Source organism: Strongylocentrotus purpuratus, unplaced genomic scaffold, assembly GCF_000002235.5.
Source record: "Strongylocentrotus purpuratus isolate Spur 01 unplaced genomic scaffold, Spur_5.0 spur5_scaffold_20, whole genome shotgun sequence".
NCBI classification, from domain to species: Eukaryota; Metazoa; Echinodermata; class Echinoidea; order Camarodonta; family Strongylocentrotidae; genus Strongylocentrotus; species Strongylocentrotus purpuratus.
Window position 1 is genome coordinate 15692738 of NW_022145606.1, and position 144179 is coordinate 15836916.

The 144179-nt window shown below is 37.7% G+C and overlaps 5 protein-coding genes across 7 annotated transcripts in view; 2 read left to right on the forward strand and 3 right to left on the reverse strand.

Annotated features, from left to right (window-relative positions):
- The first annotated feature begins 1783 nt into the window (after positions 1–1783).
- LOC100891854 (diablo homolog, mitochondrial-like) lies at positions 1784–8250 on the forward strand. Of its 2 annotated transcripts, XM_030992850.1 has the most exons (6): positions 1784–1866; positions 3834–3908; positions 5032–5215; positions 5829–5960; positions 6863–6994; positions 7733–8250. In XM_030992850.1, the coding sequence occupies exons 2-6, from the start codon at positions 3862–3864 to the stop codon at positions 7997–7999; spliced, it is 762 nt and encodes a 253-aa protein (XP_030848710.1). In that variant the 5' UTR covers positions 1784–1866; positions 3834–3861; the 3' UTR covers positions 8000–8250. The 2 variants fall into 2 exon arrangements, with proteins under 2 accessions (XP_030848710.1, XP_030848711.1); XM_030992851.1 differs by lacking the exon at positions 5829–5960.
- Positions 8251–12589: 4339 nt separating this feature from the next.
- On the reverse strand, positions 12590–16134 carry LOC575118. Its single transcript, XM_030992852.1, has 2 exons — positions 15860–16134; positions 12590–14490 (listed from the first exon to the last, which is right to left on the reverse strand). The coding sequence occupies exons 1-2, from the start codon at positions 15881–15883 to the stop codon at positions 12877–12879; spliced, it is 1638 nt and encodes a 545-aa protein (XP_030848712.1). The 5' UTR covers positions 15884–16134; the 3' UTR covers positions 12590–12876.
- A 7923-nt stretch (positions 16135–24057) lies between these two features.
- Positions 24058–62578, reverse strand: LOC105445738 (plastin-3). The gene is made up of 15 exons (XM_030992855.1): positions 62399–62578; positions 57518–57688; positions 48772–48927; positions 47260–47413; positions 45807–45918; positions 44176–44383; positions 38571–38715; positions 37769–37892; positions 36276–36351; positions 35423–35549; positions 33980–34068; positions 33382–33577; positions 31917–32026; positions 30996–31151; positions 24058–29000 (listed from the first exon to the last, which is right to left on the reverse strand). Exons 2-15 carry the CDS (start codon positions 57560–57562, stop codon positions 28833–28835), a joined length of 1866 nt encoding a protein of 621 aa, XP_030848715.1. The 5' UTR covers positions 57563–57688; positions 62399–62578; the 3' UTR covers positions 24058–28832.
- Positions 62579–80386: 17808 nt separating this feature from the next.
- On the reverse strand, positions 80387–93687 carry LOC763844 (methylthioribose-1-phosphate isomerase). 2 transcript variants are annotated; one of them, XM_030992853.1, is made up of 7 exons: positions 93569–93687; positions 88788–88994; positions 86503–86738; positions 84591–84757; positions 83890–84066; positions 82866–83090; positions 80387–81033 (listed from the first exon to the last, which is right to left on the reverse strand). In XM_030992853.1, the coding sequence occupies exons 2-7, from the start codon at positions 88980–88982 to the stop codon at positions 80903–80905; spliced, it is 1131 nt and encodes a 376-aa protein (XP_030848713.1). In that variant the 5' UTR covers positions 88983–88994; positions 93569–93687; the 3' UTR covers positions 80387–80902. The 2 variants fall into 2 exon arrangements, with proteins under 2 accessions (XP_030848713.1, XP_030848714.1); XM_030992854.1 differs by lacking the exon at positions 93569–93687 and adding an exon at positions 91738–91889.
- A 41077-nt stretch (positions 93688–134764) lies between these two features.
- LOC105443455 overlaps positions 134765–144179 on the forward strand; it is a 45558-nt gene continuing 36143 nt past the window's right edge. The window contains exons 1-3 of the mRNA XM_030993703.1: positions 134765–134881; positions 135410–135476; positions 143214–143379. Of these exons, the coding sequence (XP_030849563.1) occupies positions 134765–134881; positions 135410–135476; positions 143214–143379 (350 nt within the window). The remainder of the gene's footprint in view (positions 134882–135409; positions 135477–143213; positions 143380–144179) is intronic.

The following is a 144179-nucleotide window of genomic DNA, read 5'->3' on the forward strand; positions in this document are numbered from 1 at the left end:
GGGTGGGAACATTCACTTGTTAGCGACGTTACTTTCATTTTTTTTGCAAACGAGTGTAGCGAGCAAGAAAAAAAAATCACTTCTTTTTTAATAATTGCCTACTTAAACTTGGTTCAATTGTCCCATGCAGGGCGGGGGAACAATATTGTGTTTAGGGTGATTTTATACCCATTTTAGCTAGCGAGCGAAAACACATCTTTCTCTCAATGAATTGCTATATAAAATTTGTTTCATTGTTGCAGGTAGGGGGCGGGCACAATCGTGTTTAAGGCAATGTCAATCCCATTTTGGCGGGCAGGCAACCCCCTACATTTCTCTTTTTAATGATATTGTAGCAGGTTAGTGGTGGGCACATAATTCCACGAGCTAGCGAGCGTAGCGAGCAAAAAAAAAATCACTTCTCTTTTATAGGGAAAATATGGTACATAAAACTTTGGTTCATTGTTCCATGTCAGGGACGTGATTATTAAAAGCGGTGTTATTTCTATTTTGGCGAGCGAGCGTAGCGAGCGAGCAAAATGTTTGTAATGATAATTGGTTCATAAATTTCAGATTTTTTTTGTTGCAGGGCAGGGCTTACACAATCATGTCTAAGGTGATGTTAATTCCGTTTTGGCGAGCACGAGCACACCAAAACTTCTTTGAATAATGTTAGGTACATAATTATTAACTGGTTGTTGCAGGTTGGGCGGGCACGTTAGCGGTGTCAATTCCATTTTGGCGAGCGAGCATAGCGAGCAAGCAAAAAAAAAAATTCTCTTTTAATAGAAATTAATAAATAAACTTGTTTTTATTGGTGCAGGTCAGGATGGACGCAATTGCGTTTAACGCGATTCAATTCCTTTTTGGCGAGAGGGCGAAAAAACTCTTCCATTTTTAATGATATTGTTGCAGGTCAAGGGTGGGCACAATTGTTTCCAAAGCAAAGTCTATTCATTTTATTCGCGAGCGAGTGTAGCGAGCGAGAAAAATGAATTGGTCTCTTTTAGTAACATTTGGTACATATATTGTGTGTTATTGTTGCCATGGTTGCAGGTCAGGGCCCATCGGGGCAGGCACAATTGTATTCTAGGCAATACTGATTCTTTTCTTATTTCAGGGGGACGAGCAAGTGAAAACATTTAAAAAAAAATAGGCTAGCAAGCAGTTCGCGCTAGCGAAGAGTTTCGAATTTGTTATATCACTTATATTTTCCTATTTTCATTTGTTTTAATTTTTCAGGGCCGTATGCGGAATATTTTTCTGGTGGGGGAGGGGGAAAGATGCGTTAAAAGTTTTCGAAGAATCTCAAAAGCAAAAGGAGTGAAGGGAGTTCGAGCGACCGAACTGGTCATGAGGGTACTTTTGCATTTTTAAAAGTAGAATTTAAGGATTTGGTATAGGCCTACACTACATTTTCAGGAAAAAACTGTACGTTTTCAAAATATCTGGGGTCAACTGCCCCCCCCCCCCCTGGTGCGTACGGCTATGGTGTTTTTTTCTTCTTCAAATTTCCCCATTTTTATTCCTTTCCTTTTCTTTTCCCTTTTTCTTCCTTTTCTCTTCTTCTTCCTTTTTTCTTTCCTTTTTTTCCTTTTGTCTCTTTCTTTCCTTTTTTTCTTCCCTTTTCCTTTTTTCTTTTTCTTTCCTTTCCTTTCTTTTCTTTTCTTTCCCCTTTTTCTTTTTTCCCCTGGAGCCCGTCAGGGGGCCCTCTACCCCCTTCCCCCCCCCCCCCCCTAGGTACGCCAGTGCCCCTTATCATTTGTTTATACACTTTTGGTTTCCTTTTTTTGTTCATTTCTCTTATTCATTCTGTCAGTATTTTTTGTTCAAGTAGCTTACCATATACGTTGTCAGAAGGCACTCCATAACACAGAACTGTTCACGGTATGTCCTTTCTTCATTTTTACATTACTCTCAAATCTTGTTTTACTTCTGTTGTAAATCGCTAGTATCATAACACTGTCAATGTAATGTTACGCCTTGATTAAAAGTTAAATTCTGTCTTCCTGTAGGTGTTATTAAGATAAAATAAAACAAATTCCGTCGAGTAAAATGTTTGCAGTGTCCCATTTGTTGAAAAATATGCTGGCTGAAAACTGATCTAGTCTTACGAGTCGCGTGCGTGTACGCATACATAGTGGGGGGGTTAAGCACTAAGTTTTTGTTTTTTGTTTGCTCAAGGAGGGGGAGGGGAGGGATGGATGTTGAGGAAAAGGGAGTGTCCCGACTCCCCCCCCCCCCCCCCCCCTGCTTATTCACCGGTTGGTTGATTTGCCGCTAAATATTTTTTTCACAAATTGGGTAAAAAAACACCTCCCCTTAAATTGAGGCTTAAAAAAAAAATCATTGATACACCCTTTCTTGGTATTATAGCATAGATCTAGAAACATCTTTCATTTATTTTGCTGACAGTCCAGTCGGTTGGTCACATTATTTTTTTTTAATTGTTGAAGGTAAAGACCAGTTATGGTCATGCGATTGCATTGTGAAAGAAACGTGGAATCGATCAGAAAAGGTTGATCATCTAGCATCTAGCATCTGCAAGGTTCTGGAATCATCAAAATGATAAGAAATTTGGCCCATTCTTCGTAAAGTTACAAGCACTATACACAGAAAGATGTTTATGGGACTACCCTATATCTCTCACAGACCATGAGAGAAACAAATTTACCAAATATATGAATTAGTAGGCGGTTTCCCGGCAAATTTTGTATCATCATGTATTAGTCAAAACATATTCTTTAACATGATTGGTAATGACTAAATGAGAGCTTCCTTTACTTTTAATTTTTTGAAATTGGGATGTTTCCAATACTGGTCTTTACCTTTAAATTATCAACTCGTAATCATGGACGTACTACTAGTACTATAGATCTATATCTCGTCGTCCAAATCAAATATTTGCTGTCTTTGGAAAGATCAAAGTAAAATACCTTCATTCTTCAAACTTTAGGCCCCAATTAGTCTACATCTATGTTACATATAAGATTGCCAAATTCCCTTTGTAATTTATTTTATTTATTTATTTGTTTATTTATTTATTTATTTATTTATTTATTTATATAGATTCTAGCCTTTAAACAAGGCCACATGCCTGATAGACGCCGAGCGACTAAAAAGAGACTAATCGCGAAAACCTGAATGAACGCCAGTGCGAATTGTCCAGACCTGTGGCCTTTATCAATCTGGTTTGGATTTCTTATGTTAACCATTGTTTCCGACTGGAACTCGCTTCAGAAAACGTAGAAAACGTATCCTAGCACGACGTCAGCATATAGTATCCATCACACACACACACACACACACACACACAGTAAACTCTACGTAGTGCGAACATGGACCTACATGCCTACAAGTCTCACCTCCCTGATGCCTACTATACGTACGTGCTAAGACCACTGACCACTGACCTCTACATGGAACGAATCACGAACGAAGCCAACTAGGAGATCGCCGTTCTGATTGGTCAATGAATCCAAAGTAGGCGTATTGGCCTACATTCTATGAATAATTCATGCGGAGCAGTGAAACCCACTTTCCAAAAGGCCTCATGACATTCGTCATTCGGTCGCGCGTTCACTCCGGGTATCTAGACTCATCTCAGCCGCTTAGCCAGAGTCAACGAGGCCTTGTCAAAAGGCTATATAGATTCTAGATCTAGATTTTCTAGACCTAGATCTATTATCATTATTTATTTATTTTTTATTTTATTTTATTTTTTTTTTTGGGGGGGGGGGGAAGGGGGATTGTTTTGTTTGTATGTTTTTTCGCATCATATAGTCTAGACATAAATTATGATGCTGAAAACTTTCCTAACATTAATGATTTTATTTTCCACCTCATTATTTTAGGTTTAAAGAGTACACAGACTATACCACCATGTTTGTCAGAGCAGGTCACAGATTCCTATGTACAGTATCACAAATGTGAGTTGACGTCATATTATTATTTTCTATCTTTTATTATATAATAATTGTTTCTTTTCTGTTATTGAAGTATTCCTATGTTTAGTATGTTTTTTCTTCTTTTTTTCACAGAAAATGTGAGAATATAAGAATACTGCATTAATCAAATCTCTATTCTCCTCTCTCTGCCTTTAAACCCACACATCCCCTAAACCCCGAACCGTCCCTCTCTCTCTCTCTCTCTCTCTCTCTCTCTCTCTGTCTCTTTTGATCACTGTCTATATATATATATATACATCATCCTTGTATCAACTTTCACCTTTTTCTTCCATCTCCATTTTTATTCCTCCTCTCTCTCTGTTTCTTACCCTCCTCTCTTTGTGTCTGTCTCTATCTACATTAACATCCTATTTTTTACTCTCACTGCCCCCCCCCCCCCCATTCCCCTTCCCCCTTCACTTCAATTATCCTTCTCTCCCTCTTTCCCTGCCTTTCTCAAAATCTCTTATTTCTTGTTACTCAAGGTTTCGTTTTTAATTGTATATGTCTATGTTATACCCTGTTTTGCATTTCAATAGTTTATTATCTTATTGTCTGATTTAGTTGTCAACTTACTTTTTGTTTGTACACAATTGACCTTTTGCTTACATGCTCCTAATTTGTTTTTCTTTTTTTAAAGGGGGGGGGGGGGGCAACAAATTAACAATGATACAAATAATCTTGTCGATTGTAATGTGATCATCAAAGCAAACAGCATTATTTTTTAACAGATTGTCTCTGTTTCCTTAAGGTTTTTGTTCCTATTCAACAAATATCAATTTGGAATTACTTTGTTTTGTGTCAGTTTTGTTTTTATTTGTTATATTGTTAATCCATCAATACGAGCATTTTGATTTTCAATAAATTAATTTGAATTTTACCGGTAATTTTAATTGAGTATTTCCCTTTACTTGTACTTACTATACACATGAGGTACCTTTATTCCACAAGCCTTGCTTTCAACCAAGGTCACCTCATCTTTCTATTGTAACGCCATATTCTGTCAACTTGTTATATTCATATTATATTTGTAATGTGTGTTATAAAAGAAAGATGAATACAAACTTGAATTTACTTGAATTTTCTTGAATTTACCACAAAACAGGAGAAGCACTTACTGTGTCTATCGGCATGCATGTAGACTCTGGAGGACTAGACCCATATCAACACACCAGACTTCCTCCCAGTATATCACCAGATTGCTTGCAAGAACAGGGCTTATAGGGCTAGGAGGACTGTGTGCTATTCCTGTTCATAACGCACAGGAGGCTGGTGTGAAAGGATTACCTGTGAGTATTGTCAATTGTACATCCTTGAAGGTCTCATTCAGACATGAATGAGTAAACCACTTAAACAACTTTAGAGGTAAAATTGTAATAGATCAGCACAGTGCGCTTTTATCTTTCTTTATCTTATGAATGTTGAATAAGTTTGGGAATTTTCACTGGATCATGTGTCATACAACCTCAAAGACAATTTAATTCTTAACTTATTGATTATCAAATTCTCATATTACCCATATGGCTAATACAGGAACCACTCAGTTTCAGTATGCAATGGGTTAAACTTCATTTAGGAAACAGTTGTTCTTTGAAGCAGTTAAAAACATGTGCATTTATGTACAACAATGTTAAGCTATACTACCATTTATATGAACATGTCATCTTTCCTGTACCCAGTAGTTCCGGCCTATAACCAGATGTGTTTATTCTCTGATTCTTTTGTAGAAAGTTAATCCTGATACTCTGACAAGTAATACTCTCATCATGAATGCTGCAGCCATGATGGTAGATTCAGCTTTAGCGCTTCTAACCAATTTTTTATATGAACATGTCATCTGTACCCAGTAATTCATGTATATACCAAGATGTGTTCATACCATCATTTATGATTTGCTTCTAGAAAGTTAATCCAGATACTCTGACCAGTAGCACTCTTATCATGAACGCTGCAGCTATGACGGTAGATTCAGCTTCAGCGCTTCTAACCCAAACCTTTGTAGCTATCATTGACAAATACAAGGACCTTGCACGGGTAAGAAAACAAGAGTACCGGTAGGCATTCAAGTATATACAACATCACATCATTATTCTATTTTGCAGGTAGCTTGCTTAAGATTTTTTTTTTCAGGTCACTTTTAAATCCCCACCGCACTAGGCCAGGAGGGATTAGACCTCCCTGTGTGGTCACTGACAGGTGGTTATCTCATCAAATAAGCTCTCAATTAACATTATGAAAAAAAAAGATCATGGGGGACCAATGGTCAACGATTAGGCATTGTTTGCTATATAGAGGGCGCAAGTAGCTGTAAGTAGTGCAGTGGGGCTGTAAGTACTGTATTTCAGTGAGCCAACTTTTAGCCAGTATTTATATTTATTAATAACTAAATCATGTTAAAAAGCCACATAAAAATTGTGAAAGTAGGCACATGGAATTGTGGTGGTAGATGTTAGAAGGACCATAATAAGTGGTGAAATAGGCAACAACAACAAAATGACCGACAAAGTGGTCTTTGCTGTTGCAATGATTACGATGTTGTGAAATTTTAATGAAATGGGCTTCTCCAAGGTTTCTCTTCATATTTGGAGGGATCTATCCTCCAGTAGGAATATTGACCTAATACAGTGAAACCTGTCTATAGCAGCCGCCCAAGAGAAACACAACAAGTGGTCTTTATAGACAGGTGGTCTTTGTAGACAGGTTCCTTTAGTACATTTTTCAGTGGGAAACCATTTTAAAGGGAAACAAAAAATGTGGTCTTTCTAGACAGGTGATCACTATTAAAAGCAGGTTTGACTGTACAATTATCACATATACTAAAATCTTACAGGTGGTCATGAATGTGTGAGATGAAGTAGCATGGACAAATATAACTTGCCTGGGCTAGTTTTTAGTAGAATCGTCATTTATCCCTCTGTTTCTACATTTTGTTGCAGGATATTGAACTACTGATGGGTAAAGTTGAGAAGCATAGACAATTTGAGAAGATGGGCTATCATTCAGACGACCTTTGGGAGGAGGTCATAGAGGCGAGGGTCAACATCGATGATAGGAGGCATGAGATACAGGTCAGTGTTAGCCCTTGATTTATTCCAAGCTTTAACCCATCTTTTGCCGTCACTGCCGATTGGCACGATCACTTGTTTGCCACACGTGCTGATAGACACAATACAATGGGCATCAATTATCAGTAGGTTTGCTTTGTGCAACACAATGACATTATATGAAAAGATGGACATGAGCATGTAACATGAAGCTACGATACTAGTAATAGGATTATTTGCACTGTTTTGAAATCTACTGTAGATCTATTTAAAGTTTGGCCGGGATGATTAGACCTCCATGCAAGGTCACTGACAGGTGGTTATCTCATCAAATCAGCTCCCAATCAACATAAGAAAAAGGGGATCATAATGGACCAATAGTCACCGTTTAGGCATTGTTTGCTATAAAGAGGGCGCAAGTAGCTATAATTAGTACAGCGGGGCTTTAAAGCATCTGCTCTTTGTACCTTGAAGATATGGCAAATACATTCAGTACTGAATGAATGCCATAAAATAACTACCAACAACAGCACCTTTAAAGCCCCACTGCACTACTTATAGCTACTTGCGCCCTCTATATAGCAAACAATTAATCGGTGCCTGTTAGTCCCCCATGATCCTTTTTTTCTTATGTTGATTGGGAGCTGATTTAATGAGATAACCTTCTGCCAGTGACCTTGTAGGGAAGTCTAATCCTCCTGGCTAAACTAGTACAGATGGGCTTAAAGTTATTACATTTCATTCTTTCTTTTCCTGCACAAGGCCCTTGAAGCCATTTTGAACAGCGCCCTCTTAACCCTTGAAGCAGCATCAGAGGCAGCGTTCCAGTCGGGCAACGAGGAGCTGGCCATGATGGGACGGGACAGATGCCAATATGTAAACACCCAGATCGCCTTGACGACGGCAGTCATCCTGAAGGCCGAGAAGGTACTGGCAAAGTTCCAAGCCGATGCCATCAAGGAGACCAAGACCGAGAAGAAGGAGGAAGGTGGGGATGAGGACAAAGGTACCGGAAAAGAGTCCACATAGGAATTTACCTAGTGGGTACTGGCAAGGCATTCTATAAAAGGGACGGATGTCTTGTAATAGTGAGTCTGAGATTCCTTGAGGCTACAAGCCGAGGACATAAAGGAGACCCAGACGGAGAAGCAGGAAGATTGGGATGAGGACAAAGGCTCCAGAGAAGAGTTCACGTAGGAACTTACCTAGTGGGTTCTTGCAAGGCATTCTATGAAAGTGACTGTCCTGTCATCAGAGCGATGAAGGAAGATGGGGATGAGTAATTCTGGAGGAGACGCCTTGTAGGCACCTCCTAACGATTACAAAGACTGGAAAAAATTCGCTTTCATTGGGATGATGAGATTGGTCCATTAGTGACAGTATCAAAAGAACATCAAAGATACCGAGACAGAGACAGAACTTGGAAAATGGGATGCTAGTTCTGCGATGGATTCTACTGAGCCACTTTCCAATGATTAACCCCTTGCCTACGGGAATCGAATAGTATATGTATGAAGTTTATTTGAATGGGAGAGTTAAGTAGTCGATTCAATGCTATGTGATACAACACTAAAGATGACAAAGCACATTCAATGCATTTCGGAGACAAGCCAGTGTGTGAATCATACATTTATTAAAGATAAAGACCAGTTATGGTCATGCGATTGCATTGTGAAAGAAACATTTGGGAATCGATCAGAAAAGGTTGATCATCTAGCATATAAGTATTGGTGTGTACTGCAAGTTTCTGGAACCATCAAGATGATAAGAAATTTGACCCAGTCTTCGTAAAGTTACAAGCACTGTACACAGAAAGATGTATATGGGACTACGCACACGTGTGCGACACATGCGTTTATCTCTCAAATACCAATAGATAAACTAACTTACCAAATATATCAATTAGTAGGCGGTGTCCCGGCAAATTTTTATCATCATGTATTAGTCAAAACATATTCTTTCACATGATTGGTAATGAGAGCTTCCATTTCATTTTTTGAAATTGGGGCGTTTCCAATACTGGTCTTTGCCTTTAAGTGTATCTTAAGAGGCCAATCATTCCAGGACAATTCTCTAGTAAGAATCTGGTTCATTCAGGCTACGATATGCGTAATCATGTGATTATAAAAGGATGTGTATGTGTGTGATAGTAGATGCTATATTCTTTCTACTTGAATCAGTATTTTTGTCTGAATTTATCTCTTAAAAAATATTTTGTGGCATTGTTTAAGTTAGTGTAATTCATACATTATACATGCACCCTAGACCTGCTTGTAACACTATCCCTCTACCAAAACATCACTTCAAACTCAATACAACCCTATGCCTTGACGAAATTTAGATATAGTTATTATTCCTGGGGGGTGTTTCACAAAGATCCTAAGTTGAACTTATCTCCAAGTTGGACTTAAAAAGTATGGACAGCCATTGGAGCCTTAAAATGAAATATATTCAAAAGCAAAATTGGAGGATTTCAGACTTTTCATCAATTCCACATCAAGAACATGAAATCTCCCATGATAATAGAAAATATGAATGATTTGAATCAACATTTTATGCCTTCTAAAAAAAAATTACAAACTATTTTCAAGGATGCTAATGGCTTCCCATAAATTTTAAGTCCAACTTAGAGATAAGTTCAACTTAGGATCTTTGTGAAACACCCCCCAGATGAGATAATGAAAACGTTGTATATGTATACCAAAGAATGAATAAAATGTGATAATTTTCTAGCTCGAGAGAATGCGATTTATTAACCCTTTGTTTACTGGAACCTGGTGGTCCCTGTATTAAGCCTATGGGACATTTAAAATTCATAGGAAATAAAGAGGAAGATCATAAAAGGAATAGAAGTAAAATCAAAGAGAGGGTGAGAGAGTGTTAATTAAAGAGAGAGAGAGAGAGAGAGAGAGGTGAACGTTTTGGTAAAATAAGAGATAAAGAGGATAGTCATATTGAATAGTTGGCATTCAACAGAGAAAGGGAGAGAGAGAGGAGGGGGAGAGAGAGAGAGACAGAGAGAGAGAGAGAGGGCTAGTGGGTGAGATATATTATATATGTATAAATAGAGAGAGAGAGAGGAGGGGAGAGAGAGAGAGAAAGTGCTAGTGGGTGAGATATATATGTATAAATAGAAAGAGAGAGAGAGAGAGAGAGAGAGAGAAAGGGCTAGTGGGTGAGATATATTATATATGTATAAATAGAGAGAGAGAGAGAGAGAGAGGATGGGGAGTATTTGTTCAATATGAAATAAAGAGGAAGATCATAAATTGAATAGAAACAAAATTCAATAGAGAAAGTGTGAGAGAGAGGGGGGGGGGGGAGAGAGAGAAAGGGCTAGTGGGTGAGATATATTATATATGTATAGATAGAGAGAGAGAGAGAGAGAGAGAGAGAGAGAGAGAGAGAGAGAGAGAGAGAGAGAGAATGGGGAGTATTTGTTCAATATGAAATAAAGAGGAAGATCATAAATTGAATAGAAACAAAATTCAATAGAGAAAGTGTGAGAGAAAGAGAGAGTAAATGTGAGTGAGTGAGAAAAAAGAGAAGGAGAATATAACAGAGGAGAGATGAGAATGCACATACATGCGCAAGAATAGATCTAAAGAAGCAACTTGAAGGTGAAGCAGAGAAGAGAAGTAGAGAGAAAGAGGAGAAGGCCTAAATTGAGGACACAAAGAAAAAAATGGTTTGGCACAGAGCGAGACAGAGAAAGAGAAATTATTTATTTTAAACAGAAAAGACAACAACATAATAGGTAATATTGAGACATCTATTCAAATGTATGAAAGGAGAACTGTATTGACAGAAAGAACAGTAACATTTAATAGAGAGATTTAATAATTGAGTATTCTGCTTTTGTATCTTCTCAAATTCATTAATCTCTCATAATATTATTTTGCCATTTTGTAGAAGCCCCATTTACTCTCTCTCTCTCTCTCTCTCTCTCTCTCTCTCTCTCTCTCTCTTCCATCGTTTACATCTTCTTCTTTTTCGTCTTTTCCCCACTTTCTTCATACGTTTTGTCTGAGAAACCTCTCTTCCTAGACTTATTTCTGTGTCTGTGTTTCTCAAGCTCTTACTAAAATCACTTGAACTCCCTTTACAATCTACACCTACCCCCCCTTTCATTTGGCTTCCTCAATCTATCTCACTTTTTCAATTGTTATTTCCCCATGTTTCTCTTCATACCTTTCTATCCCTCCCCTCCGCACTCTCTGCCTGAATTTATTCACCTCTTTATTTTCAATGTGCCCTTTTTGGTCAAAATCCTCACTCTCTCTCTCTCTCTCTCTCTCTCTCTCTCTCTGATCCCCTCCCGCTCTGAGTCTTTCGCTCTCCCTCCCGTCCCTCTATCGTTCCAGGTTTCACTGTATATCCAACTATGAAATATTCCCTCTCTCTTATGTTTAATCTCTTTACCTATCCCTCGGCTGGTTAATTGTTACAGTTTGCCAAATCTTTATAAATGAAGACAACAACTTTGAATAATCTTTCGGCTTCATTTTATTATAAAACATCGTTAGCATGCATTTATTCATGTTTAATATTATTATTATCATTCTCGTTGCTTCCTGAAAAGTAATATTGATTTTAGAAGAAAATAAATCTGCAAAATATGCACACATTTGAATACGAATAACTATAAATTTCAAGGGCTGAACTAGGATTTTTCAAAATAGAGAACAAAAAGAATAAGAATTATAATAAACAAATATTCAAACATACCCAGTTAGATGGTCAAAATAAAATTGATAAAACTCATATCACGCGTATCCACTCTTCTTGCTCTATGCTTTTGTTTTCTTATTTTCCATGTCCCGCTCCCCCAAGAACGATTATTACACATCATTAATTTAATCTAATGATTTATCCATACTTCTTATTAACATCATCATTATTCTCGTTGCTTGCTAATCATGTTAAAAAGAAGGAAAAAAATGCAAATTCTGAACAATTTCATCCATGTTAATTAATAAGAAGAATTAAACAATTCAAGGGCTGAACAAGGATTGTCAAAAGGCAAAGAATAAAAACATATAACATAAATTATCAATTCAAACAAAACAATCAAAAATAAAGGAGTAGGACAAAAAGAATGTGATGAAACCACATCCCATCACTTGAGACGTTCTATGGCTTCATTCTCTGGCATTCACCCCCCCCCCCCCCCAAGATGGTGGTGTCCCTGAATGTGTTGACCCATGCTACGCCACTGCACACCAGGGACCCGTTTCACAAAGCCTTTTGTCAATGACAAACGACAAAAATCAGATTTAAATCTGCTGATAACCAGTTCAGTTGCTTATAACAAAACTGTCATTTTCCACTGATGCCAGGTTTTTTTTTGGTGTGAAATGGGGCCCTCAACGCTCGATGTGGTTCAATGTTTTAGATTGGCAATAACCCGTTGAGAGTCGGAAAGATGTTTAAGTGTACTTTTTAAATTGTACGAGCTGACGCCCTTTTGGCTCTAAAGAGATATAAATCAGAATGTTTGATAATGCGCAGATTGTTACATTGGGAAATTTAAACAACAAACCTCTTGTTATTGAGTAGTGAATGTAATTAGAAAAACAATATCAACAAGAAAATCGATTTCATGCGCAGCCCCAATGTAAATTTGGCTTTTGTTTAAATAATGTTTTTTTAAAGGGAAATGTAATAAATTTGCAAAGTATAAGTACATGATTATACTGAGGGGTTAAATAACAAAATCTCTATAAACCCACGTTTAGAGAGGAAAAGTTTCATAAAAACTCAAGTAAAATAATAAAAATAATACAACTATATAAACTCAATTAAAAGAAAGCATGAAGAAAGCATGAAAACATGCAAAATTAGCTCAAGTTAATTTAAGTCTAGAAAACGGAAAATATCTTAAAACTAATTATTATCATTACTGATCATTTCCATGGCGCCCAACTTTCGAGCTCGATGTGTCCTTGATTTAAAGTGATGTTGTTCAAGGGGTTCCTGCAACCCTTGTACCAAACAGAATCACCAAGAAACTTGAAATCGCCTTCTTTCCTCCGATAAATATGGGGTAAAGTCCTGCACATTGCTCCTGGACGCAAGGGATACGTACTGACTACCTCGCCATGGTGTCGCCATTCATGGAGCTTCCTGTATAAGGCTTCGTCCTGATCAACGCGGTGAAGGTAATCTGCAAGTTCCTTGAGGCTCTCAAAATCAGCGAAATGGACAAAGGATCCAGGAGGCGCCACTCGCTCGTAATCTTCCTTTGGCGCTCCGAGAACCAGCGGCACGGCGCCGTATTTCAGCGATATCATCCAGAACTTCTCGGTGATGTAGTCTCTGCATTCGGAGTTCGGTAGAGCCAGAAAGAACTTGTAACTCGCAAAGAGCTTATTGCATTGCTCCGATCTCTTCGGCAGACATTTCTTGCGTCCACAGGCACCGTAATCATCCAGGGGCATTTCTTCGATGATCCTCTTGATGAAGGGCATCCTTGGCCAGAACACTTCGTCGCAGTTCGTCGCTACCCAGGACAGAAGGCCAGTTCTGTTCTGGAAGAACTCGTCGGACATGAACGCTGTGTCTTTCGGGGTAGCACTGGGTTTGTCAAACCGTCTGTAGTAACCGAATGGAATATGAATGTCAGCTTCCTTGTCGTAGGTCATTAAAACGTGGTACTTCATGCGAGCGATGTCAAACGGTTCTGCCCATCGACTGGCTCTTAAAGGAGACTCGGTACTGTAATAGATCCATGTCTGTTCTGGGTCAGGGTCTATATTCGCAATCATATCACGTAGTTTATGTCCTTTCCATATCGTAGGGACCATCCCAAATATTACAGCATCTTTCCCTTTCATCGATCGTAACTCATCCCCAAGAGTTAGTACAATATCACAGGTGTGTCCTTGGGAGATGCAGTCAATGTCGGACTCATAATTTTCTTTGGAGCTAGTCTGTAAAAGCCCTCTAAAGTGGTTCATTTCTGGGAATGGGATCATGTGTGTCATGCTCGAAAAAATGTGGACTCTCTTTATACATCTCTGTCTCTTCTTCGTATCTACCTCTGTATCCTTCTGCACTTCGTTTTGTTCATCCGTTGAAACCAGGGGCTCTTGTTTTATTGAAGCGCCCTCATCGGTTACCCTGTAGCTTAACATAGTGTCAACGGCAGCCAAATGGCTTTGACCTTGACTGGTGTTATCCTGGACATATTCAGTAGGCATCCCTCGTAGTAATACAGTACCTTCTTGTTGGTGTTCATATACGCAGTAGTGTCCATCCGTGGAAACATTCGTTTCTGTCAGAGATTCATATTCCATGGTCCCGTTCTCAATGTCTCTGGTTCCTGCAGCAGTAGGCCTTCTGATACCAGGAACTGGTAAATCTGCATGGCACAATATATCATGGATCGAGATGGTCAGCCCATTGCAGATGAACCTGTCTTCAAATGGTATGTTGATATCGCAAGGTGATACCTGTGTTACAGGTAGACCTACATGAACCAGGATTCCCGTTACGACAGCCACCACCAGCTTAGTAACCTTCAAAGTAAGAAAAAGGATTGATGTTTTAAGTATATTGCTCAAACTACTGGAAATGCAGGGCAACAACTGATTATGTTTTCAAATTGTTGTTAATGTTATCAGCTGCAGGCATTTCGTCGAAATAAAGTATAAAAACAAATTATGATAAATAAAAATGACCAATACTTACTATAAATTAAAAGTCAATTAACTGTCAATTAATTAGCGGGCATAAAACAACAAAACAACAAGTGCTGTAGGGTGATTCAATACGAGGGGAACTGTTGGCTTTGGCTTATTCCCCCCCCCCCCCCCGAAGAAAGAGAAATCTGCAAAAGGTTTGTCTCATTTATTCCACGTTGTCTAATATCCCAGTCAAAGAAGGATGACATTCATGGATAATTAAGAACAAGTTTGATTTTCATCTGTATTAAACAATACCATCATAAAAATGCAAGAGTCAAATACAAAACTTAAAACGTACTTGCTAGGTAAATTTACTTTATGGTTTTCACAAAGTATCGGGTAAATTTGACCAGACCATTTTGTAGATGAGAGGGGTTTTATTCACAAACATTACCCCCCCCCCCCCGACATTTTGTGAATAAAGGGGCATGTTTTCTCAAATCGGGTAACGCGACCAGCCGACCTGATGCGACGACCCGATGATTAGAAGTAAGCCTATTTCCTTGGGACTTATTGGCGAGCTATTTCATTAATCCGTTATTAATGAATGAACTGCAATACTTGGAATCAATTCTGCATATATTACTTGTTGCCATGTTTGTAAAGCCTCGGTGAAGCTTTCCGGCTGTCAAGAACAACATGTTGTTCAAAAAGTATGCACGCAATTTGAATGTTTTAGTAAACTAGTCTTTTCTGCATCAATTATTATCACACATTTTACATGGTCGTGCTTTACGATATTATAAATGTGAACATTTTATTAGGGCATTTTCGTCTTGCAATAAAGAATTTGTGCTATTAAAGTACCTCCATGCGAGTTACATGTATTTCATTAGGTAAAGCGCAAAGCAAGTACGTTATGTGTTATGAGGTAAGACATTAGCCACGAATTTTGCTCGGCATAGCAATATACAACATATGAATATAAGAGTCCATTAATTGCTACGCAAACGTTTGAAAACATGTTTAAAATATGCTCTTTGAAGATAAAAAAAACTTTCAGGAATCACATAAAATATATCCAAAATCAAACCAGCCCTCTTTTACTTTATAATCATTGAAAACCTTAATTTGTTACGAGATATAGCTTTTAGGTACATCAATAAATACATCTGCAATGAGAACGTTTTCTAAAGGCACTAAATAGTCCAAAGAAACACATCTTTCTAAAACATTGTATGAATACGAAATGATAACTTACCAAACATTTGCCCTGAAGATCCATCGTTATAGAGCACACGTCGTGCAGGCGCTAGAAGATATGGAAGTGTCATCAAGTTTTTGCTCGTCTAGGGCCGTGAATTGAACTACAAATTGCAACCTTTTTTGGATAGTGCCCTCCGTAGTGTGTAGGCGCATAGCCCTAAGTTTCTATTGGGTTCATGTAAGCCAATCGCTCTTGCAATCATGGTCACGCTGTGTACAAGTTCACCAAAGGATTCACACAATGCAACATCACTGCTATTCTTTCTATAGGAGGTTGCGATGAATTGCACAATGATCAAGCTATTAGAATTGCCACTCATCATGCGTAGATGAGTGGCAATTCTTATAGCTTGATCTAAATCTGTTGATTGCCTTTATATCATTCAGTACAACAAAACACGTCACGGTTCGTGCTATGTCAGGCATGCAATTCATCGTAACCTCCTATAGAAAGAATAGCAGTGATGTTGTATTGTCTGAAACCTTTGGTGAACTTGTACGGCGTTACCGTGGTTGCAGGAACGAGGGCTTTCATGAACCCAATAGAAAGGTCTATGCGCCTGAACACTGCGAAAGTCACTTTCCACATGGAAATTAACATCAGTTAAAAATGAATATATATAATCACAAAGCTTTTCGAGAAATATACCCAAGGGCAGTTTCTATTAATTGAAAACCATTATGTGTACCGCATTCACGTTCGATTAAACCATTGTGATGAATTTGTAACTGATGTTAATTTCTATAATTCAAACATCCTTTCAAAATCGTAATGCCAGTCATCATTAATGACTTGTCATCCAAACACTGTTAAGCTCCGACACTTTGTTTAAGTCCATACAATTATTTTGTCTTTTTAAGTATTTAAAGGCAACTTATAAGTTATAGCGGCATACTTTCGTATCATTGAAAATAGAGCAATAACATACGCTTTATATTGATTTGTTTTGTGTTACTTTTCTAAATCTTGGCATTATAATAATTATATTGGGCACCATACTGAAACATACGGAAGTTGAACCATACTTTTCAATTAGTAGGGGAAGTTGGAAAACCGATGAAATAGAACTTTTGTATTAACGTGAAACACTTAATCCAAGTTCTTAAAAGAAAAGAAATCCAACAATCCTTATCTTATTCAGTATCGACAGCCAGTTTAAAAAGTATTAAAATTACTCCAATTTAATTACATAGCAAAGAAAATACTCTCTCCAAAGTTTCCTCCTTGGGAGTCACACTATGACTATGACAGACAAAGAAAGCGGACAAAATAAACAGTTCCTCAGGTAGACAAAGGAACTTCCCTTCACTGCTATTATGTAAAAAGGTGAATATGCATGTGACACCTGTTCTACACGTTTTTAAATGAAAGCAGTGAAGGGATGTTCCTTTGTCTACCTGAGGAACTGTATATTTTGTCCGCTTTCTTTGTCAGTCATATTCATAGTATCACCATGTAGCTTCCTGGTTGCACGAAACCGTCATAAGTACAAGTTCACCGACATCCCATTGAATCACGGGTTAAATTTAATACCCGCAATTCAATGGGAAGTATAGGTGAACTTGTAGTTATGGCGGTTTCGTGAAACGCCGCCCTGTTTGAGTAAAGGTCGGGTGACATCCAAATATATGTTTGGCAGATGATGTCACAAGATGTATGAGATCTGGAGCCTTTTTTAAAGGGTGGAGCTTATCAGGTCTGAGAAAATTATTTTAAAAAAATATATAGAAGTGTATGAAATATATCTAGATGTTAGAGTAACAAAATATATTTTGTAGGCCTATATGCAGCCCTGCACATCAAAACAAATCAATTTATATTTGGAGTAGTTCATATACATTGACCTGCACAATTGTGATGGACATGGTGTTGAATATTCACTGAAGATTGTCTAAGCCTAGCCATGGAAGCAAAACAGCACCCAACTATTGTTACTCCGCATCTCGAACAGGTGATTTCTTGTCCCTCTTTTGAATAATTAGCGGAGTTCTGTCTGCAATTACGTATGCATGCCAATTGGTGCTTAACAAATTAAAGAAAGTGCTCAACTGTCTGAAACAGCTGAACCAAACATCTGGTCACAGCAACAGGATTAAATATCCATTGATTTGAATGCATAACAAAATAGTCTAATATTAGGGAATCGTTGTTATGGCTGAGCTTCACAGTTGACTGCCCTAATTGCAAATAACATACAGGGCCCCGTTGCACAAAACTTACCATGATGGTGAGGTTTTCAGATTGGACAGCCTTATACCCAACAACAACAACACATTTGCCACCAATGGTAACTACCCAGGAGACCTCGATTTTTATTGGCCGTTGAGCCCTGTTACCATTTATTTATTTATTTATTTCTAATATTTTGACAGGGTAGCCCATTCACCAACAAGTAGTGGTCTTCCATGGGGCCCTGAATGAACATATTTACATCGTTTATAACATTTATACAGAACAGTTACAAAAATAATACTAGTTTGCAAAATAAATATAATCATTAACCTAGTAAACAGTAATGTCAATAGGAAAATATTAATTAAGTCGCAATTATGTGAATAAGTCATGTAAATATTACAGAACATGCACGTAGTGTATGTACGGCTGAGCCATTCACAAATTACAACTTTGTTTAAACAATCTCTTAAATGAATTGACAGAGGAAGCCGTTCTCAATGAATTATCTAGCTTATTCCATTCAAATATGGAAGAAACAATTGGGCTACACTTATAACAATCAGTGTGAAATCTAGGCACACGTAAACATCCACTGTATATTTGCCTTGTATGATGCTCATGTACATCATTAGGATTGATTAAGCCTACCTGAAGGTAAGAAGGTGCTAAGTTATGAACGCATTTATATATCATCATAACTCGACTTAACTCAAACCGCTTGTCTAGTGTCATCCATTTAAGACTTGTGAACAAATCAGCCGACGGTGTGTCATATGTCTTGTTCAATATTATTCTTGCGGCCCTCTTTTGAATTTTTTGCAGCTTAGTTGTATGAGAATGAAATCGGTTCGACCATACAACAGAGCAGTAATCTAATCGTGGCAACACTAGACTGTTATAAAGTAACTTTAAGGATTTTTGAGGCAAAAAACTTTTTGCTCTCTTTATCATGCTAATGTTTTTCTGGGTAAGTTTACTTACGTTTTCGATTTGTTTAGACCATTTCAATTCTTCATCTATCAAAAGTCCTAAGCATTTGGTGAATTGAACTCTTTTGATCAAATTGCCGTTTAATGAAATGGTAAAAGATTCAATTTTCTTGAGATTAGCAGGAGAGCCTATTAACATGACACAAGTTTTTTCAGTGTTAAGAACAAGACGATTTTCCTTAATCCATGCCATGACTCTGTTTAACGCAACAGTTAATTTTTCTTCCACAACAGTTGCATCATTTGCACTGACGGTAAGTGTCGTATCGTCAGCATACATATCTATGATACCTTCAGGAGTACATTCAGGTAGACTATTAACATATATTGAAAATAAAAGGGGACCAAGAATTGAACCTTGTGGCACACCTAATTTGATGGGTGATGGATGCGACTTGGCTGCTTTGAATTGGGTCACTTGTTGTCGATCCCCTAAATATGATTTGAACCAATAAATAGTCCTATTACTACAACCTATACAAGCTAGTTTATGTAGAAGTAGCTCATGGTCAACAGTATCAAAAGCCTTACGAAGATCTATGAAGGCAACTCCAGACATTTTTTTGTTATCAATATTCAACGACCATTGATTTACAAGTTTTGCAAGGGCAGTAGCTGTTGAATGTTTAGGTCTAAAGCCAGACTGATTAGGGTGTAATAATTGATTCACGTCCAAGAATTCACTGAGTTGTTGGTGGACGGCCCTTTCTATAATTTTACTCACGATAGGTAATATTGAAATGGGGCGGTAATTATTCAAAGAAGAATTATCTCCAGATTTGAATATTGGTACAACCCGAGCCTTTTTCCATTCACGTGGAACAACTCCTGTAGACAGGGATTTGTTAATGATATCACAAAGAGACTCTGCGATAACATTCTTCGTCATCTTTAAAAGTTTACAGCTGATGTGATCTTCACCAGTTGCTTTATCTATACTCAGATTATCAATCTGTTTCAATACAAAATCCTCAGTAATCAAATTCAAATTAAATTGCGAATGAGTTGGACCAATATTATTGTCCTCGTCTACTCTCAGTTGAGACTTATTCCTTCGCAGGTCCTTTGTAATCTTAGTAGCATTAGAAATGAAAAAGTCATTAAAAGCTTCAGCAATATTTGCATTGTCTGACACATTAGCACCATCAACATTTATGCTATTGGGAGATATAGGTAATGACTTAGGCACCAGGTTTCTCAAACATCTCCACATTTGCTTACTATTGTTATGATTTTGCGAGATCTGGTCTGCATTATATTCTCTTTTTCTTTTCCTCATGAGATGAATAACTGTATTCTTTAGATATTTGTAGGTGTCCCAAAGATCATCACTTTTGTTAGCTTTAGCAGCTTTGAGAACTTTATCACGTTCCGTCATAAGCTTAACAATCTCGTCAGATATCCATGGACATGCCTTTTTTCTTATCCGCTTTTTACATGCTGGTATGTGCTTGTTGATTATATTATTGAATAGAGTCAACCACATATCCCACGCAACATCGACATTATCTATATCTTTTATGACCTGCCAAGGAGTACTTCTCAATTCATTGTAAAATTTCTCCTCGTCAAGATTTTTAAACGAGCGAAATTCTGCGTATTCATATTTGTTATGGATCTTTGCACTAAAATCGCGAACCGTATACACCAAATAATGATCACTTATGCTAGTTTCAAATATTCCCCATTCATTGTAAAGTTCCTTGTCTGATACAAATATCAAATCAATTAAAGTAGAAGAGGTATTTGTAACTCTTGTGGCAGTATCAATTAGCTGACTCAGCCCGTACATATTTGTATAAAACATTAACTTTTCAGCATTCAGATCAAGTTGGTGTGGCATACAATCACAATTGAAATCACCTAAAATAATACAGCTCATATCTTCCGAGAGAGCAGAGTCCAAATTTTCGTCTAATTCTTCAAAGAAATCAACGTGAGAATTTGGAGGTCTGTAAAACTCTCCAACCAGGATGGGAGACTTATTTGGATAATGCAATTCAAACCAAAGGCATTCTAAAGTAGATGAAATCAAATCATCCCTTCTTTTATAATTGAACCTCTTGGATATATATACAGCCACACCACCACCATGTCTCGTACGGTCTCTACGTAATAAAATATAATCATCTATATACAATTCAGAATCATCAATCATGGAGTCGCAAAATGTTTCATTTAAACCAATAACATCAAATGATGCATTTCTCAGAAGTAATCTAAGTTCGTCAATCTTAGCAACTAAGCTATGAATATTCAAATGGGCACATTTTAAGCCCCTGTTTCTAAACGGAGGTACTGAACCACCTTCCAACTGTTTAATGTTACTCTTATTCAGTTCATGAGATTGATCCTGAAGATTATGATGTAGTATGCCAGTATCAGAGACAGAGTTTCCGGCCCCCCCCCCTTGAGAAAAAAATCATGTAAAATCACGTGATTTTTACCTTTTTTGGGGGTTGGGCCCCCCCCCCCCCTGGCGCTCAAGGGGGGGGGGGGGGGGTGCAAATTGAATTTTTTTTTGAGGATCAAAAAAAAAAAAATGTGCTCACTACCCCCCCCCCCCCCCCCCCCACTGAGCGACTTTTCGGCCGGCGCGATTTTCAAATTTTCGGGAGCAAAAAAAAAAAAAGTTGGGCCTCCTCCCCTAAGAAATCCTGGATCCGCGCCTGTTGCCATGACAAGACGTAGATGCTCGTCCCACCCCTGTTGAGCTTTTGTCAGTGGAAACATTGGAAGAGGTAAGAGGACACTTTTTTTTTTTTTTTTTGTCTCAAAATTTGAAAAATTGACATTTTGCTCCGTTGGGGGGGGGGGGGTAAGGTCACCTTTCTTAGGTCAGCCATGGGGGTGATTTTTTTTTATTTTTTTTTAAATAATTAAAAAAAACAAAAACAAAACAAACAAAGGGGGGCGGGGGGGGGGGGTTTAGGGATTTTTTAGGGGGGTTTACACACATAAAAATACCAAAGGGGGGGGGGGTTTAACCCCTCAAACACCCCCCCCCCCCCCTGCGTACGCGCCTGATGGTAGTTACCCCCGTAGTTACAAATGGTAAGTTGTAAGCAACGGGGCCCTGGTCAGTGGGTACCTCAAAGGTGTACTGCTCTGTCACCACAATTTTGAACGAACTTGCGACTAGCATGGAAGAAGGGTTAACAAGGAAACTTTTAAGAGACTGTTTTCCTTGCCAAGAAATCCAATAGGAGTAAATTCAAAATACTTTCAACCGGCTTACGAGATTCCTTCGACTCTCAGATGATTTTTTTTTTTTTTTTTTTTTTTTTGGGGGGGGGGGGTTCATTTTCCTTTAAAGGTGTTACAACGTTTTGGTTTGGGGTCATTATTTGGTTCAAATGAACATATTGAAAGCATATGCGATCCTACAATATTGAGTGATCGTTGTCGCGGTTGAAATCGAGTCTTAAGTGGTGAAATTGTAAATAATAAACTGTTTTCGTTGTATATAGCTCCCTCTCAAGGTCAAGATATTAATTTAGCTATAAAACAATATTTCTTGACTAAAATTGACCGATTGGCTATTCCCGTTGGAAAATGATATATCCCAATTACATATTCTGAGATGTTCATGGTCGTAGGCCAGGCGCTATTTGAAAATTATCGAAATTTACCGGGAGCACCGGTAAATTTTGACATTCAATTTTTCTCGGAAGCAGAAGTGTTTTAGGGGCTAATTTCTGTAGTGCTTATAATACATCCACAGGGGCATCCAAATATGTCAAAATTGTAAATATTCTTCATCCAGCCAATTTTCAAAATTTCCCAAAACTTTGTATTACCTTTAATGACAGCAAACGTGACGCAGAAAGTTTCAGAGGAAAACAAAAATTACCTTTCACAATATGTAAACAAGCTCTTCATGCACGGTTTAAAACAAAAAAAATCACTTGCAATGATTTTTTCTTCTTCTTAATTTTCATGGCAGAAGACTATTTAAATCTTCAATCTCTCGTTAGGTCTAACTTAATTCGATCTTGAAAACACGAGTATCAACGCTTTCTTTGGTTAAAGTTTTAATGAAAATAGAAAAGATACACTGATAGATTTTTGACATTTTAAAGCGCAAGCTGATAAGAATACTATGCCTATAATATCACCGATTCCAATATCGCATTTTTGTTTTTTGATTTCGTTTCATAGTTGTCTTTATTAACCCGCCAACATCCGTCTATGGCTAATCGCCCATCCATACATTAAACACACACACACACATGCACACACGCAGGGGGTGGGATGTTTTGGGGGTTAAACCCCCACCCCCCCCCCCCCCACACACACACACTGGTCTAAATATCTTTGAGTTCATTTTAAATTTCTGTATTAAATGATTTATGGAAATGTTAATTACCGGTACTGTCACAAAGACTTTTGTTTTCACTAAATCTAGATTGTTTTGAGGTGAGCTTTTTAATTAAACCTCAATTTGTTGTTGTTCGATCGTATGAAAACGAAATGTGCTTGAACATATTTTGCATGGGGTCAATATGCCCTCCTCCTTTTTCCCCTCCATCCTCTACTTTTCTAACCTTCTCTTCCCTTAAAGGTAAGACCAGTATTGGAAACGCCCCAATTTCAAAAAATGAAATGGAAGCTCACATTACCAATCATGTGAAAGAATATGTTTTGACTAATACATGATGATAACAAATTTGCCGGGAAACCGCCTACTTATTCATATATTTGGTAAATTTGTTTCTCTCATGGTCTGTGAGAGATATAGGGTAGTCCCATATACATCTTTCTGTGTATAGTGCTTGTAACTTTACGAAGAATGGGCCAAATTTCTTATCATTTTGATGATTCCAGAACCTTGCAGATGCTAGATGCTAGATGATCAACCTTTTCTGATCGATTCCACAACGTTTCTTTCACAATGCAATCGCATGACCATAACTGGTCTTTACCTTTAACATTCTCTTGTTGCTCCCGTTTTTTCTCTTCCTAGCTCTCGATCATCTTTCTTTTCCTTTGAGACTAAGACGGTACACAAGACGCAGACAAGAGTTGTTCCTTTGAAACCAATATTTATTTGTGAAACTAAGTATTACCAAAAATAAGCCATTTACCTCACATTGTATTAAATCATTCTGTCCCTTCCATTCCCATATATTTTGCAACATTTGGAATGCCTTTTAATACCAAGATAACACAATTTTTGGTGAATTGTCAACCTACAAAACACACATACTTAAAGCTATATAATATAATTTTACGTTAATCATGATTTTCAATTACATATTTCTTCGTGCAAAAGTTACCTTTTGATGAATATTAACACTACCAAACACAGAGATGCATATTCATGACTATATTGAATATTCATGACTACATATGAAATACATGATCTTAGGTGATAATCTATAGTGTCTTTCTACAAAACCAACAACGTGCTCTTCGTATAATGCATGCAAATATGCGTGAAACATAATGCTCTTTTTTAACCAATCCCACTTCAAACACAGCGACAAATATGAGATGTTCATTCATTTCCACAACTAATTTAATTCAATTTTTGTTTGGTACTAAAAAAAGAGGTATGCAAACTATCTTTTGTATTCCATCCTCAAAAAAAATACATGGAGAAAAAGAGATAAATAAATGAATATTCAAAACCAACTTCTTTCTATGATATGGAATTTTCCAAAAGTGAAGCTACATAATATGAAATCCATAATAGCACAGGACAAACACTGGTTATATACACCACATAATCGTTAAAATAGGCACAGGAATGGACTCTGTATAAACAGTATTATTTGAAAAGATAACAGTGAGTGTATATTACTAATACCTGTTTAAATGCAGTGCTTAAGTGCAGGAAAAATGGGAACACTATTCATGTAGGTAAAAAAAACAGATGCATTACTGATTCACAAATAAGGTGCAGCGTTTAGGTGAAGAAACAAGACAAACAATTATTGACCTATTGACTCCTGGATCCGGGTGGCTCCTATATAAAGCCTATAGGAATTCAACGATTCAGTTGTCAACAGGTTAATATAGGCCTATGAAAGTAGAAAGACAGTATTATGAACGTTTATTCTTGGTTTGAAAGCTCTGGTTCGAGAGGCAATATCTGGACGCAAATCTGTGTAATATTTAAAAAAAAATTGAATCAAGAAATCATCCGAACTCATGTACAAATCAGATCAACTACACATGATAAATGTTGTCTAAGCTGAAATGCCCACTGAACTCATACGTTACAGAACCACAAATATTTTTTAATATTGACACAATACATTTTTTGGAATGGCTTTATGTGAACTTGTACGTAAAATTTCTAGTTAGCAAAGACTACATTGTCTCATAATATCACTTTGAGCCTCTGGACGTGACAAATGATAACATTCTTTGGAATGGCTCTATGATTTATATAAGATTCCCTTGTTAGTAAAGACTTTTATCTTTTTTTCTCTCTTTCTTATCATATCCCTTTGGTCGTAATCAAAAGCACAATCATATCTTGATTCAAAAGAAAAAAAGGGAAAAAAAAGAAGAATTTTTTTGTTTAAAAGGTGAAGGAAATGATGATAATGATGCCAAACTATGGGAAACATGGCATAGGTAAGAATTAAGATTGGAAAATCAAGGTAACATTTTAAAAAAAATCTGGTATGAAAGTATTTTGGAATAGAAAACTGGAATGATGATGCATTATCAGAGGAAATTTAAACCTCACAAATAACATTAAATGCTAGAGTTAAATCATGATCATAAATGGAACATTTTTCGTTCAATGAAATAGGCTCGGCACAATGTTCATTCAGTGAAAACTGAGGTGTAGTACTACACCAATTTGTCACAAATTACCATGTGCAATTGTATCTTATAAAATTATCATGCACTAAATATTCATATTATTCTGTTAAGCAACACCTGGTAAGAGGTAATAAATGTATAACATGGCACTATACGTCACCCTTTCTTCATCTAAGAAAAAACAACTTGTACATGCAAATTGTTAAAGAGACACATCAAATGTATAATACATATTCATATATATAAATTGTGGTCATAATGTGAGCAAATGCAATCAAACACGGTATCTAAGATTCTAAAAACAGATTTGTACATGTTACCTTATCGCTACAACCCTGCAGGCACGAAAGAACAAAAAATAGAAAGAAATATACAACACAATCATTTGAAATGATAATACAGATTTACAACTAAAAGAAGAAAGAAGCGAAAAGTATACTATTTTTTTAATAAGTATTTAAACGATGGAGAATTGGATAGTTGTGTGTACAGTGTGAGAATTTATTTAAACACACTTTTTTAGCATTTAGATAAGACATCATAAGTCACTTTTGGGACGAAACACAGAAAACGGTTTTTGATATAAAGGAATGTTTGATTACAACTTACACAAGAACACCTTCATATGAAAGATTTGGGTTAAGCCGAGCATATACACATCATATGCACATGGAGAATGGGATAGTTGTGTGTACAACGTGAGATAATATTTAATAACACTTTTTGAGCATTAAGATAAGACATCATAAGTCATTTCGTGATGGATCACAGAAAAGGCTTCTAATACAAAGGAATGTTTGATTACAACACCTGGACCCGTTGCACAAAACTTACCATTGATGGTAACTTTGCCATCAATGGTAACTACAATGGAAACCTTGATTTTGATTGGCTGTTGAGCCGTTACCATGGTTACTTCAATTGATGGCAATATTACCATCAATGGTAAGTTTTATGCAACGTGGCCCGGAACACCTTCATATGAAAGATTTGGGTTTAGCTATACATGTTCATATATGCACATCTCTTTACTCAATACATCATGGAAATCCACTCATATATCTTCATACGGGTACTTGCGATTTATGGAAGAACGGACATGGCACGGGATGCCTTGCTTGTTTGATTTGTTTCTATAAAAAAATCCTGATGATATACATGTATACACTTATATTTCTTTGGATGATCGTTTCATTTGCATGTTATGTATTAATACTGGCCTTAAAAAAAAAGGTACCGGTACATAGTATTTTGGTGAATAAACGACACATTCAAAGATTTTTTAAAAATTGAATGGAAATAAATCTTGATTCACAAGTCTTTCGATTAAAACCGACTAGTTTATGGGATTTGATAAATATTGTTCTATTTTAAGCCCTGTTTGTTCATACCTTATGATTTGTTGAGGCTTTTGTTTCCACTTTGTTTTTGTTCCTATGCTATTTGTTGCTAGATTATAACATGTTTGAACTCTTACAGACAGGTGAAAATTGAAGCATATTACAAGAACCGTATTTTGTGAATCTATTTTTTTTTCCTACAAAGGTTCATGAACACTTCTTACTTTAGTATATAAACATGTACCAATTGATTTGTAAAATATACTGATGAATTATGTATTCCTATGTTTAGTTCAAATATAAATGAGAGCTGAGATTGTGTAGTGCAATAATAGCATTAACCGGCACCAATGATTGATCTAATCCAAATTAAAAAATGTAAATCAAGTATTAATCTAAAATTACAATGCTAACATACTTGCATTTTATATGAACCGCTCATTTTCTACCCTCAAAAGCAAGGAATATACAAATATCATTGAATTCTGCATAGGTTCTATGTTCTATTTTTCCTCTTAACTATTTTTTCGCTATTGGAAGAAGCCAAGTGACTGCCACAATGTTTAGAGGATATGATATCTATTACACTGCGTGTGTGTGGCAAACGTCTAATGTGGCAGACAACTGTTCTTTCCATGATTGGATCAAAGCTGGTTAAGTGTTAAAAAGGGCATTTATCATAACTCATACTTCACTACGAATCGATATATATTTAAAGTCGATAATTCATTGGTCTCGCTGTCAGTCTCTTTAAACATAGCCTCATATGAACGTCAGCACAAGGATCTTAAATATAGTGAATAATAATACCGTAGTCACATTCGTATAGCTCTCAATATAAAGCGATTTACATTGTAATTATTATATATTATAATTGCTCTGCTCCCTGGGGTGTATTCCCAATAGGTGCCATTTTACAAGCGCACACATGCCAATCAAACCACATTTATGTTCTTATCCTACTGGGTACCCATTTAACACCTGGGTGGAGAGTGGCAAATGCAGATCAATGCCTGGCCAAAGGACATTAGTGCCGTGGCAGGACTTGAACCCTGTACCTTGTGATCCACAGTCCAGTGATTTATCCAATGGACTATATCTACCTCTCTTGCGTTAAGGCACAAGTTAGAACCTTCAGTATACTGGACGGTGAGCCACAATGGACATTTCTTTCGTTAGGTACTCGTTCTTTTTTTCATGATCAATGAAATAAAACGAGAAAAAAATACAACCACGGTATGATATCGAAAGAGATTATCCATCTGTAAATCAACATAAATCTCCAAAGACTATACTTATACATGTATATGTAGTTGCAGTAGTCATTAAACAAAATATATCTTCAAAAAATTGGAAACAATATATGACATGGGTCGAAAAACAGGATATCTTTTTCTTTTCGCCTACAAATAATCAAAAATTAAGACAACACGGTATATTTTACATTGCTAACAACATCAAAAATCACCAAAAGCAATGTTTACACAAAGTACAGACCTAAATACTTCTTTATGAAAATCATCCAGAAATATACTCACAAAAAATGAAATTTACAAAAAATCATACTGTCATTCACATCATCAGCTTACTACTATACAATGAAAAATGACATTTTATATTGGCGCGAGATATGTGCAAGGTCGGGGTTTCGGTCGGGGTTAGGATCAGGGTCGTGACCTTTCAAGAGTTCTGAGCTAATAAGACCTGGTCAAGCGCCATGATGCAGGCGAAGATGGTCATGACCATCTTGGGGTTGACCTCGACGATGTCCTCTGGGAGGGCATAGACCATGGCGCCACTCTTGCGAGCGATGGTGATGGCGTACTGAGCATTCTTCAGCTTCGTTTCCTGTGTTGACAAAAACAAACATGAAAATGAGTAGATGGGAGTAGGTAAAACAACAGAAAATACATGAAACTGATTACATGGGGATATTAAAGCAAAACAACATAAAATATGTAAAAACAAGCGGATGGGACCGAGTAAAAGGACATGAACTATGTGTAACTCTTTATTCATTAGCAGTCCATTGTTAAAGATAATACAAAATTTTGGGAAATTTTGAAAATTGGGTGGTTAGTGATTCTTTACAATTTTGATACAATTGGATGCCCCTGTGGATGTATTATAAGCACTAGATAATTCAACCCCTAAAACACTTCTGCTTTTGAGAAAAATTGAATATAAAAATTTACCGGTGCTCCTGGTAAATTTGGATAAATTTCAAATAGCACATACGGCCGTACAATGGTAGCTGCGACCATGAAAATCTCAGAATATGTAGTTATGATATATGATTTTCAAACAGGAATAGATAAACGATCGATTTTAGTCAACAAATATTGTTTTATAGCTTAATTAATATCTTGTCCTTGAGAGGGAGCTACACAACATAAAGAGTTTATTATTTACAATTTCATAACTTTAGACTCGATTCCAACCGCGACAACGATCACTGAATATTGTAGGATCGCATATGCTTCCAATATGTTTATTTGAACCAAATTCATGACCCCATACCAAAACTTTGTATTTAAATACCTTTAACATTGATGACACGATTTAAAAACACATAAGACAGGATTAGCCTTGAGTTTTATCACCAACAGGCTTTATATAATCATCTGTTTTTCCCCATATGTTAAAGTAATCATCTAAAATTTGAATCACACAAGGTCTCTCCAAGGGGCGATGTGGTATTTCTTGATTGGCCAAAGGATTTGCAGTCCACAGACTTGTGCATCCATTAATGGTATTTTCACAAAGCCTGGTGTCAGAATATTATGACCTTCTGCACATGGAAACTGACAACCCACTTCCTTTAAAGATGAAGTTGAGTTCTGGTCATGCGATTGCATTGTGAAAGAAACGGTGTGGAACCGACCCGAAATGGTTGATCATCTAGCATATAAGAATTTGTGTGTATTGCAAGGTTCTGGAATCATCAAAATGATAAGAAATTTGGCCAAGTCTTGGTAAAGTTACAAACACTGTACACCGAAAGATGTATATGGGACTACACTAACACGTGGCGTAAAAAGCCGGCCCCCCGATTTTTACGATGTTACATGCATATTTAGAATATGAAGGCATTTTAAGAGCCATGCTTTTCAGGGAACATGTCTTATCTGATGTTCTTCCACACTTGCATAATAAGAATGAGTAATGCTCACAAATTATTTTTCACCTCTTCCCAGAACTCAACCTTCTCTTTAACCCTTCAGTGCTGCTGCATGGCCTTCCATACAGTCGGCACACACATTAATAACTATTTCTTATATGGCGCTTTTCAGGAAGGCCCTATCAAAGTGCTTTACAGATATATATATTACTACCCCGGTCATCGGATTCAGGCTTACCCGCACACAATATATGCACATTCTCCACTCCCTGGGGAGCATTCCAGCCAGGCGTCATTTTTACAAGCGCACACTAGCTAATCTAAGCACAGTAGCTTTCGCATCCTACCGGGTGTGAGCTTTGTCAATAAATGTATCAGGACAGGTGAGTGTTTCACCAAGACTATAATCGAATCTCAGTTAGACTTAACTATGACAGGCCGTTCATGCCATTGTTTACTCTCACCATTTACTGGCATTGATCTCTCAATGGAAGTACAAATGATGGTCACAAGTATACAGAACTCACATCTTTGGATAATTCATTATTTTTTGAAGGAAAAAATATTATCTGAAGATCATAATGGTGGGAGCAAACGGTGGCATGAACGGCCTGCCATAGCTACATGTAAGTCCAACTTAAAGTTAAGGTCTTAGTCTTTGTGAAACGCTCCCTAGCACATGCATTACTGCAGCCTGCTTGGCACCTCTCCTTAATTCTCACCTCTGAAGTGCTGGGGTCCTCTCTGGGGTCAATGTAGAGGTCAAAGTTCACACAGTTAGGCTTGATGGCATCCATGAGGTCAAGGATCACCTTGGAGTCAGAGATGGATGGATCTTTAAAATGTGAGATCTTGGACTTCTTGCCCGCCTCTTCAAGCTGAAGAAAAAGAAAAGAAAAAAAGCCCATAGCATGGATATTAAAGATATGTGTAAAGGCACATTGTAGTAGAAGAAGTATTAATAGTGTTAGTAGTATAGTAATGGTCGTTGTCGAATTATTAGTAGTAATAGCAGGATCAGTTGTAGTAGTAGTAGTAGAAGCAGTTACAGTAGTAGTAGTTGTAGTAGTAGTAGTAGTAGCAGCAGTACCAGTAGCAGAAGTAGTAGCAGTAGTAGTAATAGTAGTAGTAGTAGTAGTAGTAGTAGTAGTAGTAGAAGTAGTAGTAGTAGTAGTAGTATTATAGTAAATGGTTGTAGTAGTAGTAGTAGTATTAGTTGTATAGTAATGGTTGTATTAGAAGTAGTAGTAGTATTAGTAGTATAATAATAGTCGTAGTAGAAGTAGTAGTAGTGTAAGTAGTATAAATGTTCGTAGTAGTAGAAGTAGTAGTAGTATTAGTAGTATAAATGGTTGTAGTAGTAGTAGTAGTATTAGTTGTATAGTAATGGTCGTAGTAGAAGTAGTAGTAGTATTAGTAGTATAAATGTTCGTAGTAGTAGAAGTAGTAGTAGTATTAGTAGTATAAATGGTTGTAGTAGTAGTAGTAGTAGTAGTAGTAGCAGTAGAAGTAGCAGAAGTAGTAGTAGTAGTATAATGGTAGTAGTAGTAGTTTGTTTGTTCGTTCGTGTCTCCTTAGATCAAGATTAATGTAACTTAATTAAATTAAATTAAGTTCTTTAGGAGTAGTAGTAGTAGTAGTACCTTGTTATTGGCCCATTCCACAATTTGAGGGTCCGTCAGAGGTTTGTCTGAGTCATTGATCTTCTGTAGGATGCCCAAGGTGTAAGCTCTGAGCAGCTGCCAGACAATAGCTGCACATAAGAAAAAGAAAAAAACAAAATCAAACAATGCTACTATACAACACAACATGCATCCTATGCAAGTCATCACTCAGGCCTCAACAAAGAAGATGTTTTATTGCCCTTTGCGATCGCCCTAAAATCTTGAAATGTACGGTCAGCAAGTTTTTATTTTATTTTTTTAAGGTTTTTTTATAGGAAAAAAATATTAAAGCATTCAAAACTGAGAAATATCGCCCAAAGAGGGAGAAAAAAAAAAGAATAGAAAAAAATGGGTTTTTTTCTAGGGCCTAATGCCTAAGCAGTAATAATCACTGGTATTTTAATTTTTTGTTGCACAAATTTTATTTTCGCTTTTCACTCATTGATCACAAATTTCAAAAACAGCCAAGAAATGATGCATTTCGAAATCACTAAAGTAAGCCATGTTGCCTGTCCCACACATGGCGTCCATACACTACAGCACGAGCTGTCATCGGGTCATGCAGCGCAGTTTGAGGCAACACCGAAAGTTATAGAACACCTTCATAGATTATTTTCAATCGCTTCTCTTGATATTGTTCTTATAATACTATGATTGTGATACTCAGTAATGAGTTCATAATCCATGGAAGTAGAGTGATGATTATTGAAAATATATGTTATAATATACAGTATATAATTGATGGTGGTTGTGGATTTATACAAATTAAAAGACTTGCGAAAAATTGTCTTTGAGCCCTTTATTAGCGAAAATATCATTGGCTTCTCTAGTATATCAATCAAGATGGCGACTCCCATGGAGGAATGGCTATCAAGCAAGTCGCATCCTACAAAGACATGGTTATCATATAGGAGTAATGTCAAGATTTGGTTAAATGGCTGAAAATGAATACGAGCATTTGCTGTTTGGTAGATTTCAACTAGGATCATTAGTTATTTGGTGGATTTCAACTAGGATCATTAGCTATGGCAGGCCATTCATGCCACTGGTTGATTTCACTATTATTCTCTTAATTATGATCTTTTGACAATATTTTTTCCTTCAATAATGAACTATCAAAAAATGTCAATTCTGTAGACTTGTGACCATGATTTATACATCCCGTGAGAGATCATTGCCAGTAAATGGTGAAAGCAAACAATGGCATGAACGGCCTGCCATTGTTAAGTCCAACTTAAAGTTGATCTAAGTCTTCATGAAGCACTCCCCAGTGCCCTGTTTCACCAAACTGGTTATCAATAAAAAATGCTATATTTCTATGAAAAATTTGCTCTCAACCAATCAAATGCCACGATTTCAGTAGCTTATAACAGTTATTGTAACCTGATAATGATCTTAGTCTTTGTGAAAGACCCCCCTGATCTTAATTTCCATTTCAAGTTACCTAGCGTTAGGGTCTGGTTCCCGTCTCGGATGTCCTGACCTCCGATTCCAACAAGGGAGAATTTCATCTCTCGTCCGAGATCGACGGCGTAGTTGCAGTTCTCGATCTTCTTCATGTTGCCGCCCATCTTCTTCAGCGTGGCACCCTGGTTGACCTTATCCCAGTTGACAATTCCAGGATTCACGTTGTTAATAAGCTACAAGCAATCATAATCAAAATCATTATAATCATTATTACAACGTGTTCGAAAAGTTGAGCCACTCCTACTACCCATCCTCTCCAATCGGCGCTATAGTTCTCCTTAGAACTATAAGCTAAGAAAGATAACCAACAGTCTTTTTAAAGACTACCAACAGTCCTTTTCAGGACTACACTCACTCAAGAAAGAAAGATTACTGAGAGTCCTTTTCGGGTCTCCCCAATCCTTCCCCTCTCTCACATGGTGCAACCGTAAGCCTACTGTATATTATTACAATCATTGTTATAATAATGTTATCAATATCCTTTTCCTTATTATTATTTTGATTATTATTTACATTACTGTTATTCCTATCATTACCATATTTTATATAATACATATTTATGTTAAGTGACTCACCTGTAACAGTACGAGACCGTTGGACAGATCAGAGTAAAGATGGTGCACATAAGGTGATACGCTAAGGCTGTTCATCCAGTTACGGTAAGCTAAAGATAAGGAGAAAAAAATAAAATAATCCTTAACAAATAAATTACAATCGACCCTTCCGCAAATAAGATGTTTGAAAGTAGATGGCGACCTTCCTTCCCAAACTCTGCAGGCCGGTCAGCACATGCACTGATACGATACTGGATTCAGGTTTCATGAAGTCCCCCAAATTAGTAAACTCATGCAAGAAAAGTCAATTTTTATAAAAAGTTGATTCAATTCAATTCAATTCAATTCAATTTTGTTGGTCCAAGTTAATAAATGAAATGTTACATGGGATACTTTTACAAGCAATATATATATAACAAGAATAAAAACAGTACCTAATGTGAATATATAAGTCATAAATAAACATAGACGTTGACATGTTAGATATTCAAGTAAAATTACTCATAGCATGAGCACTAAGAAAGATTAAAAGGGGAAAGAGGGTAATACTGTATAAGCTGATATTTTTCGCGGATGACAGGCTAAGAGACATTTCGCGAATAGCACACAGCAGAATTAATGAATGGGCACGAAGTATTCACAAACTTTTTTACGCCAACAGATACACACACAGACTCGTTCACGTATTAGTACACAAACAAGTTTAGGCAGCTCATCGCACCACACACAGCCGAGTACAGTACCGATTACGGGCCTGTGTCATGCAATCTGTGCAATATACGCTCGAGGAGAAAAGGAACACGCCGGGGGGGGGGGGGGGGGGGGGGGGGGGGGAGTGACAGCATTACATTATGAGCATAAGGCATAATACTAGTACTAGTATAGTACAGTAGCTAGCGATCAAGAGAACGCAAGCACACAATTTTATGCTGATATTTTTTGCGCACCAGTAAGATGAGGTGCCAATATATTTTTGCGTGTTGATAAATTTGCGATAATATGTCATTCGCAAAAATAAAACCCTTACGAAAATAACAGCTTATACAGTAGATGGTAAGAAGCAGCATGTTTGGGTTGAGTGAACTCTTCCATTATCAGGGGTGATAGTGAGCACTAAAAAAAAAATAGGTTTTTTGTTTTCCCCTCAACTACACCCCCTTGAGAAAAAAAAAGAAGAGAGGATTCGCGGGGAAAAAATGGCATTTAACAACATCCCCCCTTTCGAGTATGAAAATGGGGAAAAAATAGGGCAAAATAGGGAAGAATAGAGAAAATAAGAGGGATCGGGAAAATCAGGATAAAATAGGGAAGAAAAAAAAATGATTTTTTTTTTTTTTTTTTTTTTTTTTTTTTTTTTTTTAAATTGGGAAGAAAAAAAAAATCGGGAAAAAATCGGGAAAAATAAAAAAAAATCGGGAAACCGATTTAAATCAGGTTTTTATCAGGCCTGATTATGTAACTTACTCTTCTCCTCCCTTGTTTCTTCGACGTCCTCAAACTCCATGTCTTCTGGGGGGTCTAGGGCTGGATGATGGTTGAACAGGTTTGCTACGAACGCCATGTTCAGCTTGGAATTACCTTTCACAATTTCCTGCGATGGAAGGGGGAACAAACCAATTTTGATTAAAAAACAATGATTTTGAATCTCTAACGTGATGCAAATTCAAATTTCCTTTTCAAATTCCTGGCATCATGTGCAGGAATTTTGCCCTTTTTAACTTTCAATCTGGAATATTGGTTTGGGGCTCTGAATCCGCAGAGCGATACCACAAAATGAGGAATGATAGCTCAGCTGGTAGAGCAGTGGTCTTGTAATCCCGCGACCCGGGTTTGAAACCAAGGCGATGCGCTAGTGCACTTTGGAAAGTCATTAATCCTCATTATCAGGGCTTCTGGATTGGACCAAAAGCTGTTGGTCATCTGGGGGGTGTTTCACAAAGATCCTAAGTTGAACTTATCTCTAAGTTGGACTTAAAAAATATGGAAAGCCATTAGCATCTTTGAAAATATTTTGTAAAAGTTATTTTGAAAGGCATTCATTGTTTATTGAAATCATTCATATTTTCTATCATCAAGGAGATTTCATGTTCTGGATGTGGAATTAATAAAAAGTCTAAAATACTTGAATTTTTGCTTTTGAATATATTTCATTAAAAGACACCAATGGCTGTCCATAATTTTTAAGTCCAACTTAGAGTTAAGTTCTACTTAGGATCTTTGTGAAACACCCCCCTGGTTGTTTACTAACATGCATTTATGCTTTCTTCGCAGTCAGGTAAAATAACCAACACTACACAAATTGTTAGATGATACTTGCCTTGGGAGTGACGAATGCCTTGCAGCCCAACGTATCCGCATTCTGCAGGACTGTACCGGCTCGCTTCTCAAGGTCCTTTGGTAAGTAGAAAGAGAACAAGATACACATTTATGTTGATGAATTGTATGGTAATTAGAAGAAAAAGCAGAAGGAGAAGGAGAAGGAAATGAAGGAGAAATAGGTGAACAAGAAGAAGGAGAGATAGGTGAACAAGAAGAAGAAGAACATGAAGAAGAAGTAAAAGTAGAAGAAGAAGAAGAAGAAGAAGAAGAAGAAGGAGGAGGAGGAGGAAAAGAAGAAGAAGAAGAAGAAGAAGAAGAAGAAGAAGAAGAAGAAGAAGAAGAAGAAAAAGGAGAAGAAGAAAGGAAGAAGAAAGGAAGAAGAAGAAGAAGAAGAAGAAGAAGAAGAAGAAGAAGAAGAAGAAGAAAGGAAAGAAGAAGAAGAAGAAGAAGAAGAAGAAGAAGAAGAAAAAGGAGGAGAAGAAGGAGAAGAAGAAGAAGAAGAAGAAGAAGAAGAAGGAGGAGGAGAAGAAGAAGAAGAAGAAGAAGAAGAAAAAGGAGAAGAAGAAAGGAAGAAGAAGAAAAAGGAGAAAAAAGAAAAAGAAGAAAAAGAAGAAAAAGGACAGGAACAAGAAGGAGAAGAACAAGAAGAAGAAGAAGAAAAAGAAAAAGGAGGAGAAGAAAGGAAGAAGAAGAAGAAGGAGAAGAACAAGAAGAAGAATGATTTACTCTACTGCACTTAATACAGAGTACCATTACTTCCCCGCTTTAGCTGAGCCACCATTAGGCGCCAAAACATTCAAAGAATTTCTTTCTACCGGGTATACCAATTGAGATAGAGAGTGGCAAGTTTAGAAGATTTTTGTTGTTGGTTGTTTGTACACCAAATAATGAGGTATACAAGGAAGCAAACAGAGAGAATGATCTCAAATGAGAATATATTGAGCAGATAAAAAAAAGTTAACAATAAAGACCAGTTCTGGTCATGCGATTGCATTGTGAAAGAAACATTGTGGAATCGATCAAAAAAAGGTTGATCATCTAGCATATAAGTATTGGTGTGTACTGCAAGGTTCTGGGATCATCAAAATGATAAGAAATTTGGCCCAGTCTTTGTAAAGTTACAAGCACTGTACACAGAAAGATGTATATGGGACTACGCACACATGCGCGACACATGTGTTTATCTCTCACGTAACAATAGATAAACTAATTTACCAAATATATCAATTAGTAGGCGGTTTCCCGTCAAATTTTTTATCATCATATATTCTTTCACATGATTGGTAATAGGAGCTTCCACTTCATTTTTTGAAATTGGGGCATTTCCAATACTGGCCTTTACCTTTAAAGTGTGCAGAATGCACGTCTGACAAAAAACCTGTGGTATTGCTAGTTCACTGTGAAAAGCAATATTGACATCTTCTAACATCTTTGAGACTCCAGCTAAATCTTCAAAAGTTAGCTTAGATAATAGTGTGAAGAGGGTCTTACTTTCCAAGGACGACTTCAACGAGTTCTCCCTTCTTATCTGCAGGTGCGATCTGCTTGATAAGAATGCTGTAGACTTCAGAGTCGTGGATGTCCTCTGAGAAGTTCTTGATGCGACGTGGTGATCCTGAAGGAAATGTAATCAAGGAGATGGTAGTGTTTGAATGAAGGGTTTTGTGCCGACGACAGCTAATTGTATATCAATTTCAATTCAAATTCATTGATCATCCACAAAAGAACATGGTATAAAAATCATTTTCAGACTATTTCTTCAATTGATATATAACATCAATTATTAAACATACATGTACATGTACTATCAAATTATACAAAATCAGGAATAAGTACAACACACAAGTACATGAGTACAAACATGAGTACAACATGGTATAGGCTTTGGCATAGAAACATAATAACACAAATTAAAACTGTAGACATATCAGAAATCACTACTGGTGTTGTCACTAAACAAGTAGGCAGATTAGCAAAGTATTGTGCAGTACATCCATATATCTTTAATTGTTGATTCCACAACAACAATTACCTTCTGAACCTGTCACTTTACAATGTCATGGCACATATGAGAAATGACCCCTTAGTATATATCTTAACATGTATCAATCACCTAGTGTGCAGCTAGTATGTTTCAAATATGAGTTTGTAAGTGTTTGACGATTATTAGGTATTCCTCACTACTGGAGAAGCCTGATCAGACTTTGATTCCAAGTTCAGCCCCCTCCACCCCCCTCCACCCCCCCCCCCAATCCACCTCTGCCTTCATTCTAAAGGAACTACAATTTCTTACCTCCTTGTTCTAGATGGTAGTTGACCCATCGGATCAGAAGCTCCTCTGGGGTGAGTTTCTGGAGATCCTCCAGGGTCTCTCCGTCATGGAGGAGGTTCATCAGCCCAGGGACGTTGTGCAGATCAATGTTGGCAAAGAGTCCAATCTGTCATTAATCAAGCATTAAAGGGATAGTTGAGTTTTGGTGCAGAGGGCGCTACACAAATAATTTTGTTGTGAGATGATGAAAAACTGGGTGTCAAATTTGAAAGAACATAAATATAAACGACAAAATCATCTTTGTTTGATCACAATCAGTTCAGAGACGGCTGAAATATCCATAAATATAACGATTTGTAATATTTGTGGTGCCCCACAAATATTTGGTATTTGGTAATTTGAACCAGCCATTGAAATAATATGCACAATATAATATGCACAATATAATACAATATAATATGCCCATGTATTGTTATTATTAATTTATAATTAATCAATTAACTGTCCCCATTTTTTTTCAAATATGGAGCTGAATTAGTATGATCGTATTGGCTAAATTTCTAAACATTTTGGGGATCTAAGATTACCTTCATAGCAATTTAAGGTCCTAAAAGAGCACTAGAAATGTCATAAATAAGATAAAGAGCAATAACCATGCACTTTGAAGGCATTCATAGTCTGGAACAAGAACTCATCTATCCCTTTTAAGGCATCGTTTAACAATGTTAATCTGATATACACGGCCCTACATGTTATCATTGTCTGTGATATGGTTTTACCATACTCTTTTTCCCCAATAGGTTGTTTGGCAAACGCAAAATTTGGTTTCAACTTCCAATCATAATTATCTTGATAATCAGACAGGCGATCTGCTTCTAAAAGTCATGGGGTTCCTGACTGACATAAAGGTTTATAATTATCATGGCAGCATGAGCTAAATCCAGAATTTTGTTTCAGAATCTGAGACAAAGTTACCCCAAATCCTTTAACAAAAACTACAGGTACAGTGTATGACACTGCAGATGTTCTTTTGCGCCATACTTTCAGCCTACCGGTATCTCTCGGCCTGTTTAAAATAATATACATGTAGCAAAGAACATCCATTATTAAATTGATGTTATTTTGTTTTTCTATCGATCAGAAAATTGAAAATTCCATTTGTGTTGCAGTTTCTTTAATTATAAACCACATATTTCATTTTCATTTTCCACTTTCAAAAGTTAACAGTAATTCTAAAAATATATGTAAGATGCACGCACTTGTTAACCGATTCTAAACATAAATTCATATTAATGGCCACTCCTTGAAACTGGATATTTCCTTGATATAATAGCTTTCATATTAAAGAGAGGGGGAGCGAGAAAATATAAACCTAAACATAAATTCATATTAATGGCCACTCCTTGAAACTGGATATATCCTTGATATAATAGCTTTCATATTAAAGAGAGAGGGAGCAACAAAATATAAACCTCAACACAAGGAAGGAAAGGACAAACTAGTATACTGAAATACATTGTCATATATACGTACATTCAACTATATACACATAGCTTGTAAAGTTCAGGGGAAACAAAATGGAAATGTAAAACTATTCTCAAATGGCAATGCAGGATAAAAATAAACATGTCCTTTTACTTTAAGTCAAAGTTTCTTTTTTTACCATAGGAATTACAGGGACAAAAGAAAACTCAAGGAGGATAGGTTATAAGTGTCAATAAACCAGGAAATAATGTTTATCAAATCACTTAAAGATCGCATAACAAAAGAATAGATTTGGCTTGAGGGATATATTGAATTAAGGTTTTATAAAGCTACAGAGTTTACAGTAACAAAATATACACGTACATGTACCTACATGTATACGATTACCATACATGCCAACATTTGAAAATCAGAAATCTGTACAAATTATGCTATTTTCAAAAAAAAGAGGAACAATCCTAACTCTCCTAGTCTCCTATTTAATACTACAGACAAATTTGTACAGGAAGAGGAACCTCTGCATTAAAATGATAATTATCTTCTCCCAAAAAGAGGAATGTTCCTCTTTAATCTGAACAGTTGGCATGTATGGATTACATGCATAATGTATGCATTTAGGGGTAGATTTTAATTACATGTATGACCAAATACATGTAGCTAAGTGGCACTTTGAGAGCCTGACAAATTTCCAAGATAAAGAATTAGAAATCAGTTGCCACTCTTTCTTAACACCATGGACCTAGGTTGATCTCCCATAGCTTAATGAAAACAATTTCCAGAGAAGAAGCAGAAAATATATTTAGCCACAAACAATATGTTTCTTTCTATTGATGATTGATGAATATGGGTGGGTCTTTAAGAAAGTTAACAGTAATCAGAATCATCTCTCGTATTCTAATAGAAAAAAGCAATTGAAAACCGTGTTACATCTTCCGTAAATAATTTATTCCCTCATTAAACCCCCCAGAGCAATTAATTAATGAGATTGTATGTGGTTTGAAAACAATTAGTTACTCCATATGATTATATAAAAAGGAAAATATCATTAGATTATGGTAGTAATCGCAAGGGCTTCCAGTACATGTGTATGTATTTATAAATCAATAGTCAGCTTCCTATTAGGGAAGCACATGTTCAAATGGTTGTTAAAGGGAAAGTCCACCCTGAAATTAAGTTAGTTTTAATAGGAGTAGAAAAATGAGAGAAACAAGTCAGTGAAAGTTTGAGCACATTCCGATTAAAAATAAGGAAGTTAGGATTTTTGAAGTTGTGATCAATCAAACACAAATTGGCAACTCTATGACGTATCATGCGAGCTCAACTTCCATTTGCTCAGTACTAAAAAAATCTAAAATTTTCATTTTCCCTCAAGAAAAATTTCAACCATACATGCACCCTAAATATAATAATTGCAAATATGTTTCTATACTCCCCCTGCAAGGAACAAATATATATTCCGTCATCAATAACGAAGAAAACATGATTTTATGGAATATTATGCACAAAGCAAATGAAGGAGAGCTCGTATGATAAGTCACAGAGTTGCCAATTTGTATTTGATTGATCACAACTTCAATAATTCATAACTTTCTTATTTTCACCTGATTTTCTTATTATTCTGCCTCTATCGAAACAAACTTATTTTTGGGGTGGACTTTCCCTTTAAAGATAAACTTGAGTACCGGTGATGCGATTGCATTGTGAAAGAAAAGGTGTGGAATGGATCAGAAAAGTTGATCATATAGCATGTAAGTAATGGTGTGTAATGCAAGGTTCTGGAGTCATCAAAATCATCATAAATTTGGCAGAGTCTTGGTAAAGTAACAATCACTTTAATACACAGAAAGATGTATATGGGACAACACATATGGTGTCGGGGCTAGTACTACCCTGATTTTCTTATCTTTCTATGCTCATTACTCAGCCAGTATAAATTTTCTTCCAAAATTGTTTGGCACATGACATTATTTGTAATCTTGAACTTTCAGTGTAAGTTTCGTTAGATTCTGTGAGAATTCGTTTTCTTTTTTTTACCAGAACTCAAGTTTATCTTTAATCTACCAAATTTCCAAATCATTACAAGCAGGGATTAATTTGTGAAGGTAATATTACATGTACCATGAAAGTTAAATTAAATTAAGGTGGAGCCTAATATTAAAAATGCTATTCAGAGAATGCTTCAATATCATCAACAAGACATTGAGAATCAAATTATTTCCTTTAAAGGTATTACAAAGTTTTGGGAAATTTTGAAAATGGGTGGATAGTGAATCTTTACAATTTTGATATATTTGGATGCCCCTGTGGATGTATTAAAAGCACTAGAAACTTTAGCCCCTAAAACACTTCTGCTTTCGTGAAAAATTGAATATAAAGATTTACCGGTGCTCCCAGTAAATTTTGATAAATTTTAAAAAGCTCCTACGGCCGTACAATGGTAGCTGCGACCATGAAAATCTCAGAATATGTAGTTGTGGTATATAATTTCCGAACGGGAATATCAAATCGGTCGATTTTAGTCAATAAACATTGTTTTATAGCTTAATTAATATCTTGACCTTGAGAGGGAGCTATTCAACATAAAGTGTTTATTATTTACAATTTTATAACTTTAGAGTCGATTTCGACCGCGACAACAATCACTGCATATTGTAGGATCGCATATGCTTCCCATATGTTCATTTGAACCAAATTCATGACCCCCATACCAAAACTTTGTATTACCTTTAAAACGTGTTCCTGATATTTTTCGAGTGAGTTTTTCACTTTAATATCTCACACATTCAAACTGTATTGAAAGCAATAAATAATTTGCTCAGTCTTTTTTATCTTGAGGTTCCGTGTTATTGTATTCTCGAAAATAGACAAGGTAAATATTTGATCTGGCTTTCGATACAGTATAACAAATACACTGACGTACAAACTGCCAACACACTTAGAAAAACAATAGTAATTTAAAACCTGTAGTGTTCAGTCATTATTTCTCTTGCCATTTGAGTTTTGCACACAAACTATGTGTGCACCATCTTCACTCGCCTGGGAGCATTACTACCAATTACAGTAACCATGAAGGCATATAAAACCACATTATCCTAATAGGAATGGTTAAAATACTTTCAGTTGGCCACATTAGAAGACATCTGGGGGCGTTTCACAAAGATCCCAAGTTGAACTTATCTCCAAGTTGGACTTAGAATTTATGGAAAGCCGTTAGCATCTTCAAATTTTGTTGTAAAAGTTATTTTAAAGGCATTAAATGTTGATTCAAATCATTCATATTTTCTACTATCATGGGAGATTTCATGTTCTTGATGTGGAATTTATGAAAAGTCTAAAATACTTGAATTTTTGCTTTTGAATATATATTTGATTATAAGGCTGCGAATAGCTCTCCATAATATTTAAGTCCAACTTAGAGTTAAGTTCGACTTGGGATCTTTGTGAAACACCCCCCTGGTCTCTTAAAGGAAATCTCACCCCAAGAAATAACTTTACTTATTCTGAGAGAATTATTATATTCTTGCCCAATAACCTACAAGATTCCCCGCCAAAGTGTATGAGAGAGGCATAAAGCAAGACTAATGTACAATTTCTCAGAAAGCAAATTGCATAAACAAGTTGGTGCTGTTCTGGGGTGAAGGTCTCTCATAGATGAAATAGATTTGTCAACTGCTATAGAATCATTTACGGTTGTTCCTAGGTTCTATAGTTTTTTATAAAGTTAAGGAAAAATGTTGCAATCAACCTCCAAGCTGGGAGAAGGTGTTGTGATATATGCGTGTAATTAATAATAATGAATAGGAAATAATAGGAATTTCTGTAGCACCGTCTATCTAGAAATTCTATTCAGTGGGGCATAAATTATTACCCCGGCTTTAGCCTAGCTGCCATTACAGCCCTCCAGCCTTTCAAGGAATTACCGGGTATTTCATGCCAGGTACCCATTTACCTCACCTGGGTGGAGTGTGGCAAATGAAGATTAATGCCTTGCCAGAAGACATTAGTGCCGTATCAGGGATCGAACCACGTCCTTTGAATTTCAAGTGAAGTGCTTAAACCACTCAACTACGACACTTCTACTTCTACGTACACTTCATGTACACTGTAGATATAAAGAGTGGAAGAGTTCCTTGAGACCTACCCGAATGATCTGCCACACCAGACCTAGTACCAGATGCTTGGTCCCCTGTTGCAGGTCCAAGGGGTCAATGTTGACAACGCTGCAGCCGATGGACCTGGCAGAGTTAAGGGCCAGGGTGAGGTTCTCTAGCTGGGTGAATTTGTTGAGCTTCCCGGTAGAGATGGCCCTCTCGTCAATTGTGTTTGGACTTGACTTGTTGACCATTTTGCTGTTTAAAAAAAAAGAGAGTTTTTAAATGATTTGAAAGCACTTTCTTTAAAGCCCCCTCCACACTAGTTTGGCCAGGAGGGATTAGACCTCCCTGCAAGGTCACCGACAGGTGGTTATATAATCAAATCAGCTCTCAATTAACATAAGAAAAAGGGGGCCATGGGGGAGCAATGACCACCAATTAGGCATTGTTTGCTATATAGAGGGCGCAAGTAGCTATAAGTGGTGCAGTGGGGCTTCAATTGTATTCAGATATGACTTGTTGATAATTTGCTGCAAAAACAAAGAAGAGAATTTTCATAAAAGGTGACAAGAGATATACCATTTAATAATCAACTGCCTGCAGACTTTATAACTTATTAGATATTGTGCCGGAAAAAGAAATGAAATCAAAAGATTTGTTGTGATTCAATACCCGTAACGTGAGACCCTCCTAACCAAACGGTAAAAGCTGCCACCAGAAAATTATTATCATTATTATCCCAGTCGTCGGATTCAGGCTTACCCGCACACAATGTATGCACATTCTCCACTCCCTGGGGAGCATTCCAGCCGGGCGTTATTTTTACAAGTGCACACTTGCTAATCCATTAAAGCGCATTAGCTTTCGCATCCTACCGGGTACCCATTTAACACCTGGGTGGAGAGTGGCAAATGTAGATCAATGTCTTGCCAAAATACATTAGTGCCGCGGTGGGACTTGAACCGCGGACCTTGCGATCCACAGTCGGGTGACATACATGTATCCACTCGTCCACGACACCTCTAAGTTTTCTGGTACATTGATCCCACCGCTGCCACCAGGGAGTGGCACGGGAAGGAAGAGACCATGGAGGTGGGGAGGGCAATGGGAAGGTTGAGGAAGGGGAAGGTGGAGGGGAAGGGCCATGGGAAGGTGGAGGGGAGGGGAAGGTGGAGAGAAGGGGAAGGGAAGGTGGAGGGGAAGGGGGAGAGAAGGGGAAGGTGGAGAGAAGGGGAAGGGAAGGTGGAGGGGAAGGTGGAGGGGAGGGGAAGGGGAAGGGAAGGTGGAGGGGAGGGGAAGGTGGAGAGAAGGGGAAGGGAAGGTGGAGAGAAGGGGAAGGGAAGGTGGAGGGGAAGGGGAAGGTGGAGAGAAGGGGAAGGGAGGGTGGAGGGAAGGGGAAGGTGGAGAGAAGAGGAAGGGAAGGTGGAGGGAAATGGGAGATGAAGGGGTGGGGATGGGCAAGGGGAAGGGCCAGGGGAAGGTGGAGGGGAGGGGAAGGAGGGGAGGGGAAGGTGTGGAGGGGAAGGTGTGGAGGGGAGGGGTACGGAAGGGAGGGCAATGGGAAGGTTGAGGAAGGGGAAGGTGGACGGCAAGGGGAACTTGAAGGGGGAGGGGATGGGGAACGGAAGGGGTATTGCAATGACAAGGGCCTGGGGGATGAGGAAAGGGTATAACTTACCACAGTAAGATGCCATCAGCAACAGCATTAAACAGTCCATCCTCGCCTTGGATGGGTAGTCTCGGCCCAAGGATTGGATCATTTTGAAATTTACTATCGTCATTGATGAAAGCTTTATGCAAAGGGCAATAAAGATAGAAACTTTCAAAAATACACATTCATTGGAGAAAAAGCCAATTAAACAATTGCATACATTGTACTTAAATGTAAGTCATAAATATTAGAATTACATTAGCTCATACTTTTTTATTTATAAATGTTTGGAGAAAACTTGAATGAAGACCTGATCTGAAAAATATTTTCAAACGGGGTGAGCAAAACCGATTTTGTACATTTGCTGATAAAAACTGGTTTATAAATGCTTTGACAAAATTGAATTAATTAACACTTCATTTGAAGAAAAAAAAAGAGAAAGTACATGTACTGTATGAACATACCGGTAACCTACTGTATATTGTACCTGCAAACTTTTGTAAATTTGCTTATAAATACTGTTTATACTCTAAGAAAATATAATTGAGACTTTATTTCAAGTGAAAGGGTATGAACACAACTGATATTGCAGGAGTGAAATTTTGTAAAAAATTTTAACGAATACCGTTTTGGGCCATTCCATGAGAAGAAGGACATGACATCAGAAAAAGAAATGTACCTCTTATGATAATTCTTTGATTTATCACTAACCTTATGCCATGGATGTTCATAAAACATTAGGGCCTTTCAAATTCAATACAATTTTTTTTTCATTTTTGTTGATTTCCTAGGATCTCAAACTATCATCAAAATCGTACATGTGGGACTGTAGCTGAAAAAAAAAATTTTTATTGCAGATTACACAGGATTCTTGTAATATTTTTTCCTGAAAATTTCGCTAAATGGAAAAAGATGAATATATTTCAATATTCTAAGGGGTCCTGTGGTATTTAATCTATTACATAGGGGTGAAAATGGCCTCCGGACAAAATGTAACGCGAGTTACCGTAATGTGAGTTACCGACATATTTGCTTCCTGCATTTTACTAGTCCATTGTTTCTTATCTTTAATATTGTGATCTTATACTAGTAAGTCACAACCTACTATCAAATTAAAGTAGGAAAGATTTTGTCAAGATTGTCTAGTATGAGGAGAAAAGAGGGTCTCGTAGAATTGACCATGTCCTTTTTTGTAACGAGAGTTACCGAAATTCAATAATCCAAGAATCTAAAAATGTTTGTTCTTCAATTTTCTTTTTTGTTTCATTCAGTTGTTCTATATCTACCCTGTCCATGTTTGAAAAAAGTATCTTGTAGATCCTAGCAGTTCTAAAGATATAGGCACATTATCGTGTCAATGTACCCATTAAGTGTAACGCGAGTTACCATGGAATGGCCCTTTTATACTTCAACAAAATAGAATAAAGACTTTATTTGAAGAAAACAAAAATGGTATGGACACAACATATATTAAATGTACCTGTGAAAGCAGCAGTCTCCTCTACTGAGTAGGAGTGAGTTGTTCCCGTTGCGCTTACATCAGACGTTCCTTTTTCTGATTGGATTCCAACTCGGCTCTTGACCGCGGTCAGGAAGCCGGCGGAAGCCTTGCCCTTCTTGATGTCATGGTATAACTGGTAATAATGATAATAATAATGATATAAAGACGAATAAGAATTAAAGAAAAGGTGAGTTCTGGTCATACGATTGCATTGTGAAAGAAAACGTGTGGAATGGATCAGAAAAGGTTGACCAAGTAACATGTACATGTAAGTATTGGTGTGTACTGCAAAGTTCTGGAGTCATCAAAATCATAATAAATTTGACCCAGCCTTGGTAAAGTAACAAGCACTGTACACAGAAAGATGTATATGGGACTACACAAATGGTGTCGGGGGCTACTAACCTTGATTTCTTAATCTTTCTATGCTCATTAGTCAGCCAGTAACCATTTTCTACCAAAATTGTTTGGCAAATGACATTTATTTGTAATCTTGAACATTCAGTGTACATGTAGGTTTTGTTTGATTCTGTGAGAATTCTTTTTTTTTTTTTTTTACCAGAACTCACCTTTATCTTTAAAGAATAAGAAGAATAAGAAGAATAAAAATATGAATATGAATAAGACAGGCTTTTAAAGATCTTTCAACACTTACAGTCTGGAATGGTACATGTACATGTATATAGAGCCAATTCATTGCTTTGTGATGATTTACTTGTACATGTACATTCACCTTTAAATGTAATCAATTTGTAATAGGGAGAATTAAGGAATCAATCTGATGAGTTTTTCCCAAATTGTTATCATTAATAATGGTCTGTTTTCACTCAAACTTTCAGATAATCTCTAATTGTACATCTAGCATTCAAGTCACTATCTTAGCGCCATTTTCTCTTATCTGAACAATGTTACTTAGTCCCTTTAAAGAAGGATTTAATCTCTTTTAGATCATGAAATGCTCTTGACTGTTTTTTTGCAATCTTCCATTACCAAAAATAACCTTTAAGGTCTGTAAAGTTTAAAGCCTGTCTGTACTAGTTTGGCCAAGGGGGATTAGACCACCCTGCAAAGTCACTGACAGGTGGTTATCTCATCAACTCAGCTCTCAACTAACATAAGAAAAAGAGGATCATGGGGGACCGATAACCAAGATTACATGTAGTCATTGTTTTTTATATAGAGGGAGCAAGTAGCTACAAGTAGTACAGTGGGCCTTTAAAGCTTATCAACACTAGTGTGGCTAGGAGGGATTAGACCACACAGCGAGGTCACTGACAGGTGGCTATCTCATTAACTCAGCTCTCAACTAACATGAGAAAAAGAGGATCATGGGGGACCATGGGGGACCAATGGCCACCGATTACATACATTGTGTATGTAGTCATTGTTTTCTATATAGAGGAAGCAAGTAGCTACAAGTAGGACAGTGGGGCTTTAAAATTGTAAAATCTTTAAAGTTTAAAGGAAATGAAAATCGCACAGTTTACCTACCTTTATAAACTCGTCGTACGTGAGGGCGCCATTCTTGTCGGTATCGTATTCAGCAATGTATTGTCGAATCTTAAACCCTGGGACCTTCTCGTTGCACTGCTCAAGAATCTCCTGGAGCTCGTTGGCCGTCAAAAAACCGTCTCGGTTCAAGTCCATCTGTGAACAAATAACACACAGATGTCAATCTACATGATCACAGTGTACATACTAAATGGAGAAAAAATACATGTGTTATACAAATACTAGCAAAATAATGTACTCTGAAAGAAAGCAGAACAAAAGAGAAGCAGATTTGGGGAAGCTTGAAAGAAATCGTACGCATTCATTTGACCATTCGTTCGTTCATTCCTTCATTTGTTCATTCATTCATTTATTCATTATTCATTCATTTATTTATAATTTATTCATTCATTCATTCATTCATTTATTCATTATTCATTCATTTATTTATAATTTATTCATTCATTCATTCATTCATTAGTTATTCAATCATTCCTTCATTCATTCAATCATTTCTTCATTCATTTATTCATTATTTATTCACTCACTCCTTCATTCCTTCTTTCATTTATTCAATTATTCATTTATTCATTATTTATTCAATCATTCATTCATGTATTCGTTATGTATTCAATCATTCCTTGATTCATTCAATCATTCAATCAATCCTTCATTCATTCAATCATTTAATAATCCATTCATTGATTTTCATTCAATCATTTGTTCATTATCATTCATACACTCGTTAACCTTTTAATATAATTTCATTCTTTTAATCATTGCTACTGCACATGTGTGTCCTACACTGTACATGTGCAGTAATAATTGTATCCAAGTTAAAATGTAGGCCGCCTTTCTGATGACGCACACACCTGCTACTTTTGCCACCTGAGTCATGAAGGGTTAACACTTGTTAGGCACGTTGTCGTTGGATACACGTGTGTGTCATCTCACTCGCTAGTGTGGTGGATAGTTCTCTGTCCTATTCAAGACAGTTGCAGGTTTGAATTAACTCTAAATGATATTATTTGTGACAATACACTGTATACATGTATGGATTGGATACTAGTCATAAATCTTTCTTCTTCTTCTTGAATTTTTAGTTTCTATTTATTAATATGACTCTGTACAAGTACATGTAGTTGGTATTTTTGTCTTCTCTCTCTCTCTCTCTCTCTCTCTCTCTCTTTCAGGGCCATTCTTCCCAAGCATTTGTTTTTACAGTGTATATTGTTCCTTTCAGTAATTTTGAATTATTGTCTGTATCTTGTTTTAAGGTAAAGACCAGTTCTGGTCATGCGATTGTATTGTGAAAGTAAACATCAGAAAAGGTTGATCATCTATTAAAGTATTGGAGTCTATCGCAAGGTTCTGAAATCGTCAAAATGATAAGAAATTTGGCCCAGTCTTGGTAAAGTTACAAGCACTGTACAAAGAAAGATGGACTACGCGACACGTGCGCGATATCTATCCGGTCCGGATAGATAGATAGATAATTTACCAAATATATCAATTAGTAGGCGGTTTCCCGGCAAAATTTGTATCATCATGTACATGTACATGTATTAGTCAAAACATATTCTTTCACATGATTGGTAATATTAATAACAACTTCCATTTCATTTTTTTGAGAGGGGGGCGTTTCCAAAATTGTTCTATACCTTTTAAGTGGGAAGTGCATGGTAACTGTTCCTAATGTTTAGCTGTGTCTGTGGTGTAGACTAGCTGAATACACATAGTTTTGTTTACCTCCAATGATAGGGCCCAATGGTTATTGACTTACTTCCTGGTGTGAGAGATAACAGAAGGAATACCTGGCCTCATCAAATTCACTGCATCATTATCTGACTAATCACCAGTCAACTACTCAACATGTATGTTAGTTGGTATTAAAGTAGGGATGCTTTCGGATTGAATGCATACATGTACTTCTCTCTTCTTCTTCAAGGACCTCCTCCTTTTTCTTTGGCTTCTTCTTTTCTTTTTACATCTTTTTCTTCTTTCTTGTTCTCCACATTTATCTTCTTCTCCTTTCCTGCTTTATATATCTTGTTTTCATCATCATCTTCTTCTTCTTCTTCTTCATTTTCTTTTTCTTTTTATTCCGTCTTCTTCTCCTCCAGCTCCTCTTTCTTTCTTTTCTTCTTCTTCTTCTTCTTCTTCTTCTTCTCTTCTTCTTCTTCTTCTTCTTCTTCTTCTTCTTCTTCTTCTTCTTCTTCTTCTTCTTCTTCTTCTTCTTCTTCTTCTTCTTCTTCTTCTTCTTCTTCTTCTTCTTCTTCTTCTTCTTTCTTCTTCTTCTTCTTCTTCTTCTTCTTCTTCTTCTTCTTCTTCTTCTTCTTAGGTTGCTCTCACAGGGAGTGAAATTTCCTGATTTCCCCCTGATTTTTCTCTAATTCCCTGCTTTTTCCATGACTGGAAAAAGCAGAGGTTCAGAATTTCAAGATCAATTGTAAACCTACATGTCATAAAACATCTTCAAACCTTTAACATGACACAAACTATTGAGACTGACAACTTTATTTTTAAGCCTTTGAAATTCCCTGATGTTTCCCTGGCTGGAGTGCTTTTTATCAAATTTGCTGACAACTTGTTTTTGACTGGAAAAAAGCAGCAACTAATAAATGTCCACATATTCCTGATTTCTATAGCTCCATGTACAATGTACAGTGCACAGTACATGTATGTGCACTGTATGAACCCTGTCTAATCAAAAGCGAAATGTCATGACAAAACATCATTGTTTGTTTATTTGCTTGTCTTGTATTATTCTGATTTTATGTATGTCTGTGTGATTTGTTTGCCCTTTTCCTTTGTACAGTACATGTACTCTCTTTAAAAAAAAGAGTGAATTTTCACTCTATTTTCACTTTCTTGGGAGTGACGTCCGGGATCACTTGTTTAGGAGTGAAAATCGATTGATTTTAGAGTGCTCTCTATTAAAGAAGAAAAGAGTGAATGTTCACTCTATTTTCACTACATTTTCACTCTCCAGAGGAGTGCAACCGTGATCACTCAATTTTTTTAGAGAATAATTCTCTCGTTCTGTCTTTCTATTTCTTTTCTTTTCTTTTATGATTTTCTTCATCCTTTATCGTCTCTTCTCTTATGAAATATGCTGTGTTATATCCCATAATATTCCAAATTTAAATTAGAACTTCCTTTCTCGCAATATTCCACCTCTTTGGATAATTTTTTTCTCTCACAGACTTGAAACCCTGCTGAAGGTTGTTTGTTACATTGACAAAGGATACGAAAGAGGAATTTGTATCTCATGCCAAAAAGGCCTCTCTTTTTGTCATTTACAATAACAAGCTACAATTTTTCACTTCCTTCATCTAAAATGTTGTATTTGAGTTCCTCTTTGATGCCTCCACAGCTACTTCTAATCAAATTTATTCCGAGATCTGGCAATAGTAGAAACTGTCTCCAAGTTTGTTGCAAAATTCACCTTGCACTAATGTAGTACAGGGCGAATATATAAGTGGGTCATATAGACAGGAAAAGGAAGTATCTGAAAATTGCTGAAGATCAAGGTACAGGTGTACAAACAACTTAAAGGGATAGTTGAGTTCTGTTGCAGAGGGCGCTACACAAAATCATTTTTTTGTGAGATAATGAAAAACTGAGTGTCAAATTTGAAAGAACATAATATTTAAATGACAAAATCATCTTTGTTTGATCAAGATCGGTTCAGAGACGGCTGAAATATAACGATTTCTAATACTTGTGTACCACCACAATTATTATTTTGAAAAATTTGAAAAAAACGTTGAAAAAAACACGAAATAACGCCTTTTACGTCGAATTTTAGTCAACGCCGTTGTTGGCTTTTTTGTTGGCATTTTCGTGTTGCTTATATTACCCGCAATTAGCCGGCTCATGTATTGTTATTTTTAATTAAATAATTGATTAACGGTCACTGTGTTTTTTTTTAAAGTGGAGCTGAATTGGTATGGTCGTATTGGCTTAATTTCACACATTTTGGGGTCCAAAATGACCTACAGTACATAGCAATTTTAGGTTCTCAAAGGGCACTATAAATGTCATAGATAAGAATAAGAGCAGTAACCATGCACTTTGAAGGAATTTGCGGTCTGAAAACAGAACTCAACTATCCCTTTAAAGGTATACCGGTAGACCAGTTTTGGAAATGCCCCCTTGAAAAAATGAAACAGAAGCTCTTAGATTACCGATCATGTGAAAGAATATATATGTTTTGATTAATATGTGTGTAAATGTACAAAAAGGTACAGTACATTGTACATGCCCATATCGTTTTCAGATTCATGACTAGAGCTCTTTCGGAGCTTTCATGTATTGTACATGGATAGATTATTTGTAAATCGCTATCTTCTCCTTGAAGGCCTATCTTGATAAATGTAGAGAGATACAGAGAGGAGGAGGGGAGAGTAAGGAGAGGGAGGGAGAGAGAGAGGGAGGGAGGGAGGGAGGGAGGGAGGGAGAGAGAGAGAGGGAGGGAGGGAGGGAGGGAGGGAGGGAGAGAGAGAGGAAGAGGGTGGGAGGGAGGGAGGGAGGGAGGGAGAGAGGGAGGGAGGGAGGGAGAGAGAGAGGGAGAGAGGGAGGGAGGGAGGGAGGGAGGGAGGAAGGGAGGGAGGGAGGGAGGGAGGGAGGGAGGGAGGAAGAGGGTGGGAGGGGAGGAGGGAGGGATGGAGGGAGGGAGGGAGGAAGAGGGTCGGAGGGAGGGAGGGAGGGAGGGAGGGGAGGAGGGAGGGAGGGAGAGAGGGAGGGAGGGAGGGATGAAGGAGAGGAAGAGGTTGGGAGGGAGGAAGAGGGTGGGAGGGAGGGAGGGAGGGAAGAGGTTGGGAGGGAGGAAGAGGGTGGGAGGGAGGAAAAGAGGGATGGAGAGAGGGAGGGGAGGAAGAGGGTGGGAGGGAGGGGAGGAAGAGGGTGGGAGGGAGGGGAGGAAGAGGGTGGGAGGGAGGGGAGGAAGAGGGTGGGAGGGAGGGGGGAGTGATGAGAGAGACAGTGAGAGGGTGGAAGGGATGGAGGACAAAGGGAGAGAAAGAGAGAGAGAGACAGTGAGGGAGGGGTGGGGAGGGACTGAGAGAGAGAGAGAGAGAGGAGAGGGGGAGAAAGATATGGGATGATAGAATCTTCTAGTTTAGTTTAATGTCATTGTCTGTTCAGTGTCATCCCTTGAGGCTTTACTCATAGCCATGACTCACCCTTCAAGACAATTGCCCTACATGTATACAGGTCAGTCTATGCATCACAAAGATACTGTGCCATCAACTGAGATATCATTATCATACTGTAGCTGTGTACAGTGTATACAGTGTACATGGAGTTGTTTCTGTCTGGTCGCCGATGAGTTCCTATGGAGAGAAGGGATCATGATCAACTCGTACCACCCCCCCCCCCCCCCTCCAATCCTACCAAATTTGCATAGCACTACAATGTAGAAATGTGATCTGCCATACTCTTCGTCAGTTTGATAGTTTCTCTTTTTGGTGTGTGTACATGTATGAGTGGGGGGGGGGGGCTGGGGGTATTGCCTTTCAGAGACTGTCCATACGTGTGCCACCCCTCCCCCCCCCCCCCTCCTCCCAAACCCTAAATATGTTAAAAAGTCTTAATAGCTACCTAAAATTTATAGTCATACTACAGAGACAGAGAACTGCTCCCGAAGAATAAAGAGAACTTGTCAATTTGTAATTCGATCACAAATATAAAATTTCAATCGCAGGTCCTCTTATCAATCGTAAGTTTGCAATCTCTGTACATTGTGCATACTGTACGTGTAGTTGCAATTGATATCAACTCCAAAGAATTTGCGATTAAAGATAAACTTGAGTTGTGGTATTAAATGCAATTGCATTGTGAAAGAAAAGGTGTGGAATGGATCAGAAAAGTTGATCATATAGCATATACATAAGTAATGGTGTGTAATGCAAGGTTCTGGAGTCATCAAAATCATCATAAATTTGGCAGAGTCTTGGTAAAGTAACAATCACTTACACAGAAAGATGTATAAGGGACAACACACATGGTGTCGGGGCTAGTACTACCCTGATTTCCTTATCTTTCTATGCTCATTACTCAGCCAGTATACATTTTCTTCCAAAATTGTTTGGCACATGACATTTATTTGTAATCTTGAACATTCAGTGTAAGTTTCGTTAGATTCTGTGAGAATTCATTTTTTTTTTTACCAGAACTCAAGTTTATCTTTAAGGAAAAATGTTGCAATCCACCTCCAAGCTGAGGTGATAGGGCCCTGATTATCTCTTTTTCTTTCCTACATGTACATAGTACATGTACATGTACCTATACATGTATAGCCAGTTGAATTTCATAGACTGCCCCTTCAATACAAGGATTTAAAGACTGTCAATACTACTGGGCCAGAAGGGATTAGACCACACAGCGAGGTCACTGACAGGTGGCTTTCTCATTAACTCAGCTCTCAACTACATAAGAAAAGGAGGATCATGGGGGACCAATGTTCAGGCACCGATTGTTTTCTATATAGAGGGAGCAAGTAGCTACAAGTAGCACAGTGGGGCTTTAAGAAAGACTTTAAAGCTCTGGGAAAGGTTTTATTCTAAAAATAAGACCAGATGACACACCTACACAAAGAAACCGAGAGCGAAAGGTAAATGAGAACTACAGAAACAGCTCTGGCAAAACACATTTCTTTCTTTTTGACAGAAAGATCCAGTTTCATTGCATCATCAGACAACCTGGCAAATCAATCGTCTAGGCGTCTAGCTATAAAATCGAGTGGAGTCCAGACTTGTTTCATGTTGTCTAAATCTAGAGCCTGAATGAAAAAGAATTAACAGTCTGGAATATGCTTCAACCTTGCCTCATTAACTACATGTACATGTATCAAGGCAAATCAGTTGATGAAGATTTAATGAATGGGATATTGATTTTCTTTTCTACATGCATGTACTGTACACTAGGTTCATTGTACATATACATGTACATGTACACGTACATTACATTGTAATCAGATCTGTATATTCTTTTGATTTGTTTTCTTCTTTCTGACTTCCTAGATGTACGTGTAAACTACATTCATTAAAAAATACTAGCATACTAGAGACCATTTATTTATTCATGCTATAAATTATATACATGTACTGTACAAGTGGTATGATCTGACAAGCTGGTTTATATTGAAATGTTATCCTTCTATCATTTTCTCCTTCTATCATTTTCTCCTTCTATCATTTTCTCCTTCTATCATTTTCTCCTTTATCTTTCCTTACAATGTACATGTACATGTATGTCTCTCTCTCTGTTTTATTCTTCTATCATTTTCTCTCCCCTTTCTTTTTTTATTCTTTTCTGCTTCTATTCCTCTATCAGCATCTCTCTTATCTTTCGTCTTAAGCATGTTATTCATATTTTATCTTATCATTTTCTCTTTCTATTTCACTTGTGTTATTTTTTGTTTTTCCCCTTTCTATCATTTTCATGTTCAGGATTTTGGGTGGGGATTTAATGGTCAGGAAGTAATCCAGATTTAATTTGCTTCCAAGCTCCAGCACTGGCAGAAGTGAAAATGAAAACAGTAGGCCTACAAAGTTTCTTCAAACATAATCTAGGCTCTGCTCAAGGCTTTGTGGATTGTTGTGGTTACATTGTAAGAGTCTGTTCTTGCAGACTAGTCACACTAACAGGTAGCCACTAGCCAGCCAGATATAGTGATATGAGTCATTCACAGCTGGTTATTTGATAAAGGTCATCCGCTTTTCTTAAAGGTCAAACACAATATACCCTTCTGTGCTTGAACAACTGTATGGTGTCTGATCTGCACCTACATGTAGAGCATTTCAGACTACAGGAAATGCATAAGAAACTTGTAAAAAACATACAAGAATTATCACAGGTGAAAGGAGCATACAGACTAGTAGTAGAAGATAACTTTAATATTTAAAGAAACGTTGTTCAAAAAGAATGTGAATATAAAGAACCATTATTTAAAGCTTTAAAGCTTATCTGCCATAGTTTACAGGAGGGATTAGAGCGCCCTGCAAGGTCACTGGACAGGTGGTTATCTCATCAACTCAGCTCTCAGTTAACATAAGAAAAAGAGGATCATGGGGGACCAATGGTCACCGATTAGGCATTGTTTGTTGTAAGAGGGCGCAAGTAGCTACAAGTAGTGCAGTGGGCCTTTAATAAGGAGCCTACACTACCTGTACATGTACAGACAAACAACATAGTTTAAAAGAAATGTTGTAAACACACTGGTTTTGACGGGATCAGTTGACATGACAGCCTGCCAATCATGACTGCCCAGTTATGTTAAGCCCCGCCCACTCATATGATTTTTCCTACGATATGATGTCGTACTCGAACATGATGCTGATTCTTTATCAAGTTTTTCGTTCAAAACGATGCCCAAACAGGCATTTTGTTATACTGGCATTTAGAATTGTAATTACTTGTAATCCTCATCAGCCCCTGTCTATCCTCAATCGGGTCTAATAAACATACATGCACAAGTACAACAAATAGACTAAATAGTGTACAGTTTACAAGTAGACCTCTGCATATGCAGTACAACTTTCACTGCAGATGGAAGTGTGGAAGAAACGAAAACAAAAGAGAGAGAAAAATAAAAAAGAGAGAGGGAAACAAACAAAAAGAGAGAAAAAAAAGGAAAGAAAGAGAGAGTAAAGAGTGAGAGAGAGAAGGAGAGGGATTGAGAGTGTGTGTGAGAGAGAGAGAGAGAGAGAGAGTAAAAGAGAGAATCAACAAAAGAACTAACCTCATTGAAGTATTCCCTGATTTCTGCCTCGTCTGTCAACGCCATATTGGTCTGTGTATTCCTCTGAATATTCTACAAAGAAGTGTGCTGCAGGAACGTATTTTCCTCTTCTCTCGATGTTGTAAGATTAGATCTTACAGCCGTTCCTGTTTTCTCTACGTCTTTCAGAGGCTGTAATGGATGATAAAAATGAGAGATTGTGAAGAAACTGATTTTAATTGATATAATAGCTACATGTACATGTACATGTACATGTATGCACAAGAAGACTGGGCACAGAGGCTAATGTGATGGTCACATTACCCCAAAATAGCCTGCTCGGTCGCCGAGAGGCGAGTTTTTAACCAATTCTGCCCGGCTTCTGCCCGGCGGCTGCCCGGCCACCGAGCGGCGGCCGCCCAGGCACCGCTCATTTTTAGGGCATCGCTTGGTCGCCGCTGAAGTTTAAGCGCGGACGCCGCGGAGTTAAAATTTGGGTGGCGCCTGCTCACTTTTCACTCGCCGTCCAAAATACGCTCGATACCTGGGCGGTCGCCGCCCGGGCACCGACCTAATCGCTGGGCGATGCCTAAATTCCAGCAGCGACTGAGCATACTACTGATCAGTCGGTCGCTGCTCTAATTTGTGACCATAGCTTAAAGGTACAGTAGTATTGGGCAGATATGGAAGATGGTTTGGAAAGAGAAGGAATGACAAATGAAAAGGAAAAGAAAAATTGGATTCCAAAAGACATAATGGCTTGACAATGATGTGAAAGAACAAAAAGGAGTTGGATAAAATATTGGGAGAGTATAGGGGAGGGTACATGTGAATAGATAGCAGCTGTGTATTAAAGAGAAAGATGTGAGAGAAGACAAGAGAGATAGTGGGAGAGAGGGAGAGAAAACACACAGGTAGCACAGGACCAAAGAAACATTGAAGGAGAGAGTGAAAAACAAGAAAGAGTAGATCTACAAGAGATCTTGAGAAGTGAATTTAGGCCGAATATTTCATGGAGTTGATAAGGAAGTAAATTAATTTATTCAATGCTTAAAAACTTTTGAGTTTCACATTGGACATACTGTACATGTATGTGTTAAAGTTCAGTGTATAAAGCCAACATCCTGAATAGAAGTATTTTCCAGGGCTGTATCCTGATTTCAAAGTACTTGATTGACCTTGCGTACAATTCCTGGTACTGTAACTGTACACTGTACATGTACTATGTGCATCATGGACATTCAAAAGTTCAGTGCATACAAATTATATGCTTCAACAAGTATCGCATTCAACTAATCAGGCCCTAAATCATAATGAAAGCAAAAGTGTGTCACTCATGCATGCAAGTCATGCACTACAGATTAAAGAAGAGACTCCACAGGAAATATCACTTTCACAAAACCATTTATGGATTGCATTCATTTGTTAATGAAACTGAAATTAAAGGTAAAGACCAGTATTGGAAACGCCCCAATTTCAAAAAATGAAATGGAAGCTCTCATTACCAATCATGTGAAAGAATATGTTTTGACTAATACATGATAATACAAAATTTGCTGGGAAACCGCCTACTAATTCATATATTAAGTAAATTTGTTTCTCTCATGGTCTGTGAGAGATATAGGGTAGTCCCATATACATCTTTCTGTGTATAGTGCTTGTAACTTTACGAAGAATGGGCCAAATTTCTTATCATTTTGATGATTCCAGAACCTTGCAGATGCTAGATGCTAGATGCTAGATGATCAACCTTTTCTGATAGATTCCACAACGTTTCTTTCACAATGCAATCGCATGACCATAACTGGTCTTTACCTTTAATCGGCTGATGTACACATAAATGTACTCCAGTGAACAAAGGAAAATTCAACATACCGGTAGAGAGCAAACTAATTTAGAAGAAAGCAGACAAATCAGAAAAGCATACAAGTGATAGTTTGAATGAAAGCACAAAGTCATGCACTTCTAATTAATTCATTTGTTCATTTTTAAGGGAAATCCAACCTTGAGACCAAAATAATCTAGAAGAAAGCAGAAAAATCAGTCAGCATACGGGTGAAAGTTTGAATGAAAATTATGAAATCGGACAAAAATCTAGAAAGTCATGCATCTTTGTAAGTTACAATCACTACATGTACATGTACTGTGCATGTACTGTAGGTATGGGCTCGTCAAATTGGATGAATCGCTAGTTTTTCTGGGCTGTAGTGGCAGAAAACTTTCCCATTTGTTCCAACAAACAAAATTACAAAAGTTTCACTTTTTCAAAAAATTGTATGAATTTAATAGGAGGGTTTATTTGCTCTCGAAGGCACACTGTACATGTAATGATGTACAGTACTGTATGTAAATGCATGTACATGTAGGATGCTATCCCTAATAAATTAATATGAGTAGTGGCCCAAGGGAGAAGGCACTTGAGTCTTGAGAGGAAAGCAGAAATTAGAGATATTTTTGTACATGACAAACAAGCAATTTTGCACAAAACAATTTAGGCACCAATAGACCCAGTAGGCGCGTCTTCATCATCTCGAGATTGCCAAATAGCCCGCTATTTCTGATTTGGGAAATAATCACGAAGTAACAAATCGCGTCTTCACTATCTCTAAATTCGACCTCATAACTTAAAACTCGACCTTGAGAAATTATCTCAAGATATTTTGCTCAGCGTTAGCGCGTATTGCGATTCTTCGGTCTTGTGAAGACGCACGGGACAAATAGCTGGATATTTTGCAAACTATCCCAAGATATCTTGGGATGACAATCCTGACCAAATATCCTTCTAATTGCTACTTCGGTCTGATGAAGACGTAAATTAGCTGGATAGTTTGCGATCGGGATAGTTCAAATAGCTGGATATTTGGCAATCTCGACATAGTGCGAACCGGAAATCGTTGTGCATGATGGGATCGGGATATTTGACTCCGGACTTCGGTCTAATGAAGACGGTCGTAAACTATCCCGCTAGTTCGGAAATAGTGGGATATTTTGCAAACTAGACCGAGATATCTTGGGATATTATCCCGACCAACTATCCAGCTAATTTGCTACTTCGGTCTAATGAAGACGCAAATAGCTGGATAGTTTGCGATCGGGATAGTTCAAATAGCTGGATATTTGGCAATCTCGAGATAGTGAAGACGGGCCTACTGTGCCACAATACATTTATCATGGGATGGACATATCAAAGGCTGCCTTTACGATCGTTTTACTGTTTCTTGTGCAAGATACCAGCGTTATGGGTTGTCATGGAGCTTACAAAATACCAAGAGTCTCAAGACTGGACATGAGCCACTGTGATGCATTACTGAATACGGTACTGTACATGTATGTAAACATGTAGCAACCCTTTCGTCATTTGGTGCCTTCTGTTGTGTGCACAGTTGCAAGTGTGGCAAAGGAATGACTGTGCATAGAGGCAAAGAAAGCAACTGAAGAGTTAAAGATGAAGTTGAGTTCTGGTCATGCGATTGCATTGTGAAAGAAACGGTGTGGAACTGACCAGAAAAGGTTGATCATCTAGCATGTAAGAGTTTGTGTGTATTGCAAGGTTCTGGAATCATCAAAATGATAAGAAATGTGACCAAGTTTTGGTAAAGTTACAAACACTTGCACAGAAAGATGTATATGGGACTACACGAACACGTGGCGTAAAAAGCCGGCCCCCCCCCCCCCCGATATTTACGATGTTACATGCATATTTAGAATATGAAGGCATTTGGAGAGCCATGCTTTTCAGGGAACATATGTCTTAACTGATGTTCTTCCACACTTGCATTATAATAAGAATGAGTAATGCTCACAATTTATTTTTCACCTCTTCCCAGAACTCAACCTTCTCTTTAATGGAAATACATGTACATGTACAGGTTGTACATGTATGTAAACTGTGGGGCAGGGTCTACATGCATTTCTGGATAGCCAAGGTAGGCCAACAGAATAAAAGGGAGCTGATGTGATGATGATGATGAAGAAGAAGAAGGAGAAGGAGAAGAGGGTAAAAAGAACAAGAAGAAGATGAAGAAAAGGAAGATGAAGAAAAGGAAGATGAAGAAAAGGAAGAGGAAACGGAAGAAGGAGAAGAGGAAGAAGTAGAACTAGAAGAAATAAAAAAGAAGAACAGGAAGAAAAAGAAAAGGAAGAAAAAGAAGAAGAAGAAGAAGAAGAAGAAGAAGAAGAAGAAGAAGAAGAAGAAAAAGAAGAAGAAGAAGAAGAAGAAGAAGAAGAAAAGGAAGAAAAATAAAAAGAAGAAGAAGAAGAAAAGGAAGAAAAAGAAGAAGAATTGTGAGCACCTAACATCAACATGCAACATGGCCAATTAAAATAAAATGCTCTGAAACACTTTCTGTCACACATTGATCTTGAATCTACATTTGTACAGTCTGTAGTCTGTATTCACTAAAAACAAAAAAAATGAGTGAAGAAAATGGTCTCAAACATGAATTTCCTTTTCTCCTGATTCCTGTAACTGTGCATGTGTCAAGTACGCAACTTCTCAAGACTGAAGTTTGACTTTGTTTCAACTTTTATCTCGATCTAGAATATAGATCTAGATACAAATAACAAGAGCTTGATAGAACTCACTTCTTAAATTAAACAGACAATAGAAACTTCGAAATTTATATGTTTCCTGGCCTGGTCATAACTAAACCAGCTCCAGATCTAGAATTCTAGAATAGATCCTTCAATTCCGTGGCCGAATTAAGTTCATGGCGGGGCATCTGCAGCTCGCAGTGCAACGTACGGTGCTACATAGAGCGGCCTGCGCTGGGCGTAGGCTGCTTGTAAAGCCTGGCCATGGTCCAAGGAACAATTCAAGGCATGGACATTTTCTTTGCCTGAAATTGAAAATGCAAAGACCGGAGGTACATTCGAAATCAAGCAAAGCAACGATATAATTACCTGCTATGGTGATGATAAGACTTCTCTCGTCCACGATTGTGAGCTGAATAAATCCTGATAAAAACCAAAGGAGGTGAAACATCAGTTTTCCTTTCACTTTGCGATCATTTCAGAAGTAGGAAATGATTCTAACTGACGATCTGATAACACACGTACACACGGCCGGAAGTAGGTGCAACAATGAGAAAAACAACCTGTAGATGTTGGTTCCGCATATATTAGATCGGAGTGTAGGAGTCACGTTTGCATTACATTGCCAATTTAATCCTTAACAAAATTATTAAAATATAGTCATTTTAATTATTCGTTTTTGATTTATTTTTTATTTTAAATAATCATAAAGTATTATTTAATGAAGGAATATATATTTTAATTCAATAAAAAGGTATTTTTATTAATCTATAATGTATTTAAATATCTATCTATCTTTGTTGCAAATTGTTAGCAATTGATTTTGTATACTCTAACTTCAGTCCGTAAGGCTACAATCACACACAACGCGTCGTGTAGATCTAGAGTTGAGTGGTGTAAAATAAGCGGAAGTTTGAGTAAAGATTGAAGTGAGTCTACTCTAGTGAGATGACTATATAGATAATTGCCAGCTTATAGGGCTTCGTTTAATAGTAGTTCACCAAATAAGGAAACGGCAGGAATTAGCTACACTGCGTATCCGGAAGCCGATGGGATGAAAATTCCAGAGATTAATCGGTTTTCAAAGAGGTAATTACCATTAAAAAAACATAAATGTTTTGTTCAAACTTCAAGTATATGCTATTCCTAGTTCAATTACAGAATGAGTTGAGGATTGTTTTGTGTTCGGCCGAGGGAACCCAGGGTGGGGGTGGGGGGGGGGAGCTATTTGCCCTGGTCCCTCCTCATAGATTTGTTTAATTGAGGTAAAGTTGTGACACGCAAAGAGTAAAAAATCTTAATGATCATAAGATAATGGTAACAATTAATGATAATACATGTAATCATGGTAATATAAATTTTAATTGTCATTTTTATTATTTTCATGATGCTGCTGCTGCTGATAATGATGATACTAACATTGATGATAATGAGACTAGAGGCTTATTTCCCTATTGATATTGTCTTTTTCTTCCTCTTCCTCCTACTTCTTCTTCTTCTTCTTCTTCTTCTTCTTCTTCTTTTCTTCTTCTTCTTCTTTTTCTTCTTCTTCTTCTTCTTCTTTCTTCTTCTTCTTCTTCTTCTTCTTCTTCTTCCTTTCTTCTTCTCCTTCTTCTTCTTCTTCTTCTTCTTCTTCTTCTTCTTCTTCTTCTTCTTCTTCTTCTTCTTCTTCTTCTTCTTCTTCTTTCTTCTTCTCCTTCTTCTTCTTCTTCTTCTTCTTCTCCTCCTCTTCCTCCTCCTCCTCCTCCTCCTCCTCCTCCTCCTCCTCCCCCTCCTTCTCCGCCTTCAGACACACACTTCTTCTTCTTCTTCTTCTTCTTCTTCTTCTTCTTCTTTCTTCTTCTTCTTCTTCTTTTTCTTCTTCTTCTTCTTCTTCTTCTTCTTCTTCTTCTTCTTCCTTTCTTCTTCTTCTTCTTCTTCTTCTTTCTTCTTCTTCTTCTTCTTCTTCTTCTTCTTCTTCTTCTTCTTCTTCCTTTCTTCTTCTCCTTCTTCTTCTTCTTCTTCTTCTTCTTCTTCTTCCTTTCTTCTTCTCCTTCTTCTTCTTCTTCTTCTTCTTCTTCTTCTTCTTCTTCTCCTCCTCTTCCTCCTCCTCCTCCTCCTCCTCCTCCTCCTCCTCCTCCTCCTCCTCCTCCTCCTCCTCCCCCTCCTTCTCCCCCTTCAGACACACACACTTTGCCCGGCAACCTAAGAAACAAAAGGCCCGCGTCAAAAACAAACAACGTACGATTGTTCCGCACCACAATGTTGACACAAGGGCGAGTTAGTTGTCAAGATATCTCTGTCATGAGCCTGTGCTACTTGACTTAAACAAATATGTTTTAGACGTGAAGATAAAAGGCAGTGTTAAGATTATCAGATATCCGAGCTTCCAATAAAGACAAACGTTTTGATAAGTTTTTGCCAATCTATACGATGTGTGCCCTTGCAACAGGAAAAAAGTCTCAACTAGGTAATTGTCAAGATATCGTCGTTAGCCTCCGTTACTGATAAAACAAATATATTTCAGATGTTTAAATCAGATTGCAGCGTTTCATTTTCCTTGTACACAGTTTAACCAAATATCCTCCTTGCATTTCCTTGCAATTCTACAGTATATATGCCCTTTCTGGAGCCTGTGGAAACACTTCAAGATATTCAAGAAGAAAAGAAGGCCCGATCCTGGGGGCCGGGGGGGGGGGGCAGGTGAGTGCCTAATGCGATAATACAACACAATGTGTTGTATTAAAATCCAATGAAAATCACAAACAATTCAAGCATATCATATACATTTATCAGTTACATTGCCTTTGACTATAATTGATAAATATTTCCAATTTGAATTCTTCTTGTCTCACTTTACTTTCTTCTTTTTTCCCTCTTTCTCTTCTTGTTTATTAACAGATTTAGTTTTGCGTATTCTCTATCTTTTATATTTTCATATTGTATTGTGTGATTTTATTTCGCAAAATTTTATTTTATTTTCCTCAATACTTACAGTATGACTTTTGTAATGACCAGCATTGTTTTATTAACTGTACAATTTATGTTCTATTGACCGCCGAGTCTGAAATAAAGGTTTGTAATTGAAATTATGTCAGTAAACCTTTTATATTCTCTTTTTGTTTTGTATGATTTTATTTAGCTCAATTTGTTTATATTTTCCTCAATACTTATCACATAGAGTATGTTAACCAATATTGTTTGTTTTTTTGTACGTTATGGACCGTTGAATAAAGGCTTGAAATTGAAATAATATCGGTGTATCATAAATATGGTCAGCAATGCAAAGTGAATCATTGAATGAATGGTGGATGAATGAATAAGTGAGTGAATCAATCAATACTAATGTATCATTGTGACATAGTGATTTAACAATACATCCAGTATGCTCATATTTACTTCCTTCAACGCTATAGGCCTACATAACAAATTTTATTAGTGTACTGCTTGGATTTTCATAGAGAAATAATAAAGACTGTGATTATATACGTTGTTAAAATGACATTATTCTTTGCGCCTCGTTGTCATGGTTATGTAATCATGAGATGCTCGTTGACATCACTGTTGCTATGGCAACCGACATCTTTCCGAATTTGAATGATACATGGCCTTGTGGAGAGGAGTATTTGGGAATACAAAGGTAAAAACTCATGTTTCCCATAGTGGCACTATCCGACTATTGTATAATATTAATATTATAGAGGGCAACGTCATAATACTTAATGAAACTCAGAATGGTTTTAATGTCTTCATTCTATTATAATTCGCTATCAGTACATTGCTGCCTTTGATCACCTATTTTATTGGTGAAATCTAGATTAGACCAAGATAAAGAAACAGAGGGTTTACAAACAGGGAAAGACGTAGAACGATTGCCAAACGTAATAGGGAACGCTGAAGTGGACACGCTAAATAGCTGAAAGGAAGAGAGAGAGAGATATATATATATATATATATATATATATATATATATATATATATATATATATATATATATATATATATAAACGAGAGAGAGAGAGAGAGGGGGAGAGAGGGAGAGGGAGGTGGACAAAGAAAGGGAGAGCTAAAAAATAATTCACACTTCGCACTGACAACCCCCCCCCCCCCTCTCCCTCGGCCCCCTTACACACTTATTTAGTCTTTCATAATCGAGCTCACATTAGAGTCAAAATGCCGATATATGACATTATAACAATAAAGTTGGACTGCAATAACACATAAGGTCATGACATGCAATACAACAAACTATAACTTATGAGCACAATAAATTATAGTTTACTGAACTAGACACTAATTATAGTACCCTTCAACTCCAAAAGTAGTGTTTATTACTGTATTGAGGATGATTATTGATAAATATTATTAATAGTTGTAAAGCTTAGTAGTAGTTTATTATCATTATTATTATTATTATTATTCTTGTTATTAATACTATTATTAATATTAGTATTATGTGTTATCATAATCATCATTATTATTATTACTACTAGTATTGTCCTTATTAGTGTTATTATTATTATTATTACCATGACGACGACTATTATTATCATCCTCATCATCACCACCATCATTGAAGTTATTATCATCGGAGAAAAACTCAAATCAAAGACATGAACATCATCGTTATCTTCTTATAAATTTTTTTTGTCTCTCTCTCTCTCTCTCTTGTTTAACGTCAGCCCTGATCGTTATGAATATAATAATATTCAGTAACAAATCCCTCGTATCATGATCATGATGATAAGCACGTCGAGTATATGCAAATATTGTTATCGGTATATTGCGTTGAGAATCAACAACACTGCAACATACTGCTTTATGGCTCATTACGCGAATAAAATACTGTGCCAACAATAGATCTCATTAAACCTTGAATATACGACATTGGATTATTAATGGTGTTTTTGATGATCGTATAGCTGAAATGGGCTAGTATCATGCGACTACTCTATAGACATATTTACATGCAGGCTCTCATGACTGAGGACCCAGAGTCCTCTGTCTTAGGGCAGTGGGGGGGGGGGGGGGGGCAATGATGTTCAAGACGTACTAACACAATGGAAATGAATATAACCCAGGGAATGCGAATGCGATTAATAACACTATGACCATAATCATCTCTATCACCACCATTCACGACTACTATCTCCACCAGCACCACCGACTTCAACAGCATCAACATTATCACCACCACCACCACCACCACCATCACCACCACCACCACCACCAGTATCATCATCACATTTACAATCACCACCACCAGTATCATCATCACCATTATCATCATCATCGGTATCATAATCATCATCATCAACAACAACATCGTCATCATCATCACCATCATCTTCATCATCATCACGACCAGTATCATCATCATCTTCATCATCATCACCATCATCTTCATCATCATCACGACCAGTATCATCATCATCTTCATCATCATCACCAGCATCGTCACCCGACTACATGTTTTGCGGATCGAGTCCCGCCGCGGTACTAGTGACCTTTGGCAAGATATTAATCTGCACTTGCCACTCTCTACCCAGGTGGTGTAAATGGATACCTGGTAGGAAGTAATTCCTCGAGTCCCAGAGCTCCTTATCAGGGCCGCTCGGCTAACACCGGGTAAAACATACATGCGTACAAGCATAAATACAATTGATGTTTATATGGCGCAACACCAAATCAAAATGTTATATTGCTCAATGTGCTTTACAAAGTATTGCTAACGACAAACAAAAAACTAAGGAAAAGAAATGTATAGAAATAATTATTATGTTACGGGTGCGTCTCTAAGTTCTTCTTAATAGTGCTAAGAAACATTAATGTTACTTTCATTATTATTACTATAACATGCTGGGCTCATTTTGTTTTTCATATAAGGTGAAGATTACGCTCTTGTCTAAGTTGTTCCAGGATGCAACCCTGCGAAATGGAAATATATATATATATATATATATATATATAGCGCTTAATGTTCATATTTTTCTCTAAAGCGCTGTTCTATTACTAATAACCGAGTTTTTATTTCTGTAGATTTCTTTGTTATTGTAAATACTATTCTTTTAATTGTGTTGGTTTTAGTTGTAGTTTTTGAAGAGAAGGGGAAAGTTGGATGACCCTCGATCAGCATGAAACAGGAAGCAACGCTGCGTGCATAAGTAGGTCAATATCTTATCAGATCGTATAATATATTCTTTTTTCTTTCTCTCTCTCATATACCTCAGTCATGGTCATGGGGAGACTAAACAATCAATGTTGGTGCACGGGAAATATCAGATTGAGGAAATAAAATGATAAAAGGACCATAATGTATATATATATATTATGTATCGGTCAGAATGTTATCGGATCGTGATAATTTGTGTAAACCTCAGTCACACCGCTAAACCGACTCCACACCGATCACAAACCGACCCCATCTCTTATTGTGTTAAACGAATGAGGAAATATATGAATAATGAAATATATGAAAGAGTTGTTTTGTTTAGCAATTGATGTTGATTGAGAATTATACATTTGTATCGAATTTTGATAATTCTGAACGTGACGTAAAGTATGATGTAAATTTCATGATTTTGATTATAATGTACTACATCTAGTATTGAGGAAAAAGAACACCTTATACAAAAAAATTACAAAAATCTCGTTCGATGTCGCGCCCTCCATGGTTATGTATATTTTCTGTCCGGTCTGGTATCGGTCTCGTTGGTGTCACTGACCCCATGTTCATGCATGGTGAGACTAGATAACGGATGTGGGCGCACAGGAAATATCAGAGGGAGGAAACGCAAATTATACGAAATAAGGCCATATCAAATGGGGTTAGGGCTGGGGGGGGGGGTGGATGCATTCCTAATCGCATTTCTATATTGGATTTATTTGGGCTAGTATGTATGAAGTCTCAGGGTTCGAGTCCCGCCGCAGCACTAATGTCCTTTGGCAAGACGTTAATCTACATTTGCCACTCTCCACCCAGGTGTTAAATGGGTACCCGGTAGGATGCGAAAGTTAATGTGGTTGGATGAGCAACTGTGCGCTTGTAAATTGGCGAGTGGCTGGAATGCTCCCTAGGGAGTGGAGAATTCGCATACATTGTGTGCGGGTAAGCCTGAATCCGATGACCGGACTTAGTAATATATCTGTCAAGCGATTAGACACATCGTTATATCGATTTATTGGGCGCTATACAAAATTATAAAAGCGGAGTATCATTATTATATACGTATCTGTTCTTTCATAATTTAAGTATCAATAAAGCGATGTTCGTACCAAACAAACAAAATATTCATTTATTATTCGATCCTTGTTGGATTGTCAAAAGCCAGGATAAATTTCCCTTCTGAGACAAAAGGGAAAAATTGTCAACTTGACTTATGCTAATAAATAATATATATCTGTAAAGCGCTTTAATATAAGAACGAACTATTATTATTATTATTATTTTAACCACTGTAGGTAATAAATAATATATATCTGTAAAGCGCTTTAATATAAGAACGAACTATTATTATTATTATTATTTCAACCACTGTAGGTCTACAACGTTTTTACCTACCTGTTTAAAACAAAAAGAATTAAGCTTTAGAATGCATACTTAATCGTCAGTCGTTAAAGCTAGTTGGGGAAAAGAGGAAGCAGTATATAGCCTTATCAAATTGATCCCTCAACAGTAGTGCAAATAATAGGTGTAGACCTATCATAATTCTATACGAGATAATGTGGCTTACTTAGTCGACCGCGAGAGGAAATTGGAGGGCAAAAAGATCACGAACTTTGGTGAAAGATAAGCGGGTATTTCAACCTGTTCGATCCATTCTATCCTAGCCGCTAATCCATAAAGCGGAATTGACTCCATAAAGGGAACATAGAGGGAGGAAGTTGTTGCGGAGAAGGAGAGTAATTATGGTGTCCTTAAAGAGAAAATGAGACAGTGATACATGAACTTCAAAGTATTCTTATCCTGAGGCAAATTCTGTTTAATAACAAAACAATTTGGAAAACAGGGGCGGGGCGAAATTGCAAAGTTTACCGAACTAGGCTCATTTTAATCGCCCTTGTCCTATTGTTTTAAGAGGAGGGGAGGGTGAAGGGGCGGCAGTCCACGCATGCTACATCATAATATAGGAATTATCCACGCTATATGCTCCGATTAGTTTCATTTTGAAAATGAATTATAGACCCTTTTATCCTGTCTTTTATTTGTAGGCCTACAATTTGAAAAAAAATCGAAGAAAAGCGAAGAAAATAAAGATAACAACCAACGCACAATGGATAATGAAATACAGCATCGACGTTAAAATTTGCATGTAGCATATAGTACTTCCAAAAGTAGCAATCTATCTATATAATAGCGGCCCTGGAGGGTGTGGGGCGGGGGGGGGGGCTTTCGGGATTCATGCCCTCCCACCCCCACGAAGTTCTCGATTGTAAAATGATACAACAACGACACATGTAGAAGGCAAAAACCTCCAGCCTCCCTCTCCGAAAAAAAATGTTCTATTACAACCACTCCTGGGCCTGTTCTTTTTCTAATGCCTACAACGATACAACCAGATAATGTCAATATGATAAGAACCGTATAACCTCAACGTCCTATCATTTTGCAAATAATTATTCTTTTGTGTTGGCCCTGAACTATCAATATTTCCGTTCTAATTCCAATTCTAATCTCCCAGTGCAAGACTCTATTTATCATGGGATATATATATATATATATATATCAAAAGCTTCAAGATTATTAAAGATAAACTTGAGTACTGGTAATGCGATTGCATTGTGAAAGAAAAGGTGTGGAATGGATCAGAAAAGTTGATCATATAGCATGCAAGTAATGGTGTGTAATGCAAGGTTCTGGAGTCATCAAAATCATCATAAATTTGGCAGTGTCTTGGTAAAGTAACAATCACTTACACAGATAGATGTATATGGGACAACACACATGGTGTCGGGGCTAGTACTACCCTGATTTCCTTATCTTTCTATGCTCATTACTCAGCCAGTATACATTTTCTTCCAAAATTGTTCGGCACATGACATTTATTTGTAATCTTGAACATTCAGTGTAAGTTTCGTTAGATTCTGTGAGAATTCATTTTCTTTTTTTACCAGAACTCAAGTTTAGCTTTAAACTACTGTTTCCAGTGCAAGATTATTCCATACCGGTATTAAACGGTTTGTCTTGCAGCCATTAAAGTTTGGAAATGGTTAAGATTACAAATCCATTATATTGCATTAAAGGTACTATGTCCCATTTGCAGGCCAAAAAATGAAAAAGTTAAATTCCAACTGCATTTGAAAGATAATACTAATTTAGAACTTCCCTAAAAAAAGGTGGGGCTTGAAAATGCCTTCAAGTGGGAAAATAACGACTGTTAGTTGTCAAATCGACTTTAGGGCTATAGAGCCCAAAGGTAATAGTCTTGATTTTCAGACAATTGTACCGAATGGTCATACGTTTTAGGCTGCGCAAAGATTCAATCAGTTTAATCTTGGCCATCACAAGAAGTGGGTTATTGATGTAGACAAATGCTCATGTACCCTTTACAACTCTTTTCATGTATGTTATTACCAAAGTAGAAAAAAAGCCAGTCAGTCACTCAATAGTGTCTGACAGTGAAGTCTAGCAAGTAAACGGGTTTTCTTGCATAATTTGAATATGAGGACACTATAACGTTTAAATTTCACAGATAGGACATACATGACATATTCATAATTCCTGCAAAGTTCTACAGCATTTGAGGTTGACTGCAAAAGGGACATAGCACCTTTAAAGCAATCCTTTCCTCAGTTGATGCATGTAATTTCGTGCAAAGTTGCACGCTTGGCAAACGAGCGATGGCCGTGCACAGAGGCACAGAAAGCAAACAAAGTGTTACAAGTGACCTCTATAGCTTGTCTTATAACGCCTCTGCACAAATTAGCCGAAGGTGTGGCGCCCATCACATTTTATTAGATCAAGAGTAGATCAAGGAATTATTCAAGGATGGGATGGGGGTGGGGGGGGGGGGGGGGGGGGGTGGTGGTAGGCCTATACTGGACATTTTCTTTCAACTTACAAAGCTAGGTACACCCACAATTTCAGCAGGGTCTGGTGTTAAAGATACTCATGCAGTTAACAAGCAAATTATTCATATACCCTTACCAAGTTTTGTACATTTTGTAAGTATGTGAAAAAAATGTTTTGTCCCGATTTATGTTTCTGGTGAATGTAATATATCAAAGCATATAAAATATACAAGTATTCAACCTGTCCGACTTTCTCTCTTGATTTACGGGGGAAAAAAGAAGAAAAAACACCTTAAATTTACAAGGGGTATGTATGATTACAGTTATACCAAAGAGATACCAGCTATTCCTAATTTTGTTTTGAATACTGCAAGGCCGGGAGAGGGGGTGTCGGCGAACACCCCCCCTCCCTCTCCCTCTCTCTCTCCCTCTCTATCTCTGTCTGTCTGTCTCTGTCTGTCTCTGTCTCTCTCTCTGTCTCTCTGTCTCCCTCTCTCCCTCCCTCTCTCTCTCTCTATCTCTGTCTGTCTGTCTCTCTGTCTGTCTGTCTCTCTGTCTCTCCCCCTCTCTCTCTCTCTCTCTCTCTCCTCTCTCTCTCTCTCTCTCTCTCTTTTACTCTGTCTGCCTCTCTCTCTCTCTCTCTCCCTCTGTCTCTCTGTCTCTCTGTCTCTCTCCCTCTCTCTCTCTTGCCCACTGACCTGTATCCCTCTCAACGAATAGACGCTCAAAAAAAACTATCACGATCGGTAAAAAGATGAACTGCCGTGCATGGTCACATATACTCCTAATGCTTGAAGTTAACCTACAAAATTGTATATACTCCGCTGCTGGCATTTATCATGCATTTGTCATGTTTGTATGGCTCTTGTGGGGGGACCGCCTTCTACAAAATATTTTGTTTGAACATTACTTGAAATCCCTTTATGCACACATGCGCAAACCATAATACAACCAATATTTATTTAGTGTGTTATGATATTCGATCTCGAGTTCTATTGTTCGCTTTATTTACTTTGTATTCATGCAGCTCAATTTATTAATGCATGTCCCATTCCCAGCCAACGTCAAAATCTGTAGAACTTTGTAGGAGTTAAGAATATGTCATGTATGTCCTATCTGTGAAATTAAAATGTTAGCAGTGTCCTAGTGTGCAAACTATGCGAGGAAAGATAAACTTCAGCTGTCAGACACTTTTGAGTGACTGACTGACAACTTTTTTTTCTAGGAACATACACAAAATGAGCTGTAACAGGTACATGAGCATTAATTTTGTCTACATCAATAACCCACTACTTGTAATGGCCAAAATCAAAATGATTGAATCTTTGTGCAGCACAAAACATACGATCATTCGGTTCAAGGGTCTGAACAATTTTGTGATCTGCAAATGGGATAGTGCCATATGTCTTCTTGTTTTGTTTTCGTCCGGAGGTTGGGGGGGGGGGGGGGGGTGATTGCAAAAATATCAAGGCAGGGAATATTGACAAAAATGATAACACAGATATTTTAGATGTAGATCCAAGTTTTATTGTCCAAATTACTGAGGTAAAGGCCTCCCCGACTTTTGCAGAAACATTAATTCATTAGACAAAGGTCTGCCATAAAAACTCACTTACTCCAAATGTTTAACAGATAAAATGAATTCAGGAACATTATCTCTTTTTGCTTGTCTAATTGTCTTTTTCTTCTCAAGCACAAAAGGACATTCCTATTTAATATGATATGTGCTATACAAAATTGGTTTATTATTATTATTATCAATATTGTTATTATTATCATTTATGGCAGCGTAATTTTGAAATAGAACTACACATAACTTACAAAACAAAATAATATTATAATAGGGCTATACAGGGCGTATCAATAAAGTTTACCCACATTTGGTACCTTCTAATAGAAAAGTCACAACCAATATGACTTTGGAATTGCTTTCATGATAAAGAGTAACTTTTTTTGTCCAATGCATAACCTATTCATGATAATTTCTGCCACGGGTGAATGAGCACCAGGGTCTTTAAAAAGTGAAGTCAAAATCGCCTTGTTCCGAGTTTGGGCTTTTTGTAGGGACCAATGTAGGTTGATCAGGCCATATACATGTGCTTCTTTAGTCTTAAATCCTTTTAAAAGTTAAATTGTGCTCCGTGCTTCAGTTCTTCATTGTTTAAAATAATGCAATATAACTAGGCTTTTACAGGACCTTGTTTCGAATCAAACGACAAGATAACCTTTAATTATTTGAAACAGCCTATAACTTCTTGTCTGATGATATCTAAGTTTTCTCTGCTCATTGGTTCACTGCGCCATTTCACACGGGTAAGGAGCATATTATAAGGTGTTTATCACGAATAGCGACGGAAAACTCAAAGGTTGCAAGAAAGAACTTTTAACAGACTTTCATAAAAAGGTTAAAGGACAAGTCCACTAGAAAAATAACTTACTTTCAATAAAAGCAGAAATATCAGACAAACCGATCAAAAAGGTTTGAGCTAAATCGGATAACTAATAAGAAAGTTATGAATTTTTGAAAAAGTATGTAAAACTATGGAACAATGAGAATCACAACACAAATTGCCAAGATGGTTATCAGTTTGTGACGTCATGTCCTCACACAGTTTAATCACATTGATTTCCCTTTTTATCCCTCAAAACTTGATTTCCCCATGCCTTTGCCCAGGTTATATGACTTGTATTATATTGTATGCATGACATTTCCCAGAAACTTTTATGAATTTTGAAGAATTGATACTATTTTCTGAATATTGTTTATTCATAATTATTGATTTTTATATAAATAGTTTATCAAAATTCAATTTTTCATGATTTAACTGGACAAAAGTAACTCTTTATTTGTGCATCCACACAAAAACACATGACTAACAATCTAACTTGGATGCTAGTGTGAAGAAATAAGATTCTTAGGGTGAAAATAGGAAATTTATATTATCAATATAAAGAAATAATTAGTGGATAGTGAGGACCATACGTCACAGACTCATGAGTAAGTTGCCAATTTGTGTAGTGATTTTCAAAGTATTTCATGTCATTAAACATTCATAACTTTCTTATTAGTTATCCGATTTTGCTCAGACTTTTTTTGATTGGTTTGTCTGATTTTTTTGGTTCTATTGAAAGTAAGTTATTTTTGGAGTGGACTTGGGCTTTTAACATCCCTGATAAACTGTATCCATTTTGTATCACTCAATGAGAAGTTTACCTTAAACAAGGGATGCGGATGTAGGCAAAATTGTAATCATAACGAAGAAAATATCATATATTTTGCTTGTATTAAGCATCTATTTGAGTTTGGGTTGATGTTAAGACTTTCTGTTTCCAACTTCCTCATAGTCAATGTAAATAAACGAGCAACTGTTTTGGAATGAGATAACACACACATAATGGCTTTTGACCCACATTCATTGCTTCAGCCCAAATTCAGTATATATACAAGAGGATTTTGACAATACTTATTTTTTGAATAGCCTGCTGTTCTGCCATCCCTGGCAGCACACTTATGAAAATGGTATAATTAGACAGGGTATTAGTTCTTCTGTACAATAACATTATGATTTAAAGTCACACAGGTTATATCTTTTTAATTAAAATGTACCAAAGTTGAGTAAACTTGTATCTGATAATTCAGGTGTTCATGGAATCTACCAGGAAATAAAAGGAATACGGGGAATGGACAGGATATTTGATATATAATTTGAAGACACCACCGTATATGGACTGATATCTTTAATCGAAACTAGGTCTGATAGTGATTATAATATTGACAAAAGCTTTCTTTTTCCCTTCAGGTGACGCAGTTTTACTTTGTACTCGTAAAACTGTCCTATTTACGAACGACGAATAATTTTCAGCGGAATTCACACGTTCAATTTCCATTTCTAACTTCCTTCTATTTGTACGCAGTAGTAAAGCCGCACAGTCCATATTTGGGCATTATAACAACGGAGGGAATATCCCAGACTATCCAGAAATTATTGTTACTTTGTTTGGTGGAACTTACAGTTCCCTTATTTATCCCTCGATCAGCATTGATTGCATTGGACTGGAAAAAATAGAATAAAAAGAAGTCAGTTCTTATTATTACGTTTATTAGCGGACTCGGACTCCAAAGCGGTAGGGAAATTTCGTGGCTAGAAGTATGACAGTAATAGTATTGTTTTAATACCTCCAAATCTAATTTTGTTTAAGTGAGTTGAGTGTGTGTGTGGATAGGGCAGGGTGCGTGATATAAGTGAATGCAATGCAACTAAACGAAATATAAAGGCCCGCCTTGCCGAACAACTCATATTTAATTTGTATTGGGGGATTCGTATTATGGTGTGGGGGGGGGGGGGGTTCATGTTAATGTTTAATTTCTACAAATCACGGGTTAGCTTAACCTATATAGGCCTTTCGATCAGCTCATGATGTTCTCTTTTTTTCTTCTTTCTTCTTTTTTTTAATGTGGGATTCGCGTATTTCGGGGGGGGGGGGGGGCGGGCAGGATTGGGGTTTCTTTTAACAACGGGTCACCTGAACCTATCGTTGCTCCTTGAGCAAGTCAGATATATGTATATAGTAGGGGGATTCGTATTTCGTTAGGGGGGGGGGGGGGTCCCATTCCTTTATAATTTCCACAAATGCACACATAGCTTAATGGTCTGCATGTTCATGACGAAACGATTGATGGAGCTGTTTCTTTTCTTCACAATATCTCATTCATTCACATATATGCAGGCCTGGTGTTACTTTCATGTTTTTCACTATATGGTTTCACCCCCTCATAATTTGGTTTCTTTTCTCCGTTTCTTCCTTTCTCTCTCTCTCTCTCTGTCAAATATTTACTCACCTTTGACCTCCAATCTTTAAAGTAATATTTGCCTTCACTTTTCATATCTCACACTCTCCCTCTCTATCTCGCCTCCTATGTTATTACTTTTTAATCTTTCTCTCTCTGACGAATACTTTCTCATTTTTGATCGCACATCTCGAATGTGATATTTGTGTTCACTTTTCATATCTCCCACCCTCTCTCTCCCGCAGGGGCGGATCCAGCCGGCGGCAAGGGAAGGGGCCAAATATTGGGCCTAATTCGTAAGAAAATATTTAGTGGTGAATCAATGAGCCAGCCGGAGAATATAAAGCGGGGGAGGGGGGGGGGGGCGGGTAGTGAGCTCCTTTAAAACAAATACTCAACACCCCCCCCCCCCTTGAGCCAGGGGGAGGGGCCCTTTTGTTGAGGTTATATTTACCCGTTTTTACGCCAGGTGAGGGCCCCCCCCTCTCCCGCCTCATCTCTGATATTAAATTGTAATATATATATATATCTCTCTCTTCCTGTCACATACTTCTTCGCCTTTGCCCTCCTATCTCGATGTAATATTTGTCTTCACAACCTCTCTCTCTCCCTCTCTCTCTCTCTCTCCCTCCCTCTCTCTCTCTCTCTCTCTCTCTCTCTCTCTCTCTCTCTCTCCCCCCCTCTCTCTCTCTCTCTCTCCCTCTCTCTCTCTCCCCCCTCCCTCCCCTCTCTCTCTCTCTCTCTCTCTCCCCCTCTCTCTCTCTCCCCTCCCTCTCTCTCTCTCTCGCTCTCCCTCTCTCCTGCCCCTCTCTGTTATTAAGTTTAAATTTTCCCTCTCAATCTGCTTTTCTATTTCAGTTTTATTATGAGTGGGCCTACAGTGAACTACATCATGGAAAACAAAAATCAAAAGAGAACAGGCAAGATACAAAGAAGGTTTCAATAATAATAATACAATGCATTTATTTGCACCATCTATCCAGTAAAACTATCCCGAGGCGCATTTTAAAATTGAGAAAGTGAGCAAGAAGTAAAAAATCAACAAGACTATAGGAAAGTACAGCTACAGGCAGATTTCCATAAATACCTTGATATAAAAGGAGTAGTTGGCTGTAATATGAGTCTCTTTAAACCCTGGTTTAGCGTAAATTATGCAGAAAAGAGCAAGTTCCAGTTATTCTGTAATTAAGTGTTCCTTACGCCATGTATAGTAGAGTTCTAAACATAAACCGACATCAAATGTACCGAGTCATTCATACCCTCAGCAAGTTTTGTAATGTTTTACGTATGCGAAAAATTGTCTTGTCCCTATTTATGTTTTTTTTAGAATGTGACTTTAAGCTTACATATAAATTCAACAAAGGCCCTAATTCAATCCATTCACTTTTCATTGAGTTACAAAAAACAAAAACATCAATTTACAAGGGAATGAATAATTTAGTTGTTAACTGTCTGTTTTCACTGAAATGTTCTGATCAGACCAAATGAGTAGTACTGTAGCGGTGTCTTTATTTTATTTGGCAAAGACAAATTCAAGAAAAAGATGAACTAAATAACTATGAAGAATAAACAGGTCTTACTTTTGAGTCAATTAGACTCAACATAAATGAATGACACTAAACAGCAAGATAAAACAAAATTTCAATGAATTGCAAGTGCAAGAGGAAAAAAATAAATAATGAATGTAGCATTACATTTTTGAATGTCTAAACAGAATATATTTAAAAACTAGATGGACCTTCGACTGAGCGCAGTCTAAAATGATGCCTTCCCATGGAGTAGTTTTACAAACCAAAACAGAAGCAATTTTTAAAATTCAAGTTTGATTGTAATCCACTAAAAGATTCTCAGAATAATGTGATAACAAGCTATTTTTCATATACATGTTTGAAGGGGTTTGACCCTTCGATCTTTGACCTCATGAACCTAAAATCTAATCACTTCATTGGCTCTGCAAGATACATGTTTTGAGTTAGTAATCCATCCGTTGATTTTATTGATAATACGTTCACAAGCTATTTTCGCATACATAATGAGCCCCATATTCTTAGACATTTCACCTCGTGACCCAAAAATCTTATCAGTTCATTGGCTCTGCAAGATGCATACATGACCCAAGTTTGGCTGGAATCCATCAATGGATTCTTGAGATAACATGATCACTAGCTTTTTTTGCCTACATATTGAGCCCTGTTACCTTTGACATTTGACCTTGTGACCCCAAAATCTAATCAGTTCATCGGTTCTGCAAGATGCATACATGACCCAAGTTTGGCGGAGATCCATCAATGGGTTCTTTAGATAACACGATCACAAGCTAATTTTGCATACATAATCAGCTATGTGACCTTTGACCTTGGATCTCGTGACCTGAAAATCTAATCAGTTCATTGGCTCTGCAAGATACGTACATACATGACTCAAGTTTGGCAGGAATCCATCAATTGGTTCTTGATATAACGCGATCACGAGAACGGGACGGATGGACGGACAACCCGAAAACATAATGCCTCTGGCTACTTTGTAGCGGAGGCATAAAAATCACCTTACCATGTACGGTACATAACAAGAACATAACATCACATGAGCCTGTAGAGGGTGCTGTGTAACTGAATACAATGCAATTCAAACAATGTCTGAAACTACTAATACAATTGACGTAGGCTAGATATTAATAATAATTGATATTATTTAATAACAACAATAATAAAAATATATGAGATTTGTAAGGCATCAAAATTCACTTGAAATCAAATGCTTAAAGGGCAATCCAACCCACGTAATAAGTTGATGTGTATGAAAGCAGAAAATGCCAGGAACAGAATGGCAAAGTTTGAAATGAATGTTTGAAATATGAGTCTTTGCGAATCTCAAATTGGTAGTTTGGTCAGTGGATTGTGACGTAGCACGTGGATAACTCTCCCATTTGCTGTGTACAAAAATATCACTTATTTCTGTTTTTCTCGTAAGTTCCTTCTCCCTTGGGCAGTAATCAAAATATATTATAGATAGCATATCATTATGTCCTCTAAAAAGAGTAGACCCTCCTGAGTCATTATTTAAAAAAATAAATATAATTTAGTCATTTTATATGTTGGAACAAATGGGAAAGTAGTCTGGCACGACATCCCATTGACATTACTGCTTTAGCCAATTTGAAGTGCCCATACGTATAGTGATTACAACTTTCAAAAATTCATAACTTTCTTATAATAAGTCAGATTTAATTGAAACTTTCATCCGTTTGCTTTCTCATTAGAGTAGTTGTCTATTTGGGGCTGAATTTCCCTTGAAGGGACATGTGTGAAACAAAAAAAAGAAAGAGGTCGCATAGAGCATCTGCATTATAAACGAAGTAACAGAAGTAAGATAGACAAAACCGACAGAACAATTAAATTTATGCCAAATTAAACAGCTATATTTGAAGATTAGCTGTACTGGTAAACACTTCCAACTGATCTGCTATCATGGATCTCCCGAGAAGGAGCGTTCCACATTGAAGGCACTGCATGAGCAAAGGTTCTCCCCCCCCCCCCCCCCCCCCACTGTTGACTTTACTATGCTGCTGTAGAATTTTCTGTTAGTTTCTCTTGGAAATTGCATGGCTTCAGGTCGACAGGCTCAATGATGCTCTTAGAAGAATTCATGGAGGGTCTTGACATTAAGCAACCCCTCCTATTCTTCGAGACACCAACAAGCTAGAAAGCTTAAAGTCAGGGCCTCACAACCCATTTTTTCAAGCAGATGTGTAGTCCATGACTATTGGAGGAGCAGGCACCTTTGAATGTTTGAAATAGATCAATGGCGCCATACAAGTGCTGTGGATCATCATCATATTTTAGTTCTACCAAGTGAATTTCCGTGTCCCAATTTTACATGTGTCCATAACCAGATAAGTACCAATTTTTGGCAAGGGGTGCCGCATCCGAGCCGCAAAGGAATACCATGCAGTGACGTGGTTTGTGATGGATTCTGTTTACCCTAACAATTTTCATGACTTTCCATGATTAGGGGAAGTTTTCTCCACTCTCCATGACTTTCTATGGGGACCATGTTACAGTATTTTAGTACAATTTCCTCCTTTACTCTATTCACTACGACGATGAAGAAAGCTCTGTCAGTTTTTCCTGGAGTTCGTTCGGTTTGAAGACACCATGCTCGGTGACGATCCCGGTGATGAGGTCAGCGGGGGTCACGTCAAACGCAGGATTCCAGCCTCTGATACCTGAAGAAGAAAAAAACAAACATTCAATGATGTACAGTGCAACCTAGGGGATGTTTCACAAAACTTGTCATCAGTGACAAATTACAGTTTTTGTTATAAGCTACTGAAATTCTTGCTTCTGATTGGTTATCAGCAGATTTGTCACTGATTTTTGTCATTAAAAAAAAGCTTTGTGGAATGGGTCTCGGGTTACATTGAAACCTGCTTTAGCGACCACCTGTTTATAAGGACCACCTGTTTATGAGGACTACCTGTCTATAAAGACCAGAATTTTTGTTTCCTTTGACACTCGTTTTTTGATAGAAATCTGTAGTTAGAGATGAAGTTGAGTTCTGGTCATGCGATTGCATTGTGAAAGAAACAGTGTGGAATCGACCAGAAAAGGTTGATCATCTAGCATATAAGAATTTGTGTGTATTGCAAGGTTCTGGAATCATCAAAATGATACGAAATTTGGCCAAGTCTTGGTAAAGTTACAAACACTGTACACAGAAAGATGTATATGGGACTACAGGAACACATGGCGTAAAAATCCTACCCGGATTTTTACTATGTTACCTGACATATTTAGAATATGAAGGCATTTGAAGAGCCATGCTTTTCAGGGAACATGTCTTATCTGATGTTCTTCCACACTTGCATAATAAGAATGATTAACGCTCACAAATTATTTTTCACCTCTTCCCAGAACTCAACCTTCTCTTTAAAAGGAACCTGAACAGAAACACCTGCATTTACAGTAAAAACCTGGTTACATTGAACCTGCTACGTTTTATGCTGCACAAAGATTCAATAAATTTAATTTTGGCCATTACAAGAAGTGGGTTATTGATGCAAACAAATGCTCATGTACCATTACAGCTCATTTTATGTATGTTATTACCAAAGAAGAAAAAAGCCAGTCAGTCACTCAAAGTGTCTGACAGTGAAGTCTAGCAAGTAAACAGGTTTCCTTGCATAATTTGAATATTAGGACACTGCTAACTTTTAAATTCACAGATAGGACATACATGACATATTCATAATTCCAGCAAAGTTCTACAGAATTTGATGTTGGCTGCAAAAGGGACATAGTATCTTTAAGATACAGAAATCTGAAGCGCACAATTCATTTTGCACAATGTTTTGGGGTTTTTCCCCGGTGATTTACCACCTTTTATCTTTTTGAATGGGCCCTAAGGATATATGCTGGATACTGACCTGGGGGTGTTTCAACTATATCCAAACATATATCAAACTTAACTCTAAAATGGTCTTAAAAATTATGGAGAGCCATTAGTAGCCTCAAAATAAAAAATATTCAAAAGCGAAAATTCAAGTATCTCAGACTTTTTATAAATTCCATATCAAGAACATGTAATCTCCTTGATAATAGAAATTATGAATGATTTGAATCAACATTTTATGCCTTTTAACATAAGTTTTCCAAATATTTCATAGATACTAACGGCTTTCCATAATAGACCAGTTCACGGTTAGCACATTACTGCAATGACCCCGAATATCCACAGATCTTAAAAACATGAACAGGTCCCATTTTGTACATTTTGAAATAATCACTCCTACAGCGATGGAGGTGCTATATAAATAGCCTTTGTTTCCCCTTTTCAAAGAGTTCTTCCACCTGTGTATCATGGAGTGCAATGAATGTGCATGAATGAATAATGTTACATAACTTTCATGAGCACGTATCCAGTATTTTGTCTTCGTGTATTTCAAAATTTGTTCTGCAATGACCTTTATGCTCATGCTCAGACTGCAACCGTGAACTGGCTTGTTGTTAAATCCAACTTAGAGATAAGTTCAACTTAGGATCTTTGTGAAACACCTACCTGGAGCTGCAATCTGCATGCCGTTGATCTTGGTGAGCTCTGATTCGTCCCGCTCTTCAATAACGATCTCATCACCAGAGGTCAAACTAAGGTCACACGAGGTCACGGGGGCAGCGACGTAGAACGGAACGTTGTGATGACGGGCTGCTAGGGCAAGCTGGTAGGTACCGATCTTGTTTGCAGTGTCACCGTTAGCAACCACTCGGTCTGCTCCTACGACAACAGCTGTCAGGAATAAGAGAAATTCTGTGTCTTTATTTGCTGACTGACTGGGGTAAAATATTCCTGCAAAGCACTACATAAATGCAAAGATGTATATGGTGTTTGTACCGCTTGACGGTCACGACCCTAAGTTGACCAGATGCAGAGAGGCGCCCGAGCGGTTGTGACCAATGACTTAAAGCCTGTCTGTACTAGTTTGGACAGGTAGATTAGACCTCCCTGTAAGGTCACTGACAGGTGGTTATCTCATCAAATCAGCTCTCAATTAACATAGGAAAAAGAGAATCATGGGGGACCAACGGGCACCGATTAGGCATTGTTTGCTATATAGAGGGTGCAAGTAGCTACAAGTAGTACAGTGGGGCTTTAAAGGAAGAATCTGGGAGTTTCCAAACACAAGCTTCCTCTTATGCTCTATCACTTTGCATCAAGTAACAGTGTTAACTCACCCATAACACCTTTTTTTTAATGATCCGACCACTTCGTAATTTCTAGAAGTGTATTTTCCATTTTATTGGTTCATCTATACTTGCAAGAAACTTTTGTATTCTTTGCCTTTGTATGTTTTTATGAAAGTGGTGAATAAATTCAATTCAATAAGTACCAATGTGAACTCACCTGTAACACCCTATTTGAGCAGAATGAAGCCATGCTGTATGTAATGAGGGAAGCTGGTATGCGTTCATACACAAGCTCGTAAGCAGTCAAAGAGGTGTTTGACTTGATGTGACAAATGACTTAAGGAATAATCTGGGGTGTTTTCATACGCAGGATTAGGCTATAAGTAACAGTGTGAACTCACCCGTAACACCCTTTTTGAGCATACAGAATGAAGCCATGCTGTCTGTAATGAGAGAAGCTGGTATGCATTCATACACAAGCTCGTAAGCAGTCAGACGCGCTCCCTGGTTGTATGGGCGTGTCTCTGTACAGTAGACATGCTCCAGGTTTCCTTTCTCGTGAAGAGCACGGATGACCCCTGGTAGTGGGAGGGAGAGAGAGAAGAGAGGCAGTGGGAGGGAGGGAGAGAAAGATGTAGAGAGCAGGAAAGAGAGAGAGAGAGAGAGGGAGAGAGATTGATATAGTGTGTGTGTGAGAGAGAGAGAGAGAGAGAGAGAGAGAGAGAAGACAGAGAGAGAGAAACATAGAGACAGAGAGAGACAGAAAGAGAGAGAGAGACAGAGAGAGAGAGAGAGAGAGAAAGACAGAGAGCAAGAAAAAGAGAAGAGTTAGAGAGAATTCAAACAAGAAATTGGAACACGGAGTACGACCTTATGTATGTGAAGCACAAAGCCCCTTGTGGCCGGGCTCTATTTTGAAGCATTTTCTAACAATTTTATGACTAGTAATATTTCATACATATTTTGGTTGAGATTGAACTTTAACCTGTGCTGATTTTCAAACCTGTTTAAACACGTTTAAACCCTTTAGTATAGTATAAAGTGGCAATTAAGTTTTAAGCTAGGTTAAAGGTTAGGGTAAAGATTAGTCACACTTACTTACCTAAAGCTGTACCATAGCCTGCTGTGGCAAGGGAACCTGTGTTACAGTGTGTCATGACAACCTGTCCACCCCCGCTTGAAATCATCAAATGGTTTGCCCCATGCATTCCTATGCTCTTATTGGTCCTTACATCCATCTCCATCATGTTCTCTGCCTCTTCTATTATTCTGGGAGGGGGGAGGGGGAAAGAAAGGCAAAGGTGAAGGAGGGATGAAAATTCAGTTTTATTGCTGCATGAAAACTACATGTAACTTCAGTCTCACATTCAATGCACATTCAATTTAGGTGAAATATTTATCAAAACATTCATGCTTGGCAGGGAAATATATCAAAATCACCACCTTTCTCTCATTTTTGTGCTTTTAATGAAATCAGCTTTGTAAAGGGTGTATTATTGGGCAACAATTGCCTAACCAAATTGATGAAAAGACCTCTAATAATAATATTGAATATTTAGGAGCGCTAAAAACAATAAGTACCATAGCGCTTACAAATACAAATATATGAAAAGAGGACAAAAATGTACAGTACAGGAAGTATATCACATGGATCATTGGGGAAAAGGGTGAATTTTTTGGGATCTTTTGAAGGTGGCAAAAGAGGGATGCTGTTCCAAGTCTTTAATGCAGCTACTGCAAAGCGTTTTTCAGCTGCTGAGAGTCTAGATTTGGGAATGTTAAGTTTACATGTGTCGGTTGTTGAACAAAGATTACGAGTTAGTGTATATATTTGGAGGGTGTCGTTAAGATATTCAGGTGCCAAATGATTAAGTATTTTAAAAGCATGCAGGGAATAATTTTCCTAAAAAATTTTGATTAGCAATTTCAGCCGATGGATAAATATTTCAAATTAAATTCTGTACATTTCTATGGAAGAAAACTGCTACACAAAAGATATTTTGTATAGCAGTCATGCAAAAATGCATAGCAAACTGCGATGCGATACCAGGAAAATTATTCCCTGGCATACAAACAGAATTCAAACAGAACACGTTGGTGGAGAGGTAACCAGTGGAGCTCCTTAAGTAAAGGTGAAGTATGAGTTCTTGACCCAAGGCCAAAGATTAATCTGGCGGCACGATTCTAGACAGTTTCATGTTTCCTTCTATCTTTAGCAGATAAAACAGTATAATGACTATTACAATAGTCCAGCCTAGAAAGAATTAGAGCTCGACAGCATGGTGACATGTCTTTAAATCAATGAATCTACGAATCCTCCATAAATTGTGGAGACGATAATTACAATTACGGACTACGTGGTTTACATGAGAGGTCAATTTGAACATAGTATCGATGCATACACTAAGATCTGTAATTTTAGGGGAGAGAGGAATGAATTGACCATTTACTTTAAGCTATACATCTGATATGTATTGCAGATGGTGAGCAGAAGAACAAAAGGCCATGAATTCAGTTTTGTTATTATTCAGTTGGAGATGGTTTGATGACATCCAGTGCTAATCTCTGCAATACACAGTGAGATTTGGTGGAGTGTTTCGTTACTGTTTTCCATATAATAGACAAGGTGTTTAATTGTCTTCCATTGACTGTTTCGTTAAGTCAGGATCATTGCTTAGCTCCTCGGCAAGACTGGTGAACCTTTACCATCCACTAAACTATTAAGATCTTTAACAAACTCAGATAAGAAGAGGTATTTACCTGTCTTTCATTGACTCTGTCATTAAGTCAGGATCATTGCTTAGCTCCTCGGCAAGACTGGTGAACCTTTACTCATCCACTCAACTATTAAGATCTTTAACAAATTCAGATAAGAAGAGGTATTTACCTGTCTTTCATTGACTCTGTCGTTAAGTCAGGATCATTGCCTAGCTCCTAAGCAAGACTGGTGAACCCTTTTACAGCCTCTGACATATTGAGATCTTTTACAAACTCAGATAAGAAGGGGTATTTACCTGTCTTTCATTGACTCTGTCGTTAAGTCAGGATCATTGCCTAGCTCCTCAGCAAGACTGGTGAACCTTTTTACAGCCTCTGACATATTGACTGCCGTAGGCCTGGCTGTGTTGAGGTGTCTGAACTGCTTGCAAATAAAGGCCACCAGGTCAGATTTGTTCTCAAACGTCATGTGAGTAAGCTCCACAGCTACACACAGAGAACCTACAATGGCAATAGCTGGGGCTCCCCTCACCTATTAACACACAAAGAAACATTGATTGAAATGATTGTATTGGTTTATTATTCATTAAAAAAAATTACATGCAGCGCAAGGCTGATGATAATGTATGTTTCATAAACTAATCAGATGTTAAAGGTATAGACCAGTTTTGGAAACGCCCCCTCTCAAAAAAATGAAATGGAAGCTCTTATTACCAATCATGTGAAAGAATATGTTTTTACTAATACGTGATGATACAAATTTTGCTGGGAAACCGCCTATGAATTGATATATTTGGTAAATTATTATATCTATCTGGACTGGATAGATATTGCGTAGTCCCATAATACATCTTTCTGTGTACAGTGCTTGCAACTTTACCAAGACTGGGCCCTATTTCTTATCATTTTAATGATTCCAGAATCTTGCAGTGCACACCAATACTTATATGCTAGATGATCAACCTTTTCTGATCAATTCCCCAACGTTTCTTTCACAATGCAATCGCATGACCAGAACTGGTCTAAACCTTTAACATCATAATACAAACTTCAAAATACAAAAGCAATATAACAAAATAACAATGGTAACATGACATAACAATATACAAGATTTAATGTGAATAATTAAGGCAATGTCATTAAATTATCAAAGATAATACAATTGAGCATCTTCAGGAATATTAGGCTTATTTTAGACTAGCAATTTTAGTTGGGTAAGAGAGGAATAATTACACAGATGTAGCACATAAACTTGGAGAACCATCACAGATTTTTTGGAGGATGAAAACAAGAATTAAAGGAATTGAAAACAAAATTAGTTTGTTGTTACCAATTATTTTGAACATCTAAAAACCCACTTTTAGAACTCCTGGGGAGTGTTTTCACAAAGACTAAGATCGACTTTGAGTTGAACTTAAATATGGCAGACCTTTCATGCCACTGTTTGCTCTCACCATTTACTGGCATTGGTTTCTCAAGGGACGTACAAATCGTGGTCACAAATCTACAGAATTTTCTTTCTTTGATGGATCATTATTAAAGGAAAAATCTAAAGATCATAATTGAGAGACCAATGGTGAGAGCAAACAGCGGCTTGAGCAGTCTGCCATAGTTAAGTCCAACTTAAAGTCGATCTTAGTCTTTGTGAAACAACCCCAGGATTGCTTTGTGTAACACAATCAATATCCTTACACAATTTACAATTTCTGGTCTTGATGAGCACCATGAAACTTCATTTTACACCGGTAAATACCCAGGGGTAATAGTGAGCACTAAAAAAACAAAAAAAATCCCTTCAACCACGCCCTCCTTAAGTAAAAAAAAAGAAAGAAGAGGATTCGGGGGAGAGAAAAAAAAAGGCATTTAAACAACATTCCCCCCCCCCCCCCCCCCCCCCCCCCCCTCTAGAGTAAGAAATTGGGGAAAATAGGGAATAGAGAAAATAAGGGGAAAATCAGGAATATCGGGATAAAATCGGGGGGAAAACAAAATCAGGAAAACAAAATCAGGAAAAAATCTTTAAAAAATTGGGAAAACGATTTAAATTGGGTAATTATCAGGCCTGAATACCTTGCACTGGAAACAGAATGATAACCTTGAGGCCTTGGTATATCTATCCTATGATAAACACAACATGGCACAGGGGGATTATTTGTGTGGCATATACACTAGGCCTGTTTTCATCAGCTCGAGATTGCCAAATAACCCACTATTTCTGATTTGGGAAATAATCCCGAAGTTACAAATCGCGTCTTCATCAGCTCGAGACTTGACCTCGGAACTTAAAACTCAAGCTCAAAAAATTAGTTTGAGATATTTTGCTCAGAGTTCGCGCATAGTGCGAGTATTCGGGCTGGTGAAGACGCACCAGACAAATAGTGGGATATTCTGCAAACTAGCTCAAGATATCTTGGGATGATTATATCGACCAAATATACGACTAATAGCAATTTCGGGCTGATGTAGTCGCAAATTATCCAGTTAATTTGCGATCGGTATAGTTCAAATAGCGGGATATTTGGCAATCTCGAGCCGATGAAAACAGGCCTAATGTGAACTGATGATAAGCCTACATGTATACCTTCATATCCTTGATGGCATAAAAGCCATCGTCTGCAGACTTCAACTCTTCATAAACGGACTCAAGAGGGAGGAGTTTTTGGTTGAGGATCTCCAGAGACCCTCTCTTGTAGCGGATGGCCTTTAGCGTCATTGTGATTGCGCTTCCAGTCCTGACTCTCTTTACAGCTGGTTCAGTAAACTTGCACTCGTTCATCTTGGTAACGTCCTGGGGGTAAAATAGACAAGAACACAAGTAACATTCAGTGATGAGTAGTGGCAAAGGCTTTTGACCAAGGATCTTCAGAGACGGTCTCTTGTAGCAGATGGCCTTTAGCGTCATCGTGTTTCCAGTCCTGGTCCTCTTTTCAGCTGGTTCAGTAAACTCGCATTTGTTCATCTTGGTAACGTCCTGGGGGTAAAATAGACAAGAACACAAGTAACATTCAGTGATGAGAAGTGGCAAAGGCTTTGATAAAGGATCTTCAGAGACGGTCTCTTGTAGCGGATGGCCTTAATCCTTGTCCATCTTGGTAACGTCCTGGGGTAAAATAGACAAGAACACAAGTAACATTCAGTGATGAGAAGTGGCAAAGGCTTTTGATAAAGGATCTTCAGAGACGGTCTCTTGTAGCAGATGGCCTTTAGCGTCATCGTGTTTCCAGTCCTGGTCCTCTTTTCAGCTGGTTCAGTAAACTCGCATTTGTTCATCTTGGTAACGTCCTGGGGGTAAAATAGACAAGAACACAAGTAACATTCAGTGATGAGAAGTGGCAAAGGCTTTTAATAAAGGATCTTCAGAGACCCTCTCTTGTAGCAGATGGCCTTTAATCCTTGTTCATCTTGGTAACGTCCTGGGGTAAAATAGACAAGAACACAAGTAACATTCAGTGATGAGAAGTGGCAGAGGCTTTTGATAAAGGATCTTCAGAGACGGTCTCTTGTAGCGGATGGCCTTTAGCGTCACCGTGTATCCAGTCCTGGTCCTCTTTACAGCTGGTTCAGTAAACTCGCACTTGTTCATCTTGGTAACGTCCTGGGGGTAAAATAGACAAGAACGCAAGTAACATTCAGTGATGAGTAATGGCAAAGGCTTTTGATAAAGGATCTTCAGAGACCCTCTCTTGTAGCGGATGGCCTTTAGCGTCGTTGGAATTTAACCTTTTCATTTTTTGGGCCTGCAAATGGGACATAGTACCTTTAAAAGCCGTTATGTGTAGGTATGTTACAATTGTTTTTATTTTCATCACCTATATTAATGACCTGCCGGACAACTTGAAGGGGCATGCAGAAATGTTTGCGGACGACAACAAGGTGTACACCCATATTAAGACACAAGAAGACAGGAATACCATGCAACAAGACCTAGACAGCTTATGTGACTGGGCAGAGAAATGGCAGTTAAAGTTCAATGTTGGTAAATGCGGTGTAATGCATTATGGGAATCAATATGAAACCAGACCATATAGTATGAGAGATAGGACAACGAGGGCTAACATGGAAGTAAGGAAGGAAGAGAAGGTTCTTGGTGTCACATTCGACCCATCACTGAAGTTCAGCAAGAATGTCGGGAAGGTTGCCAACAAAGCAAACAGGATAGTGGGTCTAATAAGGAGGACATCTACATCTACATCTAAGGTGGTACTGGACAGGACCAATTGGTATATACGTCCAGATTTTCGTGGCATCGCAAACTGTCAACAAACATCACAACTGATGCAAAGTTCAAAAGTAAAAAATAATAAGGTGCTCATAAAAATAGAGTGGGTTGCAGACATCATCTAATTTATAGATGAAGTAGAGCCACATCGACGCTCTATCCCGCCTGTGTACAGCTGGGCTGAGTGGTCATTCTGCATGTAGCTCCAAACTTTGGTATTGAAGGACTTGGCCGATGTTGAATCTTTGATGATGGTGGCTGGTAGTCGATTCCATTGCTGAATGGTACGAGGATAGAAGCTGTTCTTGTATGCTCCGGTCCTGGCAGAGTAGTTGATGTACTGGTTTGGTTTATGACTACGGGTGACTGGTCTGTTGGGGTTGTTGGCGACTGGGATAAACTTCTCTGGGATGGTAATCGGGAGTCCATTTGCACATGGATGAAGATACGTTTTGTCTACTGCACAAAACATTAGTCAGACCCCACCTGGGATATGTAAATTGTGTGTGGAATCCGTTCCTCAGACAAGACATCACAAAGCTGGAGAAAGTGCAGAGAAGGGCAACAAAAATGGTCCCAAGCATCTCCCATACATCTTCAAGGTGACATGATCCAGGTAATTAAGATAATGAATGGTCACAACGACGAGGACAGAGATAGCCTATTTTCTATGAAGGAAGTAAACATAAACCTAAGAGGCCATAGATCTAGTATGAAAATTCAGAAGCAACATGCCCGCTTGAACATCAGAAAGAACAGCTTTGCGCACAGAGTAGTTGACCACTGGAACATGCTCCCCAAGACTTGGGAGGCCAATGCCCAAATCTAACTTTTTAATTACGAATTTGTTTAAAATAAAACAAAGATTAAAAGAAAGCATTTACTTTCACTAAGAAAAACTCACCCATCTGCCGACTCCAGAAGTTCCATAAAATAGGAGATATCCAGCTTTTAAGCACTCCCTTCCTTCTACGCTTGGCCGTACACAAGAGCCTTGAAACGATCAATTTCATGGTCCCAAAAATTACGTCGAGAATTAGACAGGCCCGAGGGAATAGGCGTGTCATTGACCGAACAACAAGTTCAAAACTTCGCGCGAAAGTACATTCATCTTTTGGCTAGCCTTGAATCGGTCGCACACACCATGGAGTTAACTCCATGCACACACCGAACCACTTCAACCAGGCAAGCCGCAATACAGGCTGAAGTTGAAATCGAAGAATTCGAACCATCAATGCAATGTACGTACAACTACTACATCTACGAGTAAAAAAAGAAGGAAAGAACTAGATCTAAATTCATTTATATTTACCTTAGAATGGTATTCCAATAACTTGATTTCCTCATGAGTATTCCTTATGATTTCAGTTGGATATCTACTGTACAATCAACAAGAATTAGAACGACCTCCATAATTATCCATGCAGCTGTGCAGCTCACACTCGGAGCGCTACACATGATATCACTACAATACATGTATATCGCACGTACCATGTGTAGTACAGCTGGGTCTCTCTTTCTCTTTCTCTCTCTCTCTCTCTCTCTCTCTAAGCTGTACGCGACAACTAACCATGTATCATAATCACATCATCCAATCATATCTTTCCGTCCTAACTTCTCAATTGGAGTATAGACTGCTCACGTAGACATTTTTTTACTGAAATATCTTTTTAAAACATTTTTCATATATGACTTACTGTACGAGCTCGACACTCGAGTCTCGTGCTGTGAGAATAAGGTACTGTGTGTGAGACTAGCAAAATTTGTTCGGTGGGCGTTCCGACCGGAGCTCATACATTATTCATATTATGATGTCGTAAGATCTCTATTTGGGGCTCGAACAATCATGTCTTTGTTCACAGTTTTCCTCCCCAATTTGAGATGGCTCTAGCTATGGGGCTCAAACCAACGCAAGATTGACAAAAACATTGTACTCTATCTACCTTCGTATGTGCAGTTTGTAAAAATCTGCAATTAAAAAGATATAATCCTTTTTCGTTATATTTTCTAGTTGTTAAAAGTGATATTTGTGCACATCTGATATGTTAATCTCTATCAAAAGTTCTTTGATGTTAAATTGATTCCATATTTTTAGGCTCTACCTTCAGTCATTGAGAAGGATTTTAGTGAGCTAACCTCATCGCCCTCTAGGACCCTTCTAGTTTCTCATATGTGCGCGCTAAGTTCGTCTGCTAACAGAATTATTGGATCTAAATAGGTCAAAATCTGCAAGATCGTCAACAAATGGTGAAAGACCTTTACAGATCGGTGATTATAGGTATGTTGTGGAATGTACAATTGTGTATTTGTTATAGATCTAGGTCTAGGCTATGTTTTATTCCATAGATATTTGTTTTCTTTTTTTTTTCTCTTTTTTTTTCTCCTGGTAATTTTCTGACTTGGACGACGAGCGCACAAATCGTAGGCGAAGAAGCCTTACGCCCGGGCATTGGCCTCCCTACCAAGACAGCAGTAGAAGCAGCATCGATCAACTCCTTCAAAGGTCAATTTGATGCATTTTTCTCAACAAAGTACAAGTAGCTATGACTAAATTAAGAACATGTAGACTCTATGACATTATTAATCAGATCTACATGTAGATCTACCTGATGTGACTGTAAGACTAAGACTAGTTAAGTATTAAGCAGACAGCAAAGGCAAAGCTATCGATCTGCAGCTGCATTCCATGTAGGAACTAGGAATGATATCTGCAAATTATCATGACACGATATCACATGCAGTGGATTTTGAATGAAGGAAGGTGGGCATTATAGGACTACGTCTTAAATTAGAGCCTGTGGCTGTGACGACAGGTAACTAGATCTACATAGACCCTAATGGCTATACATGTACATGTAGATCTACATGTAGACCTACCTACTACTACTACTACCTAGGCTGGTATCTCCGGCGCTATTGTATATGCGTATACGCATCTACATTAGCGCCGTATCTCCTACTCCAAGGAGCTCCGCCCCCGCGCCGCCGGCGGCGGAGTTCCCTCGAGTTAGGTCCTACGTACCTGGGCCTGGGATGATTTTTTTTTCATTTTTGCCTACGTATTGAAATATATAAGTCACGACTCCATATGCTTGAAACGTTTATCTAATATTGTAAGATAAGAGAGCTGTAAGTTGACTTACTCGACACTAGCTCCCAATGCAGATCACTATTTACAAACAAAATCGCTAACACGTGTGCATAACACAAAGATGTAATTACACGGGCAAATAATACGTAGAACAGAAATCAAGGGTATAGTCTTAATCAAGACTATCTGTGTATTTTTTCTGTTTTTTTTTCACAACTAGGCGTTGTGGCGTGCGCCTGTAATCCAGCTAAAAAGTGGAAGTTACAAACTGATTCAGCCGAGGACGCAGGTTCGAAACTGAGTCACGTCTTTCGGATGGTGACGTTTAAAGGTCGGTCCCAGACGTAAATAATCATATCTGATTGATACACGTCTGTAAAAACCCAATACACACACACACACACACACACACTGTATAAACTTTGTGGCATGCGCCTGTAATCCATGCAGCTAACAGTGGAAGTTACAAACTGATTCAGCCGAGGACGCAGGTTCGAAACTGAGTCACGTCTTTCGGATAGTGACGTTTAAAGGTCGGTCTCCATACGTAAATAATCATATCTGATTGACACACGTCTGTAAAAAACACAATACACACACACACATTGTTCCTGTCCTTATTTGATTTGTAAATATAGTATACAAATTGTGATGTATATTTCAATAATCAATTTTGTTCTATTACCAGTTCCATTGACAAATAGAAGGATACAAAAAAACAAAAAAGTGTCCTCTTACCCCCCTCCCCCTCAAACAATAATTATATTTATTCATTCCCCTAACTTAATTGCAAGGGGCGACCCTGCATTAATGGGGGGGGGGGGATCACTTCACGGCGCCTTTGTCCAGTGTGCATGCAAAGATAGGGCAAGAGGTTGCAAGTCCACTAATGCAAGGAAATTAAATGCAATATTAAGGACTCGACAACATATAGATACAAATTTTATATTCAGTTTACAACTTTCAACATATCAAAACTATATGCATGCATGTTGTTTATAGAGAAAATGTACTTGCCAAAAATGTAGCAAGATATATGCTTTTGATGATGGGGGGGGGGGGGGGGGGGGGAAGCGGACAATTTTTGTTGTGGGGGGGGGGGGGTCCCCAAAATTTGAAAATTTGACCGATCGACATTCCGTTCCGTTGGGGGGGGGGTCATCTTTTATTTAAAAAAAAAAGAAATCAAAAATCAAAATGTTTTTTCCCCAAAAAAAACATACACAAAACAAAAACTGAAGGGGGGGGGGGGTTAACCCCAAACCTCCCCCCCCCACCCCCACCGTACGCGCTTGTACGTCACGCGTAGAGAGCTTTGATGTCGCTTATGCAGTCGACGAACTCTTCATCGGATTGGGGGGGGGGGGGGGTTCTCGGTGGCTACTTGGCAGGTAAAGAATCAGCAAAAACCTTGATGTAAACGACCCATTCAATTATAATTATGTCTTAAGCAATCATACATTGTCCTTTTAGAAATGTCTGTAGCGACTAATGTTACAGTGCATGCAATAATAATTCACTGTGTTTTTAATCAACAATTAATGGCTGCCTATAAGAAGTTGTAGGGAGTTTGAGGATTTGGGAATCTGAGGAATGAATTGAACAAGTAGGACAGCCATTGTTCCTTTTATTTCTTCCCTCACCATGTTTGTCTTTACGTTGTTTACGTTTCGATTTCCTTGATCCTTCATCTACAACTCTTACACTTCCCAGGGACTTATTCTTACTCCAACAGTCCTTAGCTATATGCCCTTTCTCACCACATAGGTAGCAGGGTCCTACTGGCTTCCTATCTCCAAAACAAGGAAATTACAGGTTTATGTGCACCTTGTTTCTCCATACGAGAATCTGCCGGTCTATTACCAACGACACTGCCTGTGATTCTGCTTTGTGGCCTTAAGCTGACCTCCATGTGCGAAAACATATACCTCCGCCATCTCTGTCACTTCACTTCTTTAACAGACTTAGGGGTACGATCCGTCAAGAACGCAGACCTTCATGGACTACACCGGTCTAGAAATTGTTGCCTAACTATCAAATTCTTTAAGCTATCATAGGTTCGTTGAGTTCTCGTTACATCTAGCCATCTTTCAAAGTAATGCTATAGTCAAACTACATACTGCTTTGCTGATTCATCAGCCCCTGGTTCTGCTATGTAAAATTTCCTCTGAAAGTCACTTGCAGACAACTGAAATCTCTTTAAAATAGCTTCCTTCAATATAGGATAATCGTAGGCATCTTCTAAACCTAGTCTACTGTACACTTCTAATGCTTTTTCCTCTAAAAGAGCACCCAAATTCATTGCCCAAGTTGAACTTGGCCGTCCTTGAATGTTAGCATAGCGCTCAAAATTTTCTAATCAATATTGTCCTTGCCTTCTACAAAATTAGGTAACTTAGGTTTTTTTTTGATTCCTTATATCCTGTAAGAGTCGCATTCTCCTTCCTGACGTTTTCTAAAGCGATTTGTATCTCTAGAATTTCTAATTATCTTTGTGTATCATCCCTAACTCTAACCCTTTCTTCTCTGGCTAGCTTTCCCTTACTGTCAACAAAATCTAGCAATCCCTGACCCAAGAGACTTAATTCCTTACCCACATCTAACTATTGTTTAGTGAGATCCCTTGACTAATAAAGGCACAAGACCAGCGTGCTAACAATTTACTACAAACGCGCCGCAATTTAGCAATGCCGCAATTGCGGAGTCGCTAGCGAGTTTTCGCTCAGCAACGGACAGACCTTCTACGACACAGATCACTCAGGTTTACGGCCGTCGCACACGGGCCGCCCTCGATACAATATACGCGGTTTTGCTTTTCGGTGAATGCGTACGTATAGTACGGAGGTATTGCATTTGCAATTCCATTAGGTAATTTTCGTAATGTAACCAAATTTAATGCATACGTCTTTGTGAAGTGCATCGGTACAAACTATTTAATTCACCTCATAAGAATAATAGTAATTCAATAGACAGAATCCAAACTGCATAGTTCTAGTTGTTGCCAGTTCGACACAAATTAGGGGTATTTCGCAAGCTCATTGCGGACAGAGAATCTGCGGTTCGTGTGCAAACTCGTGAAGCTACTATAGTAACATCATGGTGACCGCTGAGGTACTGATATCTATAGAACGGTTTTGGCCAAATCTACGGGCGTTCTCAATGACGCCCAACGTGAATCAATCAGCGAGCTTGTACCAAAGATGGTGATGGGTATTTCGTCGTTTAATAACGAGGGATGACGAATTTCAACGCGCAGGGGCGGATCAAGTTTTTTGCTACGGGGGGGGGGGGGGGGGGGGGGTGGGTACTGGGTAGGGGACAGTGAACACTAACAACAACAATTTCATTAAAAAAATGCCAACCATTATTTCGGGGGGGGGGGGGGGGGAGGGGTAGAAAGCACCTTGGCCAGCCCAAGGGGGAATTAAACCCCTAACCCCCTAGATCCGCCCCTGACGCGAACGGCTCTTTGGTGAGTTTTTTTTCCCGATAATTGTTTCTGAACCATAACAACATGAATATGGATATAACATGAATTGTTTTAAAACTTGATGATCAACTGTTGAAATTTGATAAAAAGCCGTTTTGTGGCTTGGTCGAGACACATTGTGCTAGTCGTGTAGTCCCGTCTGTAGTGTATTGCGTGGCAGGGAATAGGCAATTTTCGTAATGTAATCAATGTAATACATACGTCTCTGTGAAGTTCCTCAATACAAATTATATCATTCACCTATATTAGTGTGGCAACAACTAATGTATGCAGATTGGATTCTGTCTATTTAAATACTATTATTATATTATTATGTACATGAAGATTATGAATATCCATTCTCATTTTTATCTTCAGCATGCACTGTAAATCATCTTTGAATTGCAAACATGAGAAACATTAGCCATAGCAGGTATTTACTTCATCTTCATTGTTTCTAGTTAAATGTTAAATTGTAAGACATACGGTCTGGAATAAGAGTCAGTGACGTAGCTCCGAGGGGGGGGGGGTCAAAAGGGCACGTGCATTTTCGGAATTGTATTGTAAGAAAGAGAGAGAGAGAGAGAGAGAGAGAGAGAGAGAGAGGGGAAGAGAGAGCATGATCAAGGATTCAAATTCAATTTTCTTTAACATGATAAAACCTGGTATTAATGAAACTACCTGATATGTAATTGCCATGTCATGCCTCGTAAAATAGTAACAACAACATTGATGTTATTGCCGTAAAGAAATTAGTGACTTTTCACCCAGTGAATTATGATCATGTGTTCGAGAGAGCATGATCAAGGATTCAAATTCAATTTTCTTTAACATGATAAAACCTGGTATTAATGAAACTACCTGATATGTAATTGCCATGTCATGCCTCGTAAAATAGTAACAACAACATTGATGTTTATTGCCGTAAAGAAATTAGTGACTTTTCACCCAGTGAATTATGATCATGTGTTCGATCTTGTTATTGAACAAAGTCAGAATTTTCTTTTCTTCTCGAACCAGCTGGGTCTACTGGGTGCAAACATAAATTTCTAAACAGCAATGGAAACTTCTTCCAGGAAGCCTAACAATAAAAGCTGTTGTAATACTCAAATAGCCTTGTAGAGACGATGATATAAAGAGAGAGAGAGAGAGAGAGAGAGAGAGAGAAAGAGAAAGATAGAGAGAAAGAGAGTGAGACAGAAAGAATGAGAGATCATGGTCAAGGATTTAAATTCAATTTTCTTTAAAATTATAAACCTGGTATTAATGAAACTTTTTGATATGTCATTGCCATGTAATGCAACAAAAACAAAAAACCCATTACTATGATGTTTATTGCTGTGAAAAAAATTGTTGACTTTTCACCCAGTAAATTATTATCGTGTGTTCGATCTTGTCATTGAAGAAGTCAGAATTTTCTTTTCTCCAACCAGCGGGGTCTACCTGGTGCAAACAGAAATTGCTAAACAGCAATTGAAACTTAAAGGAGAACGAAGACATAGCGTAAGAGAAGAGGATAGATGGAAGGAAAAACATAGAAATACACGACGACAGACACGAGGATAAATGGAAGCTAGCTAGCTGGTTCTCCAATTAATTAGGGCTTCTACAATCTACAATCAGGGGCGGCGATTTATTTTCATGACCGGGGGGGGGGGGGACAAAATGCGAATGACGAGGGAACATAATGAGCTAGCAAGATGGACCAGTGGCGTAATGAGCAAAAACGTTTGAGGGGATGGGGCTCAATTATTTACGATCAGGTAGAGCAAAGCGAGCGAAGCAGGTGGAGCCTAAATTGGCGTGGGGTCCAGGGGCAAAGCCCCGGCGGGAGTCAAGGGGTGGAGTCTCATTAAGCTCAGGGGTTCTTTGGGCATTTAATTACGGTCAGATGAGCATTCAGGGTTTTAGGCATGTAATAACGGTCAGATGGGCATATTTGTATACCTATTTTGTGATACTGGCAGGTCACTAATTTGGAGTGAGGTGTAGGGGGCGGCGCCCCCAGAAGTTCAGGGGTTTTAGGCATCAAATTACGATCAGGCTGAGATGAGCATCTAAGGGCCCGCCTTATGGCCCTCGGTGGGGTCCAGGGGGTAGAACCCTGGGAGCCCAGTGGAAAATAATGCCATTTTAGCAACATTTGTAAAATGCTGGTATCAAGTTAGAAATAAACCATGTTTGATTTAATTTTGATTTAATCCCATCAGCACGCCAGTGAAAGGGGAGGAGGTGACGGAAGTGACTACCCCCCCCCCATAGAGCTATATGATAAGTCTTATTATATAGTTAAATGCTACCCCCTCACAGGTTTGTTGTATTACAAATTTACGTTCTTTAGCAAAACTAATGTATAAAAACAAGCAATATACTTTTTTCACACTTCAATTTTACTTCGCCGGTATCTAGTGTGCAGTCCAAAGGGTTGTAAATATTTGCAGGTACATTTTAGTAAGTAGGCAGGAAGGGACTTTTTAAAAGAGCAAGCTGAATATTCATTTTTTGCCCCCCCCCCTGGATCGCAGCCCCTGACTCGCACATTTCGCTTTCAATTGCAGAACGCTCTATGTCCAGTAGTAGGAGATCAGCCTGTAGGTCCCGTGACCAATCTATGGGAACAAAAGTTTGAAAGTGTTTTTGTGTTCCCTGATGAATACCGAACAATTTTGACTTGGCCTGCCCCTTGAAAATCCCGGGCATTTTCGTGAGGGGCCAACAAAGGTCAAACAGGAGCCGACATTCAAATATATGCAAATCATGTCGATATGCATATCAAATTACTCGTCTGGTCATGAGGATTCCAAAAATGTATAGTTTGTTATACCTCCGACCTTAAATGAGGGCGCTATGGTCAAAAACGTTGAAAGGTCAGCGCACTTTTGACCGGTGGTCAAATTCACCAACACAGTAAACCTTATCAAATTGCATATTAAATTACTCGTCTGGTCATGAGGATTCCAAAAATGTATAGTTTGTTATACCTCCGACCTTAAATGAGGACGCTATGGTCAAAAAGGTCAATGCACTTTAGACTGGTAGTCAAATTCACCAACACGTCCGATTCTAATGATTTTAGTGTCTAATAATATGTTTTCTGACATAACAAATTCAACTAAGCAACTTTTAAAATCAAAAGTGGTTTCAATAACCTTGACATTTCCCCCAAACCCATGGATAAGAAATTGTTAAATGTTTGTCACCGAAACGGCAGCCATTTTGAATTGTCATGGTCAAGGTAAGCATTTTTACTTTAGTTGAATTTGCCATGTCAGAAAACATATTATTAGACACTAAAATCATTAGAATCGGACGTGTTGGTGAATTTCACCACCAGTCTAAAGTGCATTGACCTTTTTTACCATAACGCCCTCATTAAAGGTCGGAGGTATAACAAACTAAACATTTTTTACCATAGCGCCCTCATTTTAGGTCAGAGGTATAGTATAACAAACTATACATTTTGTAATCCTCATGACCAGACGAGTCATTTGATATGCATATCGACACGATTTGAATATATTTGAATGTCGACTCCTGTTTGACCTTTGTTGGCCCCCTCACGAAAATGCCCGGGATTTTCAAGGGGAAAGGCCAAGTCAAAATTGTTCGGTAATCATCAGGGAACACAAAAACACTTTTAAACCTTTGTTCCCAGAGATTGGTCACGGGACCTACAGGCTGGTGTCCTACTACAAGGGATTAGATCATCGGAAGGTGGGGCATCTCGCAAAAGACATGAGGAAATGTATGTGTCGTGTAAAAAGCCAGGGAAGGACACAGACACAAAACCTCCATTGTTGTGATGTGACGTATGCGGATGTTGCTCCACCTACTTTGTGTTTTGCTCAAAAAAGTATCCACAAAACGGACTATGTATGCCCTTTTTGTAAAGCGACCTATGGGCCATGGGCCAGTTCCCAGATGTTCACATATTGGTTCCTTTCTTGATTGCCCCGTCCCCCCCCCCCCAAGAAAAAATATTTTCAAATTGTTAAATATGTGCACAGTATATATTGATGTGTCAACCTAGCGAAAGTGGTGTTTTCATAATAATAAATAATAATATTGGATTCTTATATAGCGCACGTATCGACCTTGCAGGGTCCCCAAGGCGCTCCAACATTACCCGGCTATGCTAGGCTGCCGATTTCGACGCTCACAGCATTTAATGATTATTGACCTCCTTTAAATTAATATATACATGGAAGTCTTTAGAAGACAACTGTTACGGTCCAACTAAGAGTGTAGGGCATGCCTGAAAGCATATTTAATCTGTCCTGAATAAAATGTAAAATGTTTTCAAATTCTGAATTCTTTGTTGAAAAACTTGCTTGCTGGCAATAGTGTATACATGTTTTATATATTTTAAATGTCTAGTCCTGTTAATAATAGCACGTAATGATGTTATTATTTGACACGTTATTCACATTATCCTATCGAGCAGATTAACAATTTGCCTATAACATATAACAAATGACAAGTATGGTTTTCCTGAAAATTACATTACAATGCATATTCATCGTTATGAAAAATGTCGTAATATATACAACAATGGGCAAATAATTGTTTCCAGACTAATGATTTCAGTGACAAGAAATTACATTTGATATTGAAGCTGTTGCCGTTTATATATACATGAATTTGAAGAAAAAAAAAGTAGCCTTGAAAGTGTCGCAATATAATTATCATGTGTGAGTGAGCTTGAAGTTTAATGATATAGGTTTGTTTAAGACTATAATAGCCTTTACTGAGATATATCTCCAATCAAATCAAACTGAATGATGTTACCGAACAACTTAACGATATCAATCTTCTATTCTCCTAAATAAACCTTGGAAACTTGAAAATTGCATTAAAATGTAAATTCATCTTTAGTGAAAATGTGATATACAACAATGGACAAATAATTGTTTCCAGACCAATGATTTAAGTGACAAGAACTTCCATTTATATTGAAACTGTTGTCGTTAGTATATACACGAACTTGAAATAATAAGTAGCCTTGGATGTGTCGCTATATATCATGTGTGAGTGAGCTTGAAGTTCAATGGTTTGTTTGAAACTGTATAGCCTTTACTGAGATATATCTCCAATCAAATCAAACTGAGTGTGTTTATCCTTGTTTTCTGTGTACGGTGCTTGTAACTTTACCAAGACTGGGCCATATTTCTTGTCAATTTGATGATTCCAGAACCTTGCAGTACACGCCAATACTTATATGCTAGATGATCAACCTTTTCTGATCGGTTCCACAACTTTTCTTTCACAATGCAATCGCATGACCAGAACTAATTTTTGTCTTTAATTTTACACTTTGCATTGAAGTCACCACTGAATAACGTTACCAAGACCCTTCAATGGCGTTGGAACTAAGTTTAGTGGTGTAGGTTCTTTTAAGAATATATAGCTTTAAAGATGAAGTTGAGTTCTGGTCATGCAATTGCATTGTGAAAGAAACGGTGTGGAATCGACCAGAAAAGGTTGATCATCTAGCATATAAGAATTTGTGTGTATTGCAAGGTTCTGGAATCATTAAAATGATAAGAAATTTGGCCAAGTCTTGGTAATGTTGCAAACACTGTACACAGAAAGATGTATATAGGACTACACGAACACGTGGCGTAAAAATCCTGCCCCGGAGTTTTACGATGTTACATGACATATTTAGAATATGAAGGCATTTGAAGAGCAATGCTTTTCAGGGAACATGTCTTATCTGATGTTCTTCCACACTTGCATAATAAGAATGATAACGCTCACAAATTATTTTTCACCTCTTCCCAGAACTCAACTTTCTCTTTAACACTGATTCATTAATGAGATATATCTGGAATCAAATCAGACTAGTGATGTTATTGAACAACTTACCAGTATTGAATGTACATTTTCGTAAATAAATGTGGGAAACCTCGGTCTTTAGAAACACAAAGGAAGATTACTGAATTTGGTGCCTGGCCAAATGGCGGTGGCACTACGTTTAATGTTGTAGGTTTGTTTGAGATTATATAGCATTTACACTGTTTCATTAATGAGATTATTTGACACAATCGAATCAAACTGAGTGATGTTATCGAACAACTTAACAATATCAACACTCCATTCTCCTAAAAAAAACCTGGGAAACCTCGGTCTTTAGATACACAAAAGAAGATTACTAAATTTGGTGCCTGGCTTAATGGCGGTGGTAAGCCTTTTAATACACTGTTTCTGTAATGAGATATAACTCCAATCAAATCAGAATGCGTGATGTTATCCAACAACAATACCAGTATTGAATTTCCATTTTCCTTTAAAAAAAACATTACACAGAATGATATTACTAAATATGGTACCTGGCTGGATGGGGATCGCACTCTGTTTAAAGAGCCCATGACATCGAAATACAAGTGTATTCCTGTTGGTGTGCAGTCCTGCATACAACTTCTTTCTAGAAAGATAATAACCATTTTGTAATTTAACGTTGGAAATTTGGAATTGAATTGGGGCGTTGAACGATGAATACACGTTTAACTGACCAAAAGTGCGAGGCAGTTTTCATTTTCCGGCCGTGGGATCATAAACGTAAATAAGAATCAAAATCAGTTCGATAAAAGAGGGTAAGACAATAACAAGAACAATTTAAGTCCAATCTAAGACGTTTTCCTAATGAAAGACGTTGGCCTCAAGTTATGTTAGTTGTTGTTCGTGTTCTTTTAGTGTTATCGCTGTTTCATTCACTCTGTTGGAGCCTTGAACTTGTTTCAAAATACATCTGAATTGTATGCTCTACATCCAGGGGCGGCGATTTCTTGTCATGACGGGGGGGGGGGGGGGGCGAAATGCGACGGACAAGTGGCGTAATGAGCAAAAAGGTTGAGGGGGCAGACAAAAATAATCCGCATCACCACCACTGATAAGGTAGAGCGTATAGCGAGGGAAGCGAGTGGAGCGTAAATTTGATTGGGGACCCGGGGCAAATCCCCAACTGGGGTCAAGGGGTGTACTCCCCTGAAGTCCAGGGGTTTTAGGCATTTAATTACGATCATATAAGCATATTTTGATACCTTATTTGTGACACTGTCATGTCATTAATTGGCGTGGGGTCAATGAGCCCCCTAAAGCTCAGGGGTTTTACGCATCTAATAACGTTCAGTTAAGCATCCAGTGGCCACCTAAGGGCCCCTTGTAGAGCCAAAGGGGCGGAGCCCCCGCAATCTCAGGAATTTTAGGTTTTAATTACGGTCAGACGAGCACATTTTGATACCCCATATTTTGTGACACTGGCAGGTTGTCTTCAGCATACTTTTTCCATAAAAAGGGGGTCGGGGAAGAGGGGGGGGGGGGGGGGGCTCGAGCCCCCCATCCGCGGGTCTTCGCATCGCATGTAGGCCTCTAAATAAGCATAGTTTTGGGTGACTGTAAATTTGGTAATTTTCCAAAAACGCATACAACAGTATAATTTACCAAAAAAGAGAGAAAACGTTTGATTTTGTTTATTTTTAATTTATTAATTTCTTTCTTTATTTATTTATTTTTTTTTTTGGGGGGGGGGGGCATCTGCCCCCGAGCCCCCATCAGTACGCCAGTGCGAGGGACGAGGGATCATAGTGAACGAGAGGGGCAAAGGTGAAGGCACTGACTACCCCCTCACAGGTTTTTAGACATTTTGTTGTATTAACAAAATTACTTTCCTTAGCCAAACTATATTATAAAACCAATATATCTTCTTTACTTTGCTGGTAATTAGTGGGCAGTCCGAAGGGTTGTAAATATTATTTTAGGAGGTAAATTTTAGAATCAGTAGGGAGTTTGGGCATGGATGGGATTTCTATTTCCACTCTAGAACTCTGTCATATACGCGTATATTGATATCGCTATGGGAGTTGAAATGACAAATATCAGCCTGGTGGTGGTTATTTTACCTCTCTTAAGAAAGCTTAAATGCTTGTTAGTAAGCAACCATACGGACGAGGAACCTGGTGATGAAGATTAATGCCTTACCAAAGGGCACTAGCGCATCGACTTGGTTTCGAACCCGGGTCACCGGATTACAAGACCACTGCTCTACCGATGTTAAAATATCAGCCTGGCAAATATATACACTTAATATGTTGTAGTTACTCCTAACTGAAAAGAGCAAGCTATAACTCTTAATCGTGTAAACATACAGTGTAAACTGTGCTTACGTGAAACCAATGGAATACAGATTTTGTACAATATTTACTTGTATGTTTTGAAGGACAATATGCGAGGGATGCTAGCGAACGAGCGAGAAGATTTGTTTGCATTTTTATTAGTCTAAACGCTGCACTCAGGGGCGATCTAGGGGCGGGGGGTCGGCGGTTTAAACCCCTTTTTTGCTTGCCAAGTGAAAACAATTTTGTTTTTGTTTTTAAATTGAAATAAGGGGGGGGGGGAAATGTTTTTTTTTAATACTCACTTCACCCCCACCTACCCTCTAATGAGCGAAATATTTGTCGGCGCGATTTTAAAGTTTCGGGTAGCAAAATGATTTGTTTCTTTTGGTTATTGTTCACTAACCCCCCCCCCAAAAAAAAAAAAAAAAAAAAAACAAACAAAAACAAAAAAAAAACACCCTCGGCAAGAAGCTAGGTCCGCCCCTGAAGTGTGTTGCAGTTTTTAGTCAGTATTTGCTATACATTTTTTGAAATTTTTCGAATTTTCCGGGGGGGACTTGTCCCCTCGACCGTACCCACTGGGATCGTCGCCCCTGCCTACAATCAATGCAGCTAATCGCAGCCGCTGCTATAGCTACACGCCCGAGTATGTACCATCTCCAGCAATCCAAAATTCGTCGCTGTTTTCACGAAGTGACGGTAGTGAAAAAAAATTGCATTCACTTTGCGTTACGATTTTCCTCACTACCGTCACTTCGTGAAAACAAGGACGAATTACCGAGAAGAGTAATGTTAGATTCTGTCTCTAGTCATTCACACAGTATACTTGACTGAACTGGCTAAACAGTTGTGTAAATTAAATATGCGCTACCGGTACCCATTTAAAACATAGGAGGAGCGTGGTAAATGTAGCCAACGGACATTAGCGCCATGGCGGGACTCGAACTGCGTACCATTTGAACCACAGTCTGATGACTTATCCACTGGACCACAACACCTCTAAAGAGGAGCCATAGCAAACGATTATTGCTTTAAAAATGCAATTGTTTCTTAAATAGATTTTCCCACAAAATTATCGTGACTCATGCAGCGAGACAGAATTAAAATCGGCAAAAAAGATATTGTCATGAAAACGGTCAGAAAACATGACAACTAGAATGAATAAGACATAATGCGATTACGCAACACGTTCTTTTTTTCCAGTTAGTCCTCCAGTACCGAAATGCAAAGCAAAACTCGAGACAGATGCAAATAAAGTTAAGCTTAAAGACAATACGTTATTGTCTATAATTATCACGATTATATTCTTTACTTATTTCGATGATTAAAAGTAGACCAAATCCTGGTGTAATAGTAGGATTGTTGGGCTTTCAAGAAATGTATAGTGTTGACACTGTCGTGGCTACAGTGTGTAAAAAAAATATTATTTCATCCTCATTATGTACATGAATGATATGAATATCCATTCTAATTTATATCATCGATATGCATTGTAAATCATGAACCCACAAGATATCATCGAATTGCAAACATGGGAAACATTAGCCATAGCAAGTATTTACTTCATCTTCATTGTTTCTAGTAAAATTTTTACTTGTAAGATTTACAGTCTGGAATAGGAGTTATTTATGTAGCTCCATGGGAAGGGGGCAAAAGGGCACATACATACTCCTAATCGGATTGCAAGAGAGAGAGAAAGAGAAAACATGGACAAGGATTCAAATTCAATTTTATTTAAAATCATAAAACCTGCTTTGTCATTGCCTCATAACGCCACGTAAAATAGTTACCAGCACAATGATGTTTATTGCTGTAAAGAAGATATTGACTTTTCACCCAGTAAATTATTATCTTGTTATTGACAAATATTGAAAAGATCTTGTTATTGAAAAAAACATTTTTTTTTTATCGAACCGGCGGGGTCAACTGAGTGCAAACAGAAATTTCTAAAAAGCAATTGAAATGTTTTTCAGAAAGCCTAACAATATAAGCTGTTGTTACTCAAATAGCATTGATGAGACGATAAAAAGGTATGAGTAATAATAATACATTGTCGTTGGTTTTAAGAATATTCGTTTCTCTCTCTGCGTGTGCCAATTCCGGCGAACAGTGAACACAACCAAGTGAAATCAACTGTGAAATGAACAACTTGTTACACAAGTCCCCAAAGAGTAAACTGCTATTCCATATCCTAGTAGTATTACATAATACTACTACTACTTGATATTTATTTAGCGCACATATCCACCATGCAAGGTGCTCATAGTCCGGGAGCCAGGGGGGGGGGGGGGGGGTCAACTTAGCTGGAAAGGAAACCAATTTTCATGTGCACAGATGTAAAGATCCCAAAGCCCCATATAACAAATTGACCGTCTGGCATGTTCTAAGTGGTGGGTTTGGCCAGGGGGACGCCCCCCGCCAAAAAGCGGCCCTTTTAGTAGTTTCATAATGTTTCTTCGATTTTTGTACCGAATAACTTGTATTCGAGAGAAAAAATAACTTTGCATACCTAGCCGAAACTATTTCATGAGAAAAGTTGATTTCATTCTAATCTTATCACAATATAAATTATGCGGAGTATTTGTTGCTTACAAGCATACACATGTTTTTTTAGTAGTCAGGCAAAATAAACCATTAAACCAAACATTGCAATATTATATTATATACATGTTGATCGATGCACTAAACTTTCTTGATAATAGGCAAGATTATGACAAGGTAACTTTCAATGTCCACATTTCCTGAAACATCCTAGAGTACAGAAGAAGAACTAATCAATTGCACTCAGCGCTCTAAATCATTTGAACTTTCTGCACTTCTAAATGTCTACTTACTTTTTTCCAGCTAATATACTGAGATACTGGCCAAAATTAGGGGAATATTTACAATAAAGCACCCTTTTAGCTCAAAATTAATATTTCACACACTACATCACTCATTGAAATTGATATCAGGATGAAGGTATTTTAATTATCCACCTTTCGACACCAAATACATGGTAATTATAGGTTTAAGTTAAAAGTGATCTTTAAAACTCGATGTAAACACACCAAACAGGTCCTTAATACACGAATACCCGTATATACATAGAGTTAATAAACACATGGGCAGAAAATGTTGTTTTGCGGAAATCAAATTAATAACTTTGGATTGCTTTAATTTTTTATTGAAAAGATATATAAACTTCTCCTTTGCACAGGATATTGTCTTTGTACATAAGAACATTCCTGGAAAGTTATGAGAAAATACATTTTCCGATTTTGATATATGGAAATATTTTTTGAGGATAAAATTCAATATTTCGAGAAAAGAAAATCACCCAAAATCACGTGTTTTACTTAAATTTGCGTTGTTGATTAATCTTAATTTCGTGAAATAGGTATCAAAATATAGATAATTTAACTATCTTTCATATGACACCAAACGCATGGTGGTTCATGCCATATGGAGCTATGCGATCTTTACATCTGTGCATATGAAAATTGGTTTCCTTTCCAGCTAGGTTGACCCCCCCCCCCCCCTGGCTCCCGGACTATCAAGGCGCTTCAATATTACCTCGGCTCGACAAGGCTACCGGTTTTGGCGCTCACAGCATTCAGGGAATTCCTTCCTTCCTGTACCCATTTTAAACATGGAAGGAGCGTTGTAAATGTAAATTAATATATTGTCAAAGGACATTAGTGCTGTGGTGGGACTTGAACCGAGCACCATGTGATCCACAGTCCGACGACTTATCCACTAGACCACAACACCTCTAAAGAGAAGCAATGGCGAACGATTATTGCTAAAAAAGTGCAATCGTTGGTTAAATAGATTTTCCCTCAAAAGAGCACATGCATTTTCAAAATCGCATTGCAAGCAAGTGAGAGAGAGAGAGAGAGAAAGAGAGAGCATTGGGATTCAAATCCAAATTTCTTTAAAATCATAAAACCTGGTATTGATGATACTATCTGATATGTCATTGCAATGTAAAGCCACAACAGATAGTTACCGGCACAATGATGTTTATTGAATATAAAGAAATTACTGACTTTTCACCCAGTATATTATGATTATGTGTTTTATCTTGTTTAAGTTTGAGTTTGAGTTTGAGTTTGAGTTTGAGTTTATTAACAACAAAAATAACTAGACTTTAATTCGTCACTTTGACGAATTAGGTGATACGTATGCTAATGATTTACATAATGAAGAATGCATTTTCACGATTTCATATTGTTATATAAAATGCTTCTCCCATTATGATCTATCCATATGTCAAGTTTCTACCGTTTAGCCTTGATCATTATGGATGTATGTAAGATATATTGAGAAAATTTTACCATTGACCCTAATTAACATAATGAGGCCTTCACATACACTTTAAATATTCCGTGGTAAGAATGAAGTAAGCGAGGGAAGTGATGGCAATGACAAACGAGTGAGAGAGAGAATATGGCCGGGTTCAAATTAAGTGTTCCTTAAATTATGATTATGATTATGATTATAATTACGATATTTACTATAATAATAAATATAACAATGATAATAATAATAATTATTATGATACTGCTGCTATTACTATCCCCTAGTTCCAAAATCATGATTGTATTCTCTATTTATTTCTCCTATATAATTTATTTCAATTTAAAATAGAAATTCTAATGTTCCTTCTTTTGCCTTGATGATATTACAGCAACGAATTGACAGTTTTGGTAGACATCTTGGATGTATCGTAGCAATAAATTCTTGGCACATGACGTATTGTGCATACGATAATAATGATGAGAAGAAGAAGCATACCAATAACTATAAAAATAATAACAATAACACATAATTACTATAATAATCATTATAATTACGATATTTACTATAATAATTAATATAACAATGATAATAATAATGAATATTATGATACTGCTGCTATTACTACTACTACTACAACTACTAAGAAGAAGTAAATGAAGAAAAAGTGGTAGGAGAAGAATCATTTCAGCGATATTAGTGAGTATATTCTCAATGATTAAGGCATAAACATTTTATATTCCGTGGTAAGAATATACGAGGCGAGGAAAAATGAAGGCAATGACAAACGAGAGCGAGCGAGAGAGAGAGAGAGAGAGAGAGAGAGAGAGAGAGAGAATATGGCCGGGTTCAAATTAGGTTTTCCTTAAATCAGACCCAGTACTGAGGATCTTTTTGTGTGCCATGTTGTTGTTATTTGATGGCTTTTGAAGCTTCATAGAAATGCCGTCTTTTGTCACCAAATATTGTTCAAAAAGCATTGTAGAGACGATGAACAACTACTAACGCAAAGTCGTTAGCCATGAGAATGTCAATTTCTATCTCGTTCTGCTAAATAATCCGAACAATAGAATCAACCAAGTAGAATCAACTGTTAAACGAATTTATCACGAGTTCTGAAATTTCAATTTGTTACTGCACGTCATAATAGTATTAAAGATGAAGTTGAGTTCTGGTCATGCGATTGCATTGTGAAAGAAACGGTGTGGAACCGACCAGAAAAGGTTGATCATCTAGCATATAAGAATTTGTGTGTATTGCAAGGTTCTGGAATCATCAAAATGATAAGAAATGTGGCCAAGTCTTGGTAAAGTTACAAACACTTGCACAGAAAGATGTATATGGGACTACACGAACACGTGGCGTAAAAAGCCGGCCCCCGATTTTTACGATGTTACATGCATATTTAGAATATGAAGGCATTTGAAGAGCCATGCTTTTTAGGGAACATGTCTTAACTGATGTTCTTCCACACTTGCATAATAAGAATGAGTAATGCTCACAAATTATTTTTCACCTCTTCCCAGAACTCAACCTTCTCTTTAAAGAACAGCAATGGCGAACGATTGTCGCTAAAATTCAGAAATTGTTGCTTAGATTGATTAAATTACCATGAGACATCAAGCTACATAGAACTATGATCGACAAACATGATATTGTTTTGAAAACAGTCTGAAAACATTGGAGGCAGAATGAATAAGATATAATGTGGTCATGTAAGCAAGTGCAATATGTCCATGTTAATCCCCTAGTTCCAAATCATGATTGTATTCTCTATGTATTTCTCCTATATAATTTATTTCAATTTAAAATAGAAATTCTAATCTTTCTTCTTTTGGCTTGATTATGTCAGCAACGAATTGACAGTTTTGGTAGACATCTTGGATGTATCATAGCAATAAATTCTTGGCACATGACGTATTGTGTATACGATAATAATGATAAGAAGAAGAAGCATACAAATAACTATAAGAATTATAATAAAAAATAAGCTTTATAATAATGATTATAATTACGATATTTACTATAATTATAAATATAACAATGATCATTATGATACTGCTGCTATTACTACTCCAACTACTACTACTAGGAAGTAGAAGATGAAGAAGAACGGGGAGGAGGAGAATCGTTTCAGCGAAATTAGTGGTTAGCGTCATGACCTTTAAGTGACCTTTGATGACATGACATGTTGACCCTTGACCTAAAGTATATGTGATATGAATATGAATGACCTTTGCTTATGCATCATGAAGATATGATGGATAACGTGATTTCACAAAATGGCGCCTGGATGACGTCACGATGACCTAATGACCTTGAAAATGTTCCTGTCACGTCTCATGACAATGACCTATAATTATGTCGAAATTTAATGAAATTGACTAAACCAAACTTGAGTTATCCTGGGCACAAAAAACGGGAAGAAATAAAAATAAAGAATAATAAAGAAAATTCTGACGAAAACAATAGGTGATCTGTCGAGAATCTAAGGCAGCATTCAAATTGTGACATCACGTGGGCGTGCATTTTTTCCCAATGTGCAAACTCTTTCATCCAAAATTGATAACCAATGCTCTATATCTGCCGATATCGCTATCGCGTAATTCAGCAAATGTAATGTTCGGCATAACATGAAGTGGTCTAGAGTATTCTAGGCCGAGATCTATATCTTATATCTAGATCTATACTCTTGGTGCAGACTATATTGTAAGAATGTATTGCCGACCCCTCTTATGAAACAAATAATGCATGGTTGCGAGTGTGTAAGGGCAGTTCCAGTGTACGAAGTTAAGTCAGTGCCCTCGTGATAATGCACGCGCCCGCATGGAAATTGCATTATCGATATCGCACTAACTAACTTGACTAACCTGAGTGCAATGAAACTGCCCTAAACTGCCCTGACAATAGCAATTATAATAATTACAAAACTTCAATAAGTAACAACAAAAAATGCTGCTGTTTTTGTATTTTGTATATCATAATGCATTACTATTGTTAATGTATAGTTTCATCATGTTCATAATAATTATATAAATAATAATAGCCCACTCCAAATTTTATTAAACCGGAACGGAAATTCTTTTTGCCCAATTGATCGTGAGCCCGGCAGCCACTGAGTAGCGCCAGATCGACGTTGCTCTATTCCTTATTGTTGAACGCCAAACAAGGTAGCAACAACTCCCATCTTTTAACGTCTTTTGGTATGACGCGGCCGGGGCTCGAACCCACGACCTCCCGGTTGTGAGGCGGACGCTCTACTGACTGAGCCAACACTCCGGTGATAAATCGATACTTGAGAATGTATCCACAGTATCGATGAAAGGAACAAGCTATCATTGAATATGTTAAAGGAAAACAATAGATCAATAGCTTTTGATGAATATATATCAGGGCTCACGTATTGGTTTGAGATACAGAAATAAATAGTCAAGACATTTAAAAAAAATTAAGATCAATAAGTTCTTTCATATTTAGAGTCTAAACAGGCTGCCTAATTATACCGTATAGGTTAAAAGTCACAGCTCGAATTTGTATAGACATACCCTCACGTCTTCCTCAAAAACAAAATAATCTACTATCGGACAGATCAATTTAATCTTGTATGAAAAAGTGTACTTGGCAACTTTGCCATCAATATTAATTATCACTCAACAGTCACTCAAATCAAGGTTTCCAGGGAAGTGACCATTAATGGTGTGAATTTGTGTAATCACACAGTCCTCAAGAGGGCGACATGCATTTTGATTAAAAATATATTCATTTCACCAGCTGGTGAATTTAACACTGGAATGTGACCGGCCAGGAAAATATAACAATTATGATCCTCGCAATCGATATCACGTGACGAGGTCTGGACCAATCACATCTCGGTATCTGTCTAAGCTATCTGATATATATTAGTATTACATTGCACTGTAATCAAATACAGACAACAACGCGAGCGGCCCAGGTGACTGTTTTTCTCTAGATTTTATGAACTTTAATCTGATTGTTTTTAAACCGGCGGTGGTCGTGCAGACATAAATAATAATAATACTGGAGACATATCATAGAACTCAGATTGGATAAAGTTAAATCACTGTTTAACTTGCTTTCTTGCAAACAGATTTTTGCTGAAAATATTTTGGAAATAAGACTAATTTCATCGACGAAATGATCGGGGATTCAGACAGCGATTTGAAACCTGCTCATTGTGCGGAACCAATTTATTGAGGAGGCTTTTGTCAGTTGTATTGCAACTAAGGTTGGATCCCGTACCAAAACTGATGAACGGCATTTCCTTTCGCACATATCCATCTATCTAGCTTGCAATCCTGTAACTCTCTAGTGGACAAACTGTAACAACTTGACAGCAGCTTGCTTGGTCTGTCAGTCTCTGAACAGAATTATCTAGTGCTTGCGGCTGTGGAAAGATCATTTGAGTAAAATTGTGTATCTTGTTTTTACTGAGTAGACGCACGGCGTGACCAAGTCAAGGGTATATGTACTGTCATAAAGAACTCGTCAAGACTGTTGGCCTAAACATAGATTCGGAACCAGATCACGTTGACACACGGGCACAAAGGAAAAAAATACAAATACAAATAGATAATCGAAAATATTTTTCGATTGTGAACAAACCTTTGAACATATAGGCATTACGAACATCAGTGTAAAGCCTATAGCGATAAACATTTTAGAAACCCTCATCCGTTGTATACGTATATGGTCTGTGAATACTTATTGATATTTTCCTTCTTTCTTTGAAAGTGATCATCTCATCTTCTGAGCACGAGAAAACTGTAAAACTTTACTTTCGTTTTTACGAGATAACAGGCAGCACATTTTGACGTCATGTCGGGACATCGCTCAAGAAACGGACTGGCTATTGTCATGGTGGTGTTGCTATGGTGTCATTCAGGTATGTTACTTTATGTTCACAATATCAATTACAACTAGACTTTAATTCGTCACTTTGACGAATTAGGTGATACGTATGCTAATGGTTTACATAATAAAGAATGCATTACACGATATCATATTATTTTATGAAATGCTTCATCAATTAAGATCTATCCATATGTCAAGTTTAAATTGTGTCCCCTTGATTATTATGGATCTAGGGAAGATAGATTGAAAAAATATGACCATTGACCCTGCGCAGTAACCAGTTACACCTTTGACTCTAATTTACATCATGAAGAACACATTTTGACGATTTTATCTTATCAAAGAAATGAAAATGTAATTGATAAATGATTATCATCATTATGATAATGATGATCATGATGATCATGATGAAGATCATGATCATGAGCGGGATCCTGACATCTTATTGAAAAAATGAGGGGTGATTTAGATAACACATAGTCTTAGCTACAGCATACTCAAAAATCAACAAAATCCAAACAGAAATAAAGGCGATATTGCTCGCAAAAGGCAGGAATGTAGAATCCAGATTTGAGAAAAAATTATCTCCCTCAGGGATTACACGCAAAAAGTAATGGATTAAGTGAAAATAGGGTAACAATAAGTAAATGGGGTTGTTTATTACATTATTTGCGGTTATACGTGTTCGAATAATCAAAGGAGATGGTACAGTGAAAGGTCAACAAGAAAAAAAAAAGTTAAACATGTTTTTTTTGGAGACACCCGGACTCGAACCCGGGATCTCAAGGTCGGAAGTCAAGTGCGTTACCGATATACCAAAACATTTCCCATAGCGATTACACGTAAACGAAAATGGAATTCTAAAATCCCACTTTGTAAGTAAAATATGAGCATGATCCCGGCATATGATCGAAAAATGAAGTGCATATTGGAGATAGCTCATTGTCTCAGCTACAACATACCCGAAGCTCACCGAAAACAAAGTTAAAACAACGGAGATGTTGCTCGCGAAAGACGGAAATGTAGAATGCAGTTTTGAGAAATAGTCATGTCCCATAGACAATACACGCAAAATGTGAAAAATTGACATGCCTCCTTTAATCGCAAAAATACACCATGATACTTTTGTCAAAAATAAAAATTGTGGATACTGCATTTGTAGAAAGTTGTCTCAGCTAGTACATATCGAAATTTGAAAGAAAATTGATCCATATTTACAGAGATACAATCAATTTTAAAAAACTATGCTGACGTCATAATATGCAAATTAAAATTTTGAGATTGGAGGCCATTATGATGACGTCATGAGTTAATTGAGGATCAAATGAGACATGAAAGCATATCTCCGACTCATAATCTATCTAAATATGAAAAAATATTGGGAGTTCATATCTATTCTGAAGAGTTACAAAGATTTTTGTATAGGCATGTTTTTGCTCATGTATTGTGGATAAATATAACGCAGGTCCGCGCGCGCTGTCAACTTTGACGGACGCTCATTGCGTTATTAAAGGGTTAACAAGTTATCAAAATGCTTGGAAAAATGTGCCAAATATGATGATAGAGAAAATTCGGCGATTCTATGTTGCAAATCGCTAGTACGCGCAAAAAACGCGCGCGCATGCGCGTGAGCATAATTTTTTTGTCAAATGCTCCATATGGCCTGAAACGTATGCAAAAAAAGTTTGGGATTGTTTAGAGCATTTTTAATTTTTGCGCGCGCGTAAACGTGCGGACGAACGCGCACGCGCGCATTTGCGCACGTTTATTGACCTGAAATTGACCGGACGGATATTGATCTTAATCGTGATAATTATGAATGAGAAATACTTTTATGTTATGAAGATATGATCATAAGTTGATTTTCACAAAATGGCGCCTAGATGACGTCATGATGACTTTGAGTCTTTGAAAAGTCACGCAGTTCTAAGTTAGACTAACATCTATCATCAGAGAAAGTTTCATAACAATGGCTTCAGCCATTCTTGAGATATCCTGCGAACAAAATTGAGGAAGAATAATGATAATTTCTTCTATACAGACACAAAATAAATACTAGACTTTAATTCGTCACTTAGACGAATTAGGTGATACGTATGATAATGGTTTACATAACGAATAATGCATTACACGATATATTATTTTGTAAAATGCTTCTCCCATTTATATGCTTCTCCCATTATGATCTATTCATATGTCAAGATTAAATTGTGTCTCCTTGATCATCATGGATCTAGGGAAGATAGATTTAAACAATATATGACCTTTGACCCTGTGCAGTAACCAGTTACACATTTGACTCTAATTTACATCATGAAGAACACCTTTTGACGATTTTATCTTATTCAAAGAAATGAAAATGTAATTGATAAATGATTATCATCATTATGATAATGATGATCATGATGATAATGATCATGATCATGAGCGCGATCATGACATCTTATTGAAAAAATGAGGGTTGATTTAGATAGCATATAGTCTCAGCTACAACTTACTCAAAAGTCAACAAAATCCAAGCAGAAATAACGGCGATATTGCTCGCAAAAGACAGGAATGTAGACTCCAGATTTGAGAAAAAGTCATCTCCCATAGAGATTACACGCAAAAAGTAATGGATTAAGTGAAAATAGGGTAATAATAAAGTAAAAAGGGTTGTTTGTGACATTATTTGCGATTCTACGTGTTTTAATAATCAAAGGAGATGGTACAGTGAAGGTCAAAAGGAAAAAAAAGTGAAGAAAAAAAATTGTTGGAGACACCCGGACTCGAACCAGGGATCTCGAGATTGGAAGTCAAGTGCGTTACCGATATACCAAAACATTTCCCATAGCGATTACACGTAAACGGGAAATGGAATTCTGAAATCCTACTTTGCAAGTGAAATATGAGCATGATCCCGGCATCTAATCGAAAAATAAAGGGCGCACTTGTGATAGCTCATTGTCTCAGCTACAACATATCCGAAGTTCAGCGAAAACGAAGCTAAAACAACAGAGATTTTGCTCGCGAAAGACAGGAGTGTAGAATCCAGTTTTGAGAAAAAGTCATGTCCCATAGAGAATACACGTAAAATGTGAAAAATTGACATGCCTTCTTTAATTGCAAAAATACGCCATGATGCCTTTGTCAAAATGGAAAATTGTGGATTATTTATTTGTAGAAAATTGTCTCAGGTAGAACATATCAAAATTTAAAAGAAAATCAATCAATATATACAGAGATACAATCAATTTTCCAAAATTATGCTGACGTCATAATATGCAAATTGAAATTTTGAGTTTGGAGGCCATTATGATGACGTTATGAGTTAATTGAGGGTCAAATGAGACATGAAATCATATCTCCAACTTATAACCTATCTAAATATGAAAAAATATTGGGAGTTTCTATCTATTCTGAAGAGTTACAAAGAATTTTGTATAGACATGTTTTTGCTCATGTATTGTGGATAAAGATAACGCAGGTCCGCGCGCGCTGTCAACTTTGACGGACGCTCATTGCGTTATTAAAAGGTGAACAAGTTATCAAAATGCTTGGAAAGATGTACCAAATATGATGATAGAGAACATTCGGCGATTCTATGTTGCAAAATGCTAGTACGCGCAAAAAACGCGCGCGCATGCGCGTTTGCGTGATTTTTTGTCAAATGCTCCATATGGCCTGAAACGTATGCAAAAAAAATTTGGGATGATTTGGAGCATTTTAATTTTTTTCGCGCGCGTAAACGCGCGTACGAACGCGCACGCGCGCATTTGCGCACGTTTATTGATCTGAAATTGACCGGATGGATATTGATCTTCTTCCTGATAAATATGAATGAAAAATTCCTTTCCGTTATGAAGATATGATCATAAGTTTATTTTCACAAAATGGCGCCTGGATGACGTCACGATAATTTTGAGTCTTTGAAAAGTCACGCAGTTCTAAGTTAGACTAAGATCTATCATCATGGCAAGTTTCATGATAATGGCTTTATTCAGTCTTGAGATATCCTGCGAACAAATTCGAGGAAGAATAATAATAAATAAATAAATAAATAAATAAATAATAAAAATCTTGACGAAATCAAAAGGTGATACGTCTACGTACGTATCACCTAATAAGCAGGATAATACTAGAAATGCAATCGCGTCGCAGCGATATGCGTGCAATGACGCTCGTGTTTTTACATGTCAAACGAAAGAGCTTCTCCCGGACTATCCAGAGCAATTTCTAAGAAGTCTGTAGCTTCTGTGATAGTGGAGATAGGTAGGGCAAAAGAATTAAAGACCCCCAAAACGGCCCGAAACGGACAAAACGGCGCCTGGACCGTCATGCGTGAGTGATTCCGGACGAAGATTTCAGTGACCTTGATGGGATGCTGGAGACTATGCCTAAGAAGTTTGAAAGGAATTGGGATAGGGAAAGGGACCTAGAAATGACTTGCAAGCACTGCGTGCAAAACCAAAGGCTTATAGGTGCATGATGAACAAGTCGATGACGCGTGCTGTGACACATACGGCCGTCCATACTAACCCAATCATGCAGAGTACGAAATGCTGTCTAAAATGGCCCCCTTGACAGATTTTAAAAACTGATTCCAAGGTGCACTGTGTTTGTGTATTGCAACTCGGAATGTCACTGTAAAATTTCAAGGAAAAAAAGGACGGGAAGGGGGCGAAAAGCAATCTTAAACAATAACGCTATATAGCCGATACGTGTTTTAATCGTGCGGAAACTCGGCGGAATTCGTATAGTGACCCTGTTCAAAAGCAATTTATTCAAAATTGTATGCGTGAACATTTACCTTAAAGGGGATTATTTCAACATTGGTGTCAGACAGAAAAATTCCTTTAAAAAACCCTTGAAAAATCCTTTCAAGAGAGAATTATCTTGCTTCATATGAGGATTTTTGAAGGGATATTTGAAGGTTTTTTTTAAGGGATAATTGATGACAGACAGCAATTAAGAGGATAACTAAAATCCGGATGATTAAAATCCGGATTTTTGGCCTCTGTGTGACACCGCCTATAGAGGCGTTTTTGTTAGTTTTTCAAATTTGCAAATATCTTCCGGGTACGCGTGTGCATGGGGCAGACTGTGTGCACAGGCAGTGTGATCACCCTACTTTTAGAGATGCCAGCCAAGGGTACCAGACGCAAGAAGGGACCCAGTCCACCAGCTACCGGCAATTTCAACCTCTCCTCACAGTTCAACACCCCTGATCTACTTGCTGAGGATGATGACACAGGCCTGGACCAGACACAGACAGACCCCCCGGACGACTTGTAGAGACTCCTTGTGGCAGAAGTCTCTCCCCCCCCCCCAGAGACAGGGACTACTTAACGGTCCTTTCTAGGGCCACCCTCCCTCTCAAAAGAACATTATGTAATGATTTAAAATAATAAAAGAAATAGAAAACAAGATGTGTTTGTGATATATCTGACCTCTTTGACCTTGACCTTTGACCTGAGATGGCCGAAATTAACATATTCAGTAATTAAGAAACTCATCAAGACAAGGGGGGGGGGGTACCATGTTATTTGATCTGTGATATTTCACCTAGATTTAACAACTATGCTGTAATGACCCTAGATTAGTTAACTTTGCTCTAAAACATTGACTTTGAATAGTCAGTAAGAATAGGAAAAACAATTATGAATCTTCGATATCAATTTCCTGAGTTTTTCAAATACAATAATAATAATATTCAGCTTTTATATAGCGCCCGATACAACGAAGTGCCTAAACGCTTTACAGATATATTATTACGCCGGTCATCGGATTCAGGCTTACCCGCACACAATGTATGCACATTTTCCACTCCCTGGGGAGCATTCCAGCCAGTCGCCATTTTACAAACGCGCACCTGCTTGTCCAACCACATGAACCTTCGCATCCTACCGGGTACGCATTTAACACCTGGGTGGAGAGTAGCAAGTGCAGGTTAATATCATGCCAAATGATATTATTGCCGTGTTGGGATTCGAACCCTGGACCTTCGCATCTCCAGTCAAGCGCCTTATTTACTCGACCACGACACTCGTACAATATCAATATAGGGTAGGTGTAGGGAATTGGAGACCGTAGGGAATTGGAGACCACCAAGCTTGAACCCATCACTGTCTGTCCGTGTTGGCTCCACTATTGATATAGCGCCATATGTGACCTTTAACAACACTACTGCATATATCCAATTCATTTCGAAGACTACAGTGCGTTCTTTCTCCCAGAAAATTGGCAAAATTTACCAAGATAACCAATTTTGATCGTAAAACTTTGCTCTGATATAAAAACACAATTTTCACTGAATGTTGGGGTGTATGCAGATATTTAGGGGTGGCTCTTTAAAAGTAGTTTTAAAAGGAAGTTAATGAAGTGTGCCAACCATCACAGAAAACCTATGCCCATTGTGTGTTGTGAATGGGTGTTGCAATGCACATTATTATGAATGGTGTCTGATCAGAAATGTGTGTAGGCAATGGGGAACAACAGGTCCAAGATGGGGGTCGTTTGTTGTGAATGTCGAGTATGCCGAGGACAGTCATTGACCCGATGGTGGTTGGTTAATTGAAGTTTATTATTCCACATTTTACATACAAAAACAGTTTAAATTCTTTTTCTATTTTTGTATACAGGCGTATAAGAGTAGGCCTATATTTTACACAAAACAAAAAATATAACAAAATAAAACATTTCAAATCAAGTAAAATGTGCGGAAAATAAGTACGAAATTTCGAAATATATAGATAAGACAGGCAAGGTAAAAACAATGTAAAATGTGGGGAGCCTAAATAAAAAACATAGCTTGTATGTGAATAGGCCCTCGAACTGAGTAACACAATATAGTAGGTCTGAATTTAAAAGGTATTATAGGAGGCGAAAAATGAGTAGTATAGTTTGAGATTCTAGAAACGTACAATGAGAGTGAATTTGAGAAGAAAAGAAAAATAGAATAAAGAGTAAAGAAAATAATATAATAATGATAAGTGGTAGAAGTTGAAGAAGGGAAGAAAGAAGAAGAAGAGAAAGACGAAAAAGAAGTGGAAGAAGAAGAGGCAAAGAAGAAGAAGAGAAAGCAAATTGATGAAATCAATGGCATTGTAAAATAACATGTACATGAATATTTTGGGCCACATTGTTTTAAAATCGTTTCAAAATTACAGTAAGTTAATTGGCTGCATGTATCTCTTTCAAGAAGTGTTTAAACTAACTATAACAATCCCATTTTCATTCGAATTGTAGTTATTTCTTAATTTGTAACTGTCCCTTATTACCTGCACATGTAGGTAATAAGAGACCTTTGGTGATGACATCATTAATCATTGTTATCTTATTAACCAGTTACATCATGACCACAATTTTGTTACCAAATAAAGAGAAGAAGTTACTGAAGAGAATACAAAACTTTCTGTATGTGTAACATTTTTCATGTTTATGTAAAGTATGCAAATATGCTTAAGGGTCTCCAATTCCCCACTCCTACCCTATATATATATATATATAATTTCTTGGGAATGCGACCGCACCTTGTGGTGAGTTGAAGAAGGCCTTCAGGAGTTCCCTCTGTAGCTGAGTTGCGAGGTGCAGAAGGTTGATCCACATCTAGCCAGTCTACATGGTCCATCCATGCTCCTTGTTATTGTTCTTGAGATTAATGGCTTTTCCCTCCTGTGATGTTATTGTGGTTTTAAAGGGAGTCACTCGTCAGTTTCCATGTGCAGAAGGCCATAATTCGCTGACACCAGACTTGGTGGTTAAAATCATTAACGTGTGTACACGTGTGTCTCTCGGAGATCTCCGGGTGTGGGATAAGTGAGATAATGACTTTACCATATGGGGGAATGGGTGGAAAACGCAGTACGTTACATAATGCCTGCTGGTCTAAAACTGAAGGCTAATTCCGGTGATTTACAGCACCTCTTTTGGGGGTAAACCCCCGAACGGTATCGAATTCCCAATGAGAGCTAACTACTGAGTGTCGCTAAGCCTCATTGTCTGCTTCTTGTGCTGCAATGCCTGGATTCATCTGTCTCAGTAGGATGTGCTGAACCACTGTCGCCTAGAGTCCCGAGGAGACACCTGAATCTATTGGCTATAACGCCAAAGGCATTTTCCACCACTCTCCTTCCCCTTGAGAGACTGTAGTAAAACATGCTCTCCTCCCTGGCCATCACTTTTCAACCGTATGGCTTCATGAGGAAGTTCTTGAGTGCGAAGGCGTCATCCCCCAGGATGAAGAAGGGTATGTCTTGGAGGTCATCAGGGCTTGCAGTCAGAGGGCAGGGTGTGGGGAGTCCTAGTGCTTCCTCTTCCAGGCCGTTGAGCAGCTCAGAGGCGCCAAATATCTGAGCATCTGACATGTGTCATTTTTTTTCACCAAGATCGATCCACACAAACTTGTCATCTGCATCCACAAGAGCCAGGAGTGGTATCGAAAAGAAGCCCTTGTAATTGCAGTACAGGCTGCCAGTTATGATTGGCTTCTTGATAGCAATGTGTTTGCTATCCAGGGCTCCAAAGGCGTGAGGATGTTCCATCTCTGCTCAAACTGGTTAGCTACGGCTGTCCAAGCTTCAGGGGTTACAGGTAGGCTAAACACCTCATGTGTGTACGCTTGCCCGATTGCCTGGCACACTTCTGGAACCATGAGATGCTGGACACTCCACACCCGAATACATACGCAAGGGACCGATACAAGTCTACAATGGTAAGTAGCCTCAGTATAATTACCAGTTTCAGTCCAGGTGAGAGGGGTTGCCTGAAACTGGCGAGTTCCCTCTTGATTGCTGGGGCCACTTCATCAAAGAGCTATGGTGATAACCTTGTGTAGTTTTGGAACGCTACCGGATCTTCAAGCCTCAATTGGGTGTCTAGGAGGCTGGAGAACTGGCCAAACCGTTGTCTTCTCTCCTCTGTAAGCCATGGTCGAACCCAGAACTGCCTGACTGCAGCTCTCCTGGTCCGTTGTGGTTTTGGCTGTGGCTGGTCTGGCTTCTGCTCGTCTTCTTCCTCTCTGGCGTTAATATAAGCATACAGTAATAATGCAATTGTCACGTTTTTGTCATCATCCTTAACTCCTGTCATCATCAATGATTTTGAGTTGTAGTGTGCACACTGTAGAAGTTTAAGAAACAAAGAATTCCATGGTCAGTCGGTCTGTATGTATATCCGTCGGGGTCCAATCGGAGCTCATATCGTGATCATTCTCGATCTTCATCGTGAAAGACATCGCAACCACAATCGTATCCTATCGGTTTGTGATGAACGTATCTGCACCATCTTTGTATCGTGGATTCCATCGGGACAATCCTATTGGAACGTTTATGATCGTATCTGAACGGGAGACATGATCGTGACAGATCGTGTCATACGAAATTGACCAATCGTGACCATATCGCATCCAAGTGCACCACTTGTACCAGAACGTATCGACTTGCATCACCTCGTCTCCTAACCTGCAATTTCACAAAGTTCCACAATCTGCTACGAATTGCCAAATGTTGCGTTCGTAACGGATTGCACGACAGTGGGAACCTAGCATTAATTAAACGATTGTAGTACATTGCGCCTAGATTACAATGGTATCAAACTGACCGCAATGAAATGCCCTTTCGAATTCAACCAAACACGGTAAATGCTCTCGCAGAAAATTATGAGTAAATGGCATTTGAACAAGGATCACTATATATACGAATTCCGCTGAGTTTCTGCCGAATGATAACACGTTACCGGCTATGACGTCACTCTTTTAGTACGCCTTTTGCCCCCGTTCCGTCCTTTTTGTTCCCTTAAACAAATTAGCGTAGTCTGGGTGGCCAAACGCAGTTCATCTCGAAGCCGGATTTTTAAAATCGGTCAGGGGGGGGGGGGGCATGTTACACGCCATTGCCTTCTCTTAATGATTATGTTAATATGGACGGTCGTTTTGTGCCACGGTACGCGATATCACATTTTCTTCATGCACCCAATATCCGATTTGTTTTACACGCAGTGCTTGTGAACCCTATATATAGGTCCCTTCTCGATCCAGATTTCTTTCAAACTTCGTAGGCATAATCTACGGCATCCACCCGAGGTCTCCTTACTCTTTGCTCTCCAAAATCTCTCATGCTTGACCGTCCATGCGCCATTTTTTCCAGGCCGTTTTTGAAGCATTTCTTTCTGCTTACCTACCTACACTAATCTAGATGATACATACTTTCCAGGGGTCTCAGACAAACATGAATACTGTGAGCATGCATGAACGAGAAAACGCGTATAAAGGTGGGTGTTTCTAGGAGATCGGACGCGGTCCGCGATGTGCCGTGTTTAGGGGTTGAAAAAACGGCTATTTTCGAGAAAAAGGGTACTTTTTTCAAAATTCTTCTTTTTTCAAAATCCTACTTTACGCGTTTAGGGATATTTTTGGTAAATCCCGATTCCGAATGGAAAGCTGGTCGGGAAGCCGGTTGTCTATAACTTTCGGTTACGTCAGCCTGCTGATGTAAAAACACTATTGGAAGTGTAGGCCTACATGTTGATGTTATTGCTTCTTTATTGAAATAAATGTTTAAATTGTTAATCAGAAGCGCGATTTGATTTTTTTTAATTTGTCAGCAACTTATTTGGTAATCCCTTTCGCACTTAAACATGCTCAAGGGTTTACTCTTCTACAATATGCTTACTTGTTAAGGAGTACACTTTTGTGAAATACCCGTTTAGGGCGTGAACTCGGAGAAAAAAACACACCAAATCCTCATTCACGTTGTTTACGTTAGGTATTACCGTTTGTTGTTGTTGTTCTTCTTCTTTCTCGTTTTTCTTCCTAGTATAAGTAGTAGTAGTAGAAGTTGGGAGGAGGGGGGGGGGACTACGAAAACTTAACAAACAAAAAGGCTTCTCTTTTGCCTTCGAGTTTAACGATAGAAATTCACCAAATAGCTCTAAGCATAATTTATATTTGTCCTTTATAATTTAGTCAAACATATTAAGTCTTAGATAATTTTTGAAATATCGGGTTTATACTTCTACAGATTGCTGTTTTAAATCAACTGTCTTGATACACAACCTGTCCGGATCGACACACAACGTCCGGGTATAAATGTTACCAGGTATAAGGTTGAGCTAACTTGCTCGATTATTTGCAAGGGTATCCTACTTCAGAAAAGAAAGACAGGCTTTAATAGTGACAATTTTTGATAATCTTTTTGATAAGCAATATATTCCTGACTCCCATGTGAACTTCCTTTCTTTTTTTTATTTCAAATTTCTCTTGTTATACAGATACTGCTCAGATATTTATTGGTGATAATAATGTCCCTGGTATCCTCTACGCTTCCTTGCCGGAACCACGAAATGATACAAACATCATGGACACCCCCTTCACCCTGATACGTCTCCCAGATGGTAGTTATATAAATTCAATTGACTATGATCCCGGGAATGAAATGGTGTACTGGAATGCTTTCGGAAGCGGTCAGATAAGTCGAATCCAACTTGACGGCACGAACCGAGAAGTCATTGTAACTACGAATTGTGAGTGAATAGGCTTACTTTGCAAGTGCAACTTTTCCATTCATTTTTACAATGAATTGTCATTATCTATTCATCATTCATCATAGTAAGGTAGTTACACAATATACTTGCGGATACTTTCTGTCATTGTTAATTCGAACATGGCGCATACACACTGATGAGTTTGAGGGTCTTAGTGGTAATGATAGAAATAGTCGGGAGGTTGGTTTGTTATGGTAGACATGTTGTTTATTTAACTCCTCGGATACGGATATTCGGATATCGTAACACACACCATATGCAATACGATATAACGTGTTAAAAAGCCCATCACATTGAATCTTAAGATAAATTACAAGTGCATAATCGAACCTGTGATAAAGTAGCGATGTAAAATATTGTTATTATTATGAGTATTATTATAGGTTTTCCCGCCCAACTTTGTAAACTTAGCATCCGAATTAACGTTACGTTCTTTCAAGTTCGTGCGAAATAGAATTTGTTTGTTTGTTTGTTTTATTTCCGAAAATCATCATAAAAAACCCAATAACACAACATTAAAAAATCAAAGACTTATATAACAATATTAGAATGATGAAACAGTTGGATAGTCCATTTCAGAGCCATTAACCTAATGGCTCTGTTCTTCCATGAAGTCCAATATATATATATATATATATATATATATATATATAATGATACTATAACAAGTAATGGTATAACAAAATAGTAAGTCTTAATTAAAAAACATTGTAGTTGTACTAAACTTAACTAAATCAAATTGAACTAAACAGATTAAAAACAAAATCCCCTACCATCCCTAATGTAACAAAATACGACACCACCCTTATTACCAACCCTGCTAACAATTAATTTAATTAGTTTTAAAATATTGTACACATTATCTAATTTAGTCTGTTATTAAATTGATTATGTTTATGGCAAAAACCAATGGGATTGCGAAATTCAAATATTAAAATAATCGAAGTACTTTTGAACATTTTTATTAAACAAATTTAGCGTGCCTAACTGACGGAGCTTAAGAGGTAGTTCATTATATAACACGGATCCGCGATATAAGAATGTACGTTTATACTGATTGGTTCTTGGTTTCGGAAGCATTAAATTGTCATTATATCTTGGCCCGTAACACTTTCCGTTAAATACAAATTTATCATTCATATATTTAGGTGCTAGCTCATAAAATGTTTTAAACAGTAACGAATTCATATGTCTCCTACGTCGAGATTTTAGGGTTTCCCAATCCAAGGTATCATGAATCTGCTGAATAGATATGTGTTCACCAGGTTTAACCTAAATAATAATTCTTCCTGCCCGAGTCTGAAGCTTCTGACGTTGATCAAAATGATTATTATTTGCAGTTTGCCAAACAGTATCCGCATAGTCAAAATGAGGCATAATTACAGATGTATAAATTAGTTTCAGATTAGACTCATTAATAAAATACCTCAATCTCCTCAGGAAACCAATCATTTTCCCAATTCTTTTGTTCAATTGCTCTATATGAATATTCCACTTAAGTTCACAATCTACATTTAGTCCAAGATATTTGAAACATTGATTTAGCTTAGTGGCATTCACCTCTAAATTGAGAATATCACGCCTAGAAACCATAAAGTTTGTCCCTAAAAGCATGCATACTGTTTTACTGGAGTTCACAGAGAGTCTATTTGCATTCATCCAAGATTGTAGATTACCTAGCTCTTCGTTTAAAACTGATTGAATCACTTCTACATCTTTGTGGGAATAATACATAACCGTGTCGTCGGCATAAAAGTGCAAATTGCATTTCGTGAAGGACCTAGACAGATCGTTTATAAAAACTAAAAATAGCAGTGGCCCAAGTATTGAGCCCTGAGGTACTCCGTAATCAAGGGTTAATTCATCCGACAATGTTTGTCCTATGGAAGTTTTAATACGTCTTTTCATCAGATAATTCTGAAACCATATTAATGAGGGTCCTTGGACTCCAATATCGGCAAGTTTTTTTTATTCGAATTTGATGATTGACAGTATCGAATGCCGTAAATCGACAAATCCACACCAAGTATATTTCCCTTGATCAATTGCGTCAGGCCATTCATCAGTTACTTTAATGTGGAGTAGTTGTGGAATGTTTCGACCTAATACATCATTGTCATTCAAGTAATCAAGTAATTGTTTTTAAACAACCCTCTCTAAAAGTTTCGAAACACAGGGCAATAATGATAAAGGCCTATAATTATCTGGCTGACATTTGTCACCTTTTTTGTGCAATAGTATAATTTGTGCAATCTTCCACTGGCAAGGAACTACCCCATCAGTTATTGACTTATTAAGAAGGTATGATATAATTCTAAAGATTTTTGATGCACAAGTTTTCAATATGTAAGAACTGATCCCATCCAAACCAACCGATTTCTTATTCTTTAGGCTGTATATTTGGGTCAATGTCGCTATTCATAAGGACCGCTATTCATAAGGACCGCTTTTCATAATTTGAGAAGAGGGTCATTATTCATAAGGGTCATTATTCATAGGGACTGCTATTCATAATCAAAGAAGAGGGTCGGTATTCATAATATGATAAGAGGGTCGCTATTAATAATACGAAATCGGGTTCGTTATTCATAAGGGTCCCTTTTCATAATACTAGAAAAGGGTCACTATTCATAACACGAAAAGAGGGTTGATATTCATAATAAAAGAAGAGGGTCGCTAATCATAATAAGAAATGAGGGTCGCTTTTCATAATACGAAATGAGGATCGCTATTCATAATAGGAGTAGACGGTCGCTATTCATAAGACGAAATGAGGTTCGCTATTCATAATACAAAATGAGGGTCGCTATTCATAATACAAAATGAGGGTCGCTATTCATAATAGGAGCAGACGGTCGCTATTCATAATACGAAATGAGGTTCGCTATTCATAATACGAAATGAGGGTCGCTATTCATGATACAAAATGAGGGTCGCTATTCATAATAGGAGCAGAGGGTCGCTATTTAAAAAAGAAATGAGGGTCGCTGTTCATAATACGAAATGAGGGTTGCTATTCATAATACGAAAAGAGGGTCGCTATTTATAATAGGAGCAGAGGGTCGCTATTTATTGATAATACGAAATGAGGGTCGCTATTTATAATACGAAATGAGGGTCGCTCTTCATTACAGGAGAAGAGGGTCGCTATTCATAATACGAAATCAGGGTCGCTATTCATAATACGGGATGAGGGTCGCTATTCATAATAGGAGCAGAGGGTCGCTATTTAAAAAAACGAAATGAGGGTCGCTGTTCATAATACGAAATGAGGGTCGCTATTCATAATACGAAAAGAGGGTCGCTTTTCATAATAGGAGCAGAGGGTCGCTATTTATTGATAATACAAAATGAGGTTCGCTATTCATAATAGGACTAGAAGGTTGCTATTTATAATATGAAATGAGGGTCGCTATTCATAATACAAAATGAGGGTCGTGTTCATAATAGGACTAGAAGGTTCTATTCATAATACGAAATGAGGATCGCTCTTCATAATAGGAAAAGAGGGTCGCTACTCATAATACGAAATGAGGGTCGCTATTCATAATACAAAATGAGGATCGCTATTCAAAATAGGAGCAGAGGGTCGCTATTTAAAAAAACGAAATGAGGGTCGCTGTTCATAATACGAAATGAGGGTCGCTATTCATAATACGAAAAGAGGGTCGCTTTTCATAATAGGAGCAGAGGGTCGCTATTTATTGATAATACGAAATGAGGTTCGCTATTCATAATAGGACTAGAAGGTTGCTATTTATAATATGAAATGAGGGTCGCTATTCATAATACAAAATGAGGGTCGTGTTCATAATAGGACTAGAAGGTTGCTATTCATAATACGAAATGAGGGTCGCTCTTCATAATAGGAAAAGAGGGTCGCTACTCATAATACGAAATGAGGGTCGCTATTCATAATACAAAATGAGGATCGCTATTCAAAATAGGAGCAGAGGGTCGCTATTTAAAAAAACGAAATGAGGGTCGCTGTTCATAATACGAAATGAGGGTCGCTATTCATAATACGAAAAGAGGGTCGCTTTTCATAATAGGAGCAGAGGGTCGCTATTCATAATACGAAATGAGGGTCGCTATTCATAATACGAAATGAGGGTCGCTCTTCATTATAGGAAAAGAGGGTCGCTACTCATAATACGATATGAGGGTCGCTATTCATAATACGAAATGAGGATCGCTATTCATAATATGAGCAGATGGTCGATATTTCAAAAAACGAAATTAGGGTCGCTGTTCATAATACGAAATGAGGGTCGCTATTCATAATAGGAGCAGAGGGTCGCTTTTTATTGATAATACGAAATGAGGTTCGATATTCATAATAGGACTAGAAGGTTGCTATTTATAATATGAAATGAGGGTCGCTATTCATAATACGAAATGAGGGTCGCTATTCATAATACGAAATGAGGGTCGCTATTCATAATACGAAATGAGGGTCGCTCTTCATTATAGAAGAGTGTCGCTATTCATAATACGAAATGAGGGTCGCTTTTCATAATACGGGATGAGGGTCGCTATTCATAATAGAAGAAGAGGGTCGCTATTCATAATACGAAATGAGGGTCGCTATTCATAATACGAAATGAGGGTCGCTCTTCATTATAGGAGGAGAGGGTCGCTACTCATAATACGATATGAGGGTCGCTATTCATAATAAGAAATGAGGGTCGCTATTCATAATACGAAATGAGGGTCGCTCTTCATTATAGGAGAAGAGGGTCGCTATTCATAATACGAAATGAGGGTCGCTCTTCATAATAGGAAAAGAGGGTCGTTACTCATAATACGAAATGAGGGTCGCTATTCATAATACGGGATGAGGGTCGCTATTCATAATAGGAGAAGAGGGTCGCTATTCATAACACGAAATGAGGGTCGCTATTCATAATTCGAAATGAGGTTTGCCATATTGCTCCGATTGTCTCATTTTCGCTCGCGTGATCATTGCCAGCACAAACCACTGACCTCTACCTCCTGGACGGATCATCGTCCATTCCCATTCACTATACGTTACGTACTAAAAGGCTGTATTGTCTGACCGTTCATGAATATTTTTGTTTTTGCTAAACTCGGCAAAATGTTTGCTTTTACTAAATGGAAAAATGACGGTGGGGGGTTTGATGAAATGGACATAATGAACCAAACAGAAGTGATCTATGATAATTCGTGCTTCTTATCCTTCGAGTGCTTGACCTATAATCTTAAAATCTCTTGGCAAACTGAGTCCAAAGTTCGACTTGTTCACATGTGTACTATAGGCAATGACGAGCTTGCAACCTATCGTGATCAATTTACGGTGGTTGAACTTTCAACAGTCAATGGGACATGAGGGTTCCAATGAAAGAGCTAATAGGGCGCTTTAGTAACGAGACGGAAGGCAAAGAGGACGGGAGAATTCACTCAACCGAGATCAAATAATGTATGCAGTTCGGATTCTGTCTATTGAAATACTATTATTCTTATCAGGTGAATGAAATAATTTGTATTGAGGCACTTCACAAAGACTTATGCATTAAATTTGGTTACATTACGAAAATGACGGAAGGCAAAGACGAGGGTAACCGAGCAAAATAATCAATCTGCGCATGTGCGAACCAGAATTGTCTCCGTCTTGTTGATTTTCACGACCTGTCTCAGCCATAATAGCGTTCGTTCCCTAAACTCGACGGAAGAGTTGTATCGCCGTACAATTGACCATTTTCGTAATGTAACCAAATTAAATGCATACGTCTCTGTGAAGTGCCTCAATACAAATTATTTCATTCACCTGATACGAATAATAGTATTTCAATAGACAGAATCTTAACTGCATACATTATTTGATCTCGGTTGAGTGATTTCTCCCGTCCTCTTTGCCTTCCGTCTCGTTACTAAAGCACCCTAGTGATAACTTAAGTCGGGGTGGATGTGCTTTTCGTTTAAACAAAAAATGAATTTTTAACGACTTTTTTTGTTAGTACAATTCCATAGGCTAACATGTATGGCTGCTGACTCTGACGATAGGGGGCGTTGTGAAATGAGACTAAACGGAGCTATACGTATTCATATTAGGAGCAGAGGGTCGCTATTCATAATAGGACTAGAAGGTTGCTATTCATAATACGAAATGAGGGTCATTATTTATAATAGGGGCCGAGGGTCGCTATTCATAATACATAATGAGGGTCGATATTCATCATACGAAATAAGGGTCGCTTTCAATAATATGAAATGAGGGACGCTATTCATAATACGATATGAGGGTCGCGATTCATTATAGGAGAAGAGGGTCGCTATTCATAATACGAAATGAGGGTCGCCATTCATAATACGGGATGAGGGTCGCTATTCATAACACCGGATGAGGGTCGCTATTCATAATACGAAAGCTATTCATGAAAATGAAATAAGCAACAACAAAATGGTAATAAGAAAGCGAAATAATGGATATGGGACACCCAACTGCTCTGGCGTTGGCGCGGGGGGAGGAGACGCCACATGCCCCGGACTATATGTATAAAACAATTATTGAAAACAAATTTAAAACATACATTACTGAAAAAAGAGAGAACAAAAGGCGTGTCCCAATAGTGTACGTGGCCTATCATCCCGAGCAGCAGCCCCCCTTCCCCCCCCCCCCCCATCAGCCTTACAATTCTGTGCCATTCGGCCCACCCTCCCCGAAGTATTTCCTTGGTACAAATGCATATTGAATTCTCGTCCAAGTAGTTCATAGATGGCGTATCCTGTGTGTATTTCACGAGGGGGTCTGTGAAGGGGGCGTTGAAGGGGGAGGGGGGTAGCAGCGTTGCCATCGAGGGGCTGATCTGCCATGACCCTAACCTCAGCAAAGGAAGGAAGCGACAGAGAGGGCGTTGTAGGGACTTAAGTTAGATACCATATTCAAGCTTTTCGTAAATTACAATATTGCACGATATAGTTTCGATTATAAATTAAGGAAGTGATGATTCCAAGATTTTAAGCCAAATAAGATACAATTTTATGACCGTAAGGCATTATGCGAACGGTGGCGTAAAAGTATAATTTTATATTTAGCTTTGATGACTATATAATCTGGCTAATATATTTCCCCCTCCAGGGGTGACCAAAAAACAAACATAACACACACATAATCCTATCGTAATTTGTCCTCCTTGTGGGAAATCTTTTATCCGCTCTGACGACTTCGACGGAGATTACAACAATAATACTTGTGTTTTCTCGAAGTTTCACCTTCTTACAATATAAGCAAAAGAAATCAGAGATTTAACATTTCCGGGAAAATAAATTCAGACAAGGATTAAGAGACGAGAACGGTTCAACGAATCATCTTCTTTCGATACTAATTTAATGAAACGTACGTCAAAGCGCGGGATGAGGGAAACTGAATTCAGACAAGGATTAAGAGACGAGAACGGTACAACGAATCATCTTCTTTCTCGAATAATTTAAGGAAACGTCAAAGCTTCCTCGCTTCGCGCGGGAGTGGGGGGGGGGGGGAAGGGCTGAATTCAGACATGTAGGCCTATTAAAGCCCGTCTGCACTAGTTTGGCCATGGGGGATTACACCTCCCTGCAAGGTCAATGACGCCGGGGCACAGCCATGTGGTTATCTCATCAAATCAGCCTTCAACTAACATAAGAAAAGAGGGATCATGGGGGACCAACAGGCACAACTAATTAGGCATTGTTTGCCATACAGTGCGTCCCAGAAAAAACGAAACAAAGAATTATCGATGCTTTATCATAACTTAGTCACAATAATAATTAATAACTGACACATATTTGGAAAGCTCAGATACTCTTTTATTTTATGCAACTCATATGACGCATATTTTACGCATGAGTGATTCAAATGAATTTGAAGAGAGGAAACCAACAAGTCATTTGGCGGACGTTATCTCAATTTCAAAGAGAAAATCACATTTCTAGAGAGCTGAGTTTCTGCCCTTTCATATGACACCTCAATCAGGAAAAATGAGCAAGGAATGAGAAAGTTCTGTTTGTTTAAAGTAGTGCTTGCATTTCTATAATATCATCAAACGCATTCGTTTTCACTGGCTGCCTGCCATAGCAAACAAGCAGAATTAACAAAAGACTTAACCCCGTTTTGTTGACAATCAGCCATGCATGAAGTCTTTCGTCTACGTCTGATTGTCAACGAAACGGAGTTAAGTCTTTTGTTTAATAATTCCGTTTGTTGCTACGGCAGGCAGCCAGTGAAAACGAATTCGTTTAATGAAACTATGGAAATACAAGCACTACTTTAAACAAACAGAACTTTGTTATTCCTAGCTCACTTTTCCTGACTGAGGTGTCATATGAAAGGGCAGAAACTCAACTTTAAAGAAATGTGATTTTCTCTTTGAAATTCAGATACCGTCCGCCAAATGACCTTTTGGTTTTCTCTCTTCAAATTCATTTTCATCACTCATGCGTGAAATATGCATTATATGTGTTGCATCAAATAAAAGAACAGGATCTAAGATTTACAAATATGTGTCATTTATCAATTATAATTGTGACTAAGTTATGATAAAATATCGATAATTCTCGGTTTCCTTTTTTCTGTGACGCACTGTATAGATGGCGCAAGTAGCTATACGTAGTGCATTGGGGCTTTAAGAGTCGAGAACGGTACAACGAATCGCCTTCTTTCTCTATAATTTAAAGTAGCTGAGCGAAGGTTTCAAAAGGCTTTTAACCTTAATAATGTTGGTATCATTGCAAAGTTAATGTTACAATCTTTATAATGGTTCATATTTAGTTTTTAAAAATTGTTACAGAATTGACTTATCTGCTATTAAAAGTGGTGAAATTACTACCCGATTATTCCGCCCTTGATCGGCCCGCTATTGTGACGTACAATTTGTGACGTATGAGGTTGGGCACATGAGCGCGAGGGTGCTCCCAAGAGCTCTCACACAACTCTCGCCTGCATGCATTATACGTATACAAACGCCACTCGAACGCTAAATATCTGATCAAAATGTCCGAGCTCGAAGAAGAGGTTTTACTCGATTTAGAATTCAAAGTTGATGAGCACAGCTCCACAACTAGTGACAGTGGTACTGGTAGTGATAGTGACGATGATAATGGTGGGGATGTAGGAGAGATGGAAGAAAGATAACAATTCGGAGAAGACGGCGTCGATGCTGGTGCAGGTCAAGTGATAGCATATCATGCTAATTATGCTATTTAAGACAATTGCATTACTTAAAAATAAAAACTGGTGTCATAAATGAATTCCTCGTCATAGAAAACCCTTGAAAAGTCGTATTACCCATGTTTTCAGGCTTCCTGGATTGAGATTAGCAACATTATTACATATTGCACATATGATAATTAGATGATTATGCTAATTAGGCTATAAAAAAAAGTTGCTCAAGGTTGCCAAGCTGGCAACCAAGCTGAATTTACTTCAATACCCATCTAGAACATGAATCAACAACAAAACCTTGTACTTGTACTCTCCCCCCCTTTAATAGTAAATATCCATGTAATCTTACAATCTTAGCAGGAGGATTAACGTTAGTGCCTTGTGAAGCACAGCTGGTGAATAGAAATATTTTTGGAAAGCATAAATGATTTGGACGCGTGAGATACTTTTTCATCTATGATTGGCCTGCGAGAGCTGGAGGGCGAGAGTGGCTCTTTAGATCTCGTCACCGGCTGCTTGTGGTCACTGTCTATGACGGCAGGTGGGCGGGACGTTGTTCTTTTATTTAGAAAAGTCTCGTCCCCAGCCGGTCTTAGACACCAGCGAGGTCATTAAATTAACTATAAATTTTATATCTAGACTCTGTTTTGAGAGAAATTTAAAGGGGAAAAGAAATAATGCCCTTTTGCGATTACCTTAAGCCGGTCGTTAACAGTAAAAAAAAGAAGAAAAAAAGAAGAGGAATAGTTCAAAAGTTAATTAATTCGTTTTTTTTAAATAAAAATAAAATAAAAAGGTGGGAGGGGAAGAAACTCCTTATATATTGTAAAGTTTATAATGGTATCAAAAGCCATTTGGTGGGGTCCAAGCTGTTGAAGCTGAAAGTATGCACGGGGTTTATTTATTACGTTCGTTTATTACGTTTTTTTCTTTTAAAATGTTATATATCGCCGTTTGAGCCTGGGGCTAAATTTTCCTTAGTTACACATTATCTGAATCCGTTAATTATGAGGTCAACTTGTCAAGTTATATCGTCTGGAGTTATGATAAATTGCTCTGTTTTATTTTCGGTGTTGGTTTTTGTTGTCACAGTAAGAAGACTGTATTAATACTTTGTGTAAAAGGCTGCCACGCCATGATTTAGAATAAGTGATGGGAGGGGTTTCGAACATGACAGCATATATTATGCTTATGTGTATGAATGTGGTTGATAGTGTTGAAGGGTGGGGTGAGGGTATGTGTGGTATGTTTTCCGGTTCCGATGTCTGCCTGTACTTGTTTAATTTGCAATCTAACTTGAAAGTGTTTGTTTTTTCTAGAGTTGGAAATGCATCAAGCTTCCCATCTACTGTGAAACTGTCACCACTATGTACATTTCTAAAGGTTCTTTGTTACAGGTATAGATTCATAGTTCTTGATGTCGGTTAATTTAAAATTACTCTCAGTTAATGTCAGAGGACTGAGAGATAGAGTCAAAAGAAAGAAGATTTTTCAGTGGTGCAAAATGTCGGCAAATATGATATTCTTGCAGGAAACCTTTAGCACAGAAGACATTGAAGACAGTTGGAAGGGTGATTGGGAAGGCTCAATGTTTTTTAGCCACGGGAGTAACCACAGTAGGGGGTTATTGTAATGTTTAAACCAGGTATTACTTTTGTGGTGGAAAAAACCTTAATTGACGAAGGGGGAAGATACGTCATCATTAAAGGCAAATGTCAAGGCGAAAAGCTAATATTAGGAAGTGTGTACTTTCCCACAAGGAATAAAGAAAACGCCCAATGTGATTTTCTGTCTGATCTAAATAAAATAATTTGTTCTGTATTTAGTCAAGAATATTCCTTGATAATTGGAGGAGACTTCAATGTTATTATGAATCATAATTTGGATTAAATGGGTGCAAGTAATATTTCGAAAAGCAAATATAGCCCGTTTAGTCTCATTTCACGACGCCCCCTATCGTCAGAGCATCGTCAGCGTCAGCAGCCTAACATGTTAGCCTATGGACGTTTTTTTTTAAAAATCGTTAAAAATTCATTTTTTGTTTAAACGAAAAGCACATCCAACCCGACGTACGTTATCACTAGCTCTTTCATTTGAGCCCTCATGTCTCATTGACTTTTGAAAGTTCACCCACCGTAATTTTTCAAAATAGGTTGCAAGCTCGTCATTGCCTATAATACACATGTGAAACAAGTCTAACTTTGGACTCAGTTTACCAAGCGATTTGAAGATTATAGGTCGAGCACACGAAACATAAAACGCATTAATTATCATAGATCACTTCTGCCTATTTCATTATGTCCATTTCATCCAACCCTCCACCGTAATTTTTCAATTTAGTAAAAGCAAACATTTTGCCGAGTTTAGCAAAAACATGAATATTCATGAACGGTCAGACAATACAGCCTTTTAGTACGTAACGTATAGTGAATGGGAATGGGCGATGATCCGTGCAGGAGGTAGAGGTCAGTGGTTTGTGCTGGCAATGTTCACGCGAGCGAAAATGAGACAATCGGAGCAATATGGGACTCATTATTAGACTTTCTTGATAAGCTTGATTTAATTGATGTGTGGCGTAAGCGTCATCCTAATAAGAAAGGATTCACTTTCAGACAGAAGCAGCCATTAGTTCAGAGTAGATTGGATTATATCTTCATTTCCTCGAAAGTAGACAAGGCGGTAAGAAAGTCTGAAATTATGCCTTCTATTACACCTGATCATGCGGGAGTTAGAGTAGTCCAGAATCTGCACGGTCCTTTATAATTTCCCTTCAAGCCGTCGAAGGTGGCGTTATCAACAAACTCATAATTATGCTCACAAGCCCAGCCTGGCGTCCTAATTTAATGATCACGCCATCATCGGCTGGTAGCAAGTAAGTAGGGAGAGGTAGTGTTGGTGTGGTGGAGATCAAAATTAAATAGGCCAGAATCTGGACTAGAGTTAGAGTAGAATTTAATAATTTAGTCGATAGTTTTGTATATGGGAAATCGTATTGGAAGTTCAATAGTAGTCTATGTAATGAATAAGATTTTGTAGATGGGGTAAAAATAAAGATTTCTGAAATAGAAGAAACTTGGCGGATTCAAATAATGAGTAAAATTAAATTTTGGGAATTTATGAAAATGAAGTTAAGAGAATATATAATGAAATTTTCCCGTGAAAAAGCAAAACTCAAAAGAGCCCACATTGAAAAATTGGAAAAAGAAATTAAAGACTTAGAATATCGATTGACGTTCAATTTTCATAAAAGTATTCAGGACGAAACTGATTTGAAAAAAATGGAATTAGAGAAGCTTTTCGACTATTCACGTCAAGGTTTAAAAGTCCGTTCAAGGGCAGAATGGTCTGAAGAAGGAGAAAGAAATTCGCAATTTTTTGAACAATTACTGAAGTCAAATAAAAGGAAAAGTGTGATTAAGGAAATATATAATGAAGATAAGGAAGCTGTGCGGGATCGCAAAGGAATTTTGAAGATTATCAGGAAGTTTTACGAGAATTTATATGCATGTAAAAATGGCGAAAGTACAGAGGATATTGAAAATATGTTCTTTAATGAATTACCCAAATTAAGTAAAGAAAATAAAGAGTATTGTGAAGGCCAGATAACATTGGAAGAATGCTATCAAGCAGTAAAGGAAATGAAATGGAACAAATCACCAGGCAATGACGGATTCACGGCCGAGTTTTATTTCACGTTCTGGCCACTTTTAGGGAAAATAATAGTGGAGGCTTTTAATGAAGGTTTTGAAACAAAAATGTTATCCAACTCACAGAGACAGGGGATAATTACACTAATTGAGAAAGAAAGCAAAGACCCTTTGCACATGAAAAACTATAGGCCAATTACTCTCTTAAATGTAGATTACAAAATATTGTCAAAAGTATTGGCTACAAGGGTAAAGGAGGTATTGGAGGATATTATTCATTACGATCAGGTGGGATATGTTAAAGATCGGAATATTGGGGAAGCGGTTCGTTTAATTGATGATTTATTCTTCCAATCCTTGTATCAGCCAGTAGGCTTTTTAATTGCCGTAGATTTTGAAAAGGCATTCCGCGACTGCATTTCCCATAAACTTTTATTTAAAGCTTTAGAACATTTTGGGTTTGGTAGAGTTTTGTGTTCTTGGATTAAAATCCTTTACAATAATGTTAGCAGTTGCGTGATGAACGGGGGACACTCAACAGGATATTTTGAAGTTAAAAGAGGAGTAAGACAAGGTGACCCTTTATCTCCATATTTATTTGTAATAGTTATCGAATTATTATCTCGTTATATTAGGAAAGATGGGAGGATTGAAGGAATAAGATTCGGGAGTAAAGAAATAAAACAAGTGTTGTATGCAGATGATATTACATTGTTTTTAAAATATATGGATTCAATTAATAGAGTGAAGAAAGTTTTCAAAAACTTTGAAAAATTAAGTGGATTGAAGCTAAATATGGATAAAACAAATTTCATGTGGTTGGGAGAGGAAAAGGATAGGCCGGGTTTACCTCTGTTCGGACATTGGGTACAACATATAAAAATCCTAGGGGTATATTTCGCACGTTATTCCAAAATAAAAGATGATTTGAACTATAAGGAAATTTTGAGCAAAATCAAAAGACTAATCGGTTGGTGGAAGCAACGAGATTTAACGATGTTTGGCAAAATTAAATTGTTGACAATGTATGTATTTTCAAAACTAAATTATGTATCGTCTCTTATGACAGTCCCACAGAGCATTTTTGAAGAAATCGAAAAGATTTCTTTTAATTTTATTTGGGGAGGAAGAGACAGAATAAAACGGAAAATATTATACCAAGATTACTGCGTTGGGGGACTCAGAGTAACGAATTTCAAGGTATTTGTCAAGACTCAGAGAATAATGTGGGTCAAACTGTTGCTATATGGAGAAAAGTATTCAGGTTGGAAAGTGACCTTTGACCACTTTTTCAGATCACTGGGTGGTCGAATTATATTTCTGTGTAATTATGATATAAATAAAATGGACTTGAATGGTATACCATTGTTTTATAAAGACATGTTGAAAGCATGGCAAGAATTAGATAAGTGCAGACATTTTGGAGAAAATAAGAATAATCCGCTTATTTTAATAATAAGTGCATATGTCTCAGCAATAAAACATTTTTTGATGTCGAATTATTTCAGAAAGGTATATTTCAAGCATCAGATATAATCGTCAGAGGTCATTTAAAACCAATCTTACACTTTTATAATTTGGGTTTTGCAACTGAAAGCTTGCTTAGAATTCAAAAGATCTTTTCAGCAATCAGATTAGAATGGATACAAAGTGATTTTATGGAAGTGGATACTGAAAATTTTGAAATAGAATTGATGATATTTGGTCGTTTACAGAAACTATGTGACATAAAGTCTAGGCGGTTATATGATTACTTCATTGAAGAATTTCAAAAAAGATTACACATTACATGTTACAGACGGTTACTGTGAATATGATCTTGGAATGAGGGAATTGAAAGAAACATTCACACGGGTGAAATGTGCAATGTTATGTAATAAACAAAGAGAGTTTCAATACAAACAATTACAAGGGGCTGTATATACGAAAAGAGAGCTTTTCAAATTTGTTTTTGAGTCTGACCATTTTTGTTCCTTTTGTAGACTAGAAGTAGAGACATATCAACATTTATTTTTAGATTGTCATATAGTTAAACGATTATGGCAAGAGGTAATTCAAAAGTTGCATTTAATCGAAGTTCACAGTGATGATTGGAAACCCATTTTCATGGGAATATCTGGCAATACTGCTAGAATATTCGTAATAAATTGTATTATATTTCTAGTAAAGTATATAATTTTTATTTCCAGAAAAAAGGGAACTCTGCCATCCGTGCAGAAAGTAATACATATGCTGAAAGATTACAGAGACGAGGAATATAAAATAGCCTTCAAAAAGGGAAAACTAGGGACGCACTTACAGAAATGGGAACAAATCGATGCATTTTTACTTTAATGGATGTTTTTTTTTTGGTTATCGGGTACAGGTGGATAAGCCGGAACAGGTTGCATGCAGTGTGTGTGTTTGGTGTGAAAGGGTGTGAAGTGTGGGTGTGCTAGAGGGGGTGGTGGGGGTGTCATGAATTTGTTCGGTACGAGTTGAGGGTGTGCGGGGGTGTGATTGGGTGGGACTATGTAAACTTTATACCTTCCTCTATTGTTATTTTGATATGTACAATCATGTATAATTTGAGATTTTCCTATGTTCATTGTTCATTGATTGATGTAATTCATGAAGTGCCTTGTATCGAAGATCTTGTTTTATATGACTTATTGTGATAATTTCTTGTAATGTGAATTTATGAGGAAGGAAATAAAATATCAGTAAAACAAATATAACAAATAACTTTATACCTTCCTCTATTGTTGTTTCGATTATAAATTGTTATATGAAAGAAAAATGTATATACAATCATGTATAATTTGAGATTTTCCTATGTTTATTGTTCATTGATTGATGTAATTCATGAAGTGTTTTGTATCGAAGATCTTGTTTTATTATGACTTATTGTGATAATTTCTTTTAATGTGAATTTATGAGGAAGGAAATAAAATATCATTCAAAAAAAAATTAAAAAAATCATCATTTAAAACAAAAACATCATCATCATCAATATCGTCAGTATGGTATTTATGAAAATTATCATTAGATCATCATTGGCACACTTTTATGATAAAAAATAGCATACGTATCACCTAATTCGTGAAAGTGACGAATTAAAGTCTAGTTCCCCTTAGAACTATAAACTAAGAAAGATAACCAACAGTTTTTTTCCAAGACTATACCAACAGTCCCTTTCAGGACTACAAACCCTCAAGAAAGATTACCAAGAGTCCTTTTCAGGACTCCTCAATCCTCCCTCTCTCTCACATTGTGCACCGCAAGCCTACTGTTAATATTGATTCTGTGGTCACTGTGCATGCTTCTCGTTAATAGTTGTTTCTCGGCCGCCTTGAAATAGTTCGTATCGAGGTGTTTCATAAACATTTTTTGATACGTAAATTTGTTTTCATTATGAAATTGTGAATCGTACACGTGGTACGCGCGCGCACGTTCTTCTGCAAGCAGAGGTGACTGTGTGTGCGAACGGGTGGAAAATAGTTCATCACTTCTTTCATTTCTACGTCCAAATTTGTATTCAGTTTCTAGCTAAGGTAAATGCAAAATTGAATGAAAATTACAGATATCGGCTAACTGATAATTTAGTTCTTCGCCTTCTGTTTCATCGCTGGCTTTCAAGCATGTGTCATCGACCTCCGTTTGTCTTCTTTTTTGAGGGGGTATCGTGCGCTGCCTGTACCGGGGGCGTCTTATTTTTTCGTACCACAGCGAGCCCAGATTCCAGTATGAACTCATTTTCATACAGAACAAGCTAGGAAAGCTTTCAAAGAGGTCACAAACAATTGGACTTTGATTATTTATTGCTTTGCCTCACTATTTATAAAGGCAAAAAACTAAATAAACTGAGATTCGAACCCTCACGTCAACTTCAAAGTTTGATTAGTATCACGCTGTCTTTACCGATTGAGCTAACGATGAGTGGATGAAAGATTGATTTGTATAATTACTATCACCCTATTAGCCACCCTACCGGATTCCACGTGCGCATGCGCTGGTTTCCTTCGCGAGTGCGCATGCGCAGGTTTCCCTCGCGAGCTCAATCTGGCCTCGCCGTGGTACGAAAAAATAAGACGCGTACCGGGGACCTGACCGAACAGGTTTGGCTGCAAGATGTGAATCGCTATATATGCACGTTCCGTTAAACACCAATGCTTTTCTATTATTCTTGCCTAAAACTCAAATGTATGAAGAACAAAATCACATCTCAAGGATATTTATTATTCAAGTTTGAAACTGCTTCCTTTTTCTGCTCTCTCTCAAAATAGCAAAAGCAAACATACAATCACACCTCGAACATAAAGCGAACACATGTATTGTATGCACACAGTGTAGGCTGCTATGCACCGCGAATTCTTTGTTTGACCGACCCTCCGATTACGTAATGCGATTTAAAGGTCTGTGAATACATCAAGAAACTGGCCTATTTGAATGTGCATGTTTAGAAAATTCGGTGAAACGAAATTGAATGCAACAAGTTTAAAAATGAAACAGGGGATCGAGCGACGAGTGGAGAAAATTTGCTCGAACATGAATACACGTTAATGAAATTGATTGCTGCTTTTACGAAATTGACCGGGAAAACCTATATTATTATTATTATGTACTGATCTTTTGCTTTAATTCATTTTCAGCCCCTCGTGCTATCGCCCTCGATCTGGTGAACGGGAAGATCTACTGGACGATGTATAATGATCAGGCTATCGCATATGCCAATCTCGACGGTAGCTCGGTACAGAAAATATTTGTTTATGAGAAATTTCTACAACCTACTGCAATCTTGGTGGACCCCGTCAAAGGGTAAATATTAGGGACTTTTAGATTTGCACGTCGACAGCTTTGACTGCAACGTGTGACGTCATTTTAAGGCACTGCGCATGCGTTACGTCGTCTCAGTCGGCGATCGAGAATGCGTCAACCTTGATTTTCCTAAATCTAGTACATATACATGCATACATACATATTGATATTTATATAGCGCCTTTACATGCTCAAGGTATATGCCGCGTGCGCATAAAATATACAGTTCCTCAGGTAGACAAAGGAACATCCCTTTCCTGCTATTATGTACAAATGTGTAGAACAGGTGTCACATGCATATTCACCAGCCTGTTCTACACATATTTACATAATAGCAGTGAAGGGATGTTCTTTTGTTGAGGGTAGAATGAGGAACTGTATATTTTGTCCTCTTTCTTTGTCCGTGATGTTCATAGTGTTACTTCCTGCATGCATGTATATCGTCGAGTGCAATCTAAAAGATTTCTAATTGTAGTCAACATGGGCAGTTAAGTACGTTGACACGCATGATCAGTCGGCGTTCGTCGTGTTCTCGTCCACTCGATCTAAAAGTCCCTATTAGTTATAAGTTGAGACATAAATGTCCATTGGTTGGGGTTATATGGGCCCCATAACACAAACAGTTGGAATCAATCGCAAAATGAAGGTTTCGTAGCATATAGTAGTTCATCATTCACTTGACTATCCAAGCTAGAGTTGAGGGTTTCAATCCCGGCACTAGGGACTTTGCGATTTGCACGTTCATAAGTGGACTGCGACGTATGCAGTCACTTTTAAGCAGGGTTGACGAGGCACACTGA

What these genes read in the sequence shown, in the direction of transcription:
- LOC105445738 (XM_030992855.1), bottom strand. Translation starts at nt 57,562, where the DNA reads ATGGCGTTGACAGACGAGGCAGAAATCAGGGAATACTTCAATGAG. An exon ending in TGGTGTGGCAGATCATTCGG is followed by an intron (nt 38,716 to 44,175) that starts GTAGGTCTCAAG and finishes GATTAATGACAG; the next exon opens with ATTGGACTCTTTGCCAACAT. An exon ending in ACGGTCTCGTACTGTTACAG is followed by an intron (nt 33,578 to 33,979) that starts GTGAGTCACTTA and finishes GATTGCTTGTAG; the next exon opens with CTTATTAACAACGTGAATCC.
- LOC575118 (XM_030992852.1), bottom strand. Translation starts at nt 15,883, where the DNA reads ATGGATCTTCAGGGCAAATGTTTG. An exon ending in ATCTTCAGGGCAAATGTTTG is followed by an intron (nt 14,491 to 15,859) that starts GTAAGTTATCAT and finishes CTTACTTTGAAG; the next exon opens with GTTACTAAGCTGGTGGTGGC.
- LOC763844 (XM_030992853.1), bottom strand. Translation starts at nt 88,982, where the DNA reads ATGAACGAGTGCAAGTTTACTGAACCAGCTGTAAAGAGAGTCAGGACT. An exon ending in ATGCCATCAAGGATATGAAG is followed by an intron (nt 86,739 to 88,787) that starts GTATACATGTAG and finishes GTGTGTTAATAG; the next exon opens with GTGAGGGGAGCCCCAGCTAT. An exon ending in CATGCAGATTGCAGCTCCAG is followed by an intron (nt 81,034 to 82,865) that starts GTAGGTGTTTCA and finishes TTTCTTCTTCAG; the next exon opens with GTATCAGAGGCTGGAATCCT.
- LOC100891854 (XM_030992850.1), top strand. Translation starts at nt 3,862, where the DNA reads ATGTTTGTCAGAGCAGGTCACAGATTCCTATGTACAGTATCACAAAT. An exon ending in CTATGTACAGTATCACAAAT is followed by an intron (nt 3,909 to 5,031) that starts GTGAGTTGACGT and finishes ACCACAAAACAG; the next exon opens with GAGAAGCACTTACTGTGTCT. An exon ending in ATAGGAGGCATGAGATACAG is followed by an intron (nt 6,995 to 7,732) that starts GTCAGTGTTAGC and finishes TTCCTGCACAAG; the next exon opens with GCCCTTGAAGCCATTTTGAA.